Source organism: Staurois parvus, unplaced genomic scaffold, assembly GCF_062004578.1.
Source record: "Staurois parvus isolate SC_StPar_1 unplaced genomic scaffold, SC_StPar_1.0 ptg000047l, whole genome shotgun sequence".
Lineage (NCBI taxonomy): Eukaryota > Metazoa > Chordata > Amphibia > Anura > Ranidae > Staurois > Staurois parvus.
Window position 1 is genome coordinate 5424698 of NW_028317843.1, and position 144179 is coordinate 5568876.

Consider the following 144179-nt stretch of genomic DNA (forward strand, 5'->3'; position numbering starts at 1 on the left):
CCGGCCAGTAGCGTGGCATCGGAGCGCGTGTTTAGTGCGGCAGGAGGTATTGTAACTCCGCGGAGGACACGACTGTGCACCCAAAGTGTGGAGAGACTCACGTTTGTGAAAATGAATCAGGCGTGGATTAGTCTGGATTTCAAACCACCAGTTCCTGACACAACTGACTAAATCCGCCATGAATCATGCCCCAAACATGTTATTAGGGACAAATGGAAGACCTCCACCTGATCCGTACATTTGTATATATATTTTATTGAGAGGCTGCTGGTCGGCCGACTCATGTTTTGCACATTTTTAATGACTTATACTCTGCAGGTCGGGCCCCTCATGAATTGGGGTTTTTAAATTATTTATACTTCGCTGGACGACCGTCACATGAATTGAACCTTTTTAATGACTTATACTCTGCTGGTCGGGCCCCTCATGAATTGGTGTTTTTAAATTATTTATACGTCGCTGGACGACTGTCACATGAATTTAAACTTTTTAATTATTTATAGTCGACCAGTTCCAGACCGATGGAATAGCAATTTTTTTAAATATTTATTTGACACGTGTTGTCCATCTCATCAATGAGGTGGACTGTTTATTTATTGGCCACGGTTTGGCCCCCTCCTGTTTCTTACATTGTTAACTTGTTGTATCGGTCACGGTTTGGCCACATGTTTGGTTGTCTTGTTAAGATTTTCTGTAATGTACACAGTTACGCTTGACTTGTCGACTTTCCACAATCTACTAAGGTATAGCATCGCATCAAAGTTTTTTTTTTTTTTTTTTGGTCTAAACCATTTCTTATAATGTCAATTTGTAAGCTACGCCGCTGTAAGGCGACCTACTTTTTTGTCACTGTGTAGACATCTATTTATTATTATTATTATTATTATTACTACGAGTTTATATAGCGCCAAAGGGTTTGCTCAGCGCTGTACAATAGGGGGGACAATACATGGCACAGTACAACAACAACAAACAACGTACGAGGGGTAAGAGGGCCCTACTCTTACGAGCTTACAATCTAGGAGGGAGGGGGTAAAGGTACAGTAGGAAGTGGCTGAGGGGGATGAAGTGGTGGGAGGAATGAGGGAGGATGGCCGTTAGGTGAGGGTGGGGTAGGCTTCCCTGAAGAGATGGGTTTTGAGGGAGCGCCTGAATGTGAATAGGGAAGGCGACAGTCTGATGGATTGGGGCAGTGAGTTCCAGAGGATGGGGGAGGACCTGGAGAAGTCCTGCAGTCGTGCATGGGAGGAGGAGACCAGGGAGCAGGATAGAAGGAGGTCCTGTGAGGAGCGAAGGGTACGGGTAGGGTGGTACTTGGTTATCAGGTTGGTGAGGTAGTCAGGGGCAGTGTTGTGAACTGCTTTGTAGGTCAGGGTTAGGAGTTTAAATTTGATGCGTTGGGCAATCGGGAGCCAGTGGAGGGAGAGGCAGAGGGGGGTGGCAGAGGTGGAGCGGGTGGTGAGGTGGATGAGTCTGGCAGCTGAGTTCAGGATGGTCTGGAGCGGGGAGAGCCTGCACTTGGGTAGGCCAGTGAGGAGGGAGTTGCAGTAGTCAAGGCGTGAGATGATGAGGGAGTGTACTAGAAGTTTGGTGGTGTCTGGGGTGAGGAAGGAGCGTATCTTGGCAATGTTGCGAAGATGGAGCCTGCATGTGTTTGTGAGTGATTTGACATGCGGTTGGAGGGAGAGGTTCGCGTCAAGAATGACGCCAAGGACTTTGGCTTGCGGGGCGGGAGTGATAGTGGAGTTGTTGGCGATGATGGATAGGATGGGGGGGGGGGGTGTTGGCAGGGGGAAAGATGAGGAGCTCGGTTTTGGAGAGGTTGAGCTTGAGGAAATGTAGCGACATCCAGTCTGAGATGTCATTTAGGAGGTGAGTGATGCGGGCGGAGATAGTGGGGGTGAGGTGAGGGGTGGAGAGGTAGATTTGGGTGTCGTCAGCATAGAGGTGATAGTTGAAGCCGTGAGATTGTATGAGTTTGCCCAGGGAGGAGGTGTAGATGGAGAAGAGAAGGGGTCCAAGGACAGAGCCTTGGGGGACCCCAACAGAGAGGGGGAGGGAGGGGGAGGTGGCACCATTGTAGGTGACACTGAAGGAGCGTCGGGATAGGTAGGATGAGAACCAAGAGAGAGCAGTATCTCCGATGCCAAGGGAGAGTAGTTTATTAAGGAGGAGGGGGTGGTCAACTGTGTCGAAGGCCGCAGAGAGGTCCAGGAGAAGGAGGACAGAGTAGTCGCCCTTGGCTTTGGCGTTGAGTAGGTCGTTAGTGATTTTGAGGAGGGCAGTTTCAGTGGAGTGTAGGGGACGGAAGCCGGACTGTAGAGGGTCAAGGAGGTTATTGTCTGTAAGGTGGGCGCTTAGGCGATCGTAGACTATGCGTTCAAGGAGCTTGGAGGTGAGTGGCAGCAGGGAGATGGGTCTGAGGTTGTTGGGGTCCGCGGGATCCAGGGAGGGCTTTTTGAGGATGGGGGTGATATGCGCGTGCTTTAGGGGGGAGGGGAATACGCCAGTAGAGAGGGAGAGATTGAAGATGTGGGTGAGGGAGCGGATGAGGGAAGAGGGGGGTGACCGGAGGAGTTGAGAGGGGATAGGGTCCAGGGGGCAGGTAGTGAGGCGGGCTTTTGAGAGGACTTTGGCGACTTCCTCAGTAGTGACAGGGCTGAGGGAGTGCAGTGCGGGGGGGGTTATGGTGGGCGGGGCATTGGGAGAGGAGGGGGGCAGTGCGGTTGTGAGGGCAGAGGAGGGGGGAGATGAAGGGGTGACGGGGGCGAGGAGGTAGATTGCAAGTTGACGATGTCCTTACGGATAGCGTCAATCTTGTTGTGGAAATGGGTGGCAATCTCGTGGGCGGTGAGAGAGGTACTGAGTGGAGGAGGGGGGGGGGGAGAGCAGGGAGTTGAAGGTGGAGAAGAGTCGGCGGAGGCAGGAGGAGAGGGTGTTTATTAGGTTAACAAAGTAGGCCTGCTTGGCGGCGTGGAGGGAGGAGGTGTAGATAAGAAATGCAGATTTGTAGAGGGAGAAAGTATGAGGGGACCTGGTTTTGCGCCACAGTCTCTCCAGTGCGCGACTGCGACGTTTGAGGCGTTTAGTGCTGTCGGTCTGCCAGGGTTGAAGCGGTCTGGGTTTTATGATGCGTGTGGTATCTTTCTGGCCGATGTTTGGCCAGAAAGATATATTTAGTAATAACCTAGCCGTTGAAGCCGCTCACTGAACACCTCGGGAATTGCTTTGTATATCTGTCGCCTTAGGGGCCGCTGTCTGGCGACATAATTTTTTGTCACTGTGTAGACATCTATTTATAGGCCGATGTTTGGCCACAAAAATATATTTAGTAATAACCTAGCCGTTCAGGCCGCTCCCTGAACACCTCGGGAATTGCTTTGTATATCTGTCGCCTTAGAGGCCGCTGTCTGAACAGCTCATGAATTGCTTTCTATATGTGTCGCCTTTGAGGCCGCTGGCTGGACAGCTGATGAATTGATTTGTATATATGTACTTATTGTCCGCTGTCCAGACAGCTCATGAATTACTTTTTGTATATAGCCTTCCAAACCACTCTCAGAATAAGTCATGATATTCATGCTGTGTATAGCCTTATAGGCCAATGGTCAATCAAGTCATGATTGTTATAGTGTGTATAGCCTTATAGGCCGCTGTCTTTACAACTTTATAATTCCATGCAGTATATAGCCCTATCGGCTACTTTCTGGCATCCAGTTGCTGTAGCCCCCATCACCACACTGTGCCACGGGCCCCTGTACCGCCTTCTCATACTGCTGCCAGATCCATCCTCTGCCATGTGCGTCTTTGTCGTCTGCTCACGCTGCTGGGTTCCAGTTTTAAACCTAGGCCTGTGTATGGCTTCCGAATACTGCTGCCTCCACCGCCACCCTGCGCCATGTGCCTCTGTCGTCTGCTCACGCTGCTGACGGCTTCCGCTTTTTAATCTAGGCCTGTGTATGGCTTCCGAATACTGCTGCCTCCACCGCCACCCTGCGCCATGTGCCTCTGTCGTCTGCTCACGCTGCTGACGGCTTCCGCTTTTTAAACTAGTCCTGTGTATGTCTTCCGAATACTGCTGCCTCCACCGCCACCCTGCTCCATGTGCCACTTTCGGGTCTCCTCACACTGCTGCTAGGTCCATACTGATTCATGGCCCCCTGTACCGGCTCCTCATGAACGTGGTTCAGCGGGTTTGCATCACTTAACGGCAAATCGTTGACAAATGCTGGGACGTTCAGTGTTGTGCGCATTAAGCCAGACACCAAAGGGCAGCACAGACCTGTTATTACTCGCTCAAGCATGGCTGAACAAAACCAGTCTCTACCACAAATTGGACCCAGACCTGCCCAGGGTCTCGTAACTAGATTGCACGGAGGAGTAGAGTCCGTTATCGGAATTAAATAGACAAAACGCCACACCAAAAAGAGTGGCCATTTCCAACACTTATTCCAGAAAGAGGAACAACCCGTTTCATATACGGCCCGTAGACGTTTCACGTCTGCCACATTCAGTCGATTTAAGACGCAAGCTCCACTTCCTGTGGTCTCTGACCATCGATATACCTTTAAGTGTCAGCTTTGAAGCTATATTCCCTCCGGAGCACTGACACTGGTGCCCTTCCGTCAACATGCCTTTAAGTTTCAGTTTTCAACCATATTCCCCACAGAAGCCAAACTCTTGGGTATCCCAGAAGCTGCTCAGCGGGTCAGGGCAATAAAGCTCCCGGTTCGCAGGTTGTTCCGTCTTATGGATGGAAGTACGACGGTATATGATCTTCTTCGCACCCACGGCATCACCTCATAGAATCTCTGCATTGCATCTGCAATCACAACGCTGACTTCCCGGATCGCCACTCAGCCATTGGACTCTTGATAGTCGTCTCCCCACACTGCTGCTGGGGGGACTTTTTAACCTAGGCCTGTGTATGGCCTTCAATTGAAGCTGCTTCCGCTCCGCCACTCTGCCATTGGACTCTTGATAGTCGTCTCCCCACGCTGCTGCTGGGGGGACTTTTTAACATAGGCCTCTGTATGGCCTTTAATTGAAGCTGCTTACGCTCCGCCACTCTGCCATGGGCCTCTTGGGTATCCCAGAAGCTGCTCAGCGGGTCAGGGCAATAAAGCTCCCGGTTCGCAGGTTGTTCCGTCTTATGGATGGAAGTACGACGGTATATGATCTTCTTCGCACCCACGGCATTACTTCGTAGAATTTCTGCATTGCATCTGCAATCACAACGCTGACTTCCCGGATCGCCACTCAGCCATTGGACTCTTGATAGTCGTCTCCCCACACTGCTGCTGGGGGGACTTTTTAACCTAGGCCTGTGTATGGCCTTCAATTGAAGCTGCTTCCGCTCCGCCACTCTGCCATTGGACTCTTGATAGTTGTCTCCCCACGCTGCTGCTGGGGGGACTTTTTAACCTAGGCCTGTGTATGGCCTTCAATTGAAGCTGCTTCTGCTCCGCCACTCTGCCATTGGACTCTTGATAGTCGTCTCCCCACACTGCTGCTGGGGGGACTTTTTAACATAGGCCTCTGTATGGCCTTCAATTTAAGCTGCTTACGCTTCGCCACTCTGCCATGGGCCCCTGTACCGCCTCCTCTTGCTGCTGCCAGGTCCAGAGTGTGTCATGGGTCCCTGTACGGCCTCCCATTGCTGCTGACTTCATCGCCAGACTCTGCCATGTGCCACTTTCAGGTCTCCTTACACTGTTGGTGGGTTCCATTTTGTGATAGGGTGCTGTATGGCCTTCCATTGCTGCTGCCTCCACCGCCACCCTGCGCCATGTGCCTCTGTCGTCTGCTCACGCTGCTGACGGCTTCCGCTTTTTAACCGAGGCCTGTGTTTGGCTTCCGAATACTGCTGCATCCACCGCCACCCTGCGCCATGTGTCTCTGTCGTCTGCTCACGCTGCTCACGGCTTCCGCTTTTTAACCTAGGCCTGTGTATGGCTTCAGAATAATGCTGCCTACACCGCCACCCTGCGCCATGTGCCTCTGTCGTCTGCTCACGCTGCTGACGGCTTCCGCTTTTTAACCGTGGCCTGTGTTTGGCTTCCGAATACTGCTGCATCCACCGCCACCCTGCGCCATGTGTCTCTGTCGTCTGCTCACGCTGCTCACGGCTTCCGCTTTTTAACCTAGGCCTGTGTATGGCTTCAGAATAATGCTGCCTACACCGCCACCCTGCGCCATGTGCCTCTGTCGTCTGCTCATGCTGCTGCCAGGTCCATACTGATTCATGGCCCCCTGTACCGGCTCCTCATGAACGTGGTTCAGCGGGTTTGCATCACTTAACGGCAAATCGTTGACAAACGCTTGGACGTTCAGTGTTGTGCGCATTAAGCCAGACACCAAAGGGCAGCACAGACCTGTTATTACTCGCTCAAGCATGGCTGAACAAAACCAGTCTCTACCACAAATTGGACCCAGACCTGCCCAGGGTCTCGTAAGTAGATTGCACGGAGGAGTAGAGTTCGTTATTGGAATTAACTGTGAGGGACTTTTAAACCTAGGCCTGTGTATGGCCTTCAATTGAAGCTGCTTCTGCTCCGCCACTCTGCCATTGGACTCTTGATAGTCGTCTCCCCACGCTGCTGCTGGGGGGACTTTTTAACATAGGCCTCTGTATGGCCTTCAATTTTAGCTGCTTACGCTCCGCCACTCTGCCATGGGCCCCTGTACCGCCTCCTCATGCTGCTGCCAGGCCCGTAATCTGCCATGGGCCCCCGTACCGACTCCTCATGCTGCTGCCAGGCCCGTAATCTGTCATGGGCCCCTGTACCGCCTCCTCATGCTGCTGCCAGGTCCAGAGTGTGTCATGGGTCCCTGTACGGCCTCCCATTGCTGCTGTCTCCATCGCCACACTCTGCCATGTGCCACTTTCAGGTCTCCTCACACTGCTGGTGGGTTCCATTTTGTCATAGGGTGCTGTATGGCCTCCCATTGCTGCTGCCTCCACCGCCACACTGTGGCTCCACACTCTGGTTTTGGCCCCGTGACTGCCCAAATGAGTGAAGTGTGCGGTGATTCTAAGATCGACGGCACTCATCTGCATGTCATACTGACTGACAGTATTATTTCTCTTCCCCAGCAGACTCCAAGGGCATTTAAATTAAAGGTACAGTGTTCTGCACTAATATAAAGGCTCTCTGAAGCCTAGAAACACCCTTTTTATAAGTTAAATTCGCAGCGAATATATTCGGCTCGAAGCGAATTTATTCGGCGAATTCGGCGAATCAGCCGAACCGAATTTTTGAATAATTCGCTCATCTCTAATTTTTAGCAGTGGTTCCCTGAGATCAGAAAGTTACTTCAAGGGTTCCTCTGTGTTGATAAGGTTGAGAAAGGTTGCATTAGACGTTTCATCATTGCTCTAAATACAAAGTATAAATGACACTGTACTATACATTTTTCAAGTAGTAGAAAACATTTCCGTTGGTTAATATTGAACTACAAAATTGGAAACTTCTTAAATAATCTTAAACATTCAAAAATATGCATTGAAGAAGATGGTATTCTTGAGCAACCAAATATATCTGCTCCAGCATGGATCTCTTGCTTCCAGCTAAAGCAGGGTTCACAGGTCCATTTAAAAACAGTAACTTTAGGAAAGACGTCATTATTCTGGAATAACGAATTCCTCAATAAAAAAAGAATTTAGACTCATGAATGAAATAGACAAATGACACAGATTAAGTGATAAATACTATAGACATGTAGCACTGCCCCTTTAGGAGTTGCTAGAGATTTGTGCCCCCCTATAGTCCTGCACAGTCAGGCAACATGCATTTCCTTCAGACCTTGCACAAAGGAGACAGTAAACAGTCCTTGAGCTTGATTTTTTTGGATTTTATTAAGGTGTATTATACAGACAGAGATCCTCCTGCGCAAAAGGGAAATACACCTACTGGAAGCTGCCAGCACTTAACCTGCTACCCAGTGTAAATATTAATAGAATTATAAATAGTGCAGCGCTCAAGAAACAATACTAACTCAAATACTACAATAAATGTGCTCACATGCAATAGTGTCACAAAATAAATCAAAAACAAATCATTAAGTGAGATATCTTCATTATAAAGTGCCACTGAGTATTATTCCCTATCACTTAGTGCCCACATAATCAAACAAATATATAAAAAATAAACTACCATTTGAAAAAACAATTTTCGCAGTGCTCCAAGTGTAATAACGTGACCACACTTTATATACTACTCAAAAAAGTCCAAAAAAATAGTAGAAATGTCCATAAAAAAACTGATATTAATAAATTCATGCAATGTGCAAACAGAAGTGCAAAACAAATGTGTTCTTATTCCGCAACCACCTCCTAAGGCTAGATTGCCTCCTCACTTCCTTAAACCGACCCCTAAGGGCCAAACAGCTTTCAGGATCACTCTGGATCCTTATCCCCTGGCGACAAGCACTTCTCCTGACGTTGTGGATCACTTTAGGGGACATCCATTACCCCCAATCGGAAGCCTCTGGAGAACAATTGCTCACAAACCCAGTGAACAGAAAAGAAGAATCCTAGGGAGATTCTTCCAATTAAATGTAATGACCCAAAGTGTTGCTACACAAATCGTATGGATTCGTTTTTTCTCTTTGCTGCTCTTGATTCCTTCACATGTGTGTTTGTCTGTGCTCACAGGTGAGCACAGACAAACACACATGTGAAGGAATCAAGAGCAGCAAAGAGAAAAAACGAATCCATACGATTTGTGTAGCAACACACATTTGTTTTGCACTTCTGTTTCCACTTCTTAATAGGTGATTTAACAGTACTGATTGGCATATTCAAATCTTTGGACATCTTTTTATGTCCTTTTCCATCTTTAAAAAGTTCCATTACCTTGTTACGCAAGACTTTTGACTGTTCTTTTCTGATACCCATGGCACAGTATCTAGCCTAGTCAATGATTCCACGTAAGAGCTAACAAACTCATTGAATATTTATACACTGACACTAATTGCAATTTAAAAAGCCACAGATGTGGAACATTAACCTCTAATTGGCATTTTAACCCGTGTGTGTCACCTTGTGTGTCTGTACCAAGGCCAAATATTCCAGGGTATGTAAACTTTTGATCATGGCCATTTGGGTGATTTCTGTTATTATGATTTAAAAAGGAGCCAAACAACTATTTAATAATAAATGGCTTCATATGATCATCATCCTTCAATAAAAGAGCATTTTTTTGGCATGATCAGTCATATTTTCAATATCAATGCCAAAATTATACAATTTCTGCCAGGGTATGTAGACTTTTGAGCACAACTGTATGTATTTTTTTATTGTAGGCCTGTAATTTGTAGGAATTACTCACTGAAATCTGTCCGAACAAGAGTCTAGTTAACATCCCGGGTATGTTAAAATTTGAAACACGAAATCATAAATTATAATTTAATAAATAATCATAAAAAATAATAATATAATAATAATAAATTTAATTGAATAATATAATCAAACCAAAAACACTGAAATTTGAAATATAACGCCAAGTTCGCACATCACTGAGCAAAGTCGCAAAATCGTTTTCAGGGTCTGATGACAAATTTCCCCACGAATCATTATCACTCAATTCTGCAAGTGGTTCTGATTTACTATCGCTGTTCTCTAGGTGGTCTAAAACCGCTTTTGACCTAAAGGGACGCTTTTTGGACGCCATGGACGTTTCTCAGTTTCCAGGCAGAAAAAACTGTAAAAATGCAGGCAGGGCACAGGACAAAGCACTCGGGACAAAATGTATGTGAAATGGTTTGATACAGTAATGTTTTACTATGTGATTTTAGTGTATTTAGTGAATGTCACTTTTTTACATTTTTAAATTTCCCGCCGTTTTGTCCCACGTACGTCCTGACGTCGCAGGGAACGGAACCCAGAAGACGGATGCCGGCATCGGCCGGAGGACATTACCGGGGACACTGCAGGGGGGACATCGCGGGAGCGAAGGACAAGGTAGGTGAAGAAGAGATCCTGGAGCAACACTGCAGGGTATTCCCAAGTGTAGCTCGGAGTTACCGCTTGTGGTGCTGAAACTTTACCCCGAGCTACACTCGGGAATACCTCCAGGGAGGTTAAAAGTCAACAGCTACAGTTTTTGAAGCTGCTAAAATTTTAATTTTAGCAGATCTGACTGAACAACTGCTTTAATTTCTGTTTTAATGAATTACTAATGACAAGTTTTCCTGACACCAAGAGAAAAATGGTGACGGAGAGGGACCAACAGCACATTGACAGCCTCAGCTCTGCTCCTGTGTGCTGTGTGAGGGGGATTGTCTCTTCCCTCCAATCAGCTCTCAGAATTCACCTCACTGAGCTCTGCAGACTGTAAATTCAGCTCTCTGTCTCTTTTTTCTGACAACTTAGAAAAACTTTATAAATTCAGCACTTTGAATGGATGTAGAGAAGACTGCAAATAAACAGGTACAACTGATGTAGGAGGATTTGTTTAATCTCTTTGTATTACCTGTGGCCAGTCACTTTACTGGATATATGTAAGGGTTTGCAACCACTTTAACACAGTTTTCATTTTTTTGAGTTCCCCCCTGCAACATAATTGTATCACCTGTTGATCCTGTCAGTAAAGCTGGCCATATATGGAGCAAATTTTAGCTGGTGACTGATGAGCTAGCCAAAATTTACTATGTGGGTGTCCCTGTCAACCTCTTCTTGCCCAACATTTCTTGACTCACAAATCAAAGGAGCCGGGCAGAAAACCTGAGGGCAGGGTTGTTAGTACAAGGGGTAGATGGAACTTTCCTCCATGTTTTCCCAATTACTTTGTTGGGCGCCAAGTCTGGATCACATGAGATGATTACCTGTGGTGTGCGTTCTTCTGGGCTATGCTTGGCACCTGAGACAGGGTCACTTTCCTAGCACATGGGGTATCTTTGCTCTGTGCAGTATTCATCAATGCCCTGGGACAAGGCTGAGGCTGTTGTGGGGCAATACTCAACCTTGAGGTGGGCCTCTCCTCCCGGAGATGAACGTACATCATGTACAGTTGCACAACAAACTGTCCTTCAGTTAGCTCTTGGGTCCCTGTGTAAATGTACACCTTTCACTATAACTTGCAATTAAGTGGGATGCACTGAGCCAATGTCCACATACACCTGTCTAGTGTTCTCTACCACCTTTCTCCCGGCAGTGGAATGGAACCCCACTGTGTTCCTAGTGCAGGCCCCAACATGCACATGACTTAACTCTTGATCTTACGTACCTTTGCACAGGATGGGGACCTCCAGGGTGCAAATCCGCTACCACTGCTATGGAAGATGGACTGCCAGGAGAGATAACGCAGACAACACTCCCTCACTGATAAAGAATGCCCCACCTGCCCCCGACACACTCTTAATGACAGTCTTTGTACTGACTTTTGGCATCTGTTACCCATCTGTTATCTTCATACCCCAAGGTTCCTAGTGACCCAAATAAGAGGCTGTATGTGGTGCTGGTTACTTGCATTACACTCCTTTAATAACTTCAGACCAGGCAGTAGGCAATGTTTCAGTGCTTTACTTAGAAAGGTGCAAAACATGACAGAGTGCAAACGCACAAATGAAACCATCCTTTCCTACGTCCCTAAACCCTAACTCAGGCTTGTGTGCTGCCCCGGCATAGCAGCAAAAGGTAGAGTCCATCCATAACAGAGTCCATTGTATGGCAGCCTCCAGTAGCTGGTGTCTTTGGGGCAGGCCACAGGTACCAACAACTCTCCTACATGATGGCAGGTTACAAGGATGACAGCAAGGTGTAACGCCACTCCCTCCGGGCTCTAGACCACTGTCTTTTTTGTAGTGCACAGGAGCAGTGGGACAGACCCAAAAAAAACCACGGGAACCAGAGTTAACCCTAAATCTCCCATATGGGGCAGCACCTAACTAGACTAAATTGGATAGCAGGATCTGTACACAGTGCATTCCTGAGCTCTGTACTCTTTATATAACACATTCCTGAACTCTGCACTCCGTAAATAGAGCACTCCTGCACTCTGCACCCTATATGCAGAACATTCCTGAACTCTGTACATACTGCACTCCTGAGCTCTGCACTCTGTATGTAGTGTACTCCTGAGCTCTGTACTCTGTATGTAGTGTACTCCTGAGCTTTGCACTCTTTACATAGCACACTCCTGAACTCTGCATGTAGCACACTCCTGAACTCTGCACTCTGTACATAGCACATTCCTGAACCCTGCACTCTATACATAGCACACTCCTAAACTCTGCACTCTGTATGTAGTACTCTACTGAACTCTACCCTCTTTATGCAGCTCACTCCTGAACTCTGCCCTCTGTACGCAGCGTACTCCCACACTCTCCATTCTGTACGTAATGCACGGCTGAACTTTGAACATAGCACACTCCTGAACTCTGCACTCTGTACATAGCACTCTACTGAACCCTGCACTCTGCACACAGCACACTCCTGAGCTCTGGATTCTCTATGTAGTGCACTTCTGAACTCTACACCCTGTACACAGCGCACTCCTGAACTCTGCCCTCTGTACGCAGCTCACTCCTGAACTCTCCACTCTGTACGCAGCGCACTCCCAAACTCTCCACTCTGTACGTAATGCATGGCTGAACTCTGAACGTAGCACACTCCTGAACACTGTACTCTGTACATAATGCACTGCTGAACTCTCCACTCTACACAAAATGCACTGCTGAACTCTCCATTCTCTACGTAGCACACTCCTGATCTCTGCCCCCTGTATGCAGTGCACTCCCAAACTCTCCAATCTGTACGTACTGTACTCCCGAACTCTCCACTCTGTACGCAGCACACTCCTGAACTCTCCACTCTGTACGCAGCACACTCCTGAACTCTCCACTCTCTATGTAGCGCACTCCCGAACTCTCCACTCTGTACGTAATGCACTGCTGAACTCTTCCCTCTGTACGCAGGGCACTCCTGAACTCTCCACTCTGTACGTAATGCATTCCTGAACTCTCCACTCTGTACATAGCACACTCCTGATCTCTGCCCCCTGTACACAGTGCACTCCCAAACTCTCTAATCTTTACGTACTGTACTCCCAAACTCTCCACTCTGTACGCAGCGCACTCCTGAACTCTCCACTCTGTATGTAGCGCACTCCTGAATCTCCACTCTGTACGTAATGCACTGCTGAACTCTCCACTTGGTACATAATGCATTCCTGAACTCTCCACTTGGTACATAATGCACTCCTGAACTCTCCACTCTGTATGTAACGCACTCCCGAACTCTCCACTCTGTACGCAGAGCACTGCTGAACTCTCCACTCTGTACGTAGTGCACTCCTGAACTCTTCACTCTGTACGCAGAGCACTTCTGAACTCACCACTCTGTATGCAGCGTACTCCCGAACTCTCCACTCTGTACGCAGCGCATTCCTGATCTCTGCCCCTCGTATGCAGCACACTCCTGAACTCTTTGCTCTGTATGTAGCGCATTCCTGATCTTTGCCCCCCATATGTAGTGCATTCCTGAACTCTCCGCTCTGTACGTAGTGCACTGCCGAACTCTCCGCTCTGTACGTAGTGCACTGCCGAACTCTCCGCTCTGTACGTAGTGCACTGCCGAACTCTCCGCTCTGTACGTAGTGCACCGCTGAACTCTCCGCTCTGTACGTAGTGCACTGCCGAACTCTCCGCTCTGTACGTAGTGCACTGCCGAACTCTCCGCTCTGTACGTAGTGCACTGCCGAACTCTCCGCTCTGTACGTAGTGCACTGCCGAACTCTCCGATCTGTACGCAGGGCACTCTGGAACTCTCCGCTCTGTACGTAGTGCACTGCTGAACTCTCCGCTCTGTACGTAGTGCACGGCTGAACTCTCCGCTCTGTACGTAGTGCACTGCCGAACTCTCCGCTCTGTACGTAGTGCACTGCCGAACTCTCCGCTCTGTACGTAGTGCACCGCCAAACTCTCCGCTCTGTACGTAGTGCACCGCCGAACTCTCCGCTCTGTACGTAGTGCACTGCCGAACTCTCCGCTCTGTACGTAGTGCACTGCTGAACTCTCCGATCTGTACGCAGGGCACTCCTGAACTCTCCGCTCTGTACGTAGTGCACTGCCGAACTCTCCGCTCTGTACGTAGTGCACTGCCGAACTCTCCGCTCTGTACGTAATACATTCCCGAACTCTCCACTCTGTACGTAGTGCACTGCTGAACTCTCCGCTCTGTACGTAGTGCACTGCTGAACTCTCCGCTCTGTACGTAATGCACTCCCGAACTCTCTGCTCTGTACGTAATGCACGGCCGAACTCTCCACTTAATATGCAGAGCACTCTTGAACCCTTAAGCATTAAAAAAAGCTTCAAAAATGCACGAATGCATCAAAAGCACGCATGCAGAAATACATCCAGACTATGTTTCTATAGTGTGAACAGCCCTGAAAAAAAACGTTTTGCCTATAGTTCTACTTTAATTTCTCTCCAATACAATATAAATAAGTTTCACCAATACATACACCTCAGTGTGTATAACTAAGGATTCCCCATCAGGGCGATATTTATAACATGCACATTGTGATCTGAAACTCCTGGTGAGTGTGAGTGAAGTGACTCCAGTATGGCTCCTGGAATGAAGACACTCATTGGCTATAAAACTTATCCTCTAGTGCTCGCTGATAGCACCACGCCCCCTCTAGCGGCTATCGCTTGGTCACGCCTCTTTGTTCTTTCCTCCTCGCATTGGATTCTACAGTATCAGTGTAATAAAGTTTTACCGCCTTTGAATCCTCTTCCCTTCACGCCGCCGGCGGCCACCATGGCGGAGTACGATCTCACCACCAAGATCGCTCACTTTCTGGACCGACACCTGGTCTTCCCGCTGCTGGAGTTCCTCTCAGTGAAAGAGGTGAGTGATAGGAGGGGGAGATGGGGGGATGGAGAGTGGAGGCCGCGGCCTGCAGGCTGAGCCAGCAATATGACTTATGAGCGGCGCCATGTTGTTCCCGGAGAGGGGCACGGTTGGGCTGTACAGTTGTGTGCGGCTCTGAGGTGTATATTGGAGGCTTGTGATTGGGTGGGAGTAGTGTGGTACAGAGCCAGCCATGGCAGCACAGACAGTTCACAGTACAGGCCCATCTCACCCTGTGTATCCTCTGCAGAGCCTTCCTCCTCAGTACTGATCCCAGAGGCCGGGGAACCATTACCTCAGGCTGCGTCTAACCTCACTGTTTCTCTGGCAAGTGATCTGTGTTTGGATCGTTTTTCAGAGGTATATTCGCAGGCGGTGATGTGCCAGTTTTAGCTCCTATTTTCAGAACAAACGCACAGCAACCACAACAATCGCTGTTTCCCCATTCACTTGAATGGGCCACATTCAGCGGGTTTGTCACCTGCTGATCGCAACATGTTGGAGAGCTTGCTGCAGGTGCAAAGCTTCATCACTGTGCGAATGGATGGCCCCCCCATCCCTGTCCCCCCCCCCCCCCCCGTCGCTGTCCCCCTCATCGCTGTCCTTCAGAAGATTTACCCCCCTTCCTGACTAGGCCATTTTTTTAAATACGGCGCTGCGTTACTTTACAGACTTGCCTGCCGGGGCAATTCTGGCATTTCTTTGCTATATGTGAAAATCAGCATTTTTAATTTTTTTGCTTGAAAATTACTCAGAACTCGCAAACGTTTTATTTGTATATATATTAGTGGTGCACCAAAATGAAAATTCTGGTGCCGAAAATGAAAATTCAAAATGCACAGTTTTTAAAGATGAATATATATTTTTTGGAAAAAAATACACTGATTAAAATAAAATATACATATGCCAATTTTTTCCTAAAATATGAAAGAGGATGTTACAGCGAGTAAATGGATACCCAACATGTCAAGCTTTAAAATTGTGGAATGGCGTGAAACTGCTGTACCTAAAAATCTCCATGGGTGATGCTTTAAAAGTTTCTACAGGTTAGCAGTGTGAAGTTACAGAGGAGGTCTAGTGCGAGAATTATTGCTCTTGCTCTGACGTTCATGGCGATACCTCACGTGTGTGGTTTGAACACCATTTACATATGTGGGCGTGGCCTATGTATGCGTTCACCACTATGTGCGAGGACAGGGCAAATTAACCCCTTGACGCCAAAGTCACACAAATACGCGGCCTCACAGAACTAGGCTTTTTACCGTGGCGCCGCATATTTGCGTACCTGTCTTTGTGCGCACTCACAGCACAAAGACCTCAATGTCACTGAGAACCCCGGGTCCCGTTCTAACGATCGTAACCCGGGACTCCCAACTCCGGGTCACATGATCACTGTGATAGCCTCTAATTGGCTATCACAGTGATCAGTCACTGTACAGCCCTGGCCCCCTTGTGTTTTTTTTTTTTTTTGCTCTCTCTCTGTGAGTGAAGAGAGATAAATTGTATCTCTGTAACTCCTGGTATAGAGAGAAAAAAAATATTTGTAATAAATAAATATTAACTTCTTGCCGACCGCGCATAGCCGAATGACGGCTTCACTGCGGCCGGCCAGTTCTGAGTGGACGTCATATGACGTCCTCCCAGAACGCGCTCTCCTGCGCGCCCCAGGGGGCGCGCACCCGGCGATCTCCGTGATTGCTGTGTCCTACGGACACAGCTGATCACGTGATGTGGTGAAAGGCCGATCCCACCGGCCTTTTACCACGTGATCAGCGGTGTCCAATGACACGCTGATCACAGGGAAATGCAAGTGCCGGTTCTCGGCTGCACTTTCCTCACGCTGTCAGATCGTGAGGAAAGTACTGCCGAGAACCGGCAGTTGTCAGAGCGGGGATCGGCACCGATCATCAGGGCACTGATGATCAGTGCCCTGATGATCGGTGCCCAGCAGTGACACCCGCAAGTTCCGCCCAGCAGTGCGCCCACTAGCCCCGCCCACCTGTGCCCAGCAGTGCCCCCACCTGTGCCCAGCAGTGCCCCCACCTGTGCCACTCTGCAGTGCCCCCACCTGTGCCACTCTGCAGTGCCACCCACCTGTGCACACCAGTGCCACCCACCTGTGCCCACCAGTGCCGCCCACCAGTGCCACCCACCAGTGCAGCCCAGCAGTGCCGCCAGTCAGTGCCACCAGTCAGTGCCCAGGGGTTGTGCCAGTCAGTGCCGCCAGTCAGTGCCCAGAAGTGATGCCAGTCAGTGCCGTCTATCAGTACCCATCATCAGTGTCACCTATCAGTGCTGCATATCAGTGCCGCCTATCCGTGACCCCTAATTAGTGCTGTCTATCAGTGCCGCCTATCCGTGCCACCTCATTAGTGCTGCCTATCAGTGCCCTTTAGTGCTGCCTATCAGTGCCCATCAGTGCCGCCTATCAGTGCCCATCAGTGCCGCCTCATCAACGCAAATCAGTGAAGGAGAAAAAATACCTGTTTGAAAAATTTTATAAAAGAAACAAATAAACTTTTTTTTTTTTTTTCAAATTTTTTGCACTTTTTTTAATTTATAGCGCAAAAAGTAAAGCGCCCAGTGGCGATTAAATACCACCAAAAGAAAGCTCTATTTGTGAGAAAAAAATGATCAAAATTTCATATGGGTACAATGTTGCATGACCGCGCAATTGTCAATCAAAGTGCGGCAGCGCTGAAAGCTGAAAATTGGCCTGGTAAGGAAGGGGGTATAAGTGCCTGGTAGGCAAGTGGTTAAAAAATAATGAAAAATACCTAGATCAAGGTTTGATCTAGTTCATTGCCAGGGTTTGTGTTTGGGTCAGGGTCAAAGGTCAAAAGGTCAGTCAAGAGTCAGGATAAAAAAAAAAAATTTGTGTCAGTGTGTTAAAAAAAAAAGACAAACACACAATGCGCACTCTTGTTTCTGGGCTATACTACAGGTACAAACAAATAACATACACATATATGGTATCGCTGCGATCGTCAGGAGATGGAGAATTTATCCTGGTTTGTTTTTTGGTGGTCAGTTATGGCAGTAACGAAAAACAAACCGCTAAATAAAAAAAAAATATATATTTTTTTTTTACTATTTTGGGCCAGTTTTCCTTTGATAATAAAAAAAAAAAATCAGGAGCTATCCATTACCATTTACCACCAAATGAAAGCCCAATTTGTCCTAAAAAAATCAAGGTATAATCCACCTGGATGTACAAAGTAGTTGTGAGGATATGTGCGGTTTTACTAACACATGTCAATGTTGCAGAATTGTGCCTAGGTGTTTACCCTTAGGTGTGAAGGGGTTAAACTTTTTTTTTTTAAATTTAATGTTTTTGTTTTTTTTTGCACTGTTACTTTAAAAAAATGTAACCACTTTTATTCTTATCACAAGAAATGCATGCATCCCTTGTGATAGAAATAAGTAGTGACAGGTCCTCTTTATGGAAAGATGGAATCAATAAGACCCCACATCTCTCCTCTGCAATGTAACGCATCGGATCCAAAAAAAAAGCATTGATCTAGTGCTTTAAAAAAAAAAAAAAAAAAATGAACGGGAAGTAACATCATTTCAGTCCTCCAAGGGCATAGAGATGTGTGGCGGCAATCTTTCCTTCACTCATCTCTATTCCCAGTGTTGGGATCGATGGTTTCTTGGGTACGGCTGAACTACCGAGCAGCTGGTAGCGGTAGCGAGGGGCGGGGTTTTTCCGGCACCTGTATTGGTGCTTTTTTTTTTTTTCCTTTCTTCATTTCAGCCGATGGCCGAAAGGGGTGTTGTCGGCTGAAACATTTCAGCCACTGAAATTTCAGTGCATTCCTAATAAATATATATATTTTCTAAGCAGAGACCCTAGAGCATAACATGGCGGTTGTTGCAATTCTTTGTCACACAGCAATTTTTCAAATGCATTTTTCTTTTTTCATAATAAACTTTAGAGTAATGTGAAAAAGCACAATATATAACCCAATTTTTTTTTTTTTAAATATAAAAGATGGTGTTATGCTGAGTAAATAGATACCAAGCATGTCACGGTTTAAAATTGCGCACGCTCGTGGAATGGCACCAAATTACGGTTTTTAAAAATCTTTATAGGCGAAGCTTTAAACATTTTTACAGGTTACCAGTTTAGAGTTCTAGAGGAGGTCCAGTGCTAGAATGATTGCTCTTGGTATAACAATCGCGGTGATACCACATGTGTGGTTCGAATGCCGCTTACATATACTGGTGCGACCTACATATGCATTTGCTTCTGTTCGTGAGCATGAGGGGATGGTGGCGCTTTAAATTTTTTTTTTTTATATCTTTAAACTTTCCTATTTATTTTTTGATCAGGTTTATTCCTAGTGCAAAGGATGTAAACATCCCTTGTAATAGGAATAAGGAATGACAGGTCCTCTTTATAGAGGGATCTGGTGTTTGAGACCCCAAATATCTCCTCTATGCTAGAAAGCATGAGATTAAAAAAAAAAACCCTGATCTCTGCTTTCCAGCAAAAAAATTGCAGTGTTTACATCTGCCAGAGCCAGAAATGACATCACTTCCAGCCTCCCTGGGTCATAGAGATGGCCAGGTATGATCTGGTCCTCGGCAGTCCCTATGGTAAGCCGCCGGATCCCTTTTCCAGCTCCCCAATCACATGGGATAGCACAGAGAGGCTCCATTGGGAAGGAGGGGGGGGGGGGTTCCCCTCTCCTGCCGCCTGTAAAAGCAGTCCAGCGGCTAATGAGCTGCTAGCCCTGCTTTTACACATGAGCGAATCATCAGCTGAAAAAAAAGATAAGTGGATGATGCTTGTAGCTGCAAGTATCATCCAGATATCTCTACTGAAACCCGTGGACGTCATATGGCGTTCACTGATAATTGCACTGTCGTGGACACACTGTACTCAAATGAAATTTGTCATTTTTTTCCCCACAGATAGAACTTTCTTTTGACGGTATTTGATCACCACTGTGTTTATTTTTTACACTATAAACCAAAAAATAGGAAATTTTGTAAAAAAAAAAAAAAAAAAAAAGCCAAAATAATATTTTTGTTTTCTTCTATAAAACCTATCCCATAAAAAATAAACCAATCTTCTTAAATTACGGCCAATATGTATTCTTCTGCATATTTTTGGTAAAATAATTCCCAATAATTGTACATTGAATGGTTTGCACAAAAGTCATAGCATCTACAAACTATGGTGTGTATATATACTAGAATTTTTTTTTATATTACTAGTGGCAATCAGCGACTTATAGCGGGACTGCAGTATTGCGGCAGACTTTTTTTTTGTTTCACTAACTGACATTTTGTGGGAACCAGTGACACTAATACAGTGATCAGTGTTAAAAATATTCACTGCCACTGTACTAATGATACTGGCTGGGAAGGGGTTGAACATACTGGGCGATCAAAGGATTAACTGTGTGCCTAGCTAGTGTTTTGTGTACTGTGCTAGGTGCTTTTTACTAAGGGAAGTGATGGATCTTATTCCCTGCTTTGCAGAGACACAAGATCTATCACTTCACCCTTCAGAATGGAACTCTGCCTTGTTTACATAGGCAAAGCTTCATTTTGTGCCCCACAATAGACTAGTGCTGGTGGACATTCATTGGCCAGCACCTGCTGATCAGTTTCTGCTATGAGTATTCACATATGCGCCCCCTAGCCAGAAGTGCATAATCTTGTTTATATACCGGGCCAATCAGCACTATCCAGACAGAGGGTCAGGGGTTATGCAGCCTCATAGGACAGTCAGAGCAGAATGAATACTCCTCCTACAAGCTTTAACCAGTGCTTGGCTGGACACTGATAAAAGTTACAAGACTGCTATATATTGCTGATGAGAAAAGGTATTTAGCAGTTTATATTTACTAAAATAATTGTACTTCCATGTACTGTGGGAGACCAGATAGAGTGAATGCAGGGTCCTGGGTTTAGTAACTCTTTAAACCCAAAACTAAAAGTGGCCAGTAACACACCTCTTGTATCAGAGTGCCCCCACTCTTCATGAAGGGGGTCACCTTTGGACAGCAGCATTGTCAGTCTGGGGGGAGGGGCGTGTTAGATGTACTAGCAGATTTAGATTCACTAACAAATTGAAGGCAAACTCCAGATCACACTTTATAATCGGTTAAACAAACCGTTTTTATTTCTCTTTTAGGATAATCATTTTACATGAATAAAATCTCATCATTGTAAGGACTCCCATCAATAGTAAATAGTTTGTCTCAACACTGTAACTGCTACATCTGCAGGATAGCTTGTTTTGGAACACAGGGCACACCTTTGGACAGCAGTATTTTCATCCGAGGGAGGGGAGTGTTAGATGGATTAGCAGATTTAGATACACTAACACATTTACAGCATTCTCCAGCTAATACCTTATCAGTTACAAGTTTGTTTTTTTTTTCCTTTTGGGATACAGGTGTTTTACATAAATAAAAGCTGATCATTGTAAGCACGCCTGTCATGGTAAATCCCTTTAACTGCTACATCTGCAGGACAGCTTGTTCTGTTGAAAAAGTAACTTACTGGCCAGAGTGTAAAGAAGAAACTTAATGCAGCCATCAAATCTAAAAATTGGTAAGCTGCAATATAATGTTTGCTTTTAGGTTTGATACCACTTTAAGGGGTCTCATTTAGACTAGCGGTTGGGGCGGGGGGGCTCTAAAAGCACATAGTTGAACCATGTTTTAGCACCTCCCATCTGGGCTCCCCTGGAGTTCTACATTCAAAGCTGTACTGCAAGAATAAGAGTTTGTCATTGTGGACCTATCCTTATGTGAATGCTCGTTGCCTGGATGTTATGCTGATCTAATAGCTTTAGTACTTTGAGTCACTAACCCCGAATGCTAATCAGAATTTCTGACTCTACTTAATACAAGCTTGCTGCAGGCCAGTAACTCAGTGTTAAGGTGTGTGGCAGCCAGGCAGTTGGCATTTTAAGAAGTTGGTTAGCAGTGAAAGCCTTCATATTCCTTTTAGTGCTAGTTTACTTTAAGGTGTTGTCCTATATAAATTAATAATGCAGTATGTCACTGAATATCCTTGTTGATTTAAACAAAATAAAAGCAGGTGATTAGTGTCTGCCATCTGTGTTTGCATCACCTAAATATTTTGCTTGTTGTCTTTGCAGATTTACAATGAAAAAGAACTCCTTCAGGGCAAGTTGGACTTGCTCAGTGACACCAACATGGTGGACTTTGCAATGGATGTGTATAAGAACTTGTATCCAGACAAGGAGATTCCTCATGGTGAGTTATCATGCTGAGGTAACACAGTACTAATTCAGGGGTGAGACCTTTAATCACTTGACGTCCCGCGACGTGCCTGTTTGCCATGGGACTTTCAGTGGTTATACGGGGATACTGCCTGTAGCTGCAGGCATCATCCAGCTATTTTTTTTTTTCCATCTGCACTGGCTTACCTGTCCCATCGGGGAGCCCAGAACTGCAGCTAGCAGTTCCTACGTCTGAGCATAGAGCTGATCGGGGACAGATTGACCCCAATTATCTCTATGGTCTAAAAAACTGGAAGCAAAGCGTATTTCGTTGGCCGCTGGTTATAAACAAACCATTACTGGTTTGAAAATGGCATTGAATCACACTGATCTTGGTTGTAATAGACCGAAGATCTATCAGTAAAGAGTACCTGTCACTGCCCGTGCTATCACAAGGTATAGTGTAAACATAAATACTAAAAAAAAACAACAATTTTTAAAGCACCCGTCTCCTCCGTGCTCACACGCAAAGTTGAATGCACACATCGGTGTGTAAACAGTGATCGCTCCACACATGTAAGGTATCATCGTGAACATCAGATTGATTTTAAGTAATTATAGCACCAGACCTGCTGTGTAAATCTAAAGTGATAACCTATAAATGCTTTTTTAGCTCCATCTATGAATAATATAATATACGTAGTTTGTAGCTGTTTCACAGGAGTGTGAAGTTTTAAAGCGTTACTCGCTATAACATCTTTTTATATGTTACAAAACAATTGGCTAATATATTGTGTTTTTGTGCATTAAAATTCATTAAAGTGGTTTTTGTTTTGTTTTTTTTCCCTCAAATATATTGCGCTTGGAAAACCACTGCACAAATACCATGTGACATAAAACATTTCAACACCCACCATTTTATTCTCTAGGGCCTATGCTTTAAAAAATGTATAATGTATGGGGGGTTCTAAGTAATTTTCTTGCAAAAATACTAATTTTAACATGTAAACAGAAAGTTTCAGTAAAGTCCTGGCTTGAAGTGGTTAAAGCCCAATTGAATATTCAGTTCAGATCAGCTAACTACATTTTAGGTGCATCAGAACAAAAGATGTTTAAAGCCTTCATTCTCATTTTAAAGCTGCCTTTACAGCCTTCTACAGTAGAAGTAGTACAGTAGAGTAGAAAAGCCCTCCCCTGCCAACAAGCCCCTGGGAAGGACCCTTGCTCTTTGTGAAAGCAGAGATGATTCTTTCTGATCTTGTCCATTGAGCAGGCACTAATGATGTAGCTCTCGTGCTCCATTACCATCATCTGTTAGATGCCGGAACTGCACATTCTCTGCAGTCAGCGTGTAGATTTTAACAATTTGCTAGTGTTTGTAATGCTCTTGCACTGTTCTTAGTCTAAAATAAAAACTAAAAATCTAACAGAGCGGCATCTTTATCAAATGATCAAGAAAAGGCTTTGTTCATATTGACGTGCTGTGTACATCTGCGAGAGGTGTTTCATGCAAGGGAGAATGTCACCAGCACACCGAGGATCACCAATATGGGTCCAAAAGTTTTAATGAACAATCACATAGTTACAGCAAGGCAATGTTTTGGAATCTCGCAGGACCCCTTCATCAGTCATGCCGCATTCCTGATGGAAGGGGTCCTGAGAGACTCTGAAATGTTGGAAGCAACTCAGCCACGAAGGGGTAGACCACACAAAATGTCAGAGGGGGGTCCGCACATGCTGAAGCACACAGTGCGCAGAAGTCGCCAACTGTCTGCAGAGTCCATAACTAAAGACCTCCAAACTTCATGTGACCTTCATATTAGCACAAGTGCGTAGAGAACTTCATGGAATGGGTTTCCATGGCCGAGCAGCTGCATGCAAGCCTTACATCACCAAGTGCAATGCAAGCATCGGATGCAGAGGTGTAAAGCACGCCGCCACTGGGGTTGTTTTTCAGGCGTTGGGCTTGCCCCCTTAGTTCCAGTGAAGGGAACTCTGAAGGCGTCAGCATACCAAGACATTTTGGACAATTTCATGCTCCGAACTTGTTGGCAATAGTTTGGGGTGACCCCTTCCTATTCCAACATGACTGCACACCAGTGTACAAAGCAAGGTCCATAAAGACACGGATGAGCGAGTTTGGGGTGGAGGAACTTGACTGGCTTGCATAGAGTCCTGACCTCAACCTGATAGAACACCTTTGGGATGAATTAGAGCGGAGGCTGTGAGCCAGGCCTTCTCAGCTGACATCAGTGCCTGACTTCACAAATGCACTTCTGGAAGAATGGTCAAACCTCCCCATAGACACCCTCCTAAACCTTGTGGACAGCCTTCCCAGAAGAGTTGAAGCTGTTATAGCTTTCAAGGGTGGGCCACCTCAATATTGAACTTTACGGATTAAAACAGGGATGCCATTAAAGTTCATGTGCGTGTAAAGGCAGGCGTCCCAATACTTTTGGCAATATGGTGTAGTTTCACCAATATCCATTATTTGTAATATATTTTATGTTTACTGATTTTGTGCAGCTCTCAGAGAGAAGAGAACCACAGTTGTTGCACAGTTGAAACAGCTGCAAGCCGAAACAGAACCCATTGTAAAGATGTTCGAAGATCCTGAAACAACAAGGCAGATGCAGTCTACTAGGTATGTGAATGATTCTTCATTGACCTCCTGTGTTAGTGTGCCAGAAGTAAGAACTACCTGTGTTCAGCTCTCACCTCTTATGCATTCAAATGGTGAAATCTGGTTGCTATGAACAATGTTTTCAGCCACATAACAATGTTACAATGTTTCCTTCAGCCACATAACCCGAGGATAACGAAGACTTTTATGTAAAATGTCTATTGTCACTAATACCAGTATGACTGAGAACTTGGCCCGGCAGTGAATTGATAGGGTCCTGGATGTGCCATAAAGTTAATAATGAGAATTCTAAAACAGCTTCTTTTCACCTGTATCCTCCCTCTCCCACAATTGGATACATTATATATAATTTTTAAAGGCTTCTAACTTTTTTCTTTGTAAGCTGTTAAATGTGGTCTTGTGTTCCCACCTGCCTTTTGTGATGTCCAAATGACACATCAAGGTAGGCAGCTTCAAAAACAAGTGCATGCGATCTACAGATGTTCCTCAGGGTTTCAGATCCTGACAGAGCCCTGCGGCACATCTTCACATGCGCCAGGGCTTTCTCACGCAAGTGTGAAGATGGAGCAGGTATGGAAGTCTGTGTGTCTGGGAAATCCCTGTGCATTTGCAGATGTGCCGCTAAATCTTTGTTGGGACCTGAAGGCCAGGCAGAGTCCCTCAGTACATCTGTGCACATGCCAGATTATCAAAGATGCAGGAAGATGGGCTGGGTCCTCATTAAATGGGACTGAAGTTCCCTTTTACAGGTAAATGAAGCCTAAACATTTTTCTTAGCTTTGGATAGAGTGGTGAAGGCTTGGTACCCCTTCAAGGTTTTTACTGCTGCAGTGGGAAAAAATAATTATTCGATCCCCTGCAGATTTGGTAAGTTTGGCCACTTACAAAGAAATGAATAGAAATTAAACGGAAAACGTTTGTGTATAGATATAAAACAGGGAAAATTGTATTTTGTTTTTTTCTAAGTGATTAAATACTCCCTGAAAGAGTTAATGGTTAACTTTTGCTTTGTGTCTACTAACTGGTTTATTTTACATACAAGATGTTCCTGTGGGATTTCAATGCTGTTATCCGTGCACTTATTTCTTGTTTTGAGAAATTGCAGAAGTTACTATCCTGTTGCATTTTTGTTATGATGAGCCATAGAGTGGTTTACGGAAATCTCTATTCTGTATTCTGATTGGTGCTTCATGGGGGGGGGGGGGGGATGTCAGTACAAATCTGAAAAATGGAGGAGAGTAGGCTGAGTTTCCAGCACAGCTGAAGAACTGACCACTGCTCTCCAGCCTAGCATGGTCAGTTTTTAATAGGAAAGCAGAGGGACTGGCAGGAACACCAGGGATTTCACAAAAAAGGAAGCAATAAAAAGAGAACAAGATACATTATCATAGAACTACATAGTACAGCAGGCACATATTGGGAATATGAAATGTTGGGTTTGCATATTCATTATAGTGGTGCACTGAATTGAAAATTATGGTGCTGAAACCGATACCGAAAATTCAGAATGCATGTGGCCGAAAAACTAAACTGAAATGTCTGTGTATGTGGGGAGACTCCAATTTTTTTTTTTCTACTTTCATGTATATTTTTATTTTTTTTAACTTATGATTTTATTGCTATCAGGGGACCAATAAGAAACTGTTTCTTTTAGCTCGGAGAGAGTGACAGCAAATTCTCTGAGCTATAGTGAAGAAAAAAAAAAGCCAGTAATTACAGTGGGGCAAAAAAGTATTTAGTCAGCCACCAATTGTGCAAGTTCTCCCACTTAAAAAGATGAGAGGGGCCTGTAATTGGCATCATAGGTAGACTTCAACTATGAGAGACAAAATGAGAAAAAAAATTCAGACAATCACATTGGCTGATTTGGAAAGAATTTATTTACAAATTATGGTGGAAAATAAGTATTTGGTCAATATATAAAGTTCATCTCAATACTTTGTTCTATATCCTTTGTTGGCAATGACAGAGGTCAAATGTTTCCTGTAAGTCTTCACAAGGTTGGCACACACTGTTGCTGGTATGTTGGCCCATTCCTCCATGCAGATCTCCTCTAGAGCAGTGATGTTTTGGGGCTGTCGCTGGGCAACACGGACGTTCAACTCCCTCCAAAAGTTTTCTATGGGGTTGAGATGTGGAGACTGGCTAGGCCACTCCAGGACCTTGAAATGCTTTTTACGAAGCCACTCCTTCGTTCCCCGGGCGGTATGTTTGGGATCATTGTCATGTTGGAAGACCCAGCCATGTTTCATCTTCAATGCCCTTGCTGATGGAAGGAGGTTTGCACTCAAAATCTCACGATACCTGGCCCCATTCATTCTGTCCTGTACATGGATCAGTCGTCCTGGTCCCTTTGCGGAGAAACCGCCCCAAAGCATGATGTTGCCACCCCCATGCTTCACAGTAGGTATGGTGTTCTTTGGATGCAACTCAGCATTCTCTCTCCTCCAAACACGACGAGTTGTGTTTCTACCAAACAGTTCTATTTTGGTTTCATCTGACCATATGACATTCTCCCAATCCTCTTCTGGATCATCCAAATGCTCTCTAGCAAACTTCAGACGGGCCCGGACATGTACTGGCTTAAGCAGGGGGACACGTCTGGCACTGCAGGATCTGAGTCCCTGGCGGTGTATTGTGTTACTGATGGTAGCCTTTGTTACGTTGGTCCCAGCTCTCTGCAGGTCATTCACTAGGTCCCCCCGTGTGGTCCTGGGATTTTTGCTCACCGTTCTTGTGATCATTTTGACCCCACGGGTGAGATCTTGCTTGGAGCCCCAAATCGAGGGAGATTATCAGTGGTCTTGTATGTCTTCCATTTTCTAATTTTTGCTCCCACAGTTGATTTGTTCACACCAAGCTGCTTGCCTATTGCAGGTTCAGTCTTCCCAGCCTGGTGCAGGTCTACAATTTTTGTTTCTGGTGTCCTTTGACAGCTCTTTGGTCTTCACCATAGTGGAGTTTGGAATGTGACTGTTTGAGGTTGTGGACATGTGTCTTTTATACTGATAACAAGTTCAAACAGGTGCCATTGATACAGATAATGAGTGCAGGACAGAGGAGCCTCTTAAAGAAGAAGGTACACCTTGTTTGTAGGTTACCGAATACTTATTTTCCACCATAATTTGCAAATTCTTTCCAAATCAGCCAATGTGATTGTCTGGATTTTGTTTCTCATTTTGTCTCTCATAGTTGAGGTCTGCCGATGATGCCAATTACAGGCCTCTCATCTTTTTAAGTGGGAGAACTTGCACAATTGTTGGCTGACTAAATACTTTTTTGCCCCACTGTACATTTAAAAACCGGCACTGACATATCGTGACAGCCAGCCACTGTATACACTGCCCCTCTCCTGTCTGTCTCCACCGCCCCCCCACATCTGCAGTACACACAGTCTCCTGTATCGGTTACATTTTTTTTTTATGCAGATATGATCATTTTTGGCCGATATGTTTCGGTGAATCCCTAATTCTTTAATCTGTTGCCATCCTCTTAATGCATGTGTGCAGCTGTAGGAAGGATGAGCTGTAATGCCCACATGCTGCACATAATACATTTATGGACAGCTGAGTTTTCTGTCCCACACACAGCATTTCATCTGGGCAAGCATGGCCTGTATCAGTCTGTCTGAGTGCTGCCTCTTCCTGATGTTGTTCTTGCTTAGAAGTATACAGGAGAACATGATTCAGGAGTACATCACAAAGTCAGCTCATGTATTCTGTTTAGCTCTGTAACTCAGAGCCTTTGACAAAGTGTAATGTCAGGCTGCGGCTTTTAAATCTAAGCATGTTCCACCTGTGTCTCTGACACTTTAAACTGCTGATCGTTGCAGTAATCGTCTACAAGAACTCTCTATAGTTTGCAGTTAATCAGGATGAGGAAATTGTCCCTTCTGTGTAATTAACTCCAAATGTTTGTATTTCTTTGGTAACGGTTATTAAAGGTTACAGGAGATTGTCTGGCTTTCATGGTTTTAACCCTGAAGCATTCAGTTTATTAACATCAGGCTAGCTTATATTGTGCATTGCTCAAACTTTTTTTTTTTTCTTCAACTTAATTGATTAATTCTTACTGTTTAGATCCCTAAATTAAAGGCTTTTAGCCGTCTAAGCTGAACTGCTGTTGTCTGCCTTACGATAACCAGAGAGGAGAGAATTTATGCTGTTCGCTTGTTTATGAATGAGTTTTAATGTTGTAGACATATTCTTTACTTCAAATTGGGGGTTTATTTGGAATCCAGCTGCCTCATCACATGACGATGGAAAACACATACTCTTTGTAGGTAGCTCCTTTGCCTTAGGAGATAGAGACTTGTCACAAGTGTGCTGCTGGGCGTGGGGGGGGGACGCAACATATGTATACCTCTTTCACACGGTCGTTGATAATGGACAGGTCCCATTTTTTTACTATTTTCCTCTTTGTCTATCAGAGCTGCTCACTGTTGCTAACACGGAGAGGGTGGAGGTGTCCAAATGGCAGAGGTTGCCAGGAGATGATGCTTTGCAACCACTTCAATTCACTTCTATTGAAAAGCACCACAGATACACTACAAACATACCTATTCTGTTTACATTGTGATTTATGGAGTGGCTGCAAAGCATCTAAAATGATCTTTTTGCATTTTAGCATTGTAAAAGAACCGCCTGTGCAGCATATCCAAAATGTACATAAATGCTTTAGGTGTGTTAATACATGTTAAAGGCGTTAATATTCAAAGCATGTGGGAAGTTAGCGTTTGAGGGCCTGTTATGTGATTTGTAGTTGACGTGAGTGCCTAGTTTGAAATATATATCCAAATGAGTAAATTGGCTAATTTTTAGTTTTCTTAAAACGCAACTATCGTACATCACTGGATACAAAACAGGCTATAATAATGACTGTGGGTTCTGCACCACCAATAGGTCAGTGGACACTGGCAGATCAATCAAACAGGAAGTCCTCCCCTATATAACCCCTCCTACACAGGAGGTACTTCAGTTTTTTTCATCTGTAAGGTTGGATGATCACTGATGTGCTGCATGTGCTCTTGGAGCAAACCTGGAGGCCTGAAACTGTTCTTCTGTGAATCAAGGACTGGACATGGATCCACTCGGAAAGCTGTTCGCTAAAATGGATGGTACTGGAGCCTTGTTGGATAGGATAGAAGAATCCTTGAGGTTTGCCTGTAATGCAGCCTTACAGCATTGGACCCTGCATAATGGAACCCTGTGCAGTGTTCTGCCCAAGGTGCTTTCCAGTAGGGTGCTATATAGGTCCAAGGTCTTTTATGATAGAGCCCGCTGTGATGGGTGAAGGTTGGACTCATGTTATGATTCAGAGTCTTGCGGCAGGAATGGTAAGTTTACAATTGCAGTGTTTCTTTGAAAATCTGTCTGGTCATACTCTCGGTGGCCTCTGGAGGGGCTGTGTACTGTTTGGTCTGGCTGGGCCATGCTCCGTGTCTCTAAAGGAGTTTTGGGCTGCAGTTTTCTCCTCCAGCCACTAGGGGGCATGGGGCTGCTCTGTATAGCCTACTTTTGTGCAGTGGAGGCAGGAAGTAGAGGGGCTGCCATTTTGGTTTATGGTTGAAGTCACATGTGGGCCGAAGGATCAGTGAGGCTCCTCCGAGATAGCAGGTACATGGAGCAGTCTATGGCTGAATGATGTGCAAGTACTATCTGTGGGGGAGCTGCATGACCAGACAGGACACGATTATATACTGCATTAGTCTGCATAATCCAAGGGGGCTTGTAAAACCGTTTTCTGATATGCCCCTGCATGGGTATCAGTGTGCTTATAGGAGTTGTTGCTCCAGAATAGCTTGCATTTGATCTGTAGGCTCTTACATTTAGACTGCATTGAAGCAGCATAGAAGATCGGGTTGCGTTTGATGCATATGTTCTTGGCTAGCCCTGCAAAACCAATCTGGAACCAAGTGCAGTTAATTTTGACACCGTTCTTTGATGAAACAATACGCTTCTACAAAGTGGGGCAGGTGCAGCATTGTATTACATGATGGCATGCATACCTGCATAATTATTTCAACTGTATACTTTCATAAGCTGAATATTTATACTTGCACAAACGGCATACGTACATGCATACTTATACTTGCATAGACTGCATACGTACATGCATACTTATACTTGCATAGACTGCATACGTACATGCATACTTATACTTGCACAGACTGCATACTTACATGCATACCTATACTTGCATAGACTGCATACTTACATGCATACCTATACTTGCACAAACGGCATACATACATGCATACTTATACTTGCATAGACTGCATACTTACATGCAAACTTGTGTAATCTGGCGGTGTTCGCATTTCATGATAGACCAGTAGTGTCAGGTGTATCTGGGCCACCCGTTTTATCTGGTGTTTCATCTATTCCTGGTGGCAGAGCCTCAATGGACTAAGACTGCATCACCCTGAACGCGCCTGATCTCGTCTGACTCGGAGACTGAGTATGGTCAGCCCTGGTTAGTACTTGGAGTGGAGACTGCCTGGGAATACCAGGTGCTTTGAGCTTTTCACCTCCAGGGGCTGAGATGGCTGTATTTTGAGATTTCTCAGGCAGAAGAAAAAGGTATACAAAAGCAGAACAGGGCACGCTGTCTTGCATTACTGTGGTGAAACCTGAGCTTTTTTTTTTTAAAAGCTAAAAAATGCATGCTCACAAACCAAAGGGAGTTAAAAACGGAGATACAGAGTTTGTTGTGATGGTCCAAAGTGACGGTGGACCCCTAGTGAGGTAGGGTAACGTGTTTCGGGAGACGCCTTTGAGCTCTGAAGAAGGGAGTACGTCTCCCGAAACGCGTTAGCCTACCTCACTAAGGGTCCACTGTCACTTTGGACCGCCACCACGGACTCTGTATCTCTATTTTTATCTCCCTTTGGTTTGAGAGTATGCATTTTTATGCTTTTAAATAAATTCGGGTTTCACCACGGTAATGCATGAAGAGAGTGTGTGCCCTGTTCTGTTTTTGTTCACCAGTATCAAGATTTCCCGATCTTCTAAGGGCTGCACCTCAATGAATGACAGTTGCAGTACTCCCAGTCAGCATGAAGATTTGCGCTGGTTTCGTTTGTTCAAAAGAAAAAAGTATCCTTTACTACGAGCTTGCATGAGGAAATGGTATCTACGTTGAGGCGGTTTCCTACGTACAGTTCCACTCCAGAGGAACATTCTGAACCAATCATTGAATTGCTTGAGGGTTTGTTCCCAGGGTATTGAAGAATCCGAATTGGTGGTTGGTGATTCAGAATCTGGAGAAGGGGTAACTTTCCTTCCAGGCTTTTGGAAGATAGGAACTATTGATGCCAGTCTCTTTGGTTGGGTGGCTGGTTTGGAGGTGGCTACGTACAGAGGACTTGGTCTCCACAGTAGACAATACTTCCCATCAATATCTTGAAGCTTCGGGCCTAATCCAGCCAACATCCTTGCCAACATATCCCCTTTACTCTCATGGATCTGACATCATCCATCTACAGGATTCTAACCTGATCCCTCCACTGGTTGGCCACTGGGTTTTCGCCACATCACACACGCATGTGGACAGCTGGAAAAAGGACCCCTCCAGGAAGTGAACAGCTGTTTCTTTTAGAAAATTGATTTCACCTTTTTGTTTTTTACATAGTTATTGGCAAAACTTTTTTTTTTTCTTTTCATTTTGGATAAAGTAAGGGAGGGTTATTACACTTATCAATTTTTTTTTTTTTTTTGCCATCTGTGTTCCATTGCAGAGATTTCCCTCCACTTTCTTTTCCCATAGCCAAACAGAAAGTTAGAGAAAATCCCTCAAAACTAAGAGAATTCCTTGGGGACCCACTGGTGACTAGAACTCGTGTAACCATTGGAAAATTTCCCCTCCTATTACTTTTTTGGAGACAACCCAAAATTTGGGATTTTTCTTTTACTTTCACTAATAATGGTAAATAGGATAAATCTCTTTAACCACTTGCCGCCCTGCCACTAGAAATACGGCGGCAGGGTGGCACGAGCAAGTAAAACCACGTTTTAAAACGTGTGTTTTGTAAACAGGGGGCGCGCGCGAGGCACGCCGCCGCCCTATCTGTCCCGCCGATCACCGTCGCGGACGTCAGTCGCCGGGTCACAGCCGGCTGTTTCCCGGCGATCGGCGGCAAACAGTGACAGACAGCACAGCTGCAGTAGCTGTGCTGTCTGTCACTTCCCTGACAGCTCGAGGACGAGCTGATCGAGAGAAGAGTTTCTCTCTCTTGATCAGCAGTGTCCCGTGCAGCACACACCCCCGCCCCCTAGTAAAACACTCCCCTCACTCAGATAACCCTTCCCTGCAGAATAAAGTTAACCCCTTCCTCCCCAGTGCCATTTGTACAGTGTCAGTGTTTTGTTTTGTTTTTTTTTGCACTGGTCACTGTATTAGTGTTTTTGGGGATGTCAGTGACCCCAAGTCAGTACCCCCCAATGTCAGAATGTCCGCCGCAGTCCCGCCATAAGTCGCAGCCATAAGTCACTGATCGCTGCCATAATTCGCTGATCGCCGCCATTATTCGTATAAAAAAAACCTAAACATCCCAGTATCTTTTCCGCCATTTGTAAACGCTATAACTTTCACGTAAACCAATTAACTTACACGTATTGTGTGGTTTTTTTTTTTTTAGCAAAGACATGTCGCAGAATGCATTTTGGCAGAAATTTATGACTAAATTTGATTTTTGCATTTTTTTTTACTGGACATGTTTTATAGCAAAAAGTCCAAAATATTGTTTTTTTTTTCCTCGAAATTGTCAGCCTTTTTTTTTATAGCGCAAAAAATAAAAACCGCACAGGTGATCAAATACCACCAAAAGAAAGCTCAATTTGTGGGGAAAAAAAGGATGTAAATTTCATTTATGTACCGTATTGCATGACCGCACAATTGTCCGTTAAACTAGCGCAGCGCTGTATAGCAGAAAAGTGGCGTAAATTGCAGTATTTATACCATAGTTTGTAGACGCTATAACTTCACACAAAGCAATCAATATACACTTATTGGGATTTTTTTTACCAAAAACATGTAGCAGAATACATTTTGGCCTAAATTTATAACCAACTTTGAGTTTACTATATATATTTTATAGCTCAAAGTAAAAAATATTGTTTTTCTTCAAAATGTTTGGCCTTTTTTTGTTTATAGCGTGAAAAATAAAAAGCGCACAGATGATCAAATACCACCAAAAGAAAGCTCTATTTGTGTGAAAAAAAGGACGTAAATTTTGTTTGGGTGCAGCATTGCATGACCGCGCAATTATCAGTTGAATTAGTGCAGCGCCGAGTAGCAAAAAGAGGCCTGGTCATTAAGGGGGGTAAATCCTCTGGAGCTCAAGTGGTTAATGGGGGCACAGACGGCAATAAAAAACAGACAGGGGTTCTAATCCATTTCCACTCTGTCCAAAACCTAAAATAAACCTTTTGCCTTTTAGTTATACTATAACCTTTTTTACATCTCACTTGTGCTGATCTCTTGCAGCATCTTTTGCAACCACTTCTGATTACATGCATGTGTTCATGTCATTGCTCCGAGTGATTTCCTGGTAGTGGTGGAATGTGCCTGCACAATAGAGGTCTGCATGGCCATTTGAGAGTGCATGTGACATTGCAGGAGAGGAGATTGGGACAAAGTGTTGTCACACTATAACAGGAAGTGCCTTTGAAAAGTCCCTTAATGACGGGATTACAGATCTATAACCCCACAACGTAATTGGTGGCTCTGTTGGCTTGCGTTGACTGTCTAATCTTTGCCTAGTCGCTGGTTTTACGTATTAATAGATATTCACAAGCAGGGTTAAAGCGGAAGAACTACATAAACTTCATTTGTTTGCAGATGGGGAATGGCCGTAGATCAGGTGTTTTTATGTAATGTACTTATAGTAATAAACCCTCAAATTTAAAAGTTTGCATGGTTATTTATTTGCCTTTTTTTCTTTAAAAAAAAGGTAAAACATTTGTTGTTTTATATAATAGCCCCTCACCTTGACTATCAAGTGAATTGCTCCCCACAACGTCTGGTCAGGGCATATGCACACAAACTCTCTGTAATTTACTGATGTTGGGACTGCCGGCCATAGACGGTTCGAAAATCGGACGATTTTTTGTCCGAAAAAAAATCGACCGATTTTCGCACCGTTAGTGGATTAATTGGTCGGCCGTTTTTTGGGTTTTTTGCACTTTGCGAGATTTTCGGTCATGTTGGAAAATTTGTGGCCTATTTGGACGATCGGACGATTTTCCCGGCAATGATGGGCAAATCGGCCGATCGTTTTAATGATAAAAAATCGGCGCATGAGCAGTGACCTGCAAGGGACAGAAGTTATAGGGTGAACTTTATGATTTAGTCGGCCAATTTTTTTTAAACCGTTGGTGGTAACGTCGGCCTAACGAACGACCGATTTTTCGTTTATCATTTGAAAAATCGTCCGATGTTCGACTTGTCTTATGTCCTGCATTAATGTCCCATGAGTACTTGCATGTTCGTGATGTATCATTCATTGTTATGCTTGGAAGTGCTTCTGCTTGAAGACTCAATGATGGGCTAAGCTGTCAATCAGTAGCAGGTGAATGGATCAAATATCCTCTCGCTGTATTCCAGGCGTACGTCCCTAATACCACTCAGTACAGTGTCTAGCCGCTTCGTTTTTCAGCCTGCCATTGATATTGACAGTTTGTTGGCACCAGGACTGGACACTGCACCTGGGCCTCCTGGGGGTCCAAGAACACGGGGATTTGACGCACGCAGCCAAGGTGTATGAGGCCTTAAAGTTACTATTTGTAGCAGGACTTGGTAATATGTGAAACATTTGGAGTATATAATACAGTTTTATCATCAGATGTTATGTTACACAGGTTATATTACTGAACATTAGCTTGCTGACTGTAAAAAGTGATTTTACTGACCTTAAGTGGTGTCACTTTTTAAGTCCTGGAAGGGCAAAGTTTTATATAATGCAAGTCATCCCTCCCTGCTTCTAGGCATCTAAAGCTTCTTGAAAGCCATTGCAGTTGCTGGCTTTAGCTTGTAAAGTTTGCTAATGAGATTGCAGGCTTTTAGCGCACAGCAAAGCCAATTAGAGATGGCGTAAAATCCCAAAAGTACGTAGTGAGAAGAATTCATATTTGGCTCAGTGTTCTTGATTCTGAGAAAGGAGAGGTCATTCTGTAGTTGAGGGTACAGGCCAGTCACTGTTGGAACAAATTAAAGCTTCTTGCTAGACATTAAAGTGGTTCACTAATTTTTGAGGTTATAGTGGCATTCCAGTCAAACCCTAACCAAGCCCAAATCTACTCCACCCCCGTTCCAAGCCTATTCTATCTACCCTGTAAAAGGAAACTCGCCTATGCTTACCTATTGTGAAGCAGCTCCGATCCAGGTCACAAGATTGGGTCCCAGTACTGATTCAGTGTAGAGGAGGGACAACCGACAATGGCTGCCCCATATGGGTGGTCAAGGCTCTGTAGCCATTGTCACTGCCTCTCCTCTACACTGAAGCTGGCACCTAGACTGGAGCAGCTTCCGAATAGATAAATATATAGGCATCTTTTCTTTTACAGGGTAGATAGAATAGTCTTAGAATGGGGGTGGGAGTCAACATAGGCTTAGTTATGATATGACTGGAATTGCACTTTGTGTTATTAAATACCGTATTTGCCGGCGTATAAGACGACTTTTTGACCCTTGAAAATCTTCTCAAAAGTCGGGGGTCGTCTTATACGCCGGTACACATGTTTAGGGGGGCTGCGGCATTAAGTACAGAGGTTTGCAGGGGCTGATGTCTCTTACCTGGATCCAGTCCCACGACGATCCGGTCCAGGAAGCGCGGCATCTCCTTCAGTTCGGCCACTGGATGTTCGTGCGGCTGCTCAGCTCCGCCTCCTCACCGGTGATTGGCCGCCAGAACTGTAGCTCAGGAAAGGCACACAGGCGGCCAATCACCGGCGAGGGGGCGGAGCCGAGCGGCCCCGCGAAAATTGAGTGCCGGAGCAGCAGGTAAGTGTTCTGTGTAGAGGTGCTGCTGCAACCACATATGCTGGCTGCAGCAGCACCATACGAGAACAGGGTCAGCAAGTCTCAGTGGGAGGAATAGTGCCCCATCATTGGTGTCACTGATACCAATGATGGGGCACTATTCCTCCCACTGACACCAACGATGGGGCACTATTCCTCCCCCCCACTGACACCAATGATGGGGCACTATTCCCCCCCCACTGACACCAATGATGGGGCACTATTCCACCCCCCACTGACACCAATGATGGGGCACTATTCCACCCCCCACTGACACCAATGATGGGGCACTATTCCACCCCCCACTGACACCAATGATGGGGCACTATTCCACCCCCCACTGACACCAATGATGGGGCACTATTCCACCCCCCACTGACACCAATGATGGGGCACTATTCCACCCCCCACTGACACCAATGATGGGGCACTATTCCACCCCCCACTGACACCAATGATGGGGCACTATTCCACCCCCCACTGACACCAATGATGGGGCACTATTCCACCCCCCACTGACACCAATGATGGGGCACTATTCCACCCCTCACTGACACCAATGATGGGACACCATTCCTCCCACTGATATCAATGATGGGGCACTATTCCTGCCACTGACACAAATGATGGGGCACTATTCCTGCCACTGACACCAATGATGGGGCACTATTCCTGCCACTGACACTAATGATGGGGCACTATTCCTGCCACTGATACCAATGATGGGGCACCATTCCTGCCACTGATACCAATGATGGGGCACCTATTCCCCCCACTGATACCAATGATGGGGCACTATTCCTGCCACTGATACCAATGATGGGGCACCATTCCTGCCACTGATACCAATGATGGGGCACCTATTCCCCCCACTGATACCAATGATGGGGCACTATTCCTGCCACTGATACCAATGATGGGGCACTATTCCTCCACTGATACTAATGATGGGGCACTATTCCTCCACTGATACTAATGATGGGGCACTATTCCTCCCACTGACATCAATGATGGGGCACTATTCCTCCCACTGGTGTGCATTGGAAGAGGGGTAGTCTTATACGGCGAGTATAGCCCAAACACTACATTTTAGCAGGAAAAGTAGGGAGGTCGTCTTATACGCCGGCAAATACGGTACAACATTTTTATTAACAAACACACTAGCTGACATTAGCACTTAGCTTGTCTGCTGCTTCATCTTCTTTAAAATGTTATATACAGGCGTACCTCCGTTTACTAATTTAATCCGTTCTGTGAGACCTTTCGTATTGCAAAAAATTTGTAAACCGAAATGAGTTTTCGTACAGGAATGTATTGAAAACCAATGAATCCGTTCCGTATATCAGAAAAAAGTGAAGAAAAAAAAAGTTTCATCTGTTCAAAACTTTTTATAAAGTGCGCTTTAAAGGCATAAATACTGTACAGGGACATGATTAAAAATTACTTTGCAAATGCATTGAAAACCAATTAATCCATTCTGGAGGTCAGACAAGTCAGTATTATCTGTTCAAAACACTTTCTATAGTGCACTTTAAAGGCATGAAGGGACATGATTAAAAATAAATTTGTAAATGCATTGAAAAACAATCTATTCCAGAGGTCAGAAAAAAGTAAACAAAAAAAAGTCTTTTGTTCAAAACGTTTTATAAAGTGCACTTTAAAGGCATAAATATTGTACAGAGAAATTATTAAAAATTAATTTGTAAATGTATTGAAAACCTATTAATCCGTTCCGGAGGTCAGAAAAAAGTAAAAAAAAGTCTTATCTGTTCAAAACTCTTTATAAAGTGCACTTTAAAGGCATAGTACTGTACAGGGACAGGATTAAAAATAATTTGTAAATGCATTGAAAACCAATTAATCCATTCGTATTGCGAAAAAAAAAAATTGTGAACTGAGGCATTATTCCTAAACCGAAAATTACGTTAACCGACGTGTTTGTAAACCGAGGTATGCCTGTATCTTAATTGAGGAGGTCCGTAGATCACTGCCACAGGTTTCCTGTGTTAGGGTAGATCCATTGTCTTGCAGGCTTCTGTGCGGCCACCTTTGTATGAACTCTTCCAGCCCACTGTCTCTACACTGTGAGTAAACCAAGCAGACCTGAAGCCTAGGTTGGAAAGCCATGCCCCTCCTCCCATTCCCAAGCAAGTTGATGGACAGCAGTCAGACACTGTTCTGTACATAGTGACCAGCCCCATGTGATATAGTCAGTGTGTGCTCCCCCAACTAGAAGTCCAGGGAAGCAGCACTGAAAGAGCATCACACAGCAGCTTTGTTGCATAAAAACTGTGAGAGCTTGGGCACAATTATGTGTAAAAATCTTTCAACTGGGCTTGTCAGAATGTATTAATGTTGAAATCTGTCAGTTTAATACTACTTTTAACTTCATTTTTGCTATGAATTCTGACAATGAAATGCTCCTGCAGCCTCTGAAAACTGGAATAATGTTGTACCTTTATTGATAAATTCCTGTTTCAGAATTTCTCTGTGTATGTCGGTATATCCCACTACACTGCTCTCAACTGCCACTGTATGGAGACTGAAGACCTGCTTTACATTGGTCTGGATGAGCGATTGCTTTCCCATAAGCTGCTTGTTCGGAGGTTGAGGACTGCAGGCTGTTTTTTGCAGACAACTTCAACTGTTTGATCCTAAGTATGTGTCAGACTTCTCAGTTGTTTCCTTTTTAGCCTCCTTCCCCTGTTTGATCACAGTGGTGGTGCTTTTAGAAGTTGGATCTGTCCCAGGACACTGGATGGTATAGCAGACCGCTGTGAATAGGTCAGGCATAGAGTGGACATAACCAACAAGAAGGCATGTGGATGGCCAGTATACAGTGGGTTTGTGTTTCCATCTTAGCAGCTTGTCAGAAAACATGGTTCTTGATGGCTGACTGCAAGACTCATTGTGATGTGATTGGTGGGTGAAAGACAACTGGACATTATTATTATTATTATACAGTATTTATAAAGCGCCAATAGTTCGCTCAGCGCTGTACATTACAAAGGGGGACAGAACATGTGACAGAACAATACCAATACAATGCAAAACATGAGGGGATCGAGGGCCCTGCTCTTTCGAGCTTACAATCTAGGACATTGTGGTAGCACACGGTTTCCTTAAAAGCCCAAAGTGGATTGGATTGTGAGGTGTTCCGGTTCATTTAATATGGCACTCCCAATGTACCTCGCCAGCAGTCCTTCTGTTTGTGGTATGCTGGGGTAAAGAAAATGTTGCAGTTCCGTTAAAATCTGTGCTGTGGTGTCATTTGGTATGGGATGCCTTATGGAAGCTCACAATATAGCACCACAATGCAACAGAAATTTTCAAATGGGGCCTAAGGAATTGATAACTCTAAGTGTATGTATAGCCAAAACCTTATTTAGTTTTGTAGAGAGTAGAGCAGGGTTGAAACCCCCCCCCTTCTTTTTGGGGGGGTGGGGAATGTATTCAGGTAACTACTTTCTAAGGGCGGAATTCTTATTTTGGAGCAAATTCCTCTCGCTTGCAACTTACTAATCATCAGATGTGGTTTTCTTTTTTATTATTATACAGGATTTATATAGCGCCAACAGTTTGCTCCGCACTTTACAAAATGAAGGTAGACATAACTGTTACAATAAAATTTGGTACAAGAGGAAACCGAGGGCCCGGCCCGTTAGAGTTTACAATCTAGTTTTTAGTCTCTTTTCCTCTGTTTTCACCTGGTGATCTAACCAATAACACACCTCCTGTATTAGTGCTTCCACTGTGGATGAAGGAGCACAGCATGATCAGTCTCAGGGCAGGAGAGTGTTAGATGTACTAGCAGATTTAAATACAACAACAAATTGAAACCAAACTCCATTTAGTACTTTATAAACTGTTAGAGCAACTGTTTTTTTTTTTCCTTTTGGGATAAAGGATTTGGATAAAAGCTGATCATTGTAAGCACCCATTTCAGTGGTAAATGGTTGGTCTTATCCCTGTAACTGCTACTACAGCTTGTTCTGTTGCAAAACAGACTTCCTGCTAGATCACCAGGTGAAAATAAAGGAAAGAGAGCTTTAAATGAAAAATAAAAAACCTGCAAAGGAATAACAGCAGGGTGTCAGATCAGGGTGGATAAAAACAGCAATACTTTATTAAATGCTCACTCGCATGTAAAGAAGCCTGTGTGCTGCTCCAGTGGTCAGGACGGTGTGCTGTGGCAGCTCACTCCCATGTTAAATAGACAGCCTGCTTTACTGTATTACACTATGTAGATTAGGTGATCGGGAATGTAATCACACTTGGATCAATGCGTCTATCAGTTCAATCATTACATGCTAATCACTGTAGTTGATGCTCCACTTGTGTGCCTAGCTCATTGGCAGGATGCTGAATGTAACAGGGCAAGCACAGGTACCAAAGGAAACCTTTTCCTTCAAGTATCAATGTTATCTTGTGAAATGTGTGCAATAACAGTCAATTTTATAAATGTGTTCATCTGATTAATGCTTAGAAACAGACTTGTGCAGCCTTGTTACTAGTGATAGTTCTTTTTAGTGTTCTTGTGGCAAATGGCTGTTATTGGGACAACACAGGGAAACCTAATGGAAAGTTATTGAACACAAGTTTTTTTTTTTTTTTTTTTCTCTCTTTACAGGGATGGAAGGATGCTGTTTGACCATCTTGCTGATAAACATGGGGTATGTATGAGGCAGTTCTGGCTATTCCTATATATAAAATGAAATAAGCTGTCTATTATATATTATAACCGCTTCCCGACCGCCCTATAGCAGAAGTTCTGCTACAGGGTGTTTGGGATGCGCAAAATCACATATATCAGGGATGTTTGATTCCTATCACCCGACACCCAAGACATGTAGTTCCGGGCGCCAGCCAGGTAGTTTCCTTCTACCGTCAGCCCTGCTGCGGGCAAGCAGCAGGGCTCACCTGTCAGGTGAAGCAATCGGCGGCAGCGCTGCCACTGATTGCTTTCACACAGTGCCAGCCTCTCTGCGTTCCCCAGCGTGAGGTCTCCCGGGCTCCGCTTGCCCATCTGCGGGCCGGCTTGCTGTCGGCTAGCGGGGAGGGAGAAGAGCGCACAAGTCTGCTCCCCTCCCCTTGTGCTAACCCAAAAGTGACGTTATGATGTCACTTCCGGGTCCCCGTTGAGAGATTGTAATGCAATCGCCAGTGGAGCATCACATAGGGGACTTTGTCGTTTTTTTTTTTTTTTTTCTTCTTCTTCATCTGGACAAGTAAGTGTCATGAAGGACAAGTAAATTGGGGCCCCGATTTAGACCCCTGGACAAGTAGTTTTTTTTTTAAATTTCCCTACCTCTGTATATATGTGACTTTACATCTCTGGTTAGGGGGTGCGCGCGATATAACTGTCACGTACACCAATTAATTTACGCTTATTGGGTTTTCTTTTTTTAGCAGGGACATGTAGCAGAATACATTATGGCCTAAATTTATGAAGAAATGTTAATTTTTAAAAAAGTTTACTAGATATGTTTTAAAGCAAACATGCAAAAATATAGGTTTTTGTTTTTTTTTTTTTCCCCTAAAATTGTAGGTTTTCTAACAATATTTTTGACTTTTTGCTATAAAACCTATCCAATAAAAAAAAAATTTAAAAATCTAATTTCTTCATAAATTTTGGCCAAAATGTATTGTGCTACATCTTTTTGCTAAAAAAAAAAAAATCACAACTTTAAATTATTATTATTAGATAGATATGGATATATATATATATATATATATATATATATATATATATATATATATATATAAAATAAAATATATCTATATACACACACACACGTAATGGCGGCGATTTGTAGCTGGACTGCGGCGGGCATTCTGACACTGAGTGGGAACTAACTGCCACTGACATCCACAGTGACAATAATACAGTGATCAGTGCTAATAAAAAGCACTGACACTGTACTAATGACACTGGGCAGGAAAGGGGTTAACGTGGGGTAATCAAAGGGTTAACTGTGTGCTGTGTGTGTTTTCACGTGTGCTGTTTTACAACGGAGATATGCTGCTTTGTATTTCTCTGCTGTGCAGAGAAATAAAAAACAGCATGTCCTTGCTGACAGGAGAGAGACTTGTGTTGTTAACACACACGTCTCTCCCCTGTTGGCTTTCCCCAAACATCATGTATATGTGATTTTGTGCAGGCTGCCGCCATGTAGCAGTACTTCTACTACAGGGCGGGAGGCGAGTAGTTAAGGAGATCCACCCTTTGTCACCATTCACATTTGTTCTAGTTTCCATTACCATTGAAAGTGAAAGGAAATCCCAAATTTTGGTTTGTCCCCAAAAAAGTAAGAGGGGAAATCTTCCAATGGGGAAACTAGTTCTGGTGACCTGGGGGCCCTCAAGGAAATCTTTGCAGGGATTTCCTCTTCCTGTTTGGCTATGGGACAGTAATTGAAGGGAAATCTCCTCCACAGTGGGACACAGCATAAAAAAACCTGACTGGGGTTGTAACCCTCCCTTACTCTATCCAAAATGGGAAAACAAGTTTTGTCTATAGTTCTCTTTTAAAGAAGTCTTATTTTTTTTTCTTGTTATAAAAGAAGGAATTCCTAGTATCCTGCCAGATGATGGTACACATCTGGAGAGATCCAGGGATGTCTTTGGTATTATCTGTATGCTGAGAAGCCAGTATCTGACTGTATCTTCAGACTTTTGGCAGTCTAGATGAAATTCTAAACTGGCAAAACACTTGATGGTCCCAGTTCTGAATCTTAGTGGAAAGAGAAAACCTTGAAATTTTCTCTAAACTTGCTGAATTTTTCTGGATTTATAGAAGTAATTTTTTCTAGAAGTGCCTTTTATTTCTTTATATAAGATTTGCTCAAAAGCTAGCTTTCTGCAGCTCATCGTAGACCTCGAGTCTACTGTAATTGTTTAGTGCACACTTTGGCTAACATTTTTATTTTCTTCCAGTTTAGGCAGGAGTACTTGGACACCTTGTACAGATATGCAAAGTTCCAGTATGAGTGCGGAAACTACTCTGGGGCAGCCGAGTACTTGTACTTTTTCAGAGTGTTGGTAAGTGAGCTTGTATTGTCCATTATTTGTTTTCTGTGGAGTTTTCCTTGTGTCTGGCCAGAGCTGGGAATTCCAGCCCAACCTGTCATTGACTTCTTAGGAGATCCAGGTAGCCATACCTGCTAGATCCTTGACTAGTCTAATATACCAAGAAATAGTCTAAATAAAATTTGCGTTTCCAATTGTCATTTGCAATAAAACAATATGTATAGATTGCTCTATATTCTGCTGGCTTATCATACACCCCCCACACACATATTTTAACTTAAATGTTTGCACAGTTTTGTGATTAACACTTGCTTATGGTGGTTTGTGAGTTGGTAGGTATACGTTGTCTATGATGTTGCCTTTGGTGCTTTGTATAGCATTAGTTTTCGTGTGTGTGAGTAATCATTATCAAAATAAATTTGCTGCAATCCGGTCATCCCAGAGTCATGAAATCCAAATGTCCTCTTTAGTAGTGACCTCTGCTTGCCTGTGTGGTGTGGCATTGGAGTGTTTAATCACAAGACTGGGTGAGTGAACTATTTATTCTCTCAGGACTTGTAAATCTAGGTGTGTTTTACTTGAGTATTTAGCTGTTTAGGGCTGAGCATAAAGCAATTCTAAAGGTTCATTTAAAATTTATTTTTTTTTTTTAAATATTAAACATGTCTATACTTACTGTGTGCAGTGGTGTTGCACAGAGAAGCCTGGATCCTCCTCTTCTCAGGTCCCCCGCAGGCTCTCCTAGCTCCTTTCTGTCAGGTGCCCCCATGGCAAGCAGCTTGCTACGTGGCACCTGTTGCTACATGAGTCCATTCACATGAGGCTCAAGTAAGTATTGAGGGGGCTGGTGGAGCTGCTGCACACAGAAGGTTTTTGCCTTAATGCATGAAGGTGAAAAAAACCCTTCAGCCTTTACAACCACTTTAAATTAGGAATGCAGATTTTCCTACTGTTTCACATTTTGTTAAGTCAGTTTTCTAGCAAGTGTTACCAGACAAGTGTGCCAGTGCTTCACGCAGTGCATTGACACTATAGCTCTCATCCAGCTGAGATTTCAGAAGTTCCCTGGCCTTGTCACACAGGCTGGAAAATTGCCTATTCATCTTCTGATTCTAGACCGTGAAGTTCACGCTTGCACAACTGCCTCTTGTGTATTTGGTTAACATACAATTTTTTTTTTTTTTTTTTTGTGTCTGTCAAGATCTGAGAGTTTGGCAGAGATGCTGAGTGAGCAGATCAATAATTTTTTTGTTTTGGGCTGTGAGATCGCCATCAACCAACCTGACCATGAATATTCATTGGAAGGTTCTTTGCCATAGTAACTGTACTGCTGGTCTTATCATTCCTTTTTTTTTTTTTTCTTTTCTTTAATCGAGGTATAAGTAGACCAGGCCATAATATTGTCAGTACTCTGCCAAACTCACTAGTTCATAGAATGTTAAGGTGTGCCATACCATCATGAATTAGAATACAAATCTGCTGTGCAAATTAAATCGTTACTATAGAGTATTTTCAACCAGTACATGTTTGAGTTATTGTAATGTTTACATGGACATGATTGTGGAGATTGGATACATTTTATTTATTTATGTTTGATGTTTTATATTTTTATGTATATGAATGCAGCCTCAATTGGCGTTCTGAATATTGCATTCTTTGCTCAGTGACTGTGGCAATGAAACCAGTTAAGTGTTGAGAGTTTTTCAGTTAAGCAGTCTTTATATTACATGCAAGCACTAAGCCTGTTTCACACCAAAGTAACATTAAAATCATGCTCTTTTACTTGAAGTAGTGTGATTTTAAAGTCACGGACCCAGTGCTATTTCATATACAGCATACCTGACATTTGTGCAACTTCATGCACAGATGTCAATTCAAGTTGCGCCTGAAATTGCTGAAAATAGTGCAGGAACTATTTCCAAAATCGGTTCAACTCAACTCCATTTTGAATGGTTCCATTGCTGACAATAGGGTGCAACTTGTCATGCGATTTGAAACTGTCAGTTGCACGACATGTTGCACTGTTGTGAACCAGGGCTAATAAGGTGAAATTTGGTTCCTTAAAGCACTGTGTATCCTTTTTTTTTTTTTTTTTTTTTTTTAATTAAAATACTGTGTTCACTATTTTTTCATTCTTTGCTGCAAGGGATGCACTGATATAAATTTTTTCAACTAGTACCGATACTTTTTAACTTTTTTTTTTTTATATGTAAGTACTCACCGATACCAATTACCGATACCTACTGCCTAGGAAGAGTAGGTAGATGGGTGGGTGGGGGGAAGGGGTTGGGGTGAACCCCAAGACAAAAATAAGCAGCCCCACTGCATGGAAAAAAAAATGTTTTCCCAGAGTTCTTATTTAAGATACTGAATGAGCCAGGATTGTCAGAGGATGATATGGAAGGATCAAAGTGCAGGGGACATGAAAGTTATCCCATAGATGTTCGCAAATGTTCTGTCTCATGACATGGGTGTGCAGTGATGACTATGTGTCATCTAATGAGGACCCCCCCTCCAGTGTGCTGATAACGTCTTGACACAGGTGACAGGAAGGCATCTCCATCGCTGATCAGTGTAAATCGATGGACAGTGATGTCCCAGCATTGCATTATTCGGATTACCTGCTCAGGGTCCTAGAAGCAGATCTTGTTGGCCAGAGGTTTGGTAGTATCGCCGATGTCTTAGTCAGTTGCAAGGTGGATAAAAATCAATGATTTTTAAAAATTGGATTTTTTTTATTTAAATCGGATTTTTTTAAATAAAATGCTTTTGGGGGAAAATATATTACCATCCAAAGGTTATTCCATCATGAAATAAAGATTAGTTTTTTAATTATGTAGAATAAGGCTGTATATGTTTAATTTTTTTGGTAAATAAATTCCATGAATCCATTCACAATGTCATGCTCTTCCAGAGGTTTTTGTAAGATTATTGGGCAGTTTCTCTGCCTACAAGATATTATCACAGATGCTTGGTTTACTTTTGCAGTTCTCAAAACTGAATTTGACTCAGCGGAGATCACATGCCTCTTCTTCACAGCAAAAATGTTATAACATGAACAGAGTTAAGAAAAAGACCTTAATCCTAACTTCTACAAACCTGTGAATACAGAATCAACCCCTTCAGTGCTAAGTTTCAAGAAGTTCAGTGAATAGAATAGAAACAATATTTTCCTGATTGTTTGGAGTGGAATAGATCTGCACAAGAAGAAAGTGAAACTCAGTGTGAGGAGGAAGGGGCTGACAGTCTAAGTTTCTTAAAATATATATATTTTGTTTAGCCAAATTAGTTAACAAACATGGATGTTTAAGCAAATCACATATGCTGGAATGTTATTGTTTCAGATGAATAAATTTATTTAAATTGTTATTATTAAGGTAATGATTATTTTTCTCCTTCCTAAGTACAACAGAAAAGTTGTCCAAATATGAATGATTAACCTATTAAACTGGGGATAACAAAACTAATATGAAAAGTTATTCTAAAAATCTTCATCTACTTGCATATTAAAGTTATACCAGCAAGAATTAGTCTATGTAGAAAACTAGGATTTAAATCAAGCCTTACTGACTAGTGATTTAAATGATGATTTAAATCAAATCCACCCTGTTTACAAGCACTTCCTATTTACATACACTCGCTCCCAGCAACTGCTGCATTTGATTTCTCAAAACAGGTTTTCTGATGGTATCAGCAGTGGAACATCTCTGCAGTTTTGTGGTACAGCCACTTGTACCTTCCTTTGGTAGAGAGTGTGATTGATTGACAACACAGGAAAATAGCATAGGGACAATGTTGTCACCCTGTAACAGAGAATGGTTGCCACATACTAAATATTTTAGTTTGTGAGCTGCAGAAATGATAACCTCTGTAATTTTGTGACGCCATCAGTGGTCTGTAAAGTCAAAAGCTGTACTGGGATACCTGGAGTCTGGGTCTGTTCATCTTCTTCATATAATTTCCTCTTGTTTTCTGGGATTACATGTCTCCTCATTCCTCGCAGGTGGAGCTGTGAGTGGAGTGGGTGAATGTCTTAGTATGGTACAACGCACCCCCGGTACAAACACATGCCATGTACACATATATGTGGCCTCATGGAAGAAGACCCACTTCTGTGAGGCTGCATATATGTGTAAACATGATAAGAAGGGTTAACCAGAGTTGTAGTTTAAAAGATTGGGATTTTAGTATTTACTTTTTAACCGGTGCACAATGCTTTACCGAACTGCTACTTTCCACTTTTTCTGTAGTGGATGAAGCAATGTTTTGAAATGCAGTGAACATTTGTTATTTCTGGATGTTGTCAGGATAGGGTTTAATTCCTGCAGCCCAGGTGGACCACATCAGCGATTGTAATCTATATCTACAGCACAAAATTCAAATGTTGAAAAGCAGACTGGTAAATTGAAGGTAATGGGCAGTAATGTTCCGTAGCGGCCCGACCTCCCCTTATCAGAGCCTTCCATCAGCCTTCTCTGGAATATTACTACGGATTTAAGAGAGGCAGAGTCATTTACTTGGGAAATGTAAACAGCTTAAATGAGGTTAATAAAACCAGGCCTGTGGTTTCATTACAAGGCCTGAAAAGAGCTGCTTATTCATATCATTTGTTAATGCTGGGAGTGAATTTTGAGAATGAAGATTTAATGTCTTGTTCGAGGCTCTGCACAGTAAATTTATTGTTGCTGGCCAGTGACTGAATGTGCCATTCCCCAAGCAAATGGAAACTTAAGGTAACCCCTGTAAAATCCAGATATTGAAACTATTCTAGCATATCCTTGCTTGAAAGGTTAGTATGCAGAGCCAACTGTAATGACATGGATTCTGGCCAAGTGAGCTCGCATGAACCTCCTGCTTAAAAAAAGATAGCAAAATTGTGCATGGAGACTCATAAACTGCTAGTTTGAGGGTGATGAGGGTTTTAATCTTCTTATTTTCTAAATTCTCAGTTTATGAACAGTTGTGGCTATGATGTGTGAATTGAGATATATATTTATTTTTTTCAAATGAAAGCACATTTTATTGATTTTCTTTTGCAGAGGTCACAGCCTGGAAGCCAGGTAGCTAAAGAACTAATTAACAAAATCAACTTGATTTTCCCACTCGTGAATTTGGGTGAATGATTTACACACGATTCCGTGTCACGCATAGGGCGGCCCATTCACTTAAATGGTGAGAACCTTTCCCTTCTCTATCCAGCCTACATGTGACCAGTCTGTTATGACTGGCACCACTCTGATTCCCAATTAATCACTGGGGACTTGAGCTGTCAGTGACAGCTGGGATCGGGAGCCAGCAAATACAGAAAGTGTCAGCAAGCTTTTACTGCTATTTGTGGCTGTTAGAGATTTCCTCACTTGGTGAGTCAGTGATAACGGTTTCACCAGATGGGCGGTGAATGAAAATCTGGGACAGGGACACATACAGCAGTAAAAAGTTGATGGATTCTTGAGTTGCCTCTCTAAAAATTAAAATCCTTTTTTCTTTTTTTCTTTTTTTTCTTCTCTGCTTGTGTTGCTTTTTGAGGTTTTGCCTCTTTTCTGTCTGGTAAAATTTATCAAATCAGTGGAAAGTAATTGAGGGGAAATCATTCTAACAGCACCCCAGATAGTGTCTGTAATTCCACAGGGTTTCTAATCATTTCCCATTCTTCCAAAGAAAAGGAAGGGGGGCTTTCATGTGCTCTTTTTAACAACTTTAAACTTTTTGTGTATTAGGCCTCTTTCACATGGGCGCTGAGGCCGTATACCATGATTGGGAGTTTTTTTTTTTTTGCCCCTTGCTCACAGCAGCTGCATGCAAGCAGTCTCTTTTAGTCCTTGGGACACAGTGGCTGCTTGGACACGACTGCTTATCGTACTGTGACAGTTGTGTGGGTGAGTGGCTCCAAATGGGCAGCACAGTGGCTAAATGGTTAGCACTTCCACCTGGCAGTACTAGGGTTGTTGGTTCAAATCCCAACCACGGCACCACCTGCCTGGAGTGTGCATGTTCTCCCTGTGCCTGCATGGGTTTTCTCCTGGTACTCTTCTTTCCTCCCACACTCCAAAGACATGCTGGTAGGTTAACTGGATTTTGTCTAAATTGGCCCTAGTATGTGTATGTATGAATGTAAGTTAGGAACCTTAGATTGTACACCCCTTAAGGGTTAGGGACTGATGTGAATGTACAATATACAGTCAGGTCCATAAATATTGGGACATCGACACAATTCTAACATTTTTGGCTCTATACACCACCACACTGGATTTGAAATGAAACAAACAAGATGTGCTTTAACTGCAGACTGTCAGCTTTAATTTTAGGGTATTTACATACAAATCAGGTGAACGGTGTAGGAATTACAACAGTTTGCATATGTGCCTCCCACTTGTTAAGGGACCAAAAGTAATGGGACATTTGGCTTCTCAGCTGTTCCATGGTCAGGTGTGTGTTATTCCCTCATTATCCCAATTACAATGAGCAGATAAAAGGTCCAGAGTTCATTTCAAGTGTACTATTTGCATTTGGAATCTGTTGCTGTCAACTCTCAAGATGAGATCCAAAAAGCTGTCACTATCAGTGAAGCAAGCCATCATTAGGCTGAAAAAACAAAACAAACCCATCAGAGAGGCGTGGCCAAAACAACTGTTTGGAACATTCTTAAAAAGAAGGAATGCACAGGTGAGCTCAGCAACACCAAAAGACCTGGTAGACCACGGAAAACAACTGTGGTGGATGACCGAAGAATAATTTCCCTGGTGAAGAAAACACTGTTCACAACAGTTGGCCAGATCAGGAACACTCTCCAGGAGGTAGGTGTATGTGTGTCAAAGTCAACAATCAAGAGAAGACTTCACCAGAGTGAATACAGAGGGTTCACCACAAGATGTAAACCATTGGTGAGCCTTAAAAACAGGAAGGCCAGATTAGAGTTTGCCAAACGACATATAAAAAAGCCTTCACAGTTCTGGGACAACATCCTGGACAGATGAGACCAAGATCAACTTGTACCAGAGTGATGGGAAGAGAAGAGTATGGAGAAGGAAAGGAACTGCTCATGATCCTAAGCATACCACCTCATCAGTGAAGCATGGTGGTGGTAGTGTCATGGCGTGGGCATGTATGGCTGCCAATGGAACTGGTTCTCTTGTATTTATTGATGATGTGACTGCTGACAAAAGCAGCAGGATGAATTCTGAAGTGTTTTGGGCAATATTATCTGCTCATATTCAGCCAAATGCTTCACAACTCATTGGACGCCGCTTCACAGTGCAGATGAACAATGACCCAAAGCATACTGCAAAAGCAACCAAAGCGTTTTTTAAGGGAAAGAAGTGGAATGTTATGTAATGGCCAAGTCAATCACCTGACCTGAATCTGATTGAGCATGCATTTCACTTGCTGAAGACAAAACTGAAGGCAAAATGCCCCAAGAACAAGCAGGAACTGAAGACAGTTGCAGTAGAGGCCTGGCAGAGCATCACCAGGGATGAAACCCAGCGTCTGGTGATGTCTATGCGTTCCAGACTTCAGGCTGTAATTGACTGCAAAGGATTTTCAACCAAGTATTAAAAAGTGAAAGTTTGATTTTATGATGATTATTCTGTCCCATTACTTTTGGTCCCTTAACAAGTGGGTGGCACATATGCAAACTGTTGTAATTCCTACACCTAAAATGGAACAGAGCGAGTGCTCATAAAATGAAATAGGTGGTAGCAGCTAAAGCACTTGAGGAAATCACATTAACCTCACGTCCTGTAAATGGTAAAATATAAAATAAAATGAGTAATCAATAAATAAGGAATAATCAAATAAGTGAAATGAAATAAAAGTTTGTGCAATCAATAAACTCATATAAGGCACTAATAGAACACTTCCGTAGTTGTCGATATCTCATAAAGGCTTGTGAAAGAGGAAATGACAGAAATGCGCACTAACCAACCGCGCATAGAAAATGCGCATGTAAACATCCATCTACCCTGGTATGAAACAGCAGGTAGGTGATGAGGCATCTCTCAGGAAAAAGTTGTCATCAAGCAATGGTCAGCTGAACTTAGAGGACTCCTTTAAGGATATGGGTGAACTGTCTGGATACAGGGCTCCCTCCTCTGGATGTTGAATGTACTAAAGCTGTGCTTAGGATCTAATAGCCCCTCAATAAGGGGCCAAAAGAAAGGAAGTGCCAATAGTGTAGTATTTTCTAGGACTTTATTATGTAGTAGTAAAACGGAGCATAAATATTGCAGGTCAGGAGTACATATAACAGTGCCAAATCAACAAGAGCAAAGTAATGTACAGACCCCTTAAGTAAGATGGCCGCTGGACCTCCTTGTAGTCCTGGCGGCGATGACGTCACACGCGGTCAGCTCCTCCTCACCTGACCTCACCTACACCGTTCACCTGATTTGGATGTAAATACCCTCAAATTAAAGTCTGCAGTTAAAGCACATCTTGCTCGTTTCATTTCAAATCCATTGTGGTGGTGTATGGAGCCAAAAATGTTAGCATTGTGTCGATGTCCCAATATTTATGGACCTGACTGTATATGTAAAGCACTGCATAAATTGACGGAGCTATATATATGTAACTAAAATACATAAATGTACATATCAGGGCTGTTCACCTGCACGCCATTCACATTAGGAAGTATGGCTGTGTCCATGTCACTGCATCATAATAGGCTTGAATTGGCTGCCTGCATGCAGCACTTGCTTATGGTATATGCTCCTCTGTGCCTGTGTGAACAAGGCTTACATTGCATTTTAGCATGCATTAAAACTGAAATCCAGGCAAATATAAATTGAAGCTCATTTATTAAATTTCATGTAAGGCTTAACAAGTTTAAGTAGAACTAGTGAGTAATGCACCAAACGGCTTTTGATGCAATACTTTCTTTCAGTCAAAAGCTGTCCCTTAAGTCATTCTTTCTGCTGCTGTGTATCCAGTCTTCTAAGTTGATTGATAGCCAGCATCATTCTACCCTCTTACTCTGAGCCTAGGATTTCATTGACCTGTGTCTGGGACACTGTAATAACATAGCCCAAGTCCAGGCTGTATTAGACCCAACCCTTGGGGCCAGTGTCCTGATGCTGCTGGGGCTCAGAAATTCTCACGTCACTACTTATGCTCTGTTCAGTGCAGCAGTAAGTACTGTCCAGCACCAGAACAGAGAAATCTGTGACCTCACTAGATGGCCAAAAAGTCATTGTGTCTTGTTAAAAAGTTGTATCTTTACAAAAACAAAGAATGCTTCCCAACTTTAAATGATATATGGGGTCACAGATTGTCTCCTGCCTAAGGATCCCTTTTTACTACTATTCAGTTATGGTACACCAGCATTACAGCCGAATACTGGTCAGTCTGGGAGACTTTCACCCTGCCTGCAATGGGGTTATCTCTATCTGTTGGTATCTTGCAGAGATATACTCAAGTTGTGGATAATCCTGTAAGAAACCTATCATTTCAGACTTTACAAAGGACCTGAGAATCCTAATGTACATAGAGAGGCTGGACACGGAGCTCCAGAACTTTATTCCACCCAATATTCTGTTGTCAAATGGCAAAATGCAAGCTACCTTGATGAGTACTAAATTGTACTTGTTTTGCCATTTCCTATATACAGTTGTGTTCAAAATAATAGCAGTCAGACATCACTAACCTGATCAATCACTGTTTTTGGTAGAAATTATATTTCTACATGGCAAATAATTTACTAGCAGGTGTAGTAGAGTAATAGAAATCCAACAGACCCAACAGTCATGACATGCATGCTGCTGATTCTGTGTAATTGAATCACTAATTGAAAGGGGCATGTTCAAAATAATAGCAGTGTGGAGTTCTATTAGTGAGGTCAGTCATTCTTTGAAAAGCAGGTGGCAATTATTGCCCTTATTTAAGGAAGGAAGGCAGCAAATGTTGTACATGCTGGTTACAGTGCATTTCTCTCTGAAATTCTGAGGAAAATGGGTCGTTCCAGACATTGTTCAGAAGAACAGCGTACCTTGATTAAAAAGTGGATTGGAGAGGGAAAAACATATAAAGAAGTGCAGAAAATGATAGGCTGCTCAGCAAAAATGATCGCAAATGCTTTAAAATGGCAACCAAAACCTGAAAGACGTGGAAGAAAGCGAAAAACTACCATTGGAATGGATAGAAGAATAGCCAAAACGGCAAGGACTCAGCCAACAATCAGCTCCAGGAAGATGAAAGAAGGTGTAAAGTTCCCTGTGAGTACTGTTACAATTAGAAGACGCCTATGTGAAGCCAAGCTATCTGCAAGAAGCCCCCACAAAGTCCCACTGTTGAAAAAAAGACGTGCTGAAGAGGTTACAATTTGCCAAAGAGCACATTGACTGGCCTAAAGAGAAATGGCGTAACATTTTGTGGACTGATGAAAGTAAGATTGTTCTTTTTGGGTCTAGTGGCCGGAGACAGTTTGTCCGACGACCCCCAAACACTGAATTCAAGCCACAGCACACTGTGAAGACAGTGAAGCATGGTGGTGCAAGCATCATGATATGGGGATGTTTCTCATACTACGGTGTTGGGCCTATTTATCGCATACCAGGGATCATGGATCAGTTTGAATACATCAGAATACGTGAAGAGGTCGTGCTGCCTTATGCTGAAGAGGAAATGCCCTTGAAATGGGTGTTCCAACAAGACAACGACCCCAAACACACCAGTGAACGTGCAACATCTTGGTTCCAGACCAACAAGATTGACGTTATGGAGTGGCCAGCCCAATCCCCGGATCTTAATCCAATAGAAACTTCTATTGGGGTGACATCAAAAATTAAAACTTCTAGAAAACTTCTATGGGGTGACATCAAAAATGCAGTTTCTGAGGCAAAACCAAGAAATAGAGAAGAACTGTGGAATGTAGTCCAATCATCCTGGGCTGGAATACCTGTTCACAGGTGCCAGAAGTTGGTTGACTCCATGCAACACAGATGTACAGCAGTTCTCAGAAACAGTGCTTATACAACTAAAGATTAATTAAGTGATTCAAAGGAAAGCAAAATCTTTAAACATTTTTCAGTTTATATAGTGAATGTTTGAGTTTGTAAAGAAGAATACAAACACTGCTATTTTTCTGAACAGTCTAATCATTTTTCTTCAATTTTCTTAGAGGAACAACACAAATGTGATATATTTTTCTACAGGTTTTGATTTGGAATAGAATGTGTAGTGTTCCCAATGCATTTGTGTGTATGGAAATAAAAGCTATTAGAAGGATTTTGAGCTTTATTCACTTTTTTCAACACACTATTATTTTGAACACAACTGTACGGAATTGTATAATAAAGCAAACCCTGGTATTCTATGAAGCAGATTATCTATTTCAATTTGTCCTCAGGTGTCCTCTTTCTCAACATGATGCATATCTACCCTGCATCTACACACCAATGTGAACCCATATTGCATTCTCTAACTCCCAGTTGGTCATAAAATAAAAAAAAAATATATATATGTATGTATATGTGTGTGTGTGTGTGTGTGTGTGTGTGTGTGTGTGTGTGTATATATATATATATATATAATTTATTTTTTTTAGTTTCCAGATTATTTTACTATCCACACATTTGTTTGCACATGGTACTTTGGCATAGACGAGTTTTGTATCCTTTTTTCATTTTCCTGGAAGGAAAGTATAACCAGTTTAATCTGGAATTAAGACCATTGCTATGCTGCTTCATGAACTTGCCACCACTCTGGTTACTGAAATGGGGTGGAATTGTCGCTTTCAACCTTATTTCATGACCGATCTTTTCTGTAGGATGTGCTTTTCCCTTACTAAACACGATAAAAATGTATTAATAAATGATTCTTCACAAAGGAATGTTCGGGATTTTTAAATGTGCATCTATTTTTACAATAGTACCTGGTAATCCAGTCAGAAAATTTGAGTTGTAGGTTTACATGTTTTTTCATCTGAAACTAAAATTATGTTATGAAAAAAAGTTGCTATTAATCTCCCACTCTACATACAGATGCTCACAGGTTGTATAGCACAATACCTGCATGCAGAAAATGGGCGACTTCGTGTACTGTAGAATCAGGCTGGTGATGACAGGATGTGGTGCTACCAGTAGCCAGAACCTGAACCATAACCAGTGGCACAGGACAAGGACTGTGCGCCACATGTTGAAGTGGTTTTGAATTGTATAGAATACGGATGTTACGGTGTTGTATATGTACAAAACCTAATCCGTCGGTTTCATTTAGTGCGAGGAAAAGACATCCGTGACCTCAAGCATTGTAATCTGTTTCTCATTGTATTGGAATAATGGTTTGTCACCACAATATGTCTTTAGAGTTTGCACTGTTTACATGACTGCCATGGGCTGGGCTACACAGAGTCTGCCACAGACATCTTGCTAAAATTGGGTGGGAGGAATTTTAGAAATAAAATACATTAAATGCAGATGGTATATTGTATGCGTTCGGAGTGTTGCATGGTATGAAATGATAGCACATTGCTGTGAAGCTGCAGCCCTCGACATTGGTACATGTTCAAAGATGAACTACAGGGAGATATAAAAGGCAAAAATATTGTGATTCCCTAATCATTAATACATTTTTTTAACTTGGTATCAGCCTCTTGCAGTCTACTGTACAGCAGAGCTCCTTGAGGGGGGAGGGTAAGCAGCACAAGGAGCCAGTCAGGCGTACTGCAGTGTAGGGAAAATTCTGATTGCAGAAGAGAGCAGAGTTACAGAGATGAGCTAATTGGTGTGTTGCTTCTCCTTTTACATCAAGTTACATGGTGGTGGGGAGAACTGTAGGTGACTCTGTAGCAAAGAGAGATTACGTTTCCTGTTTGCCAGAGCTGTGCAAATCTAAGTATTGAATAGATTGCTAATGAACCACTTCCCTTTAATTATGAAGACACCCTCATTGGCTTAACCAGCGAGATGTTGCTCCATCACTAGCAAGAGATTCTATAGCATTAAGTGCCAGTGCGGTAGCAATTACAATACAGTAAGTACCTTCCTTTGGTGACTAACTGGTGACACATCATCCATCTGACATCACTTCAGTACTTGCTGTTATTTGGCAGCACTTGGAGGATGTAGTAGATGGTCTTGTATACACGCCTGTGCTTGCTGTTACTTGGCAGCACTTGGAGGATGTAGTAGATGGTCTTGTGTACACACCCGTGCTTGCTGTTACTTGGCAGCACTTGGAGGATGTATTAGATGGTCTTGTGTACACACCCGTGCTTGCTGTTACTTGGCAGCACTTGGAGGATGTAGTAGATGGTCTTGTGTACACACCCGTGCTTGCTGTTACTTGGCAGCACTTGGGGGATGTAGTAGATGGTCTTGTGTACACACCAGTGCTTGCTGTTACTTGGCAGCACTTGGAGGATGTAGTAGATGGTCTTGTGCACACACTTTGAGCGGGATTAGCTAATTAATTTTTTTTAATACATTTGACCATTTGATTGTTTTCTTAAAACCTGTACCCTTTTGTCAGTGAAATATAAAACATTTTTGTACTGTGTTAGTAAAAGTATTAAACAGAAAACTTAGGCACTGAACACCTTGCTGATTACACATTCTAATAAAGTGCGCTCATTTCTCTGGCCTACATTATATGCAGAACAGCCCAACTTAATGTATACCACCTTATAACGTCAATAAGGTTCAAAAACTTGCTCTGTATGTATGAGAACATTTTTTGGTTGTCTTGCGTCTTTTGCGGTGTCCCCCAGACAGGTTCTTTCTGATTGAAAACCACTGACACAGGGACACATTGGATTAATAGTAAGTCCATGTCCCTTGTGCTGGTTTTTTTTTTTTTTTGTTTAAACTTTAACTGAAAGTAGTAATAGGATTTGCCTATTAGTGTACATTCAAAGTGGAATTCCAGGCTAAACCTACTCCTAGCCCCATTCTAATCCTAATCTATCCAAGATCGCTATACTGGCCTATCCTGAAGCCTGTCCGGTCTCCAGTGGCAGCTTGTGTATTGATAGCCAACAACGGCTGGGAACTGAATAGCAGATGATATCGCCCCACTCTGCTGTACACAGAAGCCACTGCTGACAAGCCTGTGACCGGAGTGGATTCAGAATAGGTAAGTATAGGGATCTTCTCTTTACAGGGTTACATGGATTAGGTTTGGAATGGGGCTGGGGGTAAGGTTAGCTCTAGGTTTAACTGGAATCCAACCCGTATCTTTGAGAGATTTTCTCTTTAAATAAATAAAAGGCAAATATCTTCAATATTATATGGTTCCCTTCCATGTATTGAAAAGCTGCCATATAGAAATAGATTTCTCTTGGGGTTTCGTTGTCTGTCAAGTAGTTGGACTCTTACAGCAATGTGCTGTGGGACTTGTTTGTTGGGTGAAGATTCATTTAAAATGATGGCTGGAGAAAGAGAAGCTATGAAAGGCCCATTGTACGCCTTCTCTGAGATTAGAATTTGACACTCTGAATGACCTAGTGTAGTTCAGTGTTGTATAAATTACAGCTTTATGGCCCCAGCCTTACCTCTGCTTTCAGAAGACATGAACTGCACTAGATAAAATAACTAGACCTGTTCTCAAGATTCGGCAGAGTGGGTGGTGGGCACTCCTGTTGATTTTGGGGATACAAGCTTCAGTTTCACAAGGAAATGGTGGGAATATAGCAAGCGGTTTTTATTATGGAGTGGAGCGAAAAAAGAGACCTGCCATTTACTGACCTAAGAGAGCCATTTTGTCAGCTCTTAGTGTACTAATATTTTATCAGATCTTTCTGTAGGTATTTAGTCCAACACATTAGGAACAAAATCTCTGGTGATCCTTATTTGACCTAGCCTACACATCCACTGGATAATGCATGTCGGCCAAGGTATTATGTAGGCTTGAAACACAGAGATGTATTAGGGCTCATGTACACAGGTGGATTGGCAATACAGCATAAAAACTCAACATGTCTGTGTGCAGGAGAGGCACAGGAGCAGCAAGCAGCCTTTCAATATCAATGACAGGCTGAAATATACAGTAATTTTACACAACTGCATACTATTGTAGCTTCCTCATTGGCCTATCTCATCGCAGGCCCTCTTCAGTCTATCACGAATGCTGCTGCCAGACTCATCCACCTTACTAACCGTTCTGTATCTGCCATCCCTCTCTGCCAATCCCTCCACTGGCTTCCCATTGCCCAACGGATAAAATTCAAAACATTAACAATAACGTATAAAGCCATTTATAACTCTGCCCCAAATTACATCTCCGATCTTGTCTCTAAATCCGCTCAAACGGTACTCTCTGCTCCTCGCAAGACCTCCTGCTCTCTAGCTCCCTTGTCTCCTCCTCCCATGCTCGTCTCCAGGACTTTTCCAGAGCTTCCCCCATCCTCTGGAACTCTCTACCCCAATTTATCAGACTATTGCCTACTCTGCTCACTTTTAGGCGATCTCTGAAAACCTATCTCTTCAGGGAAGCCTATCCTGCCCTCAGCTAATAATGGACTCTTCTACTCTTCCAACCAGTCCATCCCCCACAGTTATTAACTTTTGTACCACCAGCCCCTCCCTCCTAGATTGTAAGCTCCAAGGAGCAGGGCCCTCCTATCCTTTTTGTATTGAACTGTATTGTTGCTGTATTGTCTCCCGTTATATTGTAAAGTGCTGAGCAAACTGTTGGCGCTATATAAATCCTGTATAATAATATTTCAAGTAGTACTTGTGTTTAGGGCTGAATGCGTTCAGAGATGTTTGCTCCGGATGTAAGAATTCCTGTGTTTGGGTCATACAGCGGTAAACCCCAGTACTGCTCAGAATAGTTACCATTGGCATACCACCGCCGCTTATTTCTGCCTGTCATTGACTTTGACTGCAGCTGTGCTTCCCTTGCTCTCAATAACACTGGGTTTTACGCTGCAAGGGCCAAAACTGGCTAGAGTACATGAGGCCTTAAAGGGAAGCTGGATGATACAAATGCTCTTTTAATATAGACCACTGATATTTTTAGTGCTTGTTCACACTTGACTACATTTCTAACTCTTAACTTTCCTAGTGTTAGTATGGGCATTAGACTGGCGGTTTACAAGTGTTAAAAACTCCTCCCAAATGCCTTATACATGGTTTTGATGTGTTTTGCAAGCGTTAAATCTGCACCACAAACGCCTATAATAAACTAATGTTATTAATATGCCATCACTGCACTTGATACACCTGCCAGTCTGCGGAACAGCACCATAGACTTGAATGGGAGGCGTTGAAAGGCTTCAAACTCCTCCAGACTTTACATGAGGCTTTAATTTTGAAGTGATGCAGCGCTAACACTTCGTTTTGATGTGAACAGCACTATGCTGTCCATAGTATCATTTGCATAGGCATTTGGGGAGTGTTAAAAACACCCCTCAAATGCCTGCTTTCAATGTCAGTGTGAACTAGGCCTTAGTGGGGGGAAAAATGGAACACTCGCATTTAAAATGTATCTGTTTATAAAGGAACTCTGAATATTCTCATCACATTTCTGGATGAGGCCTGCAGTGAGAGGGCGATGTAGGCCTTGTTCTCACTTATGTGTGTTTCTGCACTTTGCTTTTGGGGCAACCTATTCATTTCAATGGGTTGCCCTATACTTAAAAATGCACTAAAAATGTGCATGGCTGGACTGTTTTGAAAAATGTCACACCAGAACCCCTGGTGAACGCATGCATTTTGATGTTGGCAAGATATATGGAGATGCCAGTAAGAATTAATAGCACTGCTGCAAGTCAGCAAAAGGACAGTGGTGTTTTTTTTTTTTTGTTTTTTTTTTTTGCATTGTGGAAAAGCCCACGATTTTTTGCATGTGTTCCTGCAAAGTACAAATGTGAATCTGGCCTTAGCATCTGCCAGCAGGTTAACTGGTATCTGCATAGACAAGAACGTATGTTGCTAGCACACCCTGGATCCATTATGATGCTAGTCACATTTAATGATGAAGTGGTCCTGCGTGGCCTCAAAACGTTGCACCTGTACTTATTGTGATGTGATCACTTTAAATAAGCGCTTGAACTATTGACTGCGGATCTATGGTGTGCTGGCGACATATGTTCTTATCTGTGCATAAAGTAGAGCCAGATGTCCCATGAGGGCTTGAGCATATGCAAATGGTAACTTTCTGATTCTTGCATGAACACATGCTACTCCTTACTTGATAATGCTCAGAACCCGGACCTGGGAGGCCTCCGAAACTATGTTCTCTCCTCTGTACATTTTGTCTTTGACGTCATGTAAAAATTGGCTAGCTCACTGCTTCAAAACAATACACAAAAGCAAAAAATAGTAAATGTATCTTACTGTAGATTACAGCTTCCACTCCTTTAGTCAAGGCGCTGGTGATGTCACACACAGCCTTCCTGCAGCCTCTTGGAAAACCTGCGGACTCCAGATTTCATGATCCTGTTTTGCTGCGTAGTGAATGATTTAGACATAACTGGTGCCTAGGCTGAAGTGCAAGCTGCAGTCTATGGTAAAGTACTTTTTTATTGCTATTTTTTGTCAGATTACTTGCAGCTTTATGGCAATTGTGAGGGTTATATTTATCATATTTGAATTGGTGAATCGTAGTGCCAGTCATGCAGTACCACAAAATTGGTTATATTCATGATTTTTTTTTTTTTCTCTTTATCCCTTCTTTGTTTTGTAACAGGTTCCTTCAACAGACAGAAATGCTCTCAGTTCTCTTTGGGGAAAACTGGCTTCAGAAATTTTGATGCAGAATTGGGATGCCGCTATGGAAGATCTCACACGACTCAAAGAAACAATAGATAACAATGTAAGAGCCCTTTTTGACTGTCACAAACATTGATTGTTTTTATGTGTCCAACTTTACAGAGGTTTTGGAAATACAAAAATTCCTGAGGAATTGAAAACCCCAAATTTGTAATCAGCGCAACTACGTATACAAATATATGCCAATACAGATGACAGTGAAAAAATATGTAAATAAATAAATTTCCAACCCTTCTATATAAATGCAAGCTGAACACTTGTTAGTGAATTTTACCTCACCCCAACATAAACTTAAATTAAAAGTGCAGCGCAACATAAGCACACATCTCATGATTTTGCATGAGAATTATGTAAGTGTGATTTTTAACTGTGGGGAAAATAGTCTCAAACGGAGAGCACTATGTTTTGGCCTTTTTATTACATGGTTCACATATCCATCAACCTCTGAGCATTAGCGGAAGAGAAGAGGGATATCACCTGGATAAGAAGTGGATTCCGGGACCAGAAGGGCTGCTTTATTTTGAATGGGATGAGCTCTAAGGCTAGGCTCACATATGTGCGGGTGGTGCAGCTGCGGATCTGCATGAAAATCCGCGCACCCGCACAGAGAAATGCGGACCCACGGGCGGGTGCCATTAGTTTTAATGGCACGCCGCCCGCACTGGATAACGCAACTGTACTGGGAACTGAGGTTCCCTTGCAAGCTGCATTTTCAGAAGAAGTGCAGGGACTTCAACCCTGCGTGTCACGAAGCGTGGGTGTCCATTCAAATGAATGGGCTCTCGTGCCTGTGCAAAACGCGGCCCTCATATGTGAACCAGGGGTCAATGATATATTGGAGGTGAGCAGGTTTTTCACCTGACATGGTGGAGGTGTACAGATTATGTAAGGAAAAATTGAACACATCTAAGTCACGAGTGGATGTGCATGTGTTATGGAGATTCAATTGGAAGTTCATATTTTGGGCTTTGGTTATAATATTTTTGCACCAATTGGCTGTATATGGTGCATTTGGTTATATGTGCTTATGTTGTGCTGCACTTTTAATTTTATTAATTCCTGAGGAATTCTCTTTTAGATTGCAGATCAAAATTAGGCAGGAGTAGGATTTGCATGTAGCATTTATTCTGTTATCAAGAATGGAGTCTGATAACATGGCTAGTGGATGTGCAGCAGCAGAGATAATTAGGAGAAAGTAACAGAATCAAAATTTGAACCTTTTTTTTAATCTTTGATCTCAGTCCCTGTCTTACATCAAATGTGAACACACATCCATGCAGTTTGCTTATGCTATATCTAGGAGGAGGTAAAATGCTTTGTGGACACCAGATGATCTATGTTGTGCAAACATGCAAGTTACATGTTGGTGCCTAATGGGTAAGTGAGAAGGGCGCAGTGCCAGGCGTCAAGCTGTCAGAGGTATTTGCCACCATCAGTAAATTCAGAGAAATGGGCAGTAGACATTTTATGCAAATTTCGCATTGCCTGTAAAAGTTGAGCCTGGCCCATATTTTTCTGCCTTCTCATTCTCCCAATAAAAGCTTTAAAGAATTGACCCATTGAGGGGCAGTTCTAGGCATAAAAAAAAGCAAGCAATGAGATAATGTGACCTGCAGCTGTACAAATATCAGTTTACTTTAACCACCTATCGTCTAATGAACTGTACATATGTAAAGGTCCTGACGGCAAGTGGTTAATACCAGGCTCATAGCTGCAGCCATGATTCTGGTATCGATTTTTTTCCAGCAGTCATCTGTTATGTAAGAGTGATCCAGGCGGCATTACACAAGCCCCATCAAATTTTCAGTGCTGGGAAGGATCCCTCCTGCTGCTGCCCTTGGTGGTTCCAGGGCACTCCCTTTCCACTCTCTGGGGAGCCCAGAGCCCTGGACCGCAGTAAGCAGTCGGAACAGCTTTCAGTTCCCCCCCCCATCTCCTCTGTGACAAATGAAGCTGAAAGCAGCAGGATCCAATAGACCCCCTGAGGTCTCCATAATGAGTACCTATCTCATGTCCAAAGCTATCACAAAGAGCTTTGTTCCCCCCCCCCCACCTTGTTCCAAAAAAAAAAAAATTAAAGTGTAAAATAAATTTAGGATAAAAGAAAAATGTAAAAGCAATCCTTGTGCCCAAATGCAAGCATGCCTGTAGGTCTGGCACACATATGTAAACAGTGATTTTACCACACACGAGGGATCACTGTGAACATTTGAGTGGAAGCAATAATTCTAGGGTCATAGTTCACGATTAACTTTAAACTGATTTAAACAAAAATGGTTTTCCTGTGTGGAGGTGGCCATCTTGGTAAAGGCAGGCTCTGTTTAGAGCCTCCAGGAAGAAGTGAGCATTACAGTAGTGACATCACCTAATCTCACTGCGAATTTGGAGTAGCACAGCAGTGCCTAGCGACAAATCATATACTAGGAAGTGCACTGCTATATTTCGAGAGGAATTCAGAACAAAGGGTATTTATCGGGAGGGTACTGTTTAAGCATACCTAACACCAGGGGCGGACTGACAACTCATGGGGCCCCTGGGCAATAGAGCATCAAGAGGCCCCTGTGTCCTTGCCCAAACTCAAAAAAGCCTATGAAAAAGGTACCAGGGGCATCTCATGGGGCCCCCTACTGACCCCAGGCCCTCGGGCAGTGCCCTAGTTTCCAAATGGTCAGTCCGCCCCTGCCTAACAATAAAACATAGCAAATTTTCAGTTTTTGAGTTGAGGCTCATGTTTAGGGGAGAATGCCACATTCCCTATTGAGGGCAAAGTGACAGTGTATCTGCGGGCATTCTACTTCCCACGCGATTGTCCTTACTAAGCCATGGTCTGATGCTGCCTCCCTGCACTGCACTGTCAGAGCTGTTGCATGTGATCTTCCCAATGTGAGAGTGATTGAGCCTGAGCAGCCAGTCGCTAGGCCCTAAATAGTGTCAGGCGGGAGACCTATGGTATCATCCCCCTGTCTAAACTCTGACACCACAGCTTAGACAGGCTCAGATTCTACACCGGGAGGCAGGTATCTGGCTTGGTAAGTGTAATGGCTTGCAGTCATCTGCAGATACTGCCACCTTTCTCTTCTTGGGTAGAGTTTCACTGTTACTGTCATAGCATTTTGGGATTGTAAGGGAATTGCATCTGGTTTGACATGTTGATTTGGAAGAGTGGGTTTTAGTGTCATTGTTTTATATTTTTGTTTTCTTCAGAGAGCTCATTTTTGTTTTCTTATTTTGCAGTCCGTCAGCTCTCCACTTCAGTCTCTGCAGCACAGAACCTGGCTCATTCACTGGTCGCTTTTTGTGTTCTTCAACCATCCCAAGGGGAGAGACAACATCATTGACCTTTTCCTTTACCAGCCTCAGTAAGTGTGAACTGTGAATGGTTTTAGCAGAGATTTGTTTTAAGAAATACTCTCTCAGGTCTAAGACTGAAGAAATTTCTTGTTGGTACTTTAAAACCGAAGTTCTTGATGTTTTCAGAAGTCGTGACAAGGGGAGACAGTTAATCTGGAAAGATTATGCCATGGAATGCTTTAGGCTGGCAATGCACTCTCAGATTTTTTTTTTTTAGGTCTCTGTATTTTACCATCTAAGCTAAACAGTATGGATGGAGGAATCTCCCCTACTGGCTATTGTATTCTGACAGCCAGCACCCAAAAAGTGCCTACAGCTGATTGGCTGCAGAAATTGTTTGGCTGACATTTTCTGCCTGGCTCCTATGATTTTCAGTTCAAAGGATGTTGATTGGAGTGTTGCCAACAGGACCATCCATGGCTCAAAATGTGGTGTGTGTGTGTGTGTGTGTGTGTGTGTATAGCCAGTTTTGACTTCACTTTTCTTTGTAATATCCAATTTGCTTCCTTGAAAGATTCTTTTATGTTTGTGTTCCTTCAGTGCAGGTCAGGTGACCATAGTAATTTCTGCATTTAAAGAAAAAATTAAGTTAGCTATAAATACTGCAGCTGCTGACTTTTAATATAAGGGTTCTTACCTGTCCAGGGATCCAGCGGTGTCCTCACACAGTTTATTCTTCAGTCGAGTGCTGGAGCCACCATCTTGACTAAGGGAAACTGAAATTGAAGCCTTGCAGCTTCGCTGCCGGTTTCCTACTGCGCATGTGCAAAGTATGCTGCACTTTGTGAATGGGCCCAGTCCTCTGGGGCTTGTTGAGTTTCCCAGAGGGCTTTGGGGGCCGTGCTTCCGGCTCAGTTCCACAGTGGCGAACTGTGATGTAAGTGGGTGTAAGTAACTGTCAAAGCCAGGTACCCGCTTCCCTCCTCTCCCCCAAAATGTGTCAAATGTAGGAGCGGAGGGGGCAGATAAGTGGAGCTTCCACTTTTGGGTGGAACTCTACTTCACTGACATGATTACAAATTAAAGCAAAGTTTTCTGGAAGCAGTTATTTATGGGACTCCTATGGTTCTGAGTGTTGGATACCTAAGTATGTGTAAAGAGCTAGGTATGCAGCCATTATTAAATGGCTGTTTTTTGTTTTTTTTTCTTTCTTTTTTTTTTTTTAAACCCTCACATACAGTTGTTTTCAAAATAATAGCAGTGTGTTGAAAAAAGTGAATAAAACTCAAAATCCTTCTAATAGCTTTTATTTCCATACACACAAATGCATTGGAAACACTACACATTCTATTCCAAATCAAAACATGAAGAAAATATATCAAATTTGTGTTGTTCCTCCAAAAAATTTAAGAAAAGTGATTACACTGTTCAAAAAAATAGCAGTGTTTGTATTCTTCTTTACAAACTCAAACATTCACTATATAAACTGAAAAATGTTTGAAGATTTTGCTTTCCTTTGAATCACTTAATGAATATTTGGTTGTATAAGCACTGTTTCTGAGAACTGCTGTACATCTGTGTTGCATGGAGTCAACCAACTTCTGGCACCTGTGAACAGGTATTCCAGCCCAGGATGATTGGACTACATTTCACAGTTCTTCTCTATTTCTTGGTTTTGCCTCAGAAACTGCATTTTTGATGTCACCCCACAAGTTTTCTATTGGATTAAGATCCGGGGATTGGGCTGGCCACTCCATAACGTCAATCTTGTTGGTCTGGAACCAAGATGTTGCACGTTTACTGGTGTGTTTGGGGTCGTTGTCTTGTTGGAACACCCATTTCAAGGGCATTTCCTCTTCAGCATAAGGCAGCATGACCTCTTCAAGTATTCTGATGTATTCAAACTGATCCATGATCCCTGGTATGCGATAAATAGGCCCAACACCGTAGTATGAGAAACATCCCCATATCATGATGCTTGCACAACCATGCTTCTGTCTTCACAGTGTACTGTGGCTTGAATTCAGTGTTTGGGGGTCATCTGACAAACTGTCTCTGGCCACTAGACCCAAAAAGAACAATCTTACTTTCATCAGTCCACAAAATGTTGCGCCATTTCTCTTTAGGCCAGTCAATGTGCTCTTTGGCAATTTGTAACCTCTTCGGCACATGTTTTTTTTTTAACAGTGGGACTTTGCGGGGGCTTCTTGCAGATAGCTTGGCTTCACATAGGCGTCTTCTAATTGTAACAGTACTCACAGGGAACTTTAGACCTTCTTTGATCTTCCTGGAGCTGATTGTTGGCTGAGTCCTTGCCATTTTGGCTATTCTTCTATCCATTCGAATGGTGGTTTTTCTTCCAGATCTTTCAGGTTTTGGTTGCCATTTTAAAGCATTTGCGCTCATTTTAGCTGAGCAGCCTATCATTTTCTGCACTTCTTTTTATGTTTTCCCCTCTTCAATCCACTTTTTAATCAAGGTACGCTGTTCTTCTGAACAATGTCTGGAAGGACCCATTTTCATCAGGATTTCAGAGAGAAATGCACTGTAACCAGCATGTACAACATTTGCTGCCTTCCTTCCTTAAATAAGGGCAATAATCGCCACCTGTTTTTCAAAGAATGAATGACCTCACTAATAGAACTCCACACTGCTATTATTCTGAACATGCCCCTTTCAATTAGTGATTCAATTACACAGAATCAGCAGCATGCATGTCATGACTGTTGGGTCTGTTGGATTTCTATTACTCTACTACACCTGCTAGTAAATATAATTTCTACCAAAAATAGTGATTGATCAGGTTAGTGATGTCTGACTGTTATTATTTTGAACACATCTGTATACTTCACTGAAGTGACTGGCCTCGGGTGATACACAGAAATGAAACCTATCCTCCTGCATGAGCTGTACCTGTTTATCGGTAGTCTTCTCTACATCTGTTGAAAGTGCCGCATTTACACAGGATCTCTCGGCTTTGAAAAGCCAGGGGCGGGGAGCTGAAATTGCACTCTGGGAAGCTCTAGTTGTCCCCGTCACCATTTTTCTCTTGGTGTCATGAAAACTTGTTGGAAGTAACTCATGTTGATTGCAGAGGAAGGTGGCAGCAGACAGAAATGACACTTAGTGCTCTGGACTGAGACAAGTACACACTAGAGGGATATGTTTTGTTCATATTCATTCCTAAAGTTTACAATCACTTTAATGGTTTGGACATTTTGGTGAAAGCTCAGTTAACTCCGGTTACAGCTGAATTACATTAACTCTATTGTGAAAAGAACTTTGCTCAAATTGAATTAAGATGCAGACAGGTCTCAAATGTGCTAATCCTGGTTATTTCTGACTTTTAATCTGAAAACATACTGAATAAAGCTTGAAAGAGATGTATTTTATCATACAAGTCTTGCCTTGTAAGAAATCTCTCAGCAGAGCTGTGACCTGGGACAGCTAAAGAGCCCATCCAGCTGTATAAATTGTCATTCCCCAGTTCTCCATTGTAAGAGGTGCTGGTTCAAGAGCAGAAAAAGCCTCCTCTGTATCATCTGCTGTGGCATATTTTCATTGAAACAATGTCTGTTTTGAAGAATTACTTTTAAATTTTTATTCTGTAAAATGTGAAAAAATAATGGTATTCCTGTGTAGTGTACGATGGCCCATAGAGCGTGTGTTTATGCATCGGCGAGTGACAGGTGTATTGTACAGCCTATTAAAAAATCTTGGTCAGGAACTTCTTGTTTCAGATCCTCCTGCAAATGCGAGCATTTACGTCCATACAGAGACAGATATGTGGCCCTGGATGCAGTCTATCTGTGCCCAGTGCCATGCACCAGTCACTGTACGGACGTAAATACTTGTAGAAGACCCAAACATCTGCTGCATCTGTCAGCCTGTTATTAATTTTTTAACAACCTGCTGACTGCAGCTGTATGGAACATCTGTTACTCCTGTGTGCACAAACACACTGTATAGATCTGTGCCAATGTGAGTGAGCCTTTAACTGCCTCCTGCCCGCCATATAAGAAAATGACGGATGGCCAGTAGTTCTCTCATTCTGGGAGGAAGTCATATGACGTCCTCCCACTCTAACCGCACGTGTGCGCCTCAGGGGTGCGCAGCGTGGCGATCGGTGGTGGGCTGTGTCCCTGGGACACAGCGGATCACTGATCAGCGGAAAGAGCCGATGACGTCAGCTCTGTTGTGATCAGCTGTGTCCAATCACAGCTGATCGCGTGTAAATAAGGAAATGCCGGTTATCGGCTTTCCTCTCCTCATGAGCTGTCACACTGACTGCTCGTGAGGAGAGCTGGTAATTGGCATTCCTCAGAGGGGACATGTACACTGATCATCAGGGCATTGATCAGTGTAGCCCTATCAGTGCCGCTTATGAATGCTGCCAATCAGTGCCACCTATGAGTGCTGCCAACCAGTGCCGCCTAACAGTGTCAGTGCTGTCTTTCAGTTCCTCCTATCAGTGCCATATGAGTACTTCCTTTCAGTGCCCATCAGTGATGTCTGTCAATGCCCATCAGTGCTGCCTACCAGTGCCTCTTCATCAGTGCAGCCTATCAGTGCCCAACACTGCAACCTCATTAGTGCACATCAGTGAAGGAGAAAAATTACTCATTTACAAAATTTTATAACGGAAACTCAGAAAAAAACTTTTTTTTTTTCTTCAAAATTTTCAGTTATTGGTTTGTTTAGCAAAAAATAAAAAACCCACAAGTGCTTAAATACCACCAAAAGAAAGCTCTATCTGTCTCAAACAAAATGCAAAAAATGTCATATGGGTACAGTGTTGCATGACCGTGCAATTGTCATTCAAAGTGCGACAACACTGAAAGCTGAAAATTGGCCTGGGCAGGAAGTGTTCGGTAGCCAAGTGGTTAAAGGGCACAAATGTGGAAGAATTGATTTGTGAAGGAGTTGTATTACAGCAATCTCTAGCACTTTGATGTAATTTATCTCTAGTCTCCTGACGCATGTCTCCAACATCTCCTATGGTCATGCATGATCTCTGACCATCTCCTGCAGCATATCTGCAGTGTCTGGCCTTCTCTCTAATGCCTGTATTCTATGACCAATGTCTGTTGCATGTCTACAGTCTCTGGCAGCTTTCTGTAACATAGCATTCATGTTCTGTGGCCCATTGGCAGTGTCAGGGGCTGCAGTTGAGGCCCCTTAAATGAAATAGGTTGCCCATTACTGAGCTAAGAACATAGTAGTCTGTCTTCCAATAAGAGAGAAAGGAGACCTATAACCTCTATCATACTCATAAAGAAACCTGCTGGAAAATAGGTTGTGTGGTTATTTTTTGTACTTTTGCTTAAAAAAAAAAAAAAAAAAAAACAGCTTGAAATGGCTGAGCCATAGTTTTCCTAAAGCCCAGTGAGGAATGTTAGGAGCTTGTCTTGTCCGTTCTAGGTGAATGATTGTAAACTCTGTCTGAAAGCTTGAAATAAAGAGCATCTGCTGTTTCACAACTCGGTAGGCTTTTTCTGGTCCTCTAAATGCTAACAAATGTTCCTTGTATCCTCCTGCCTGCAGGCCATGGATAGAGCTTTGATTAACAGCAACTGATTATAAAGAACGTTAGAGGCCGATACGTGGGTAGTTGTACTTTCATCGTAACATTCTCACATCTTGTTTGACTCGTTGGCCACATGCGTGGCTATTGGATTTAATTTGTGCAACTGTCCTGCAGTGTGCACATGTTCTTCGTACAGGAAAAGGATTGTTTTATTCCTTCCTATTGTTTGTCACTGGACAGAATAGGTTTCCCATTTATTCCAAACACGCATTGTAGCAGTACATTTAATAGACAAGTCCACTTGAAGCCAATTCCTCAGTTTTAGGTGGGTCCAAACATTTGCTGGTTTCTTGGGGAATAGTAGGGGCTCAGATGCCAAAGGGTGGAAATAGGATGCATCTAGTGTGCACTAGGTGGCCCCTAAAGCAGGACTGGCTTCATTACAGCCATGGAAGGGTTAGAACTGATCTGGGGAAGAACTCCCATTCTGCACCCTAATTTTAAATTGGAACTCAACTATCTAAGCAAAACAAACTGAATATGTTATTGAATTAAAAGTGTTACTACACCTACAACAGTAAAATCAGTCTGTATATGCAGTAAAGCATGCTTGTTATAATCACTGTGGAACCTAAGGGGTTAGTCCTCTGCATTGTGTAAAAAGGCTGTTTGATCCTGTCTTCTCTGATCCTCCTCTTGTTCACATGTCCACGTCTTATCTCTTGATAAGACAGGCTGAACCATAGCCATTCTGCACACGCTTAGTTTAGTGTGTATTGCTAGAGAGGTTGCTTTTGTTTTTGTTTTTCTCTACGGAGAGTGCATGTGATCAGCACAGGGCCAATCAGCACTGTCCAGACAGAGGTCAGGGGTTTTGCATTCTCCTAGAGCAGAAAGAGAACTCCTACAAGCTTTAACCAGTGCTCTGCTGATCACTGATAGAAGTCGCAAGACTGCTCTAGCTGCTGATGAGAAAAGGTATTTAGCAGTTTATATTTACTAAAATAATTGCATTTCCATGTTGTGTGTACTGTGGGAGACCAGATATAGTGAATGCAGGGTCCGGGGTTTAGTAACACTTTAAGGCTAGATTTACACTGCTGCAGTATTATTTTGATCCAGCTTTCAGTGCGATTAGGTAGCACTACTTTGATAATGTTTTTATATTCTATGGGGCCATAATTACACTGAAATGAGACCAAAGCACTTGAGGAACCTAGATAGAAAACATAGAAAAATGAAGGCAGGAAAAAGACCAAGTAATCCATCAAGTCTGCCCTTCTTTTTTTATTTTTTTTCTCCTTTTGGTGTGTGTTTCTTGTATATTTGTTTTTTGTTCAGGAAGGGAAGACAGTTTCAGGGAATGTGTTTTGTTTTTTTGTGACCTTAAACTTCATCTTTAATACAGAAGTGCAGGTTTTCTAAAATTCATACATAAGTAGATGCAGCATCAGTCCCCCGCCTTAAAGACCTGAGCAATGAAAGGCCACTGATCGCTCAGTTCCTGGTCTTCAGTGAGCAGAGAGTGGTGATCGGCTCTCTGCTCTGCCTATCCAGCTCTCATTGCAACACTGGGCTGTACAGGAGATGGGAGTGGCTGGCTCTGGTGGTCGAGATTCCTTGTTTCCATTTTAGTGTAACATGGCTACTCCAGTTTATGGCATTTTTCTACCTGACTAGGCTCAATACTTGCATGGAGCGCGTGCTGCCCAGGAATTACAGCTGCACATCAAAGTTCGGGGCCTTCTCTATAAGCAATCCAGTTCACGGAACATCTGTTTGCCATCAGCGTTTTGTCTGCTAGAGCGAGAAAAGAAAACACGCTCGTACAGATGTCCACATGCTACTGAAACGCATCAGGGTCACATTTGGCTTTTATTTCTAGGATAAATGTTGTACTTGGTGTTCTGCATGATATTGTCATAGTCAGGTTTTCTAAATGAGATACTTCTAAATTCAGCAAGAGCAATTTAAATGCCTTATAGAAGAATCATTAAAGCTTACCTCCAGGCAATCCGCTTGAAATAGATGTATGAGAACTGTCTTGCTTGCCAAAGGATTTGTCTACTCTGTTCAGTTATTCTTGTGATTCAGGTTATCCTCAGGCACACATCATATCCAGGTCCTTGGCTTCCTTGCAGACTACACTACAGTTAAAGGCTGAGCTCACCTTTGTGTAAATCAGGGGTGTCCAACCTTTTGACTTTCCTGGGAAACTTTGGAAGAAGAGGAATTGTCTTGGCCCGCACATAAAATACACCAACAATAAAGATAGCTGATGAGCAGAAAAAGTCTGTCAATTTAATGATCACTGATATAGATAATGTACCAATCTGAGTAAAAATTCATTTTTTTGTAATTTTTTTTTATTGGAAAAGAGGGCAACATAAACTAGTGTGATATTTGACACTGTAACGGTTCAGAGGATATAGTAGCAATTCTCAATTAATTCTCAGGGTGCTCATCGGGTATTTTGCTTCCTAGTTTTGCCCTTCCTGTGCTTTATCCATGAAAATAGTTGCTCACAAATATAGGTGCTGCCAGAAAATTAAAAAATAAGGCGTGATTGTAATAGGTGGAATTTTTTTCTTTGGGAAGATAAAACTTCTAAAAGTCCAGTAAAGGCGTTGTCCAATTTTAATTCAGCCACATGTGTTCGCAAAGTGTAAACCCATTTTTGCCAAAAAATTTAAAAAAAAATCATTTCATCAAATTTTAAGATTTTGTGTTGGGCTGCAGGTTGGACAAGCCTGATGTAAATAATGTGCATGTGTATTTTATTTTTTCTCAGGAGCCTGCAGAGCTTTGAACCTATAATTAGTAGATCATGGGTGCAATGTCAGGCTCCTGCAGACACTTCACACAGCTCTCTGCCTGTACCTCTGTAAAGGCAGATCGTTGCTGAGCTGCAGGAAGTGTTAGTGGATTACAAGGGTGCTGATCAGTGCTCTCATAGACCATTGTGAACTACAAGTCCATCTGCTGCAGTAGAAGACGGGACTTGTAGTTTATTCATTTATAGATCACTGTTTTTAAATATGACAGCAGCTGTGGGGAATAGAGCCTCACTTATCACGGCGGTGACTCGGGGTGAAAGGACTAGCGATTAATAACCCTAAACACGGGTGTAACATGTTGCTAATGGTGAGTTTATTCAGGGTGTAACATGCTATGAAAAAAATGTGCATTTGTTATTTTTTGTTGAAAGGTGAACTTTAAGCAATACAGCTCAATCCATGATCCACACCTGTCAGACAGCGGAGTAACTGCAGTAAGGTTGTCCGTGTTGCCTCATGTAGACATAGACTGGTGGCGCTATATGAACAGGCATTACTGAATTTGTTTGACACCCAAAAATATTAAAGAAAAATGGGGATTTATGTCAGTTTCTTTTTTTTCCCCTCCCTGTTCAGTTAAATCTATTTCAAATTGATCCTAGAGTTATATTGTATTTTTTTTAGGTACCTAAATGCCATTCAGACTATGTGCCCACATATCCTTCGGTACCTGACCACAGCCGTCATCACCAACAAAGATGTGAGAAAGAGACGTCAAGTTCTGAAAGATTTGGTTAAAGTAATTCAGCAAGTAAGTGAGCTTCCACCTGTGTGCAGACTTGTACAGAACATTGTAATTGGGTTATTAGTGTTTCCATAATCCAGACTGACTTTTTTTTCTCTGTTGAAAGAGAAGTGCTCCCCTTTATTTACCTATATACTTTTTCAAACTAGGGCAGATAAAGGCCCCATGGAAGGCTGGCCTGTGGGAGCTGGGTTTCTGCTTTTACAGACCCATTTAGATGTACGTATGGCTCTACCTAAACCTGAAAGTATAGGTGTTACTGGAAAGAATCTTTAAACTTGAATAGCGAAATTTGGTGATACGGTATTCAGTTTTCATACATTTCAATTATTTCTTCATATGTGATTTTTATATTCTACAGTGATGGGCTTTATATCCTTGTTGGCTATAGTTTACAAATTCTTGTAAAAGGACTGAACATATGGTAGTGTGTAAATTGTGCTTTTGATGATCCAGAAAGAGAAAAAACTCAACATATCATGTTTTCACAGCACTTACATGGAATGGTCCAGAACGGGACCTTAGTATAGTCACAGCAACATTGTTTTCATAGCACATATACTTCTCTGGTGAACTGTACAGTCTGCCTGTGTGACTGGTGTAGCCGTTTAAGGCCAAATCTATACCATCCAGCTGCTCAGCAGATGGAAAACAGCCAGCCACCTCTCCTGGATTGGTCCATTCTGCAAGTGCATATCCAGCTTGTGCAATTGTCATCTTGTCTGGTCCACACATAATAGATGATGGCTTAAAACCGACATTTGTTAAATTTTCTTTATTGCACTTCAAGGTGGTATATTCAGAATGCTTAGCATTTCTGGTGAGTTTCTCATCAACTAGCACTTCTCGTAATCCGAGTATGCATTAATTAGGCAAAAACAGGATTTAAGTGGTTGTAAGCTTCTCCTTTTTTTTTTTTTTTGGAAAATAATAAATCTGATACATTTTTCTGCTCTATGCAGTGGATTTGCACAGAACAGCCCAAACCGCCTCTTTGGGGGTCCCCCTGCCACTGATCTTAGTTTTTCCTGTTCTCTGAGTGCCTCCATAGCAATCTGCTTGCTTTGGGGCACTTGTGCAGATTCTATCCTTAGCCAGGCTGTGTGCATCCATAGATACACACTGCGAAGCTTGGCCCCGCCTCTCTGCTCTCAATTCACATGATTTGACTGACAGCAGCAGGAGCCTATGGGGGTTATTTACTAAATCTGGAGAGTGCACAATCTGGTGCAGCTCTGCCTAGAAACCAGTCGTCTTCCAGGTTTAATTGTCAAAGCTTAAATGAACAAGCTGAAGTTAGAATCTGAATGGTTACCATAGACCATAGACAGGTGCGCAAGTTTTTTTGTAAATCTGCCCAGATGGCTCCCGCTGCCGCTATTTCTCCTTTGAGAAAGGGGAGGGGGGGGGCTGCTGCAGGCAAGCACAACATTGGATCGTGATCAGGTTCAGGTAATTCTTTAACGGGGCTGAGGGAACAGCTTTTGAAAGTGTTTTTTGTTTCGTTTTTTTTTCCTTAATGCAGAGAGTGAATTAAAGTTAAACTTTTGCCTTTATAACCAGTTTAAGTATTTTGGATGTTAAAGTGCAGTAAAGAATTTATGCAACAAACTCTGTTTTTGTGCCATCATTACGTTTGTGTGGAATGTATTCAGCAGATGGGTTGGCTTTCCTCTAGTATATAACTAGCTTACACCCACAGAGCTCACAGTTGTACCCACTTATATATCCAGGGGGATTCTAGCAGCAAGAGCATTCTGTCAACTTGACACTCGTGTTGTGGTCACTGAGGCTTTGTTACTTTGCAATGGAGAACATAGCAAAACTGCAGGAGGAGGTGGTTGGAGATTGAAGGGATTGGGTATTTATTGCTGTTACATGGGGAATACCTGTTGAGGAATGAAGGGAACACATATTCTTGCTTCCTATAATACTGTTTTATTTAACCTTTTAGGAATCCTACACCTACAAGGATCCAATAACTGAATTTGTTGAGTGTTTATATGTGAATTTTGACTTTGATGGGGCGCAAAAGAAGTTAAGAGAGTGCGAGTCGGTAAGTGCATTTCATCTTTCAGATTTTCCTTGGTGACATATTTTGGTTTCTCAGTGCCATAGAAAAGCCTGTCCTTTCACAAAAGCCCAATATTAAAGAGATACTGAAGATCAGTTTTTGGAAGCTGATGATTCAAGATGCAGCTTGTTGATGGATAGATGTGTCAAAAACACCAAAAGCATAACTTTTAAGATTTTTCTGTACATTTTGTATTGTTGGAAAAACAGGGCACCCCCTGGTAGTGACCCATTTCAAGAGTCTCTCTATTTTGTCAGAGGTGTTGTGCTTTTGAAGGCTTGCTTCATGAGTCCGTTTTGGCAGTGAATGAACCCTGTGGCTCTGATCCACCAATCTTGTCCTATACTGGACTTTGCAATTCCTGTTCTTTAGATTCAAAAACACATAAAATATCTGATAACGGGGAAGTAGCTTTAAGGAGGCAAGGTCCAGATGTATGTGGAGGACAATGTAGACAGAGTTGTCATACTACGCTAGTGCTCCTTTATAGCAAGCCTATGATTTGCCCGTAGGAGGCAGAGCAAAAAACCTGCTTTAATCACCCTCTCCCTAACAGCACATTCCTTTTTATTTTTTCTCCCCGTCTGCTCCATTCAGCTTCTGGTAGTGATAATACCCAGTACTTCTATGTATGAAGGAGCATGTGACTCACCCATTGTGACTGCTGGAGCATGTGACTCACCCAGTCACATGAGGAGAGTCCATATACTGTGTGAGGTACAACTTCAAGCAGAACTACACTGTATCTAAGCACCTCAAACCAAAAGTGATTTTTTATTTTTTATATTCAAAGCAAATTCCCCCATCCATCCATGCTTTATTTTGCCGATTTTTTTTTTACTTTTTCAGAAATAATTTTTCTGAATGATTTAAATCGTTCAGAAAAGGGTTACTGGCCATGGCCATCTTAAGTAATGGCAGATGATTAATGTAGCAGTTACTATCTGGAATCCATCTGCCCTTAGTTTAGGCATGTAGGCATGAGGGTGTCCTTAGGTGAGAACACCCCTCCTGAAGACTCCTGGGGTGTATGAAATTATTTGCCTAGGCATGGAAACTAGGAAGTAACTAAAGAAATGTAAAAAGAGTTTAAAACAAGTAAATTTAATATACTTCCCTATCTGTAGACTAATCTTAGCAGCATAAGGATTTAAAATAGTCAATGTTGATTTAGAGTGTGAAGTTCCACTTTAAAGCAGTTAATCACGCTGAAAAACATTAAAAGTCAACAGTTACATACAGTGTAGATGATGCCTTATTTTAAAAAAAAATAAAAAATTGCCTGCTGAGGGATTCAGCGCTGTCTTCACCGGGCTGGTTCTACAAACTCCTGGTGTCGGCATGTTTAGGCTGGATTCACATTTGAGAGATTTTTAGCTTGAAGCTCCAAGCTCCAAAAGCGCTCAAACGTAAAAAGACAATCAGTTCTCTATGGTGCCTGTTCACACCTGATCGCACAAGCAGGCACCATAGAGAACAATTGATTTTTTTTAAGTTTGCGCATTTTTGGAGCTTCAAGCTACAAATTGCTGAAGTGTGAATTTAACCTTAGTGTGGGAAGCCAGTTGTGACTCCCTTGTGGCTTCACAGCTGGCTTCCTACTGTGCATGTGTAAGCCATACTGGGCTATTTGAATGGTCCCGCAGCCTGCTGGGACTTGAAGACATGTCTTAGAATGACAGAGAGGGAGCTGAACGTCTGGTGGAATCATCTAGGGAATCTGACCAGAAGTGGGAGTGGGTACCTGCCAAACTAGGTACCTGCTCCCCCAAAAAAATGCCAAAGGAAGAAGAGGGCGGCATAAAGCGTAGGTTCCCCTTTAAGGTAAAGTTCTATTTTATTGGATAAGTTCACCTTTTTAAAAATAATAATTGCACATCTTAGTATCTATCTAGCCTGCAAAGCTTTGCCTCCATGATCAACACATTGTGGGTGCAATCTCAGGTTCCTGCAGAGTGCCAGTGTAGCTGTCTGCCTGTACCTCGTACAAGCAGGCAGCTACTGAATGACAGGAAAGATCAATGAACTATCAAGATCAATGAGCGCTCATCAGTGCCCTGGTAATTCATTGCGAGCTACAAGCCGTCAGCCACAATGGGTGCTAGTACTTGTATTTCTCCCATTCACAGAACAGAAGATCCCCTGCCCAATGTCACAGCGGGGGCCTGGAGGGGTGTGTGGGCTGCTCATTTAGTTACAGGTTGTACCCTAAATATGGGTGTAACATGTTACTGAAGGTGAACTTCTCTAAGTGCATCGGGTGGTGGATTCTACCCTCAGCAACTGAACAGAGTGATAGGGAAGTGAAAGAACCGTATGTGCTCCTTGGGAGGTAGTTTTAAAAATGATCCCTTTTCTTTGCTCTGCATAGGCAAGGCACATGTTCATTTTAAAGCTTACCATTTATACTCTCTTTGAATACTTAAATGTGATGGTGTTTGATGTGGAGATTTTTTGCTCCATTATGATAAAATTCCTTCTTTTTGGTGCTAAAAACTGACTTTGGTAAAAAAAAAAAAAAAAAGACGAGGCTAAAAATAGTTCCGGAATGTACATTGTCATCTGTTACCAGTCATTGTAAGCAGTGTATGATGCTTTCTGAAAGTCAGGTGTGTACCAGTAAATGACTCCGGTGTGATTAAAACTTGCAAATGTCAAATGGTTTTTTGTTTTTTTGTTTTTTTATTGTGCATCTCTGACGAGGCTCATTTGTGTCCATTTATAGCAAGTCACCCTTATAAAGCAGTTTAGGAATAATTTACGTGTTCACACAGTAGCAATGTATGATCTCAAATTGGAAATGTATGTTTGTCTGATCAGTTCAAAGCTCAGCAATCGGTTATCTTGTCTAGCTTTACTCACGTGGGAGTGTCTGTCTACAAGATAGGTGTGCTGAGTAGCAATCTGTCCCTGCTTTGATGTGATAGGATAACTACCTTGCTTCATATGACTTTAATTAGCAGGGTTGTTAATAATGGTGACCAGTCGGGGAAGGAAGTAGCTGAACGTTTGTTGCAGTTCTTTTCACACAGTAAAATTACAGTATAAATCAGAGGCACGCAGGGGGGCAGTTATGCATTCTTGGTAGTAATTAAGCACAAGTTATTGAAGTGGAGGGCACTATAACAAACTTACTAATGGCGTGTTGAGTCATATGGGTAGAATATGGAGGATCACAAACAGTCACTTGCTCGTGACCATGCTGTATATAAGATATGTCTATCAAGCACATTAACCTTTAATCTGCTTGAAGATCAATTTTTTTTTTCTTTTTTTTTTTTTTTGTGCAAATTTTTTTTTTTTTCTTTTTTGAGCAATTGCGCTGCAACTTCCACCATCCCCAAAGATGTACAGAGCAACAGCAGAGACAGTTTCACAATCAAATACACATAGGTCACATCTGAATGTAGTTTGCATTTGAATATGAATAGTCTGCATCTTCAACACTACTTAGAAGTGGCAAATATGTTGTGTATTAGTTTCTGTAGTGAATTGGCTGATTTTTTTTATTTTTTTTATTACAACTAGCCTGCTTATTAAACCTCTAACTTTACTAGTGTTCTGTGGAAATTTGGCTTGACGAGAATGTGGGATTTAAAATGTACCTGATCTTGAAATGTGTTTAATAAATATATTAAATGTTCTGATGTACTTTATTTTGCAAATGTGGTTGTTTCTCAGACCTACCTTTTTCTATTAAAATGTTTGGATAAGGCTTAGCTGTGAGTTTTAGGAATCGCTCCTACCCCATCCTTCATCTTGCTCCTGTCATCCACACTAATGAAATCATACCTTCTCTGGTCAGACCTATGATGGTCAACTCTTTGCCATGTGTTAAAAGGATATTGTTTATAAGTTGCGCATCGAAGACTGAAGTGCTCCTTTTGGTAAACAGTTGATCAGTGGGGTGCAAGCTTGAAGACCGGCTTTTGGTCACATAAGCATTAGTGAAGGGGTTTGTTATCCAACCACAAAAATCAAACAAAAATGTTTTCTCATTATGGTATTGTCGGCTTATAGTGTTGCCTGCAGGAGGATTGGTCACTGGCAAAACAAAAAATACTGTAGGCCTGCCCAGGATAACCCCCTCCTCTACCCTGGCATTTTTTCTAATCATCCTAGGAAGATAGACTTTTCTTAGCAGAGATGAAGAAAAGATGTCCAAGTTTTGCCAGCCATTTTATTTCTGGATTTCTTCTGCTGGTTTCAATGGAGTATCTTTACATTGCTGCTTGAGCCAGGCAACTATACAGATCTGCCTTTGCGCAGCCTGACTATGGAGTACCCTACCATGATTCCGCTGCACAGAAATTTGCAGGGCTAGCCTGGAATGTGACCTTCAGGCATTTCTGCCTTCTGCTTGTGTTGCTTCCCAGACAATTGAGGATTGGTGAAAGTTGGTAAAAGCATGTTCCTGATCAAATCCAGAGCTGTGGCTTTGCCGTCAGTACGTTCCCTGTCTGTTGTGAAGAATCACTTTGAGTAGGCTGATTGAGCTGAGCACTGGGAGCATGGTTTGCACTCTTTTCAAATTTACCACTACTGCCTGTGCCCTCACACAGGCTTAATGCTGAGGGACTGAGTGCAGACACAATCCACTGGTTGGAGCGTGGAACGCATGCTCTTTCCCACCATTGAAAGTAGAAGAAGCATTTTCATACTGCTGCTGTTATGAGAAGAACCATGTGGAAGTCCAGTCTCCCCTCAGTTCCTAATGCCCACCTGCAGTGACACTAGTCTTCTCTGGTCACCCAAACTCCATTAGTCACTGACTGCCTGGGTTTATGAGTGCCTTGTCTCATACCTTGAGTCTAGTTGCATCACTGCCATGTGGTCACGGTGGGTTTAAGGTACTAAAACTGGAGAATGCAACATCGGGTGCAGCTTCGCTTAGGAACCAATCAGCTTCCAGGGTTTTTTTTTGTCAAAGCTTGAACAAGCTGAAGTTAGAAGCTGATTGGCTACCATGCACAGCTGCACTAGATTTTGCACACTCCAGTTTTAGTAAATCAACCCCAATATGTCTGTATCTAGACACACAAGGGACAGTCCCACTGCTATGGGTGACCCCAGCTCACACTCGCCTAACTTTCCCTGAGGACGTAAAACCATCTCTATCCAACTGTCCCCACAGTCTATCTCTGATGTTTTTAAGGCTGTGCAGTCTCCTAGTCTCACCTCAAAATTAAGAGGATGTTTTGACCCTTATTTGATGCTGTGCGCACTGCCGTACATTTGGAGCATCAGCCTGCTGTCTTCAGCCTTGGGTCTTTCGGAGCTCGTAAGGCTGTAAAGACCTTTCCATTATATCCGCTGTTCAAAGTACTCATCTATGCTGACTGGAAGCCCTCTGTAGTATCCTGGGCTTCACAGGTCTGTGTGTTGGAACTGTTCCCCTTTGAGATAGAATTTGTTGAACAGTGGTCTATATACACAGTGGATCTGCCAGTTGACTGCTTTCTGGTATTCCAGAACAGATGGTTCATCCCGCGTTGTTGGATTCCACCTCAGGTAGGTCTGCTTTTTAGGACTCCGTTGGACATCATCTAGGTGCTGCTGTGTCTTCATAACCAAGAAAGAATTTGAGTCTTTTCGATGACAGGAGAGGTAGTCTAATTTTTGTGTTGGATGATACTTTGAGTCTCAGCCTCACACACGATCCTTTTGAGGACCTATGTGCCCTATTTCTGTACAGTTCTATGGAAGGTTTTATATTTTAAACACTTCCCAAACACAGTATTGGGGTAATTACTATTGGGGTTCCAGAGTAATTTTCTTCTCAAATATGTCATATATATTTTTAAGCATCTACTCTAAGAAGTGCAGAGTGTAATTATAGTTTTAATAGAGATTCTTTTTAACTTGTATAATTTTAACTTCCAAACCTATCTTTCCCTTAGGTGCTGGTGAATGATTTCTTTCTTGTGGCCTGCCTAGAAGATTTTATTGAAAACGCCAGACTTTTTATATTTGAGACATTCTGCCGTATCCACCAATGTATAAGTATCAGGTATGTCTATGCTGACTTCTGGTGTAAAATTGCTTTCTTCCAAGTGGTACGTTTTGGGGGCTACTTAGAGAGGAGTTGTCCCCAAGGCTTGCCTGCAGAAGTTACACCAGCCAGGTACTCATCTGTAGGATGTCAAGAATGGTCATCCAATATTCCCCACAGGCAGTGTACGCTTAAAAAGAAATCTAGAATATAAGGAAAGCGTTTCCTGCTATCTTCTAGCTTTTATTTTCACTAATGTTTCACTTGAAGGATGATGGTTATAAGCAACATGGCTGAGCATCACTTTTAGTGATTGTATCTAAAGATTGAATTTGGTGAGTGGTAGGTGACTTGTATCCCACAATCTCGGCAAGTTGTAAAAGAAATGTTTGCAGGAGCGACTTGTTCTAACTTTGTTTAAAGAAGGGAACATAGTTTTTAATATTAGTGCTATTGGGAGGGAAGATTGTGGTGGGTCATGCTAATATAAGAAGATGGGCAAAGTTCTTACCACCTCTCTCTTATACAGTTAGTAATTTGCTTACTTAGGTGGTCATTGTTTATCCATCTGCTAAAAGTCATTTAAATTTCTTACACAATATATAACTTGTATTCTTTGCCATTTTTAAGCAAAAGCAGTTCTACGTTCTGAAAGTACCAAAAGAATGCTTTTGAGGATAAATTACTTGACGTTAGGGTGCCCATAGTTCTTTATATGTAAATTGGGCAGGCAGGCTACACCATTACAAAGGATGCATGAACATTCAGTTTGTCTAATCAGCCTATTTCCCCAGAGAGCAGGCTACTGGGGAAGGCCCTGCCTCACCCTGTAGATATGAGATGGTCACCTGATAATGGCTGGATTGTGTGACTGTCATTTTATGTCTGTGGGCAGCTATAGAATGGGTTGGATTGTTGAACCAAGAGTATCAGGTGATGTCTGCATTTTTAAAGTTTTATTCTGCTGTTGCCGTCCTCTGGAGGTTCCTGCACTTCTACCATTACATGTAAGTAAAAATGCTGTCTTCTACGCAGGGACCTCTTTAACTTGGGAACATGCTCCTTGCAAATCTAGACTTCTGCCTCAAGTCATTCTGCTTGACAGACTTTTCCACCTCAGTGCATAACATAATACCCAGTGCCCAGAGATCACGAGTACCTGAAAGGTTCTACAGAAGTGTGGCTGTAGAGACTTTTATATATGGCTCCATTCAGTCTCCTTGTAAGATGGTGAAAGGCATTTTGGGAAGAATCTGTAGGGGGGGATAAACAATTACAACCTTTAGAAGATGGGTGCTCCAAAAAAGAACATTCTCTGGGTTTGGTGGAATTATTTGCAACTAAAAGGAATTGCCAACACTTAATGTGTTTTTTGTGGTTCAATTGCATGAAGGTCTGCACACCATGTGGTACTTACTGTCGGCACTGTTTCTTATGTGTTAGAAAACTGGGACAGCAGATACTAGAAAAGCTTCTGAAGGAAGGTCTTGGTGTGCAGGGTTTGAATAGATGGTATTAGGATGTAGAGGCAAGACTTCTCCTCTTCCCCTAGTCGGCCGTCTTATTGGCCTGGAGTTATCCTTTAGGAGTGTTTGTGGCAGCATCCATTACATGCAAGTATCTTCACATCTGGTTGCACATTGTGCTTTGAACATGCCTGGCCTTTCATTATTGCAATAATCAGAAATCACCACTATCTTTTAGTGTTTCTGAAGTATTTATAGCTTGCAGTTAAAAACATATTTTATGTATTAAGCTTCTCGAATCACCGATGGTAGATTCCCTGTGTATTTGTATTTTTCCCTTTAATGTCACCTAGTCCTGTCTGGCCATAGCATAGATTTTGTCTTGTATCATAAGTACTGGTGTCGTGCAGCACTTAGAAATGTTAATTATATAGTGATTTAAGGTTAATTGGCATGTTGGCAAATCTTTTTTTCTAGGAACTCTTTACTTGCTTTAGTAACAGCAGAAACAAAAAAAACTTTTATGGGGATTTGATGTATGTATGTATTCATGGATGGATAATCAGTACATTTTTTGTAACTGCCTTCTGGTGTCCTAATGCTGTGTACCAACTTTAATTCACTGTATGCCAACATCTAGTCACATTAACCATGTGACAACCGCCCTATAGCAGCTTCACTGCTACAGGATGGCCACGCTGTGGCAAATCACGTATTTATACATAGACATTTTACAAAAGACCTATAGCCGAATACATTTTGGCCTAAATTTATGAAGATTTTTTTTTTCTCAATGGGATATTTTTTTAGCAAAAAGAAATGTGTATTTGTTTTCAAAATTTCTGTCTTTCTTTTTTTTTCGTTTTATAGTGCAAAAATAAAAAAACCCAGTGCTGATCAAATACTACCAAAAGAGCTCGATTTGTGTGAAAATATAATATAAATTTCCTTTGTGTACAGTGGTGTATGACTGCGCGATTGTCATAATGCAGCGCCATATAGCAAACAAATTGCCTGGCCATGAAGGGGGGTAAATCTTCCAGAGGGCAAGTGGTTAAAAAAATACTTTAAAGCAGAAATCCATCCTAAACTAGTCTCAAATATCCCCTCCTAACACTTATGCACACGTATGCTGACTAACCTGGGTAAACAAGATGTATATACTTAATTTCAGCTTTCCCCAGTCTGCTTCCCCTGTGTCGGCAAGCAGTGGCTGCAGGAGAGTGTGCTAACAATGGCTGGGACACAGGAGTTTATATGTGATGTCACAGCTCCAGGCTTTACCTGTCATCGCTGGCTGGCACGGGATCATGTGACTGGACTGGAGGGGGCTGAAAATGGGTAAGTATATACATTTTTTTTTTTTTGTCTTGCACAGGTTAGTCAGCATAGGTGTTGGGAGGGAAAATTTTTTAGACTACATAATTTTAGGCTGACTTTAATAGCTATGACACGTCCCACAATAAATGCTTAGTGGTCCCCACTCGAACCCAGAGCACACTGTCGAAATCGGAAGAGATACCCCGATCGCTGCACACCTCACCCGGCAGGAGTGGTTAGCAGGTAAAAGCAGCCTTAGCTCTGTTCAAGCCATGTCCCCAACATGTTTCACCCAGCCCCCTGAGACTTAATCATGAAGGATCTCCGAAATTAAACCCCGGGGGTGGGGCGAAACATGTTGGGGAAATGGCTTGGTTGAATAGAGCTGAGGCTGCTTTTACCTGCTAACCACTCAAGCCGGGTGAGGTGTGCAGTGGTGGGGGCCCATTCCTCTTTCTACAGCCATAATATGGCGTTTGAGAGTTTTTAGTTCCGCTTTGCTTAAAACTAAAAGTAAGACACCTCTTTCCGCCTGCACATGATGCTCCATAAACAATGGCCATATATAAACCCTTATGTGGCCAGATAGGCTTCCCTCGGCATGCCACCCACCCACTGCTCCCCAAGTCTTCTCTCAATACTTTTTAAAGGAAATAAGCTGATGAGAGCTGCAGAAAAAAAATCTGATAGTTTGCAAGTTATGTAAGGCATACTTTGTCAAGGGACACTTACCCCTCAGTTTGCCTGGCTCCAACACTGATGAGTCTGTGCTCTGTTGTTGCAATTTCTTCAGCTTCTCCAATGTGTTCTTTCTTTTGGCCATTGGGTGACAGTGATGATTTAAATCATACATGTGTTACTTTGGTCAGCAAGTTGCATTGTCTCTCTGCACTAGGCTCCACAGTGCAGTACATGCTCTTAGCATTTATAAGTTACCTTCCCTGCTGAATATTTACCTACATTATAGAAAATGAAGCAAACCTAACACTTCTCTGACCCATCTGGAGATCTACTTTGTGGGAGTCAGAGGTAGGGTGATCATGCCACTGCAGTCTGAGGGATATGAAGATGGCCAATGGGTTACTCAAGCTGCAAGAGTGTGCATAGAAGTAAAAATTCAATATTAGGTAGAAAACCGGATAATATCCTGTAATGTGACATCTTTTTCTTCTGTACCATTTGTGAGGCAGTAGAAGTAATAACTTTGAGGTTTTCCTTTAATCTAGTCCGTTGGTGCCTCTCCAGAATGGTTGGCATGGCTAAGCAGTTCCAGGGAAGATGCAAGGCTTTGCAGCGTCAGTATAAAGTCAAGACACATTTCACGCACAGTCCATTACAAGAGCAATACAACGATGAAGTCTGTAATCCATTTTAGATTAATGTGAGCCTAACCGCGAGCTGCCCCCTCTTGTATTAAAGTGGTGGCTTGTCGGGTCTCCTGATGACCTCCCCACATAACTCACTATCCCAGTGATGGTTCTCATTTTATAGGTGTTACTGGAAGGGACAGAAATAAGCCATCAAAATGTACCATTGTGCAACACAAATCAAATCTGATTATTCCACTTGTTTAAATGACACATGCTATATTAAAACCTTACTGCTTACATCATTCGAAGTCTTCTGAGAGATTACAGCCCAGAAAAGCTTGTAAAATCGCATTCGATTTACTCTTCTGTGATGAGCCAAATAGACATATCACGACTTGTGTGATCGATTTCTTCCATGCTGTTTTTCACCCTAAATTGTACAGGTTTCAAACAGTAAGTTCACTTTTTTTTTCCTGTTTGTGCTGATCCCATTGATTTTTAGTAGTATGTGCTTATTTTCCTTTTACAGCTGAACTCCAGGGAAACTGCTAAACACAATTGAAATATGCATTCGTTAACTCTTCTATCTGCAAAAGGATTTGTGTTTTTTCCAGCCACTCTTGTGATTCATACACCTCTACTAGAGAGCTAAGTTCAACCAGTAGGATAACTCCATATTCTTTCTTAGAATTTGCAAATACAGTGACCCCCACCCCACCCCTTCTTAAAGTTTTTAAATAATTCTCCAGGTCTTTTCTTATATGACATAATTGATACTTACATGCTGACTAAATACACAGGATTTTCTGGCATGGATTGTGGTGTACTGCCCCTCTTCACAATGCAAGTCTTTGGGTCTTTCTACTCCCTCTAGAGAGCTCCTATTCCTGTGTGAAACTGAGAAGTTGGATGATTGCAGTGACCTACAAAAGCCTCTATTCTACAATCTCAAAATAAATACAGTAACAAAAATTGCTTTAAAAATGCTATTCCCATTTAGGGCAGAGCAACAGGTTTGCTTTAATTCCCCCATCCCTGCAACAAATACTTGCCTTTCACAGCACTGCTGCTCCATCCTTATCTGGGAACCAAAGGAAATATTTCATAGTATAAAGAATCATGTGAATCACTTCATGTGACATCACCAGCCCAGTCACCTCTGCCACAACAGAGGACATAGCCCCGTGTAAGCTTTTAGGCTACGTTCACACTAGCTGTGTCAGCAGGTGTCAGACAGGCATTTGGGAAGCGTTTTTAACGCCTATGAAAATTCTGCACATGGCAGCACACAGTGCTTTTCACACGGAAGCGTTCGTGGCGCGTTGTGTTGCGCCAAAACTGACGCCTCGTGTCGAGTCAGGAGGAGTTGAAGCCTCCGATTCAAGTCTATGGTGCCGCTCCGGAAACACCTGCCAGGCGTTTGCGGAGCGTTAATACCATTTAACTTCATTATAGGAGTTTGGGGTGCGGTTTTAAAGCTTAGCAAACGCCTATGAACCGCCTCAAAACCGTGCATACTGCGTTTTGGGAGGTTTGAGGAGCGTTAGAAACGCTTTCCAAACACCTGTCTAACGCCTGTCAAACGCCTTAGGGGCATTTGGCAAGAGTTAGAAATAAAGTCAAGTGTGAATGAGCCCTTACTCACTTCGGTTGAACAGAGCAGGAGGCCATGAAAGGAAGGTAGTTATGTCCTGTTCAGGAGGTCTAGACATCAAAACCTAAGGTTGCAGCTGGGCTCTGCCATCTTGGATGTAATGTCAGCAGCCTGAGAGTTGTCACCTAACCACTTGCTGACCCAGTCACAGTAAATATACTGCGAGCGGGCGGCAAATGCAGACACAACAACATACATGTATGTTGCCGGCCTTCTTCCAAGTTTGAGGCATGTGCAATCCTTCCAATCTGCACGAGTCTGTTAGCAAGTTACCGCCAATGATTTTGCCTTTATACCTTCTGATCGGCTGTGGCCACTCACAGTACAAACATACAGGACTTTGTACACAGTAATCTGGCTGTTTCTTCTTCCTGAAAAGCAGGGGGGAAAAACAGCCAGTTCTGTAAGTAAAAGCAAGACGTTACACACATTAAACTTGGCATACAATTAACCCTCTAATTTCCCCTTGATGTTTACCCCTTCCCAATCAGTGTCATTAGTACAGTGTACAGTATTATCACTGACAACAGCAGGGGTGTGGAAATTAAATAATAAAAAAAAAAAAAAAAAACTTGTCCAAGGACTAAATCTGGGTCCCAATCTACTTGTCCTCATGACAATCTACTTTTCCTCTTGACTATCTACTTGTCTTGAGAAAAAAGATTAATTTTAACCAAAACCATATTTAAATAAGGCCTAATTTGTTATAATACTTCTGAATAAGACAATTTTATCACTAGGGATTTTCACTGGACGTATGTCCCTTTTTAACCTTGAAATGGCTTTGCCAGGATGGAAAATACAAAGGGTTGATGTTTTTTATTAGACAGAAGTGCTTTTAGGAATGTCTGGGGCTTTTAAAAATGAAAGGGGCTTTATAGTGACCTAAACTTTTTATTATTTTTAACATTGCACTGTTTATCCTACTTACCTCCCTGCCTGTATCCAGCACCGAACCTGGGGACTAGCAGGGAGGGGAGAGACCTTGCAGTGTGATGGGCACCGATTGGGTTCTCATCAGGAAAGGGGAGTGTCGGTCTTTCAACGATCAGCAGAGGCTCATCTGCTAAGTGAGTAAATTACCCTCGCACACGGAAGCACTTGGGTACTCAGTACAAGCGCATGCTGAGCAGAGAAATCAAACTCCGGTGTCCATACGGGTTGGATCATTTTTTTTGTTCAACCTGCTGGTTGAATGAAAACTATAACTAATGTATGGACTGCCTTACAGAGTCTACCTTAAACAAGAATTTCATTAATACTAGCAACTCTTGGGACAATGAGCATCTTAGTCAGGTCTATGTACAGTAAAATGTATAGAGTACAGGGGTCAGGAGTAAGTAAAAAAAAAAACAAAAACCAAAACATATGGAGTGCATCGGTAAGGATGAGACCCATGTTCACATCAGAAACCTCCATTGCATCAAAGTCCCCAGCATTACCTCTATACATTGGAGTGCGCCCTTACATCGGGTAATAGCGAAAAGCACCCTTACATCAGACCATGGCTGAGTGCGCTCTTACATCACAGTTCAGTTGCTAACTGGACATACAATGATTAGGTGTGTGAAGCTCCTAAAATAACAGAGGGGAGGGAAATAGATGGGAAAGCTGCAGAGATCATTCACTCCATGCTGCTCTTTGCTGGCTCAGACAGCAGCATTATTGGTACAGCCAGATGGATCTTCAAATTTCCTGCCCACGCATTCCCTTCCTCAAGTAATCACTGGCTCAGGTTGGAGTGTGGGTGGGGCAGAAAAAGGAGAGCGGTGGAAAGAGAGCAAAATGGTACCTCTCTCCTCTCCCCGTCTGTGGGGAGGGAAGGAGTGTGCTCGCTGGACAACTGTTACTCACCGTGCACATCTGCACATTCTGCCATGTTTACTGACACCCTTGCTACTTGCCCGCAGCAGGTCTAAGTGAAAGGAAAAAAAACCTGCCCGGCGCCCAGAACTACATGTCCCAGGCATCGGGCGATAGGATTTACACATCTGTGTCACTGTATTAGTAACGTCCGTGTCATTCAGTCAGCATTTCTCCCAGCCAGTGTCTGTTAGAGCCAAATTGCCCGCCACACTATCACAGTCCCACTATAAGTTAATGAACACTGTCCTTACTAGCATCGTGTCATAGCTGCGTATGTGTGTATGTATGTATGTGTGTGTATGTATGTATGTGTATATATATATATATATATATATATATATATAAGTTTTGGACACTATAACTTTCCAGTTAATATACACTTATTGGGATTTTTTTTAACAACCAGAAACAATTGAGTACAGTCCGTGATACTTTTTTTATTTGCACTAACATACAATTTTGAGGACAAGCTTTCGGGGTGTGTCCCCTTCTTCAAAGTCCAAGCAGTACTATACAAATCCCAAAGTTTCAGCAGAATGTTAGAAGGGATGCAAAAAAAAAAAAAGGCTAGAGATAAGATACAGCAAAAGGGAGGGGGGGGGATACTACACTCACACAGAGGGAGTCAAGCTTGAGCTATTCGTCATAAAACTGTTGGATAATGAGTGAGGAATCCCATGTCCAAAGTAAGGTCATTATCTCTTGTGTCAAATAGAATTATCATTCTTAGTTCAAAAGTTTTTCTTTCCTGAATGGATTTGAAATTTCCTTTAAGAACTAAAATATTGAGGCCTCCCATTGTGTGGTCTGGTTGTGTGAAATGGTGTCCTACAGGTGTGCAGAGGTCATGTTCTTTATGTTCCTTGATGGTATGTCTGTGCAAATTCATCCTTGTTTGCAACTTCTGTCCTGTTTCGCCAACATAATATTCTTTGCTACACTTTCTGCACTGGATAAGGTACACAACATTACTGGAGGTGCAGCTGTATGATCCGGAGATATTGAAGATCCCTTTTGAGTGTCTGACACTTTTTGATGGATTGATTTGGTTGCACAGTTTGCAGCGTTTCTTATTGCAGGGTTTGCTTCCATTATTTGTGACATCATTATCAGAAGGAAGTTTCCTACTGATTAGTTTATTTCTGAGGTTGGGGGGTTGTCTGAAGGCCAGTATTGGGGGTTGTTGGAATATTTCTTTCAGAGTTCCATCCTCTGTTATGATGGGTTGTAAATCTTTGATTATTTTTCTTATTCCTTCTAGTGCTGGGTTGTATGTGGTTACTAGAGGTACACGGTTGTTTGTTTTTTACTGAAGTAGGTTTTTCCTTCGTGTTCTCAAGGCTGTGTTTATGCCGGTGTTGATAGTTTTGTCCTTGTAACCTTTCCTATGGAAAGCGTCTGCTAGTGTCCCGAGATGTTTATCTCTGTCTCTTGGGTCAGAACATATTCGGTGGTATCTAATGGCCTGACTGTGTATGATGGCACGTTTTTGTTTTTTTTTAACAAAGACATGTAGCAGAATGCATTTTGACCTAAGTTTATGAAGAAATTTGATTTAATTTGGGTACAGCTGCATGACTGAGCAATTGCCAGTTAAAATAGTGCAGTGCTGAATTGCAACAAAAAAAAAAATAATAAAGGGGGTAAAACGTTCCAGAATTTAAGTGGTTAAGTAATGCTCCTCTCCTGGCTGCTTCATTATGACATGCAGAGTGTAAGGGAATGTATCTAGGGAATTGACACTTTCTGAAGAGTCCATTCCCTAACAAGTTCAGGGAGATCTTGCAAGTCAATTTTTTTTTTTTTTTTTTTTTGTAATTGATGACCTGGTCTCTTCAAGGTAAAGTGTTTTATTTATTTCATTTTTTTTCCCCACCTTTTAATATATGAAAATCTTCAAATAGCTTCCTGGTCGTTTAGCCTGTGTCACAGACTTAACATTACGCAGCCTTTTCAGTTCTTTCTGTCATGGTATCACTTTCATGCAGACAAACAATCCAGCTAGGAAACCTGATAGAGGCTGTAAACCTTTTGAGTGAGTCATAGTTGTGTTGGCCACTTTAAAGTTTATGTACTCACGTCTAGCGTGACAGCGGAACAGTCTGCAACTTACTCACTGTTTGTTTTAGGCAGCAAGGAGGTCAATTTAAGCAGGAAACTATAAAGCATTAGGAAAGGCAAAGTGGATGACTTGATGGTTGCTCATTTGCATATTAAGATTCAGTCCTTAATCAAACATTGTGCAAGGGTGGGAGTTCAGCAAAAGGGATTAGCTGTCAGGAAATCCACATTGGCTGGCCAGCTAGTGTGTGTTGTAGGCCTATCAGGATGACTTGTGGTAAAAGTATGGAAATGTGGTCTCTTGCGTGGGATGTGTGCTGGTTTAAGAGCAAAATGTATTCACTGGATGCCTTGTGATGTTTTGGGAACAAGTGTTGTGACAAAGCACATCAAAGTGAATATCCAGCTGAGTGCTACCACGTTACTAATTGAGTTAATTAGAAACAGGTCCCCAGACCAATTATCTCTTTCTGGTCTTGCAGGTCTGGGCAAAAGCTAAGAACAGAAGCTGAACTACTACCTTTTAATAGAATATCAGCCTCAGCGAACAGTCAGAGGTCTGCTAGATCCTGACTAGTTTATAACTATAGGCAATGATTAAAGCAATCTCCTTCAAAAGTCATGAAACTGTTTCAGACATGAAAGATTTTGAAATGTAAAGTCTTATATTGAGCCATCACAATATGGGGAAAATATCCTGCCTTGCGATAGGCTAGGGGAGCAAGAGGTACCTAGGGTGGGGTTATAAAAAGTGGAGGCCTTGCGAATGGCATGACCTGAATAGAGAGGTTTACCAGTGATTTGAAGAAAAGCCATTGGAGGGAGCTAGTGGCAGTGTCTGCAGACTTGTGTCTAAATTGATCATCTAATGTATTAATCAGTAGGTGTTATGAGATCACAGGAGCCTGTGCATTATCTTTTTTTTTTAAAACATATATTTTAGCTGGTTGGTATTATTCTTATACCATTGTGTTGCCAGTGAAGAACTTGTAAGGCGTGAAAGGCAAAGTCCACCATTTGCCAAAATGTAATAACTACATTATTTAAAAAAATAAATATACACTTTCGCATTCAATCTTGAAGAACATTGCAAACCATTCATCGTAGGCACACATACCAGGCTTCTGAAGGCCAGGAAGTCAATGGTAGACTACAAATGTGGTGGTGTCATTGTTGGGTGTTTTTTATGACTTAATGAGCTTTTCTTATTGGTTTATCATTTAGCAATGTTTTTTTTTTTCCTCAGCATGTTGGCTGATAAATTGAATATGAGCCCTGAAGAAGCTGAAAGGTGGATAGTCAATTTAATTCGCAATGCCAGACTGGATGCAAAGATTGACTCTAAATTGGTAAGATTTCTCTTTATTTGCTTGGTTTGTCAAACTTGGTAAGGCCTGTAAAATGTTTTTTTAAACTGCCTCTAGAGAAACAATTTAAAGGATAGGTTCACCTATTTAAACATATTACACCCATATTTAGGGTGTACATGTTCACGCAAACTGCCTCTTTCTAACCCCCCCCCCCCCTCTTCTCTGTGACAATGGACAGAAGTTCCTTTTCCTCACAGCTGCTGTAACATTTTAAAATTGGTGCAGCAATGCGAAGCCCTACATGAACAGCAACAACATTCATTCACAGGAATCTGTGAATGAAGAAACTACAACTCCCATCTACCACCGTGGCAGATGGCTTGTATTTCTCAATGGACTGTGAGGATGCTGATGAGCTCCTTCGTAGTTCATTTATATTTTCTCTAGCTTTCAAAGAGCCCGTAGAGAGCTGTGGTCAAGAAAGGTGCAGGCAGTGTCTGCAGGAGCCTGACCTTGCACCTTTTGATCTACTGATCCTGAGTCTGTTCTGCAGGATCCTGTGAAAAAAAAATGCCCTTTTTTGTCCTGCAATAATATGTATTTATTGTTTCAGGAAGATGAATTTGGCCTTTAACTTGAATCTTCTGTAGCCAACAATCCTGTTAGGTTCATTACAAGGAATATTACAACTATAGAAATTCTCTGAGCCCACCGGTGTCATGTAACAAGAGGCTCAATTAAAACTTCCTAAATCTTTTGTAATCTTGCACTTCTGGCCTAAAAAAAAAAAAAAAAAAAATGGACTGGATTTCCAACTTCCAACAAGTAACAAGGTTTTCGTTAGCAGTCCAGTGATTGACTGGCACTGTTGATCATCCTTACAAAAAATGTATTGTTGCTGGTGGTCATTGGGGAGCAGGAACACATCTGAACTGTTCTTCTCTCTCTTGGGAACTCAATAAGTGATAGATATCATAAATGTCCTCCTTAACCTAGTCTACTTTGCTGAAGATATAAGAAAACCTTGAACTATTTTTTTTTTTTTTAAGGGACTCCACTTTCCCTTCCCATGCTAGCTTTATCCTCTACTATAGATCATCAGATGATGTGGACCTTGAGCTGCACCTTGTTTTAGTTGTCACTCCTGTCCTCTTATGAGCCAGCAGGCTGCAAAGCCTTTCTCTATAGACCTTAATGGAGAAACAATCTACTTGCACCCCTAAGTGAAATGGCCGCATATGTGCAGCGTACATGGTTCGAAAAACAGAAGCGCTGCTAGGAATAGACAGTAGTTACTAGTTTTAAAGTTCTCCTTTAGAGAAACGTTACATGTTACAGCTGTATTTAGGCTGTAATGCGGTAATCACCTGCTTGCAGTTTTCAATGGACTATGAGTGTGCCGATTCCATTGACCCTTTCTCCAGCTTTCTAACTAAAAGCTTGTACAGAGGTGTGGGCAGAAAGCTGGGACATTGTGTCTTCAGGAGCCTGACATTGTACCCTCGATCCACTGTTGGCACGTGCAATGCTTTGCAGGCTCCTGTAGGAAAAAATAATAAATGCATATTATTTTTCTGCAAAAATATGTGCATTTCTGTATTTATTTTTTTCCCTAAAGATGAACTTGGCCTTTTAACATTGCCAGCTGATTTTAGATGGTGTTGGGGAAGGGGGTGTAGGCATTTCAGGCATGTCTAAACTCAAACAGGAGCTTACCCCTTCTTAGATGTGGTTGTTGCATTTCTGTTTGTTTATTTGTTAATTTTTTGATATTACTTGTCCCTAGTGCTCACAATGCTGTATCTATATGGGCAACCATGATGGTTCGAAGTATTAATGTGCATTATTAATGCATTGGTGTATCAAAGCCTGATTATACGTATTGGCAGGAGTTCAGGAGAGGACAAAGATTATAGAAAACCACTGTGTTAGAAGAAAAAACAAACCTTTGGTAATCACCAGGTCACTGAGACCTTCATGATCATCATCATTAATTGCCACTTGTATTTATAGTTCCTTGTTAGTCATGGCAATTTTTGGTGCATCTAGAAATTACCCGCAGCACAGAGTCCTAGCAGTGACTGATGTAGTCATTTAATTATTCTCTTTGTGTTGTAGTATTTATTGGTCAGTTTTGTACAGATTTACAGTTTTCTGTGTCTGTTGTGTCCAGAGCGCTCTCACTTACACGGTTGTCCTTGTGATTGTCCTCTGATTTATGATTGGTTTGAACAGCCTGTTCTTTCTATAACCCATCATAAATACTGCGAAGATGGTACATAACGGTTCTCTTCCTATCGCAGGGTCACGTTGTAATGGGAAATAATGCCGTATCACCTTATCAACAAGTCATAGAGAAGACAAAGAGTCTTGCTTTCCGCAGTCAGATGTTGGCAATGAACATAGAGAAGAAGATGAACCAGAACACCAGGAGTGAGGTAAAGAGAGTGGATTATATATGTCAATTAACTATATATATATAACCTTGCCTTCACAAAGGGAAGGTAGACTTTTTATTAAATCGTTGTTTTCTTAACCACTTGCCCTCCAGAGGATTTACCCCCCCCTTCTTCCTGGCCAGGCCATTTTTTGCGATACGGCGCTGCACTACTTTAACTGACAATTGCACTGTCATGCAACGCTGCACCCAAATAAAATTTGTCCTTTTTATTAACAAATGGAGCTTTCCTTCGGTGGTATTGGATCACCTCTGCGGTTTTTGTTTGCGCAATTTAAAAAAAAAACATTTTGAGGAAAAAAAAACAATATTTTTTACTTTTTGCTATTAAACATGTCCTGTAAAAAATAAAATCAAATTTCGGCATAAATTTAGGCCAAAATGTATTCTGCTTCATGTCCCAATACATGTAAATTAATTGATTTACTTGAAAGTTATAGCACCCACACATGGCGGTATAGATACTGGAATTTTATATATATATATATATATATATATATATATATATATATATATATTTTTTTTTTTATATATATATATATATATATATATTATATACGTAATGGCGGCGATTATAGCGGGACTGTGGTGTTCATTCTGACACTGGAGGAGGGGAGAACTAATTGTCACTGACATCCCCAGTGACACCAATACAATGATCAGCACTAATAAAAAGCACTGACACTGCACTAATAACACGGCAGGAGGGGGTTAACATCTGGGGCGATCAAAGGGTTAACTGTGTGCTGTGTTTTTTGTTTTTTTTTTTTTAGTATGCTGTACTTTCTTGTGTAAGCACATTGCTTTGTATTGCTCTGCTAGGTGCAGGCGCTGACAGGGGAGAGATCTGTATTGTTTACGTACAGGTCTCTCCCCCATTGGTGATATATGGCGATCTCCAGGTGCTAGCCAGCGGCGGCGTGGGAAGGGCATATATGTGTGATTTTGCGCACCCCTGCTGCCCTGTTGCATTATTTCTGGGGAAAGTGGTTAAGCGGCCTTATTGTTCTTTTCCTCATGTTATTATTATTATTAAGTCATCCCCCACTCCTCATGTGATCTTTATCAGCTTCTAATTGGGGTGGAGTTGAATGCTCATTTGAGCATCTCCCTATAAATTTAGATCAGCTCATGGGGGAGATCTCTGATGGGGGGCACAGTCTCTGATGGGGTGCTGCTTCAGATTGAGTGCGGCTTTGAACGAGTGCATAGAAGAAGCAGTTAAACGCAGCAGTTGAACTAAAGCAGGAGAACCCAAGCAGCAGGAAGACACAACAACAGTAAGAAGCTCTACTGCATGCTGGAAGACTGCAAGCAAACACCCTGGGAAACCTCTTACATGCCTGAGACCCACTCTGTGTGCCTTTATATAATACGCCCCTCTTCTCACCATATTACTACCCTCTGTTCCCAAATCTCATTTCTCTACCCCTCTGCTCCACCCCACAACCTGTACATCTCCCCCTCACTGCTATCATCTCCCTACTACTGCTCTCTTCACCTCCCCAAAATGTCTCCTCCACTCCTCCTTCTCATTTTCCTCTCCTCCGTTCCCAAATTCCATTCACTATATCCCTCTGCCCCTCCCAAACATTTGTATATCGTGTCCTCACTGCTTCCCTCACCCCTCTATGGCACCCACCACCTCCTCCTATTACTCCTCTCTCCCACTGACCCCAACACCTCCACTAGGAGTTTCTCACGCTCCTGCACATCCTGCTCCCATGCCACCTTTCTCACCCTTCTCCTCCTCCTAGCCGCGGGGGACATCTCCCCGAATCCTGGCCCTCCACCTCCCTCACCCGCTCAACACCCTCCCACCTCCACGTCCTACTGCAACCCCCGCAACTTAGTATCTGTCCCCCTGCTCCCTAAAATCTCCCCCCCGTTTTCATGTGCACTCCTGAACACCCGTTCGGTGTGCAACAAGCTTACCGCCATCCACGACCTCTTTGTTTCCCGCTCCCTCAACCTCTTAGCGATTACGGAAACCTGGATCCAGCCCACTGATTCTACCTCCCCTGCTGCACTCTCCTACGGAGGTCTCACCTGGACCCACTCACCCAGGCCTAACGGTCGTAAAGGTGGTGGGGTTGGTCTGCTCCTGTCACCGCAGAGCGCCTTCCGAGTCCTCCCAAACCCCCCCTCCCTATCCTTCTCCTCCTTCGAGGCCCACTGCCTCCGACTATTCTCCCCAACCCCCCTGAAGATTGCTGTGATATACCGGCCTCCTGGATCCATACCCCGCTTCCTAGATGACTTCTCCTCCTGGCTACCCTTCTTCCTCTCCTCTGAGCTACCCACCATAATTCTTGGGGATTTCAACATCCCTGTCAACCTCGACAACCCGGACACAGCCCGTCTCCTCCACCTAACCTCCTCTTTTGCACTTGCACAGTGCATACAATCCACCACCCACTCCGACGGAAATATCCTTGATCTTGTCTTCTCCAACCGATGCGCTCCCCACAACCTCACTAACACCCCCTTCCCTCTCTCTGACCACAACCTGATAACCTTCTCTATTTCCTCGTCCTCCAACGCCTACCCCTCCAAATGTCACACTACTACCAGCCGTAACCTCCGCAACCTTAATCCTGCCTCCCTCCACTCTGCAGCTGATCAACTCCACGACCGCATCCTCCCCCTGTCCTGCCCCGACTTGGCTTTGACCGCCTACAACAACGCGCTCTCAACAGCCCTTGACTCACTAGCGCCTTTAACCACACGCAACATCAGACCCCGACCGCTCCAGCCCTGGCAGACTGATCACACCAAAACCCTCAAACGACAAAGTCGTGCCCTGGAGCGACTATGGCGCAAAACCAAATCCAAACAAGCCTTCACCCGCTACAAATCTGCCTTCCGCACCTACACCTCCTCCCTCCATGCTGCCAAACAGGCCTACTTCTTGACCCTCATCAAGGCCCTCTCCTCCAATCCTCGCCGACTCTTCTCTGCCTTCAACTCTCTACTCTCTCCACCCCCACCTCCACCCAGCACCTCACTCACTGCCCTTGAGATTGCCAATCACTTCAAAAACAAAATTGACACAATTCGCAAGGACATTGCCGCAACTCACACGCCCTCTCAACCTGTCCCCTCTCACACAGCTACCCCCTTATCCCCACTCCCCCTCGACTTAACCCGCAGGAATTTCGTCGCTGCTCAAACTCTCTCCAACCCCCTTCACCCTCACTCAGCTACCCCCTCATCACCCCTCTCCCACGGCCCCACCACTGCTCTGACCTCCTCTTCCACCCCACCCTACATTCCTCATACTGAAGCTCCCCCAACACTCCGCACCTTTGACCTTACTACCATCGAGGAAGTCTCCAAGATCCTCTCTGATGCCCGCCTCACCACCTGCCCCCTCGACCCTATCCCCTCACAACTCCTACGACCTTCTTCCTCCTCCATCCTACGCTCCCTCACCCACATCTTCAATCTCTCCCTCTCCTCAGGCACTTTCCCCTCCCCTCTGAAACATGCACACATCACCCCCATACTTAAAAAGCCCTCCCTGGACCCCAATGACCCGAACAACCTCAGACCCATCTCCCTGCTCCCATTTACATCTAAACTCCTCGAGCGCCTAGTCTACACCCGCCTATGCTCTCACCTCAACGACAACAACCTCCTCGATCCCCTACAGTCCGGCTTCCGTCCCCTACACTCCACCGAAACTGCCTTACTCAAACTCTCCAACGACCTGCTAACCGCCAAAGCTAATGGCCACTATTCAGTGCTCCTACTCCTTGACCTCTCTGCGGCCTTCGACACAGTCGACCACCCCCTCCTCCTCAAAAAACTACACTCCCTCGGCCTCAGAGATTCTGCTCTCTCCTGGATCTCATCCTACCTGTCACAACGCTCCTTCAGCGTTACCTATAATGCTACCACCTCCCCCTCACTCCCCCTCTCTGTTGGGGTCCCTCAAGGCTCTGTCCTCGGGCCCCTTCTCTTCTCCATCTATACCTCCTCCCTTGGCCAACTCATACACTCTCACGGCTTCAACTACCACCTCTATGCCGACGACACACAAATCTATCTCTCAACCCCCCACCTCACCCCCTTGGTCTCAGCCCGAATCACACACCTACTGAGCGACATATCAGACTGGATGTCGCTCCACTTCCTTAAATTGAACCTCTCCAAAACCGAGTTTCTTGTCTTCCCCCCAGCCCGGACACCACCCCCCATTGATTTCTCCATCACATCCAACAACGCTACCATCAAACCCGCCCCGCAGGCCAGAGTACTGGGTGTCATTCTGGACTCCAACCTATCCTTCCAGCCCCAAGTCCAATCTTTAACAAACTCGTGCAGACTCCACCTCCGCAACATCGCCAAAATCCGCACGTTCCTAACCCCAGAAACCACTAAACAGCTCATCCACTCCCTCATCATATCACGACTCGACTACTGCAACTCCCTCCTCGCTGGCCTGCCTCGCCGCTGGCTATCCCCTCTTCAGTCCATCCTGAACACGGCTGCCAGACTCATTCACCTTCCCAACCGCTCTGTCTCCGCCACCCCCCTCTGCCAATCCCTCCACTGGCTTCCGATTGCGCAACGGATCAAATTCAAAATCCTAACGCTGACGTACAAAGCTGTCCACCATACTGCCCCGTACTACATCTCTGACCTAATATCCAAGTACCGCCCAACACGCACACTCCGCTCCTCACAAGACCTCCTTCTCTCTAGTTCCCTGGTCTCCTCCTCCCATGCCCGCCTCCAGGACTTCTCCAGGGTGTCACCCATCCTCTGGAACTCCCTGCCCCAACCCATCAGATTATCACCTACTCTCCTCTCCTTTAGGCGCACCCTGAAAACCCATCTCTTCAGGGAAGCCTACCCCACCCCCTGCTAACTTGCCGACCTCCTCCACTCTTCCAACCACTCCATCCCCCACAGCTATCTCCTCCTGTGCCACCACCCCCTCCCTCCTAGATTGTAAGCTCGAAAGAGCAGGGCCCTCGATCCCCTCATGTTTTGCATTGTATTGGTATTGTTCTGTCACATGTTCTGTCTCCCTTTGTAATGTACAGCGCTGAGCGAACTATTGGCGCTTTATAAATACTGTATAATAATAATAATAATAATAATAATTAAGTGTTCCTGCATGGCAAGATCACTTACTGTTATCTCACATATATTCTTATTATAGCCAAATTTACCACCCTAACTCCTCCCACAGTTTTTACACTACATAGACAGTAATATACCGAAATGTGCGGATTGTTCCCGATTGGTGTGCTATTGCTTTGTGGAACGTTTCGCCGAATGGTTCACAAAATATCGCCGTTTTTGTGGTGAAATTGGTCCCATAAGAATGAATGGCGGAATGTTCAAAACTAGAGTGTGAGCTGACAAAAGCTAGAGTGTGAGCTGAACACAAGAACACTTCACACAATTTCCCCAGAAATTGTAGCTTTTCTAGTTATTATTATACAGTATTTATATAGCGCCAAAAGGTTTGCTCAGCGCTGTACATTATAGTGGGGGACAGTACATGTTACAATACAGTAACAAAACAATCCACGAGGGGTGCGAGGGCCCTGCTCTTTCAAGTTTACAATGTATCATTGTTAAAGTAAACCAGTCATTACAGAGATACAAGGCAGCCTTTCCAGACTTCTTGAACATTCCTGGTCAGTAATTTGAGCCTGTGCGTGCATACGCGCACAAATACGTGCATATGAACATTAAATGTTCATGGATTTTTCCTAGGAATATATTCTGCACTAGAATGCGCATGCAAGCATATATGCTCAAAACACATGCCTGAAATTACGTCCAGAAATGCTCAAACATCACTACCGTGTGCAAGAGGCCTTAGAGTTGCTCCTGACTTTCATGCTGAAATGCCCCTGGGAAGAATGGGGAGATGCACCAATCTCTCCTTAGTGCCTTCTATTCCCTGCTGTACTCTTCTGCTCAGAACATCACACTTTCTTTGCCTTGGTGCTATGCATGCTAATTAACCATTAGCCGCCCGGCCAATGGCCGTTTGGCGGCTTCAAATGTGTTGCTGCATTCCGGATGCACGCCATTTGGCGTGCTCCCGCACATGCGCAGTTTGCGCTAATGCAGAGCAGCGCAGCTGCGCGATCTGTCACCGGCCGTGCACCTCGGACACGGCCGATGACAGATCCGAGTACCGGCTCCCGTTGCTGGTACCATGTGACCTGCTGTGACCAATCGCAGCAGGTCACATGACAGTTGTATACAATGGATGGCTTCATTCATGCCATCCATTGTATACTAGTGCCTAGCTGTGAATGGTCACAGCTAATCACATGCACATGTCATGTGATTAGCTGTGACCAAATCACAGCTAAGCACAAAAAAAAAAAAAAAAAAAAAAGCTGAATGAATTGATTTCATTCAGGTAAATGCTTGCTTATAGCAAAGTAATTCTTTGCTATAAGCAAATTGTGTAAAAAAAAAAAATACTGATCACTTCCCCAAAGTAGTATAATGTTACTATGGTAACATTGTACTACTTTGGTCATAGTGAAATATGAAAAAAAATCTTAAAAAAAAATGTAATAAAAAATTAAAAAAAATAAATTAAAAAAAAATATATATATATATATTTTTTCATACTGTCACCAGTCAGTGTCCCTGTTCACCGCCATGCCAGTTATATGATGACGCTGTACTGCACTGGTGACAGTATGTAAAAAAAAAAATAGTGAAAATAATTTTTTTAATTTTTTCATTTTCCGAAAAATTATGACAAAAAAAATACAACTTCAAAAAACTCGCCATGCCTCTTATGAAGTACGTTGGACTGTCTACTCTGCAAAAAGGGGTCATTTGGGGGATATCTGTACTGTTCTGACATTCTTGGACCTCAAGAAATTAGATTGGCTGTCAGTACTTCAGGATTGATCAATTTTCAGATATATACCATAGTTTGTGAACTCTATAACTTTCCTACAAACTAAATAATACATCCTAATTTGGGTTATTTTCACCAAAGACATGTAGCAGAATACATCTCGGCCTAAATTTATGAAGAACAATTATTTATTTGTAAACTTTTATAACAGAAACAAAGAAAAATGTGTTTTTTTTCAAAATGTTTGGTCTTTTTTTGTTATTTTAGCAAAAAATAAAAACCCCAGCGGTGATTAAATACCACCAAAAGAAAGCTCTAGTTGTGTGAAGAAAATGATAAAATTTTAGTTTGGGTACAATGTTGTATGACCGCACAATTGTCATTCAAAGTGTGAGAGCGCTGAAACGTGAAAAATGGCCTGGGCAGGAAGGTGTAAAATTGCACGGTATTGAAATGGTTAAATAGGGCAGAGTCAATTTTTACATTTTTTTTTTTTCCCAGAAGTTTATAGCCTGTTAGGGCAGAGCTGTGTGAACAGCATCTCTTCAAAAGTATGTCATCCTCTGCTTCTGGTGGCTTGTCAAGTAGGGCTAGACTCGCTGTATCTGGGAACCGTTTATCCAGTTAATTCAAAACAGAATTTATAGCGGAGAGAGTTGGGATCCAGAGTACCAGCTTAGAATCTCTGTTAATGAAATCTTTTATTTTATTGGAGCTTACCCCTCTTTGAATCTATGCCACCCTGAGAGTTTAGAGGCCTGGATGTAAGGAAATTGACATATGTGGTCGCTTGAGAAAATCCGATGACCAAATAAGAAGTGCTTGAGAAGATGTGGCATTCAACATGCATATTGGTCCACATAAATATGGCCAGTAAATGAATAATGCTTTCAGGGTTCCTTATCACTTATGCACCATTGCAGTGACTGTGTACTATTATTATTATTATACAGTATTTAGCTGTACATTATAGTGGGAGACAGTACAGTAACAATACAATGCGATACACGAGGGGTTCGAGGGCCCTGCTCCTTGGAGCTTACAATCTAGGATGAGATGGTATAGACTTCCTCATATAATTCATGTACACTGGAATGTGGACTGCTCCAAAAGTGAAGATGTGTCTGTGAGTACAGTGATTTATAGGACTTTATTTTAGGATACAAATATTGTGGAGAACAAAAGTGTTTAATTTGTTTTTTTGTTTTTTTTTAGGCTCCTAATTGGGCAGCCCAAGACAGCGGATTCTATTGATGAATGTATCAGAACATCTAAATATTCCTTTGCTAGCTGCAGCAGTGTGCTTTCTCTTACATGTCCTACTGTAAGATTGATGTACACAGTATTTTGAATAAAATTGGTCTACTTCCTTTTATCTGTGACTAAGTTTGATTTTTTTTTTGTGTTCTTTAAGAATCTTACTCCTATCAGTCATAACGTTAGAACCACTGACAGGTTAAAATGTTACTAAACCCGCAACAGTAAAATCCATCTTTATATACAGTACATCATGCTGGTTATACTCACTGTGGAACCCAAGGAGTTAATACTCTGCATTGTGTAAAAAGGCGGTTTGATCCTGTCTTCTCTGATCCCCCCCTTCTTCCAGGTCCTCTCTCTTATCTCCTGATAAGGAATATGGTGTGGAGTCACTCTGCAAATGCTCAGTTTGTGTATTGATAGAGGGTTTTTTTTTCTCCTTTGGAGGGTGCATGTGATCAGCACAGGGCCAATCAGCACTGTCCAGACATAGGTCAGGGGTTTTGCATCCTCCTACGGCAGAATTAAAACTCCTCCTACAAGCTTTAACATGTGCTCTGCTGATCACTGATAGAAGTCACAAGACTGCTCTAACTGCTGATGAGAAAAGGTATTTAGCAGTTTATATTTACAAAATAAATTGCACTTCCATGTTCTGTGTACTGTGAGAGACCAGATATAGTGAATGCAGGGTCCTGGGTTTAGTAACACTTTAGGTGAATAACATTGATTAATTTGTTGCAATGGCATCTGAAAGTCGGTGGGATATGTTAGGCATCAAGTGAACATGTTGCCCTAGAAGTTGATGTGTCGGGAAATAAAATGGGCATCTCAGTTTGTTTTGTGGGGCTGTGTAGCTGCTAGATCCTGTTTGTACATTGGGGTGCCATCCAAAATGAATAGCACCACAATGCATGGCATATTATTCACTGTGTGCACAATTATTAGGCAAAGTGTATTTTTGAGGATTAATTCATTATTGAACCACTACAATGCACTCGGTCAATCGAACCTGTTAATAAACCGCAAACCTGAATATTTACGAAAGTAAAAGTGAGGTTTTGGCTTTCCTAGGAGAATATCTGTGTGCACAATTATTGGGCATTTATTAGTGTGAAGAATTATTATGCAACTAAATGAAACATTTTTCCATCTCACTTGTTTTCATCTGTTAAAGTGAGCGTAATAAACAACTAAATTTACAAATTGACATTTCAGGAAAAAAATCTGTGACCAATATAGCCATGCATTTTTCAATAACAGTCATAAGCCTTCCATTCCTGGAGTCTCTCAGTTTCTTCGTCTGTTGACAATCAACTTTTTGTGCAGCAGCAACCACAGCCTCCCAGACCCTGTTCAGAGCGGTGTACTGTTTTCCTTCACTGTAAATCTCCTGTTTAAGAAGGGGCCCACAAGTTCTCAATGTTTAGGTCAGGTGAGGAAGGGGGACATGTCATTATCCTTTCATCTTTAAGGCCTTTACTGGCTAGACACGATGTGGAGTACTTGCGTGCGATGGAGCACTGTCCTGCATAAATATCATAGTCTTCGTGAAAGTCGCAGACTTTTTCCTGTACCACTGCTTGAAGAAAGTGTCTTCTAAAAACTGCCAGTAAGTTTGGAAGTTCATTTTGAGTCCATCTTCAACCCAAAAAGGTCCAACTAGCTCATCTTTATTAATACTAGCCCATACCAATACCCCACCTCCACCTTGCTGGCGTCTGCGTCGAAGAGGAGCTCTGCGCCCGTTACTGATCCAGCCACAGGCCCATGCATCTGTCCACCAAGAGTCACTCTCATCAGTCCATAAAACCTTTGAAAAATGTGTCTTCAGATATTTCTTGGCTCAGTCTTTGACATTTCAGCCTTCCTTACCTTGGCCATGTTTCTGAGCATGGAACACCTCGCACTTCTGGGCATTCCAGGTAGGCTGCAGTTCTGGAATATGACAGCACTGGAGAATAATGGGTTCCGGGATTGATACTTTTCATATCTTTGGCAGTTCATTTGTGTCTTTTTTCTTTTTTTCTCAACGCATTTCTTGTGACCATGTTGACTATTTACAACAAAATGTTTGATTCTATGATCACACCCCAGTATCTGAATATCTTAGAAATTTCAAGAGTGCTGCATCCCTCTGAAAGACTTTTTTAAAAATTTTGACTTTTCAGAGTCAGTTGATCTTTTTATGGCCCATTTCGCCTGAGGAAAAGAAGCTGCCTAATAATTTTGCACACCTTGATATAGGGCAGAGGTGTCAAACTAAATTTCATCATGGGCCGCATCAGCATTATGATTGCCTTCAAAGGGCCGGTTGCATGTGTAACACTAGATGTCCAGAGCAACCCATCCCCCTTGCATCAGATGTCAAAGTTCTCCCCCAGAGGACTGGAGTCTGCTGAATGTTGAAACCAGGGGAGGTGGAGATGAGGGGGTGCTGTAACTGCACAGCAAGGCATACCTTACAGTATAACACTTGGGTTTTTATCTTGCGGAGACATCTGTAGCCGTCTTTCAGCTATAGTGCTGTTGGAAAGTGGTTAATTGGCTCCTGTCTAAATTGTCCCTAGTATGTGTATGTGTGTATGAATGTGCGTTAGGGACCTTAGATTGTACGCTCCTTGAGGGTTAGGGACTGATGTGAATGAACAATATGTAGTATTGTATAAAACAAGTAAATATGATTTACTTCTCTATTTACAAATGCTAGCAGCATAAGTTGATGCTTTCTTAAATTGACGTAACACTCTAATCAAAGTCATCTATTCATAAAAATCATGAAATGTCTTTCACATAAAGTAACCTGCTTGGTCTAAACCAGTGGTCTCCAAACTGTGGCCCTTTGCTTGCTTTTATCTGGCCCCTGGGGCACTTTTCCTCCCACTGATACAAGACATTATTCCTCCCACTGGCACCAACAATGGGGTATAATTCTTGCTACTGACATGAACAACCCGGCCAACGATGAGGCACTTTTCCTCCCACTGACACCAATGATAGGGCTCCGTTCCTCCCATTGACACTAATCATGGAGCACTATTCCTTCCACTGACACCAACAATACAGCACTATTCCTCCCACTGATATCAATGATGGGGCTCTATTCCTTCCACTGATATCAATGATGAATGATGGGACACTATTCCTCCCATTGACACCAATGATGGGACACTATTCCTCCCATTGACACCAATGATGGGACACTATTCCTCCCACTGACTCCAATCATGGACCACCATTCCTCCCACTGTCCCCAATCATGGAGCACCATTCCTTCCACTGACACCAAAAATAGAGCACCATTCCTTCCACTGACACCAAAAATAGCAGTATTCCTCCCACTGACACCAATGATGGGGCTGTATTCCTCCCACTGGTACCAATGATGGGGCACTATTCCTCCCATTGCCACCAACAATAGAGCAATATTACTCCCACTGATAAGACAATTTCTGATCCCGATGACCACAGTCCGCCCCCCCCCCCAAAGAAAAAAAAACATGAAGGACAGCAAACTGGCCTTTTGTTTAGAAAGTCTGGAGACCCCTTGTCTAAGCAACAGCCTTCTATTTATTCCTGTACAGGAGCAGTGAGACTGGGAGAAGTGGGCCAGCACTGTTGCTTTGCAATCTGCTGTCAGGCTAAAGCTAACCATACACTGGTAGATTTTAAAACGAATGTTCATATGAAAAATCTTGGCAGTACACACAGTGAAAATTGCAACAGAGACTTAGTGAATGTCATTTAAAAGTACTTCAAAGTTTATTTTGTTTTAACTTTTGATTTTGTTATAAATAGAATTTCCTGTATGAAACTCACATTCACTGTTAGAAATTTGTTCATTTGAGAAAAATCTCCATCCTGCTTCTTCGAAATTTCTCATTACCACGCTTGAAAACAAATGTCTTGACCCCGCTGATTACAAAATTGAATGAATATTCCAAAAGCAATCTTAATTCTGCTAGCGTATGGCTAGCTTAAAGTGTTCCTAAACCTAGGACCCTGCATTCACTATATCTGGTCTCCCCGGACCCTGCATTCACTGTATCTGGTCTCCCCGGACCCTGCATTCACTATATCTGGTCTCCCCGGACCCTGCATTCACTGTATCTGGTCTCCCAGGACCCTGCATTCACTATATCTGGTCTCCCCGGACCCTGCATTCACTATATCTGGTCTCCCCGGGCCCAGCATTCACTATATCTGGTGTTCCCGGACCTTGCATTCACTATATCTGGTGTTCCCGGACCTTGCATTCACTATATCTGGTCTCCCCGGGCCCCGCATTCACTATATCTGCTCTCTCCGGGCCCCGCATTCACTATATCTGCTCTCCCCGGGCCCCGCATTCACTATATCTGCTCTCCCCGGGCCCCGCATTCACTATATCTTGTCTCCCCGGACTCCGCATTCACTATATCTGGTCTCCCCGGGCCCCGCTTTCACTATATCTGGTCTCCCACAGTACACAGAACATGGAAATGCAATTATTTTAGTAAATATAAACTGCTAAATATCTTTTCTCATCAGCAGTTAGACCAGTCTTTTGACTTCAGCAGAACACTGGTTAAAGCTTGTAGGAGGAGTTTGCTTTCTGCTCTAGGAGGATGCAGAACCCCTGACCTCTGTCTGGACACTGCCGATTGGCCCTGTGCTGATCACATGCACTCTCCCAAGAAAAATAAAAACCTCTAGCAATACACACCAAACTGAGCATGTGGATGTGACCAGGAGCTCAGTCTGTATCAGGTGGTCATTTCAACAAGAGGAGGATCAGAGAAGACAGGATCAAACAGCCTTTTTACACAATGCAGAGGATTAACCCCTTAGGTTCCACAGTGAGTATAACAAGCATGCGTTACTGCATATACAGACTGATTTTACTGTTGTGGGTGTAGTAACACTTTAAGGGCGCTTTCACACTATCCTGCCCACGCTGCTCTGTGAAGTGTACCTGCGGTTTTCGTGTGGATTCTGGCCTTTCCCATGGAGTTCTATTAGCCCCATGAAAACCATGGCTACGCTGTGCTGCGGCCAAAGTGCAACGGATTGGTGTGAAGCTGAAGTGCACCAGGCTGGGATGAATCCTTGACTTGGCTGTTGCTCTATTGTGGAAGGTGCGCAGACTTTGCTTTTCTGTCTGGAGGGAATACCTGGATCAGAAGACTGGCTAAACAGAATTTTAGTTGTCTGGAGGTAGGGGGTTACGACAATTACCATGTATGCATTTCAAATGTCTGTTTGCGCGGAGGTCTGTTTTATGACTTTAAAGCAGTATTAAGACAAAAAGCAAACATGTATTGTCTTGCAGCTTACCAGTTCTGAGATGTGGTGGCTGCATTAGTTTTATTTTTTGGCTTTCTTTTCTTTACTTTCATCTGGCGATCCAGCTAGTAAGCATGTTTTTCAACAGAGAAAACTGTCTAAGAAGAGTAGCAGTTAGAGCATTGAGACAAGCTTTACTACTGTCTGGTGCTTACCATGATCAGTTTGTATTTGTTCCTGTAAAACCTTTATCCTGCAGTGTGAGCTAGAGTCTGGCTTCAATGTGTTGGTGTATCTAAATCTGCTAGTACATCTAACACTTCCCTCCCTCCAGGCTGACAATGCTGCTGTCTTAAGGTGCCCCCTGTGCGCCTTCATCCAAGTGGGGGAACTCTAATACAGGAGGTGTGTTACTGGCCAGATCACTAGGTGAAAACGGGAGAAAAAAGCCTAAAAAAAGAAAAGGATTGCAGCGACCACATCTAATGATTGGTAAGCTGCAATATACAGTGCCCTGAAAAAGTATTCATACCCCTTGACATTTTCCACATTTTGTCATGTTACAACGAAAAACGTAGATGTATTTTATTGAGATTTTATGTGATAGATCAACACAAAGAGGCACATAATTGTGAAGTGGAAGGAAAGTAATAAATGGTTTTCAAAATTTTTTACAAATCTGTGAAAAGTGTGACATCCATTTGTATTCAGCCCCCCGGAGTCAATGCTTTGTAGGACCCCCTTTCACTGCAATTACAGCTGCAAGTCTTTTTGGGGATGTCTCTCCCAGCTTTGCACATCTAGAAAGGGACATTTTTGCCCATTCTTCTTTGCAAAATATCTCAAGCTCTGTCAGATTGGATGGAGAGCATCTGGGAACAGCAATTTTTAAGTCTTGCCACAGATTCTCAATTGGATTTAGGTCTGGCTGTATGTTTAGGGTCGTTGTCCTGCTGGAAGGTGAACCTCCGCCCCGGTCTCAAGTCTTTTGCAGACTCCTACAGGGTTTCTTCTAAGATTGCCCTGTATTTGGCTCCATCCATCCTCCCATCAACTGATCAGCTTCCCTGTCCCTGCGGAAGAAAAGCATCCCCACTACATGATGCTGCCTGCCACCACTATGTTTCACGGTGGGGATGGGGTGTGTTCAGGGGGATGTGTAGTGTTAGTTTTCAGCCACACATAGCGTGTTGCTTTTAGGCCAAAAAGTTCCGTTTTGGTCTCATCTGACCAGAGCACCTTCTTCACATGTTTGCTGTGTCCCCCACATGGCTTCTCACAAACTGAAAACAGGACTTCTTATGGCTTTCTTCTTGCCACTCTTCCATAAAGGCCAGATTTGTCGAGTGCACGATTAATAGTTGTATTAAGGACAGATTCTCCTACCTGAGCTATGGATCTCTGCAGCTCCTCCAGTGTTACCATGGGCCTCTTGGCTGCTTCTTTGATTAATGCTCTCCTTGCTCGGCCTGTCAGTTTAGGTGGACGGCCATGTCTTGGTAATTTTGCAGTTGTCACACTCTTTCCATTTTCAGATGATGGATTGAACTGTGAGATGTTCAAAGCTTGGGATATTTTTTTTAATAACTTAACCCTGCTTTAAACTTCTCCACGACTTTATCCCTGACCTGTCTGGTGTGTTCCTTGGCCTTCATGATGCTGTTTGTTCACTAATGTTCTCTAACATACCTCTGGGGGCTTCACAGAACATGACAAAATGTGGAGCATTTCAAGGGGTATGAATTCTTTTTCAAAGCACTGTATTACATTTTGGGTTTAATTTGGCTTTAACCACTATTGGGCTGCCCACTCAAAATGTTCTGCGGACGAATGGCCCATACTACGTCACTGGCCTCTTCCGGGTGTAGGGTGATTGTACACAGCAGGAGATGATAGCAGGTCCCAGCCATTGATTCAAGGCCTGGACCTAGTGATCAATGTGTCCAAACACAGGCCACTATACAGAGGGAACAATCTCTCTGTTTCTTCTCCCTGCAAAGAAGGGAGAAGGCGCGAGGAGGTTTTTAGTAAAAAGAAACACTTAACACTTGTTAGGCACACACTTAACCCCTTGATTACCCAAGATGCTAATCCCATTTCCAGCCAGAGTCATTAGTACAGCGACAGTGCATAGTATTATCACTGTTTTGATGTTAGTGTCAGATTGCCTGCAGCACTATCACAGTCTCACTATAAGCTAATGATCACCAACATTATTCGTATTATTTAAAAAAATAAATAAAATACAGTATACCATCATTTGTAAACGCCATAACTTTTGCACAAACCAATAAATATATATTTATTGGGATTTTGTTTTTACCAAGGAATGTGGCTTGTAGCAGAATACATTTTGGCCTAAATTTGTGAAGAATCTTGATTATTTTTTTATTATTATTATTGGATATGTTTTATAGCAGAAAGTAAAAAATATTGTTTTTTTTTTTCAAAATTTTTGGTCTTTTTTCATTTATATAAAAAACCCAGTGGTGATCAAAACCACCAAAAGAAAATGCTATTTGTGTGAAAAAAATAAGTTCCATTTGGGTACAGCATTGCATGACTGAGCAATTACCAGTTAAAGTAGCACAGTGCTAAATAGCAAAAAATAGCCTGGTCATGAAGAATGTAAAACCTGAAGTTGAAGTGGTTAAAATAGGATGACCATTTTGGTTTTGAATCTGAATTTTGCATATACAGTTTATAATGGGGATTGATGAAATTTCCCAGTGTAGACCTCCAGTCACAATTACCTACTGCCATGTGCGGCTCAGGCTCATCATACAATATGAAAAAACATTGGATGCATTTTTACAGCTGACATTTTTTTTTATAGAGACTATATCCCAGCGTAATGATATACTTTTATTCTTCAATCCAGCTGTTCCTTTTTATTTCTTCTGCTTGGTCTGCTTTAAGAAATGACATTAATGCAATATCTGCATGCTTTTCCAATCGCCAAGAGTCACCCTGTCAGTCTTAACTAATACATATAGGCGGCATTAAGTCTTCTAGAGTTTTACGCCATAGATGAATTATGTGCCGTCTGCTAAGCGTGTTCATTACAATCCCCTAATACAGTCTACTTAGATTTTATATTCAGGACACAGGGACTGCATCATACTGTAGCCTGGCACTTGTAGCTTGCAAGTTCAGGTTTGACAAATGAAGATAGGACAAGCAGCTGAAGGTGAAGGATCTTGCCTTGTCTGCGGCTTCCTGTTCACAATTGAGTATTTTACCGATTTGCCTTATATATAAACATTGAATTGTTTTCATACTGGTACCGTACAGAGTTATGCAGCTCTGGCTTGACACCCACCTCACTTATTGTAATGGCATGATGTCATTTTATGGAACTCTGCATCTAAATTGCCCATACAGGCATACCTTGGTTTACGAATTTAATGCGTTCTGCGGGACTTTTTATATTGCAAAAAATTTGTAAACTGGAATGCGGTTTCTGATAAGAATGCATTGAAAACCAATTAATCCATTCTGGAAGTCAGGAAAAAAAAAAAAGTCTTTTATCTGTTCAAAACTCTTTATAAAGGGCACTTTAAAGGCATAAATACTGTACAGGGACATGATTAAAAATGCATTTGTAAATGTATTGAAAACCAACTAATCCGGAGGTCAGAAAAAAAGTCTAAAAAGTTTTATCTGATCAAAACCCACTATAAAGTTCACTTTAAAGGCATAAAGGGACATGATTAAAAAATAAATTTTCTAAATGCATTGAAAACCAATTAATCCGTTCCGGAGGTCAGAAAAAAGTTAAAAAAAAGTCTGTTCAAAACTCTTTATAAAGTGCACTTTAAAGGCATAAATACTGTACAGGGACATGATTAAAAATTAATTTGTAAATGCATTGAAAACCAACTAATCCGTTCCGGAGGTCAGAAAAAAAGTCAAAAAAGTTTTATCTGTTCAAAACCCTCTATAAAGTGCACTTTAAAGGCATAAAGGGACATGATTAAAATAAAAAAAATTTCTGAATGCATTGAAAACCAATTAATCCGTTCCGGAGGTCAGAAAAAAAAGTCAAAAAAGTTTTATCTGTTCAAAACCCTCTATAAAGTGCACTTTAAAGGCATAAAGGGACATGATTAAAATAAAAAAAATTTCTGAATGCATTGAAAACCAATTAATCCGTTCCGGAGGTCAGAAAAAAGTAAAAAAAAGTCTGTTCAAAACTCTTTATAAAGTGCACTTTAAAGGCATAGTACTGTACAGGGACATGATTAAAAAAAATTTGTAAATGCATTGAAAACCAATTAATTTGTTTGTATTGAGAAAAAAATTTGTAAACTGAGGCATTATTTTTAATGGATTTTCATTCCTAAACCGAAAATTGCGTTAACCAAGGCGTTCGTAAACCGAGGTATGCCTGTATAACTAACCCCAATGTAAGTGAAGTATTCACTATGACGTCTTGCATGGATGGGCTTCTGCTTGTACACCGAGCACTGCAAGCAGCAGACTTACTGCCCATAGCAATTGCAGAGCTTTCAGCCAGCTGCAGCTTTGCTATTGCCTTTAAAACCATCTTCAGCTCCAATTTGTGAAGATTAAACAATGAGTTTTCTTGGAGATTTATATACACTAATGCTGGGTGGGCCCAGACTGAAAACATTTCTGGGTGTCAGGTTCCAGATATCTACTAATTTTTACAGAATTATGCTAGTTGCCTGACTCAGTGGCTTCAATACCACATAGTCATTGACCTGAAACAGCTATACAGATGAGCAAAGTCAGTAGACCTTATTTTGTTTTAGATTAGTGACTTAACCACTTGCCTGCCGAGCACTTTTACTCCCTTCCTGCCTAGGCCAATTTTCAGCTTTCAGCGCTGGCGCACTTTGACGATTGCGTGGTCATGCAACACTGTACCCAAACAAAATTGTTACCTTTTTTTTTTTTTTTTTTTTTTTAGACATATAGAGCTTTCTTTTGGTGGTATTTAATCACCTCTGGGTTTTTTCATTTTTTGCTAAACAAACTAATAGAGACTGAAAATTTTGAAAAACAAAAAGTTTTTTCTTAGTTTCTGTTATTAAATTTTGTAAATGAGTAATATTTCTTCTTCACTGATATGTGCCAATGAGGCTGCAGTGATGGGCACTGATAGGAGGCACTGGTAGGTGGCACTGATGGGCATGGACAGGCATCACTGGTGGGCATTGAAGGCAGCACTCATATATAGCACTGATAGGTGTCACTGACTGGCACTGATAGGCGGCACTGATTGGAACTGTTAGTCTGCACTGACTAGCACTGATAGGCGACACTGAATGGCACTGATAGTTGGCACTGAAGTGGGCATTGATGTGGGCACTGATATGTGGCATTGATGTGCACTGGTATGCATTGATGTGCACTGGTAGGCACTGATGGGCACTGGGATGTGCCATTGATGGGCACTGACAGGTGGCACTGATGGAGGCTACACTGATAATCTACTCTTTATCATATTAAATAATTGCCTCTGCATTCAATTATTACTGGGTTTGGTAATAGCTAGGGATGCGCCAATACGGAATGTTATTTTATTAAATGCTCCCCACACTGGAAAATTATGCTTTGAGGTGCGATTTGCATCAATACAAATTGCACCGCAAAGATTTGCATGCGATTTGAACAGAAATGCAATTCCTGTTCAAATTGCATGTGGTTTCCCCACTGCTTTGGTATGAACCCAGGCTTCTTATAGCCTGACTCCACACTGGAGTGGTGCGGGAAACCTCCCTGCAGGCATCCCATGCTGAGCGGAGAGTGGGCGTGGGGGGATGTATACCATGGAGGTAGATGCTTCTTATTCTCAGCTGGATGAGAAAAGAGAATGCGGCGGGGATTTGAAATCCCTGATGCTTTCTCTCCTCTCCTTTCAGGAATAACAGGCTAGAGGACCTTTGATTGGTCAGCACCATCACACAGACTGTGCTGACCAGTCATATGCTGTCTAGCCCGTACTGCCATCCCTGCAAGCAGAGGAGAGAAAGGAACAGGGATTTCAAATCCTCAGACCTATAAAGCCGCTTTCTCTCCTCTCCTTGCAGGAAGACAGTTCAGGCTAGAAGGCTTTTGATTGGTCAGCACCATCACATGGACAGTGCTGACCAATCAGATGCTGTCTAGCCCCAACTGTCATCCCTGCAAGGAGAGGAAGGAAAGCGGTGGGGATTTAAAATCTTTGCTGCTTTCTCTCCTCTTCTACAGCTGGGAATATGGAGCAGCTGCCAGCAGGTATACATCCCCCCACGTCCGCTCTCCGCTGCGGGAAACCTCCGTGCACCACTCCTATGTGAGCTATGACAAGCCTGGGTTCACACAGGAGCAGTGTGGAATCCGCATGTGATTTGGACAGGAATCACATTCTTGTTCAAATCACATGCTATTCTTTGCAGTGCAATTTGCATCCAGACATTTTATATCTTTGAGTACTTTGCCAAAGGTATCAGTACTCGTACTCGCAGATAAAAAGAGGGTATCGGTGCATTCCTAGTAATAACTTAAGCTGGGGAGCTTTCCAAGGGGTGTACTAACAAATATTAAATTGCGGGTGCCAATAATTTTGTCCAGTCCATTTTTGGGGTTTTGCGTGTAATGCGTCAGATTTGGCTTTTTGTTTCTCCACTTTTTTGTGTCATACCAATACAAACAAATTCAATAAACATGAGAATGCTGAAACATTTGTAATTGCAACAATTGTCTGGGAGAACTGGTGCATTATCTTAACAGAAAACAGGGGTGCCAATATTTTTGGCCATGACTGTACATGAGTCACTTCTGACAGGTTTTTCTGACACCAAGAGATGAAAGGTAACGGGAGGGAACTCCAGCACACAGCCTCTGATTGACAGCCTCAGCTCTTTTCCTGTGTGCTGTGTGAAGGGGGGGAGGGGGAGAGTCCCTTCCCTCCCCTGCCCTCCCTTCCAATCATCTCTCAGAGCTCTCCTCACTGACTTCTGCAGAGTGTAAATTCAGCTCCTCACCTTGTTTTATGGAAGCTCAGACAAGTTGTATACATTCTGTTACAGATAAACAGGTAAAACTTATGTAGGAGGATTTGTTTCGTCTCTGAGCATCACCTGAGTCCTGGGTATAAGTCACTACTTAGTGCAGAACCTAGAGGAGCAGCCAGGTACTGGTATTTACAGAAACTCCCAAAGACAGGTTTTGTTTTGTTTAAAGTGGCGTTAAACCCAAAGCCAAAAATGTAACATATTGCATTGCAGCTTGTCATTAGAGATGGTAGCTGCATTCATTTTCTTTCATTTTTTTTAGGCCTTCTTTCCCCTCTGTTTCCCCTGGTTTTCTGGCCAGTAACATACCTCTTGTATTAGAGTTCCTCCAGTCTGGATGAAGGAGCACATTTGGACAGCAGCATTGTCAGTCTGCAGGGAGGGGAGTGTTGGATGTACTAGCAGATTTAGATACACTAACAAACTGAAGCCAAACTCCAGCTCACACTTTATAAGCAGTTACAGCATTTTTTTCCCTTTTGGGATAAAGGTTTTATATACAGTGCTCAGCATAAATAAGTACACCCATTTTGAAAAGTAAGAGTTTAGTCAATATCTCAATGAACACAAGAACAATTTTTTTTCTAATTTTGACAAAACTGAGTTTTATGGAACATTTGTTTAGTTAATTACACGAAAGGAAGGTTAATATAACTTAGATTACAAAATCTTCCGTTTTACTCAAATTAGTTGATGCAAAAATTAATACACCCCACAACAAACCCTACTACATCTAGTATTTTGTAGGACCTCCATGATTTTTAAGGACAGCACCAAGTCTTCTAGGCATGGAATGAATAGGTTGGCAACATATTGCAACTTTCCATTCTTCAAGAACGACCTCTTTTAGAGCCTGGATGTTGGATGGAGAGTGGTGCTCAACTTGTCTCTTCAGAATTCCCCATAGGTGTTCGATTGGGTTCAGATCAGGAGACTGAATCACTGTTCTTCTTCAGAAATGCAAGAGTGGTCTTAGATGTGTGTTTTGGATCATTGTCATGTTGGAAAAGTGCATGACGACAAAGAGCACGGAGGGATGGTAGCATCTTCTCTTTCAATATAGAGCAATGCATCTGTGAATCCATGACACCATCAATGAAATGCAGCTTCTTGACACCAACAACACTCATGCAGCCCCACAGAAGGACACTTCCACCACCATGTTTGACTGAAGGCACCATGCATTTTTCTTTGTACTTCTCACCTTTATTTATTTCAGGTACTTCTATAGCGCCGTCAATTTACACAGCGCTTTACATATTGTGATGCCTTATAGTTTTTTTAGCCATCAGTTCCAAAAACATTTATCTTGGTTTCATCACTCCAGAGTACAGAGACCCAGTAGTCACCTTTTTCAGCATGGGCCCTGGCAAATTCTAAGCTGGCTTTTTTGTGCATGGGCTTTAGGAGAGGCTTCCTTCGTGCATGACACCCATGCATGCCATTCCTCTGCAGTGTATGCTGTATTGTGTCACGGGAAACAATCACCCCAGTTCGGCTTTCTACTTCTTTAGCTAATGAATCAATTAAAAAATCTTGAGCGCTTCTATAGATAACAACTACACATCTAAGAAATCACCCCAGTGTTAAATAAAATACATACAATAACCAAAAATTAGTTTTTTTTCCCAAAATAAATAGCTGCTAATACACCCAAACTTTATCTCATATCATGAATAGCTTATAAATGCAGTGATAAGTGCAGCGCTACAATATAACAAATTTCAAAATTGTAAATCACAAAAACACAAGTGTGTGAATAAATTAATTTATCTTCATTCAAATGCTTCCATCCTTCTTTCCTTATGTAAACACCAAGTGCTCCAAATCATAAATGTGCAAATACTCCACCACCAGATGTTTGCTCACCTCCAGCAGTGTGACCTCACATAATATTATGTGATTATAATTATAATAATTATTATAGGAGCTCTGAGCTGCAACATATGTAAAGGGACCGAAGATTTGGGCAGCAAAGAGGGCAGGGAACTAGAGGTGGACAGCACCGGAAGGGGGCCCGTAATAGGAGTAGGCAGGGGAGCAGCCTTACTACACAAAACATCTTCTAAGGTCTGGCAAAGTTGAGGGAGCATCGGAGAGGTGGTGGCCACAGCCACGGGTACAGTGCGAGGTGGGCAGACAGCACAAGACCTAATTAGATGACTTTCAGCCCCACAGTAAAGGCATAGACCTAATCTTAGACGACGCAATCGCTCTTGTGGAGTAAGGTGTGTTCGGCCTAACTGCATGGGCTCTTCAGACGTCTGTACTGTTACAGAGGTAAGTGGATCAGGGACTTTCTGGAAAACAGGAGCAAAAGAACCCACTGGAGGGTGACATGGATGAGCCCTTTCCAGATCTTGCTCCTGGAAGCGGATATCGATCTGGATAAGAGCAATCCAAGAAGGAGGGTATGGTTCTCCCAGCTAGTTCATCCTTAATACGGTCTGCTAGACCCTGCCAAAAGGCTGCAGAGAGGGCTTCATTATTCCATGCCAGTTCCGAGGCTAAGGTGTGAAACAGAACTGCATATTGTCCAACAGTCCTGCTACCTTGACGAAGCTGAAGAAGAGCTCCCGCAGCAGATGAAGTCCTTTCCGGGCACATCAAACGTTTTCCAGAAAGCTTGCAGGAAGGCTGGGAGACTGGAGATAGTGTGGTCTTGACACTCCCACAGTGGCAATGCCCAAGCCAGTGCTTCACCTGAAAGGAGGGAGATCATGTATGCCACCTTGGAACGATCGGTAGGGAAATGATCGGCTGCTAATTCAAAATTAATCAAGCACTGATTGATGAAGCCTCGGCAGGCCTTAGGATCACCAGAGAAGTGAGGCGGTGGAGACAGCTGGAGTCTCGAAGGACCATGTTCCACTGGGGGAACAGCGGAAGGTGGAGCAGTGGGAACCAGAGCAGAGGGTGAGGAAGTGGACCTAACCTGTAGCTGATCCAACCGGGAGGAGAGTTCCTGCAGACAGTGCATGATTTGTTCTTGGAAAGCCTGTTGGACCTTGACTCTCAGCGCCAAAGCCTGAAGTTGTTCCAGGACATGCTGCGGTGTCTCCAAAGAGCTCATGGCCTGAGCAAACTGTCACGTCAATGATAGTGAGCTCTATCAAACCACAGCTTGGGGTTCCCCAGGGCACGGAGCCTAAGTCCCAGCCTGCTTGTTCACCAGAGACCCTGATGGTGGGGATGGACTTGGAGCAAGCTGGAACCAGGTTGTGGCCCCCAGGTACACCCAGCTGAGGTAGAAGAGACCACTAGCAGGAGCAGTGTACAATGGGATTAGAACACAGGAGATCTAGTAGGCAAGCCGAGGTCAGGACAGGCAGAAAGCTAGCAATGTCAGGAACAAAGCCGGGGTCGGTACACGGATAAACAATATAGGAGAAATGTCAGGGACGAAGCCAGGGCCCATACACAGATATACAATAACAGCTACTCAGAAGACCACAGGGAAGCTCCGACAACAACCGTTGCTCAGGCAATGTGGCCCAGTCTGAGCACATCTTAAATAGACAGGCAGACAAGGAGGTGAGACAGGAAGTGATGGAAGGGAAGGACATAAAACCCAGATAATAGCAGACAACACCCATAGGTGAGCACAGAACAACACACATGTGAAGGAATCAAGGGCAGCATGGAGGTAAGTGTAAACACACAAGAGGCTGCAAGCTAACTTGTGACACTCTCCCCATGATGATGGCATTTGGCCTGGTATGCTTCAGGGAAGGGGGACCTTGCTCATCACTTTTTCTGGCCTGCCATGCTGTATGTTTGGATAATGGCCTGGTCTTGATTTTAGGAGGGGAACTTCATGCTTTTTTTTTTTTTTGTTCTGGATTTTTGTGTGAGGTTACCCCTTAAAGTCCATACCTAAAAGCAGGGGTGTCAAACTGGCGGCCCTCCAGCTGTTGCAAAACTACAAGTCCCATCATGCCTCTGCCTTTCTGAGTCATGCTTGTAACTGTCAATCTTGCAATGTCTCATGGGACTTGTACTTTGGCAACAGCTGGAGGGCTGCCAGTTTGACATCCGTGCCTTAAAGAAGTTGGTCGCCCTCCCTTAAAATTCATATTAGAGCCAAGGATAGTTGTTTAAGGGTTTTAAGGGGAAATCCCATGCAAAAATATTGAAACAAAAAGTGTGACTCCCCCCAAAAATCCATACCAGACTCATATCTGAGCATGTAGGAAAAGGGGGGGGGGGGGGAGACAAGTGTGTGAACCACCCACCCCCCCATGGCAAAGTACCTTGTCCCCATATTGATGAGGACAAGGGCCAGTGTGAGTGTGTTGCCCAATATTGTATTAGTGCATTCTGGTGCCATTCAGAATGACTAACTCCAGTTCAAAATGAATAGAACCAGGGGCGGACTGATAACTCATGGGGCCCCCGGGCAATAGGGGATCATGGGGCCCCTGTGTCCTTGCCAAAACTCAAAAAAGCCTATGAAAAAAGTACCGGGGGCATCTCATGGGGCCCCCTACTGACCCCGGGCCCTCGGGCAGTGCCCAAGTTTCCAAATGGTCAGTCCGCCCTTGAATAGAACCGTACCATGATACACACATTGCAGCAATGCTCAGTAAAACACATGCTTTTATATGATCCTCCTATTTAGCCGTACTTATTTTATTAGCCTACCAACTCTTCTAGGACACCAGAGGGCCAGAGATCACCTGAAGTCTGACATTTGCTCTGTTGGATTTCTTTTCGCACACTCTTGGAACTTCTGTGCGGATTGCATTGTCAAGTAATGGAGTACTGTTGTCATTTACATTCCTCTTAATGAAAAGGCTTAGTTATTCCACACTGTGGCCTGCAGTTCAAATGCATGTCAATAGGACATACTGTTTTTGAAGAAATCCAATGCAAAGAAGGTCACACAGCCTCTAAACTGCCATCTACACTGCTCCATAGGAGGCAATAGGAATTTGCTAACCTGCATTTGACGTTTTAAATGCACATCAAACAAAGATAATGTCCATGTCTATGTGAGTCTTTGCACACACTCAGGATATTTTAAATACATGTTAACATATGTGCGGGTGGTGCCGCTGCAGATCCACACAAAAATCCGCCACCCACACAGAGGAATGCGGACCCGCGGGTGGGTGCCATTAATTCCATTAATTCTAATGGCACGCTGCCCGCACTGGAAATCTCAACCGTACTGGGAACCGAGGTTCCTGTGCGGTGTGAGTTTTCAGAAGAAGTGCGGGGACTTCTTCCCTGCGTGTCCCAGGGCATGGAAGTCCATTCAAATGAATGGGCTCTTGTGCCTGTGCAAAACGCGGCCCTCAGGAATGCGGATATGTGAACCAGGAGTTATTCATATTTAAACAGTGGGTTTCTGTAAGTAAAGTGAACCTTTCAAGGTCAGCTTTAAGATGATCACAATCACAAGTATTGTAAAAAAAAAAAAAAAATCAAAACGGTTTCCCTTTATACATTAAGTCTGGTTTGCTAGCAGATTAAACTGAGCATTAGGGAATTTGTTTTATGCAAAGTTCAACCATTCAATTGAGAATGCCCTTTATTATCTCCATGCCCTCTAAGCAGTGAGATTTGTAGGTCAGAGAAGTGACACAATTGCTGCTGCTTCCTCTATGCTTTCAGATATCTCCATTGCTGGCTGTATGACTCATCCTCTCTCTCTCTTTCGTCTTGGGTGATACATGGCCACTGTCTTCAAAACACCCTTTAACTTATTGAAAGAACATGACAAATCCACAAACACAATGACACTTGTACTAAGACATCTCCCAGTCATACCAGTCATTTCTAAATAGTATCCTTCTATAACTTTTATTTTTTGACCCAGCAGGAAATGAGGATCTCAACCAGTGCTAACATCAAACACAGAAATGTCCCCACCAGAGAAAAGAAATTGATTAAAAAGCCAGAGAGATTCCACTTGTAGAGCTTTTCTATGAGAAGGATTAGAGCAATTTAAACCAAGTGTCATCCCTGCATTATAATGTTTATGTAGCAAAGTCTGTGACGTCCAGCCTATTGCGTTCCTTGCATCATGGCGGATATCTATCTTCACTTGACCCAACCGCTGACGCATGAATCTTATTTCACTGTTAGCATTCAATGCAAGGAATTTGAATGTATTTTATATAGGGCTCAGTAAGAAAAAGTGTTCGTATTACCAACATTCTTTACAGAGTACGAATCCTAATTTATCTATAAATACAGCAAAGGTAAAGCAGTGCTGTTCCAATACAAGTTACGGTTCTTTATGTTGAAGGAGAAGTCAAGAAGCGTAAGTTCTGGAATAAAAAAAAGCCAATATTATTAGCTTAACCACTTGCCAACCGCACCATAGCGGTAGGACGGCTACAGCGTGGTCAGGTAGTTCTGGGAGGTTGTCTATAGACGTCCTCACAGAACCCCACCTTCCTGTGTGGCCCCTTTCAGACACAGCTGATTACAGATCACGGTAAAGGGCCAATCACAGTGGCCCTTTACCATGTAATCAGCTGTGTCAAATCACAATTGTTCACATTGTTAAACAGACTTGCCGGTTATCGGCAGTCTTTTAATCACTTGCTGCGGAAGAGGGAGCCGGTAACTGGCAATTCTGACAGGGAGCATTTACACTGATAATCAGGGCACTGATCACCAGTGCAGCCTATGAGTGACCATCAGTGCAGCCTATGGGTGCCCATCAGTGCAGCCTATGAGTGTCCATCAGTGCAGCTTATTAGTGTCCATCAGTGCAGCTTCAACAGTGTCCATCAGTGCAGCTTCATCAGCGCACATCAGTTGAAGAAGAAAAATTATTTATTTGCAAAATGTTATAACAGAAACTAAGAAAAAGTTGTTTTTTCAAAATTGTTGGTCTTTTTTCATTGTTTAGCAAAAAATCAAACCCAGTGGTGAATATATGACACCAAAAAAAGCTCTATCTGTCTCACAAAAATGCTAAAAATTTTATTTAGGTACAGTGTTGCATGACTGTGTAATTGTCATTCAAATTTTAACAGTGCTGAAAATTGGTCTGGGCAGGAAGGGGGTGAAGTGCCCAGTAGGTGGGTGGTTAAAACTAGTGTTCGGATTTGTTTTTAGGTACACTCTTGGGCAGAAGAGCTAACATCTACATCACACTTTCCTAGGGTGGCTACATGCACTCACTCCATTATATGAAGGGAGCCATGGTTGTCACCCAGGCTGGAATAGTTGTTTACAGAAGGAAGATAACATTTGTTGGTGTTTTCAGCTTCGCGCACGGGAAGTGACAAAGACACTGCGTTTCTGGCAAGATCAGAAGGTATTCTCTGTACTTGTTAAAAATGTTCTTAGTCATAAAAAAATAAAAACAAATGCAGCCACCACTTCTAAGACCTGGTAAGCTGCAATTTAATTACATTGTTCTTCTTGGGTTTGTATATCCTTTAACCAAATTGGAGCTGGGAAATGTTAATCCTTCACAAAAGCAGGCAAACAGGGCTGTCATAGCACGCAATATTGTAACATTCTACTGCTTACTTCATAGCCCACTGCTAAATTCTGTATAATATGATGGCAATGTTTAGGATGTAACATATAACATGGTGCCAAGTGGACACATCACCCTCAAAACTTACCCTCCTCTTACAGCCTGCAGATGTCCTTATCCCACAAAGCAGCAGCTGTCAAATTTGATATCATCATGGTTGTGCCGCGACAGAGGAGCAAGTAGTTCTCAATGAAAAACAAGTGTGGTGATCAGGGCACATGTAGTCCATTGACACTTTCTCCACCTCTCTAACTGAAAGTCCATACCTGAATATAGACAGGGAGTGGAGGAAGAGTCTGCAGAAGTCTATGCATGTGCACTTGCAATTCTTCGGAGGCTCTTTTTCTTTTGTTTGCAAAAGGTGGACTTAAGTAGACGAGTCAAAAACCGATTGAAAATTCCTTGTTGTATGTTTTGTATCACAATCGAAAGTGACTAATCCAATAAGTTGGATTTTGTTTAAAAAAACAAAACAAATGATGGCGCAATTGTATGCATCATCTTCGTTTTTTGATCGACTAAACGTTCTGTTTTCGACTTATGTATGGCCTACATTAGCATTTACATTGATCATTTTTAATAGCCAGAATCTGCTTTAACTGGCTTGCCAGTAAAGGCATTGTATTTTCATTGTCTAATGCTCCTTATGGGTTAATTAGGGGCATGCAGCATACAACAAGGGAAGAAGGAACGTGAACCTTGATACCTGGTTGATGACTACAATACACAAAAGGTTGGTCAGACACACACTCTGCACCCTGTCTTCCCCTGTACTCTGACCACCACTACTGATGATGCAAGGACCAATTACCATAGGCCAGGAAATGTTTTTTGTTAACAAAAGTTCAACGTTTGCCAGCATACTGGTTGCTTACTACAGTCCTATCTATGATTTAAAGAACTTTCATCACAAATCTAGGTATTTCACACTTAACTTGTAGCTTCACAATGTCTAAGTAGAGACTAATATTAGTTACTGCATGTCAACAGCATTTGTAGATCCAAAGTGTACAGGACACTGGAAATGTATCCTGAACGGCAGGTATATTCCCCAGGTATACTATACTGCCAAAAGTATTGGGACACCTGCATTTACACGCACATAAACTTTAATGGCATCCCAGTTTTAGTCTGTAGGGTTCAATATTCAGTTGGCCCAACCTTTGTAGCTATAACAGCTTCAACTCTTCTGGGAAGGCTGTCTACAAGGTTTAGGAGTCTGTCTATGGGAATGTTTGACCGAGAAGGCCTGACTAACAGTCTCCTCTCTAATTCATCCCAAAGGTGTTCTGTTGGGTTGAGGTCAGGACTTTGTGCAGGACAGTTAAGTTTCTCCACCCAAAACTTGTTCATCCATGTCTTTATGGACCTTGCTTTGTGCACTGGTGCCCAGTCATGTTAGAACAAGAAGAGGCCATCCCCAAACTGTTCTCACAAAGTTGGGAGCATGAAATTGTCCAAAATTTCTTAGTATGCTGACGCCTTAAGAGTTCTCTTCACTGGAACTAAGGGACCAAGCCCAACCCCTGAAGAACAACCCCACACCATAATCCCCCTTCCACCAAACTTTACACTTGGCACAATGTGGTCAGGCAAGTACCGTTCCCCTGGCAACTGCCAAACCCAGACACCTCCATCGGATTGCCAGACAGAGAAGTGTAATTCGTCACTCCAGAGAACACATCTCCACTGCTCTAGTGCACAGAGTTGGTTTGCTTTACACCACTGCATCCGACGCTTTGCATTTCACTTGGTGATGTAAGGCTTGGATGCAGCTACTCAGCCTTTTCCCATTCTATGAAGCTCTCTATGCACTGTTGTTGTGCTAATCTAAAGGCCACACAAAGTTTGGAGGTCTTTAGCTATTGACTGCAGACAGTTGGCAACTTCTGTTCACTGTGCACTTCAGTATGTGCTGACCCTGCTCTGTCATTTTACGTGGCCTACCACTTCATGGCTGAGTTGCTGTTGTTCCCAGTTGCTTCCACTTTGTTATAATACCACTAACAGTTGACCATGGAATATTTAGTAGCAAGGAAATTTCATGGATGGACTTATTGCATAGGTGGCAACCTATCACGGTATCATGCTTGAATTCACTGAGCTCCTGAGAGTGACCCATTCTTTCACAAATGTTTGTAGAAGCAGTCTGCATGCCTAGGTGCTTGATTTTATACACCTGTGACCATGGGGGTGATTGGAACTCCTGAATCCAATGATTTGGAGGGGTGTCCCAATACTTTTAGCAATATAGTGTATTTGAGGTGTGGTCCCTTTAGGGGCAAAAGGCTTGCGGACATTGCTTGGTACTCAGGGGTTCTCATCCATGTAGGGTGAGGTATTTTTGGGAAGTTTTGCAAGAGAGAGGACTGATTTCAAGTACTCTCTGGGTTGATAATTCCGTGTTAGGGACCTGGAAATTCATAGGTTCAAAGAGTTTTGGGTGGGAAAAACCTCCAAACCCTGACTACCAGGACATGCCCCAAGCATGAGAGATTTGAAAGGCAGCAGGGTGAAATCAGCACCTGTGTAAGGCAGGCCACAGACAGTGTGAATTTCTTTCCAGAAACCACTGGATTCTCTCATCAAAACAGTCAGTGTTGATAGGAGAATCCCTGCTGCCGAGCTATTGTTTTCTCCCGGCAAGGGGGGGAGCCTTCCCTGGCAGGAGAAGACAGTGATTATTGCTAGTGGCTATAACAGCTGCTAGTGATAATCTCATGTAAAATCCGGTAGGCTGGTTGTACCCAAGTTGATGGATTGATCAACTTGGGTGAATTCAGCCTGCCAATACATGGCCGGTTCAGCCGGATTCAAAACATCTATGGTTGGCTTAAGTTAAGCAGTGTGGAAGAGTTTACAAGCTGTGAGCAAGGTGAATGCTCTGAGAACAAATAAACTTGTTAATGAACCCCTGAGACCCTACGGCACCCTGAAACTCAGAGGAAGTTGATGGGTCAGTCATGTGCTTTCTTTGTGCTATATCTGTGAACTGTTTATTTGACTTTTTGCTGAAGGCAACTGTTTATGTTGACCTGTTTAGAGGAACTAATAAAGAACTGTTTGCTTTTACCCAAACTTGGCTGGCTGACACTCCTGGGCTACCCCAGATCACAAAGATAAAAAAACAACTGAATTTGTATGCAAAACTTTGACTTTTCTTTTAAATGCTGAGCTTGACCCTACCCTCTTTCACTTCCAGAAACCTCATCATGGTCATTGAGGCTGCTCATCACATTAAAGAACCACTACAAAGGCTTGGGAGAGGGGGTATAACCATGTTTGATTTTTTTTTTTATTGATAGAAGCTACTCTTAGCCACACCAAACCCCACACAGCATTGAGTCAGTGCCACGTTGCCACTGTATCTTTGAGGAGCTCAGCTGATGAGAATGGGATTGTAAAACCTCCAACAACCATAACAAAATCCTTGGGTTCTCCAGTGCAGCTGATGAGATTAAATTGTGCCACAGCCACAAGTATTAGGATGGTGTTAGCATAATATTTCCAGTCAAAACGTTTTATCAGCTGCTGCCAAGTGATGAGACATGAGTTCAGCATTGTGTGGATCGATCATGGAACAAATTCAAGTACTGAGCAAGTAGTCTGTGCTCTCAGTATGCATCGAAGGCTTAAAGGACAATTGTACCTTTTGATTCAGTAACCCCCTGAGTGCAGTCTACCTGGTCTTATACTCAGCTTTGTCCTTAATTCAATGTCTTTACTGTGCAGCCTCATCCAGAGCTAGGTATCCTGACTTCACAAACATCCTTGCTGGGTCCTCTTCAGCCTGCAAATGTGTTATGGTCGCACTTCTTCCTATGCGGAGCTGTACTTATAGTGACCCCCAGTGGGTCTGCTTTCCCCATAGGACTGTGCAGTGAACTAGTTAAGGGGTTTATTTCCACTGTGAAGAGTGGAAAGCTTCCTTGTAGAAGACAATAAGGTCAATGGTGTAATGATGATTTGGTGCACCCATAATGCCATCAGTGACTCATGGACAGGAGGACAGAATGTGGGAATGGGAAATGAACTGAACCAGTAAGGGGTTTCAAATTCAATTTAGTTTTACAAGTGAGGATAGCTTAGTGTTAGGGTTTTGGGGGTACCAGGGCCGGACTGACAACTCATGGGGCCCCTGGGCAATAGGGGATCATGGGGCCCCTGTGTCCTTGCCCAAACTCAAAAAAGCCCAAACTCAAAAAAGGTACCAGGGGCATCTCATGGGGTCCCCTACTGACCCCGGGCCCTCGGGCAGTGCCCGAGCTTCCAAATGGTCAGTTTGCCCCTGGGGGGTACATTTGAGGATAGGTATTGTGGGGGTGATTAAGCATTAAGAGCTCATTGAAGGGTTCATTTGGCGGTGACAACTTACTAAAGCACTGTGCATCCTAAAACAATTGCAATTTTTGCAAACATAAAACTTGTTTTCACTTATTTTCCATCCTTTGTTGCATATCAGCACTGCTGATTTCCTACACCATCTTTGCAGCCTCTTTCTACTACATGCCTCCAATCTTAGCTGCAAGTCAGTTCTCATTCTTGGTTTCCTGACTACAACAGCTGTGTTCCATGCCTGTGTAATGTGTATTGAAATGGTCAATTGTAGCCCAATTGGAAGACAGAGCTTTGCCACCTATAAAAGAAAGTGCTTTAACAAGTATCCTCATGGTTGGGTCACCAGGTATCATTATAATGAAACCTACAGATTTAAAAGAATTTTAAAAAATATTCAAATTCATATTAACATGCTAAAGCTTATATGAGATGATATGGTTTGGGTTTACATGTACTTCAAAGTGTATGTACACCCTAACAACGATCATCTCATATACTCCCATTTGGTTGGTTGTCATATCTGTTCAATAGGTGCCAAAAAAACTTGTCTCATACTGCCCAATTTCAGAGATCAGAAAAAGAGGACGCCTTTTAGCACAATGTACGTATGGAAAAGACAAGCCCCTACCTTGCCCTCAGTTACATGGACCAAAATTATATGATCTATAAACAAGGATTGATTAATCCCACATGTTTGTTTTCACCACTGCTCTTTCTTTATACTGGCTTTTCAAAATGACAAATGCAATAATTTAGAGGATGGATCTGGTACAACACAATGGGTGGTAAAGACCAGGGCTTTTTTTCAGTGGGAACACAAGGAATCAGGGAATTCTAGCACCTCCAGCACTTAATGTATACTGGCAAAGGGTTCTCGGGTGTGCTAATGGATCCATTGATGCTGGCTGCTGGGGGATCTTTTGTTGCTTGGGGTGGGTCTATTTTTGCTGGGGGGGGTCAATTGTTGCTGTGAGGGATTCATTGTTGCTGGCTGCTGGGAGATCGATTGTTGCTGGGGTGGAGCTATTGTTGCGGGGGAGTTATCTTTGCTAAAGGATCTATTGTTGATGGGGTTTTTTTGTTGTGAGGTCTATTGTTGCTGGCAAGACCTACTGTTGCTGGCTGCAGGGAATCTAATTTACTGCTTTATTATCATCATTTACACATTCCATACAAATTTCTTAGCACCTTAAAATGATGCTTGGTTCTGGATTCTCCAAACGGGGCAGTACTGGGAGGTGGGTAGGGTGAGGTACCAGGGGATGGTGCTCGGAGGTGGGTAGGGGTGGAGACAAGGGGTGACTCAGAAGGGGGAGTACCTGCACCTATTGTCTTAGAAAAAGAGCCCTGGTAAAGACTATACATCAAACTGAAAAAAGGGACAACACATTTAAAAAAGAGAAATATAGGGATTAGTATCAAAAGAGAAACAAAGAACCAATGCCAGAAAACCAAGAAACACACAATTTGAAGGCAAGGAATGATGTGATGCTGTTATGTACTCAGTAAAGTTCCATATAGCACATTTATGCTTAATATATGAATATTTGTAAAGAAAATTCAATACCAAAGACAGACATTTCCAAACACACATCATTAAAACAAAGGGTTTTCCAGGAAAATAAATGTATCCAGCATATCCAAATGTGGCCAGTTAGGGGCAGTATAGGTATAAAGCAGCCTTTCTCAATTAGGGTTCTATAGAACTCTAGGGTTCCTCCATGGGTTCCTAAGGGTTCCTTGAGTAATGTACAATTTCTGCTTCCCAGGTAAGCTACCAATGACAACAGTGACCTTTTTTAGCTATCTGTTTGGTCTGTAAGGGAGGGACTCTTCCCAATTGCCACCAATGTATGAGGCATTCTTCCCATCATGCAAATGTACTGGGAGCTGTGGATACAGCAAATATTGGCAGGGGTTCCCTGGAACCCAAAAGTTATTTTAAAGGTTCCTTCATGTGAAAAAATATAGAGAAAGGCTGGTTTAAAGCAACTGGAATTAACCAGTATGTTGCATTTACTAATTGTTTAGCAAATAATCAGGTTAAATAGTGTGTGTTCACTTTGCTAAGTGAATGTTTATGAGCTTAGGAAGCAAAATGAAATTGTGTTCTATGTAACCAATTGCTAACAAATGTCCTATTCCTTTTTTCAATTTCCCTCACCCATGTTTGAGTATTTAAAGTAAAGGCAGGTTCCCCTAGTCACTATTATTCATTTAACCCCTTGAGCTATGAAAGACTTTACCCCCTTCATGACTAGGTAACTTTTTGCGATGCGGCGCTGCGCTACCTTAAATAGTAATTGCGTGGTCATGCAACGCTGTACCCAAATTAAATTTATATTATTTTTTCACAACAAATAGAGCTTTTGGTCATACTTTATTACCGCTGGGTTTTTTTTTTTTATTTTTGGGGTATAAGCAAGAAAAGACAGAAAATTATGGGAAAAAACAATATTTTATACTTTCTGCTATAAAACATATCCAATAAAAAAAATTAGAAATCAAATTTATTCATAAATTTTAGCCAAAATGTATTCTGCTACATGTCTTTGATTAAACAATATCCCAAAAAGTGTATATTGATTGAGGTACATGAAAGTTATAATGTCTACAAACAATGGGATGTATACTGGAATTTTTATTTTTTTATTTTTTTTTATAGACTAATGGCGGTGATCAGTGACCTATAATGGGACTGCGATAGTGCAGTGGGTAATCTGACACGAACTGCCACCGGGGGGAACCGACTAACTGCCACTGACATCACCAGTGACATTGATACCAGTGATCAGTGATATTATACACTGTCATCGCAACACTGGCTGGGAAGGGGTTAATATCTAGGGGGATCAAGGGGTTAAATGTGTGCCTAACTATGTGTAATGTGTGTAAAGTGTGCTGCTTTTACTAAGAGATTGCTGCGTTTCTCATCTCTGCTTTGCAGGAATGGTAAACACAGAGATCGTTCCCTGTGCACAGAGCTCTGTGTTGAATGTCAACACAGAGCTCTGGGCTGTGATTGAACACAGCCAATCAACAAGTCCCTGTCATGAATCATTGGCTGGGACTTGCTGACAGGCTCCTGCTGTGTACAGTGACAGCAAGTGCCGAAAAATGAAAGTAGGCAGTGAAGTATGGGTGCGTCCGTTTGCTTACTGTGGCCCCCCGTCCTCTGTACATTGCTAAGTAGCTAAAAAAAGTCAGCATGAAAAGGCTGATTTATTATTACAGGTACTTATATAGCACTGTCAATTGATGCAGCGATTCACATATATATTGTACATTCACATCAGTCCCTAACCCTCAAGGGGTGTACATTCTAAGGTCCCTAACTTACACTCATACATACACATACCAGGGACAATTTAGATAGGAGCCACGTAACCTCCCAGCATGTCTTTAGAGTGTGGGAGGAAACCGAAGTATCCGGAGGAAACCCATGCAGGCACAGGGAGAACATGCAAACTCCAGGCAGGTGGTGCCGTGGTTGGGATTTGAACCAACAACCTTAGTACTGCCAGGCGGAAGTGCTAACCATTTAGCCCCTGTGCTGCCCATTTATTAAAGGCTACTTAACTTAATAGAGAATTTTCCCCGTAGCATAAAGAAAGAATACCAGATCACATGCAAGGAAAAAAAACACAAATTTATTGCTTGCACATGATTGGATCAGGGGCGGACTGACAACTCATGGGGCCCCTGGGCAATAGGGGATCATGGGGCCCCTGTGTCCTTGCCCAAACTCAAAAAAGCCTATAAAAAAGGTACCAGAGGCATCTCATGGGGCCCCCTACTGACTCCGGGCCCTCGGGCAGTGCCCGAGTTTCCAAATGGTCATTCCGCCCCTGATTGTAACTATGATTTGATCGCTAAATGAAGTTTTGGACCCATGCCGGAGATCCTCGGTGTGCGGGTGTCATACTTTTCACTTCAAAACAAAAAAAGTACCTCATTCCCGTGCAAATCACATGTGAACTCAATTTGTATGGTTCCAATCGCACCGCATCCGCACCAAAAAGGGTGCAGGACCCTTTTTTCGGTCCACACTAGAATCGGATCTCATGGGTATTCACACCTATGCGATCCGATTCTGCACATCGTACTTCGTTTTGCAGACCGATCTCAGGGTGTTGTTAACTTAACATACACCCCCGCAGCGGTTCGCATGAATGGGGTGCGATTGTGATGCGGTGTGGAATTTGCACAGAAAACTCTGCATCAGTGTGAACCAGGGCTTACACAAATATACACTCACTGGCCACTTTATTAGGTACATCTGTTCAATTGCTTGGTAACACAAATTGCTAATCAGTCCATCACAAGGCAGCAACTTGCTGAAGTTCAAACCGAGCACCATAATGGGGAAGAAAGGGGATTTAAATGACTTTGAATGTGGTATGGTTGTTGGTGCCAGGCAGGCTGGTCTGAGTATTTCAAAAACTGTTGATCTACTGGGATATTCACAGGGTTTACAGAGAACTGTCTGAAAAAGAGAAAATATCCAGTAAGCGGCAGTTGTGTGGAGGAAAATGCCTTGTTAATGTCAGAGGTCAGATGAGAATAGGCAGACTGGTTCGAGATGATAGAAAGACAACAGTTACTCAAATAATCACTTGTTACAACCCAGGTATGCAGATACCATCTCTGAAAACACAACACGCTGAACCTTGAAGCAGATGGGCTACAGCAGCAGAAGACCACACCAGATGCCACTCCTGTCAGCTAAGAACAGAAAACAGAGGCTACAATTCTCACAGGCTCACCAAAATTGGACAATAGAAGATTGGAAAATGTTGCCTGGTCTGATGAGTCTCGATTTCCCTAGAGATGGTTGTGCTTGAATATCCCAGCAGATCAGCCATTTCTGAAATACTCAGTCCAGCCCGTCTGGCACTAACAACCATACCACATTCAAAGTCACTTAAATTCCATTTCTTCCCCATTCTGTTGCCCGGTTTATCTTCAGCAAGTCGTCTTCACCATGTCTAGATGTCTAAATGCATTGAGTTGCTGCCATGCGATTGGCTGATTAGCAATTTGTGTTACCAAGCAATTGAACAGGTGTACCTAATAAAGTGGCCGGTGAGTGTGTGCACACATCAACAGAAGATCTTTCTTACGCACCGCTTTCTTAATGGTTATGGAAACCAATTTTCCTACAAGACCTAATGTATGGAAGTTTTGGGTGGAAACTCTCTGAACCAGCCTGGGGCCTCTATTTTACTGCCGACTGATGGAAAGGTCAGTGAAGCAGTTGTCTGGGACCCAATAAAGGTATACAACCCTAACTTAATGCATTTATGACTTAACTCAGGCACAATATGCAAAGAACTCAAAAAATATTAACTCCCCGTGACAATAGAAGAGGCCACATATCAGGGACTCTGACAATCCCGTGATGTTGTTGTGTGTAATGAAATGTAGCTTTGTGAGCAAGTTAATTTACTGGGGTTGTCTTCTTCTGAATTGGAGATGCTTTTTACTAGACACTGCTAATTGAAGACCTACTAGGAAACATGGCCTTTCAAGTAAGAGCCCAACTCCAGGGGGTCGAAGCAGAAACTCCTAAAAGAATGTATTTACAGTGATTAATATCCCAGTCAATGTTTGGAGAGCTCTGATGTCTGTTTCAAATAGTGGCCCAGCAATAAACCTTGGGTGACGGACAACACATGTGATCCCACTTTTAATGGACTTGTAACTGCTTGTATTTCAGAGAGCAAAAAATAAAGATAAGTAAGAATAGCAAAGTAAACAACGTCACCAAAGATCTGAAGGCCGTGTATCTGACACATCTCGCTCAGGGAAATCCCAGTGCACAAGGCTCATGCGTCGGTTAGATATTTGCTATCGATAAAAGGAAAGTTCATTGGAGACTCGTAGAAAGATTACACACACAAAGCATTAGATCAGTGACGTGTGACGCATTTGTTTCAGTGTGATCACAAGAAGAGATCTATTCTGTATTGAATCTTAAAGATTAACATTCTATTATTTTCCAAGCAAAATCCACAAACATGAACTGCTAAATGGCCTGTAACCTATTTTTCATGAAATCTTATCTTACTGTGTTTTTCTGCCTCCTTGTAATGTTCTCCTTGAGATCCTGAACCTCTCCTTTGACCCCTCATTTGTGGTCATGTGCAGTGGTGTATTTAGGTTTTGTGTTGCCCTAGGCAACACAAAAATTGGTGCCCCCCCTCCCCACCCGCAGAAAGAGCTTGACATTGACCAAGAGCATCCTTGCCCTCCACCCGAACCTTCCACTACCACTGCCCCCCATACACCAGCCACCATGGCAAGAGAGAGAGAGGCCCTCACCTTCACAGCTCTGGACATTCCCAGGAATGAGAGTCTGGCTGTGTATACTCCGTCATGAAACCCACAGTATCTCTCGGAACCCACCAAGTCCCCATGACACGTGTTTCCCTTCTTCCATCCCTTCTTCCAAGGGGCAGTGTTGCTTCCCCTGAAAAATGCCACCCTAGGCAAATGCCTTGTTTGCCTTGTGGTAAATACACCCCTGGTCATGTGTAGTACGCTATGCACATTACAAATCCTATAAACCAGGGGTCTCCAAACTTTGTAAACAAGGGGCCAGTTTACTGTCCTTACAACTTTAGGGTGGCCGGACTGTGGCCATTGGGAGTAGTAAAGGTACCAACGCCAGCGGGGAAAGCAATGCCCCGATGTTAGTGTCTGGTGGAGGAATTGTGTCCCAGCATTGGTGTCATTGTGAGGAACTTTGCCCTATCATTGGTGTCAGTGGGAGGAATAGTTCCCCATCGTTGGTGTCATTGGAATGAATGGTGCCCCATTGTTGGTAACATTGGCAGTAATAGTTCCCCATTGTTAGTGTCATTGAGAGGAATTGTGCCCCATTGTTGGTGCCATTGGGAGGAATTAAGCTTCATCATTGGTGTCAATGGGAGGAATTGTGCCCCTTCATTGGTGTCAATGGAGGGACAGTTTGGAGGGCCTAAACAAAGGGCCAGTTTACTGTCCTTACAACTTTAGGGGGGCCGGACTATGGCCTTTGGAAGTAGAAAAGGTCCCAATGTCACTGGAAAAAACAATGCCCCAGCATAGGTGTCAGTGGGAGGAATTGTGCCCCAGCATAGCTGTCAGTGGGAGGAATTGTGCCTCATCATTGGTGTTATTGGGAGCAATTGTGCCCCATCGTTGGTGTCATTGGGAGGAATTGTGCCCCATCGTTGATTTTATTGAGAGGAATTAAGCCCCATTGTTGGTGTCATTGGGAGGAATTGTGCCCCTTCATTGGTGTCATTGGGAGGAATTCTCCCCCATCGTTGGTGTCATTGGGAGGAATTCTCCCCCATCGTTGGTGTCATTGGGAGGAATTCTCCCCCATCGTTGGTGTCATTGGGAGGAATTAAGCCCCATTGTTGGTGTCATTGGGAGGAATTGTGCCCCTTCATTGGTGTCAATGAAGGGAATTATGCCCCTTTATTGGTGTCAATGGAGGGAATTTTGCAACATTGCTGACACCAGCAGATAAAATAGTGCCCCAAGGGCCTGATAAAAGCAAGCATAGGGCCGCATCTAGCCCCCGGGTCACAGTTTGGAGACCACTGCCATAGACCATAGTCCATCTTATTAGTGAGCAAGAGAGAATGACTGCGTTCCTACATACAGTGAGGCCATGGAGAATGAACGCTGATATTCTTAACCACTTGACCACTTGATTTTTTTTTCCCCTTCATGACCAGGGCATTTTTTGCTATTCAGTACTGTGCTACCTCAACTGGCAATTGCATAATCATGCAAAACTGTATGCAAATAACATTTTTATTGTTGTATTCACACAAATAGTGTTATTTTGGTGGTATTTAATCACCTCTGGGTTTTTTATTTTTTGCCATATAAGGCCCCTTTCACCCGGGCGTTCCGTATGACTGTTTGTTTTTCATCTGTCCATTTACAGATGGAAAAACGGACCCCCATGTATTTCTATGGACTTGTGGATGTAAACGGATGAACATCTTTTTACATCTTTTAATGTCCTCATCCGTTAGCATCCACTTTTTTGAACGGAAGAAAACCCTATTTTTCTTCCATAAAAAAAACTGGAATGGATGAAAAATGGATGTCAACAGATGTAAACTGATGAAAAACAAATGTAAATGGATCTAAACGGATGAAAGACAGATGAAAAAACAGATGAAAAACGTAAGTAAACGGATGAAAACCGGATGTAAACTCACCCGTTTTTTCTTTGAAACTAAACTGAAGAGAAGAAAACGGAACGCCCGTGTGAAAGGACCCTAAACAAAAAAATATTGAACATTTAGAAAAACACATTTTCTTAGTTTCTGTCATAAATTTTGCAAATAATCTTTCATCATAAATTTAGGCTAAAATGTATTCTGCTACATTTCTTTGGTAAAGATAACCCAAATCAGTGTATATTATGTAGTCTGTATGAAAGTTAGAGAGTCTACAAACTATGGTATTTATATTTAAAAATTGATCAATCCCGATGTACTGACGGCCTATATTATTTCTTGAGGCCCTAAAATGCCAGGACAGTACAAATACCCCCCAAATGAATTTTTTTTTATTTCTTTTTTTTATTATTTTACTATTTTTTTCACACGCGGTCATCAGAGTAGTTCAGTGTCACCATAGTGAGAGGGGAGGTCCCCTCTACAGCTTTTAATTGAAGACCTGGAGCAGCGTTGTCCTTTTAATAATGGGTTTTGTAGAGCGGCCGATCTGTGTGAGCGCGGAGTAATTGCAGAGTAGAAGGGTTAAGATTCTTTCCTGAATAATTTTCTGAAACATTTCATGTTTTGTACTCTGTGGTTAACCTCCATATCTATACATGACTTCCTTGTAAAAACATGTTGGCTGGAGGGAGACCATTAGTCTGCAGTCATCCATCCAGACTATACAGATTGTCAATCTCATTCTAATGGGTATTGTTATGGGCGAGGAGCCCCGTACCCAACCATCGTCTACCTCTAATGTCTATGGCCTGTGGGACTGGAGACACCTGAAGGAAAGTAGCAGACCACAGAGCCACCAAAGTCACCATGTCCATACCAAGCATTCTCAATGCATAGCTGTTTAATTTCTAAAATACTAAAGTGGACCTAGATTTGGATATTTTATTATTTTAAGTGCATGAATTCTAAGTAATGTGTAAAATCGCTTCCAGGTATTTATTTTATTATTTATTTCAGGTTCTTATATAGTGCTGTCAATTTACGCAGCGCTTTACCAGGGGCGGACTGACAACTCATGGGGCCCCCGGGCAATAGGGGATCATGGGGCCCCTGTGTCCTTGCCCAAACTCAAAAAAGCCTATGAAAAAGGTACCAGGGGCATCTCATGGGGCCCCCTACTGACCCCGGGCCCTCGGGCAGTGCCCGAGTTTCCAAATGGTCAATCCGCCCCTGCGCTTTACACATATATATATTGTACATTCACATCAGTCCTAACCCTCAAGGGGTATACAAGGTCCATAACTCACATTCATAGATACACATATTAGGGACAATTTAGACAGGAGCCAATTAACCTACCAGCACGTCTTTGGAGTATGGGAGGAAACCGGAGTACCCGGAGGAAGCCCATGCAGGCACAGGGAGAACATGCAAACTCCAGGCAGGTGGTGCCGTGGCTGGGATTCAAACCAACGACCCTAGTACTGCCAGGCGGAAGTGCTAACCATTTAGCCACTGTGCTGCCCCCAGAGATCACAGTGCTTCCCATTACAATGCCATCATCTGCTTTACTCTCAGAAATTTTCATTCCGACATCATCCATTGTCGTCATTTACCTCCTGGACCGGGATGCTGGCTCAGAGATGACACAGTCATGTAAATTTTAGTGCCTATTCAGTTTTTGACTGCTTTTATGAATGTCTGACACAGATCAGCCCCTGATGTTTCCTTGTGCCTTGTGACTTTCTATGACCTTAGATTGTAAGCTCCTTGAGGGTTAGGAACTGTTGTGAATGTAAAATATATATATATGTGTAAAGAGCTGCGTAAATTGATGGCGCTATATAAGTATCTGTAATAAAAAGAAATAATAATAAAACAAATAATGTTAATCCAAATTGTTTTGGGCCAAAGGAACCCTTAACTAATTCATTGGGAGGAATGCTGGAGCAGGGGCACAGCCCTGAATGCCCACTGTCTGCAAGAGCAATGATATACATGAGATCATGTGCATTGATTGGTGTTTATAGTACATTTTTAAAGGAATATAAATGCATGTAGTGATTTTAAATGGTTTAATGCAAATTGTGTGTTTAACGTCAATTTACATTAGAACATGGTACGGGAAAGGCATGTTCTGTGCATGGTTCCCTCACTGCAGGTGAACATGCTGCCCTTGTGATCTGCATGCGGGGGCCAATGTATTGGTACTGTTTGTGCTGAGGACTGGATCAGTCACTGGTCATAGGTGGGTGGTTGTGTGGGTGGGTAGGGAAATGTCCCTCCAGTCAGTTGTACCCAATGGTGGATACTGGCAGTAAACCCTCTTAGGGTTTGGGCTGCTGCCTTTCTGGTGCGGTCTTGTGGTCGTTTCCACACATATACCTGGAATAATAGAAAAGAAGGAGAGCCTGATGTCCAAAAGAATGCACTTTTGAGGGTAGATTAAGAGGCATTTATTGAGCGTAACGACAAGTACATCAAGCCATTGCGTTTCGGGAGAAAAGACTCTCCCTTCTTCAGGGTTGTTGCTGTACGCTATTAAATGAGAAAAATTCCAACGTCAGTTATATATTTTCATCGTTGAGAACGCCCGATGGGAGGGGCGAAACGCGTTGACGCAGTTCCGATCTATTCGCCATACGTCTGACGTCACTTCCGGTGAGTGGAGCGCACGCCGAGCGGTGCGTTCCAGCGGCCATTTTGTGGGATCTAGGCTGGTTCTCTGCTGTTCCTCTGCTCTATCTGGCTACATTGGTGTGGGAAACCTGGATTATATGGCTGGTTTTCATCATCAGGCTGTCATGGGCTTAATAAATGTGCCTTTTACAGGCTGTTGAATTGTGAGTGGCCTGGATTTTGTCTTTTGGTATAATATTGATGTGGCAATATTACACTATATAAGTTTTCTCTTTGATGATATGGTGGAGCTAACTAGGAAGCCACGGTGAGGACCTGAAAGAAGATCTTAACTTGGAGGGGCAGGCTATCATTGAGCTGATTCCCCAAAATCCTTAAAGGCTTTTCACTCACCAAAATCTGGTGAGTGTATTTGATGTTGGTGTGCACGGGTGAAAGGTGGAAGGCTATAAATATCTTTGGAATCTTCAGTTTTCATCACAAGGGACTTTGTTTTTTTTCTGAAGATTTTTTTATATAAATATGCACTAATTAATATGGGACATTTATATTTTGTGATTTATTAATATTTGTATTTAGGTCTATTTTGCGCTGTTTATCTATATAATAAACTGCTAAATACCTTTTCTCATCAGCAGTTAGAGCAGTCTTGTGGATTCTATCAGTGTCCAGCCAAACACTGGTTAAAGTTTGGAGGAGGAGTTTTCTTTCTGCTCTAGGAGGATACAGAACCCATGACCTCTGTCTGGACAGTGCTGATTGGCCCTGTGCTGATCACATGCACTCTCCCAAGAAAAAAAAAAAAAACCTCTCTAGCAATACACACTAGACTGAGCATGTGCAGAATGGCTACTGTTCAGTCTGTCTTATCAGGAGAAAAGACTGGACATTTGAACAAGAGGAGGAGCAGAGTAGTCACGATCAAACGGCCTTTTTACACAATGCAGAGGATTAACCCCTTAAATACTCCTAGATTGTAAGCTCCAAGGAGCAGAGCCTTCCTATCCCTCTTGTATTGAACTGTATTGTTGCTGTATTGTCTCCCGTTATATTGTAAAGTGCTGAGCAAACTGTTGGCGCTATATAAATCCTGTATTATAATAACAATAATGGCACCCCAAATGCATGAATGATGAATGAGCTGTCAAAGTGCACTGTTTGGAAATGTGGAGGAATCTTGCATTTTAATTGTTTGTAAAATATTTAATTCTGTGTGTTCAAGGGCAGTTTTGATATTCTGAACAGGAGTAAATGCATGCAAACCTATTTACTTATAAATGCACATTTTATATAGAAGCACAAATAAACGCTATACTTCCCTGATCAACTTCTGCATTTAAATAGAACGAACGTAGGAGACCTTTGTAAATTGAGGCCTCGTGATGGGAGTTCCTGCTTGACTTGGCCATGTCCAGCTCTATGTTCCACCATAGCAGGGAGCTGGGGTGCCAGGAGTATGCAGGAGCCAGACATAGATTTAATGAGATTGCTTTTCTGTATCTCCCGGCTCAATTATGAAACACTTGCATGTGTGTGTGCAACCTTGTGAAGGAGGCCTCACAAGACTTCTGTTCCAGGAGCTACACCACAGTACCAGGAACCAGGAGGGGTGCAGAGGATGTGATAGGGAGTACATAGGAGCTGGGGCGGACTGACAACTCATGGGGCCCCCGGGCAATAGGGGATCATGGGGCCCCTGTGTCCTTGCCCACACTCAAAGCACACCCAAAAAAGCCTATAAAAAGGTGCCAGGGGCATCTCATGGGGCCCCCTACTGACCCCGGGCCTTTGGGCAGTGCCCAAGTTTCCAAATGGTCAGTCCGCCCCTGCATAGGAATACAGTATCCACCAGCTTACTGACACACTGCAGATGTTGAGTAAAATGGACAAACATCACTGAACCTGTAAGGCTTCATGCACACTGGGCTTAGAAACACCAGTTCCCTTGGCAGAAAAAAAAAATGCTCATACAGAGCAATTTTGTACACGTTTAGGTGCGTTTTGATTTTTTTTTGCCAGAAAACTCCAATCAAAACCGCAAACCAGAAGGAATTTTCTTCTGCCATTTATTATTTATTATTATTATTACAGGTACCTATATAGTGCCGTGAATTTATGCAGCGCTTTACATATATTGCACATTCACATCAGTCCCTAACCCTCAAGGAGCGTACAATCCTTTAAACACTGAGCTTAAAATATGCCTTTAAATGTCCTAATGTGCATGGACAGATAGGATGACACTGAGCTGCTTCTACATACAACACACTAAACTCCTATAGAAGCAGCGATTTTGTAAGCCAGTGTGCATGGCCCCTAAGGTCACTTTATTGGCATTGCTACCTTAATAGAGAAGTGTGGGAATACAAACAAAACAAACACCTATACTCCCCTCCATACTGCTGTATCGGTCTGATGGCTCTGAGCTCAAGAACTGAGCCATCGCATCAGTTCTCGATCCGCTCTGAGCAGGCTGTCAGTCAACACTACCTGCTCTGCCCCTCCAGTATTGGAGCACTAGGATGGGGAGGGGGCGAAATCAGCTGGCTCAGGCTGTCAGAGGCTAAGCCAGGTGCCAGTCAGGCATCTGGGTGCATCCCAACATTATTGTCAAGATCCAGAGCTTGGAGCAGCTTTAGCCCAATGTTGGCTGATTCTGGGTCACAGGAAGACAAGTAAATGCACTGTAAAGTACTGATTTTGATGCAAATAATCTGGTTCCCGGGTAAGCAGACGATCTCCACAGTCTCCATGGCTTGCAATGTAATGTAACAAAAATGGAAACTGAAGCACCACACCACTGCCAACAGGTCTAGAAACCCCTTTATTCCAACAAAAGTCATGGGGATGATCCAAAAAATAACCAACGGATATTGGGGGTCCAAAAACACCCCCTTCATTAGGGCTTGATTGAACACAATGTGAATTGGGGTTGCCAAACCAGCTGCTGACAAGCCTTGTGCTTATAATCACACTGGAAGAAACAACATTAAAGGTCCAGCTCACTTCACTTCTAGTCCATTCACTATGTGCAGGGACCTGCATGACTAGGTTCAAATTGATTGGATAGATTAGGTAGGTTCCCATAATGCAAAATGTTGGTCAGGGGCGGACTGACAACTCATGGGGCCCCCAGGCAATAGGGGATCATGGGGCCCCTGTGTCCTTGCCCAAACTCAAAAAAGCCTAGGAAAAAGGTACCAGGGGCATCTCATGGGGCCCCCTACTGACCCCGGGTCCTCGGGCAGTGCCCAAGTTTCCAAATGTTCAGTCCACCCCTGAACATAACCATCGCAGGGGCGGACTGACAACTCATGGGGCCCCCGGGCAATAGGGGATCATGGGGTCCCTGTGTCCTTGCCCACACTCAAAAAAAGCCTATGAAAAGGTACCAGGGGCATCTCATGGGGCCCCCTACTGACCCCGGGCCCTTGGGCAGTGCCCGAGTTTTAAAATGGTCAGTGCGCCCCTGATGTTGGTAAATCTAAAGTTGATTTGTACAGGCAGATAGTAATATGTATGTATGATGATCTTAATTGCACACTATCAGCCTCCATTTGCTTCTCTCCTGCAGCTAATGTCAAGGAACCTCGCTGAGTCTCCCGAAGTTAAATGCAGTAGGCCCCAGTTGTAAATGTGAATGGGGCCTAACTGGGAGGCACTACAGTACTGACTTCCACTATTTCCATTACTTGGTAACAAAATGTGATTTTTACATTCCTCCTGAGTGATGGAATCACTTTAAATGAAGATGTACTAAGCTCTCCCTCACCGCTTATACATGGTATGGTAGACAGAAGTTGGTATTCATTCCATAGCGGGTTGTACATCTCTCTGACATGTTTTCACAGTCCCTTGTCAGGAGAGTTTTCAGTAGACTCGGTGTCATTCCTTTGGACTCACAGGCTCGCCTTACTCTATAATACATGGAAGCCCCTAAGACAAAACTCCCAGCCAAACAATGGGATTTGGTATGATTAGACTAAGGAGGAAGTCACGACTCTAGTTGAAAGATTAACTTCAAGTAAATCATTTATCTTCCATTCTATTTTAGTTCGCTAGTAAAGAATTTTGTCTCTTTCAACTATGTCGCCTTAGAGTAGTCGTTGCTTTTTTAAAACATATCCAAACGGAAAAACTGACATTTTTATATAGTAGTTTACTTGTCCTTAGATGGGATGGTTACATTAATTTCCTTTTCACAGGCTTTTTTACCACTTAAAAAAATTCTGCTTCGACTACATCTTGAGCATGCCATCCAGTTCTGGTCACCAGTCCTCAGGACAGATGTGCCGGAACTCGAGAGAGTCCAGAGAAGGGCAACAAAGCTAATAGGGTGACTAGAGGACCTCAGTTATGAGGAACGACTGCAAGCATTAAAATTATTATTCCTGGAAAAGAGACACTTGGGAGGAGATGTGATATCATTGGATATGGTCATAATTCTGCTGCTTTAGTCTTCATGTACACTGGACGTTTTTACAGCGGCTGTTTTTGGCTTTTGGCGTTTTTTTCTACAGCTAGTAAACTCCCCAGCATGTTATCCTATGTGTCCATGCACACATAGGCTTTAATCAGAGTTTTTTGGCAGGGGCGTTTTTTGGCTGGAACAAATCCCAGAAGTAGTGAGTTTCTAGAGGAGTTTTTTAGATGTAAAAACGTCCTAACGCTAAGGGCTCGTTCACACTTGACTGTTTTACCAACTCTTGCCAAACGCCTCTATAGCGCTTGGCAAGTGTTGGTCTGGCGTTTGCGGAGTGTTTTTTAACGCTCCGCAAATGCCGCATGCGCGGTTCAGCGGCGGTTGCTAGGCATTTGCCGAGTGTTAACAACGCCCCACAAACGCCTATAATGAAGTTTGAATGGTGTTACCGCTCCGCAAACGCCCTGCAACCGCGTTGCCACCGCACCGCTAACGCTGGCCGGGCGTTTGCTGAGCAGCACCATAGACTAGAATAGGAGGCTTCAACGCCTCCTGACTCGACCAGAGGCGTCCGTTTTGCCGCACCGCGCTGCTCCGCTACCGCTCCTGTTAGAACAGCACCATGTGCTGCAATGTGCAGAATTGTCCCAGGCATTTGGGAAGCGGTAAAAACGCTTCCCACACGCCTTTCTGCTGCCTGCACACAACGCTAGTGTGAACGTAGCCTTAAAAACACAGCAAACAGGCGTTTTTGGACTTTTCCTGAGTACATTTTTTTCTTTTTTGTGTAAAAGGGGCTAAAAACTGCAAATGTGAAAAAATGCGGCTAAACGCTAATACAAACATGCTAACAATTCTGAAAAACCTGCATTTTTAACATTACACAGCTAATTCTACCAGCGTTATTAAAACGCCCAGTGTGCATGGAGCCTTAAAGTGGCGCTGAATCGGGTGCTAAACTGGGCATTAAATCTGTGTTAAATTGGGCGTTAAACTGGAGCTGAATGGGGTGCTAAACTGGCACTGGATTGGGCATTAAACTAGTGCTGAGTTGTGTGCTAAATGGGCGTTAAACTGGTGCAAATCCAGGTGTTAAACTGGTGCTGAATTGGGCATTAAACTGGCACTAAATGGCCGTTAAACTGGCGCTGGATTGGGTGCTTAATGGGCAATAAACTGGCGCTAATCCAGGTGTTAAACTGATGCTGAACCGGGCATTAAACTGGCACTGGATCAGGTGCTAAACTGGGCGTTACTGGCGCTGAGTCGGGTGTTAAAGTGACGCTAAATAGAACT

The 144179-nt window shown here is 42.9% G+C and overlaps 1 protein-coding gene across 1 annotated transcript; it reads left to right on the top strand.

Moving 5' to 3' along the window:
* The first annotated feature begins 14699 nt into the window (after positions 1 to 14699).
* On the top strand, positions 14700 to 103608 carry EIF3E (eukaryotic translation initiation factor 3 subunit E). Its single transcript, XM_089664455.1, has 13 exons — positions 14700 to 14857; positions 21987 to 22104; positions 24597 to 24714; positions 41363 to 41405; positions 43669 to 43773; positions 61387 to 61512; positions 64704 to 64828; positions 73749 to 73875; positions 75824 to 75925; positions 81844 to 81953; positions 92859 to 92961; positions 95226 to 95360; positions 103449 to 103608. The coding sequence occupies exons 1-13, from the start codon at positions 14768 to 14770 to the stop codon at positions 103485 to 103487; spliced, it is 1341 nt and encodes a 446-aa protein (XP_089520581.1). The 5' UTR covers positions 14700 to 14767; the 3' UTR covers positions 103488 to 103608.
* The last annotated feature ends 40571 nt before the right edge of the window (positions 103609 to 144179 follow it).

Coding starts and splice junctions, on each gene's coding strand:
- EIF3E (XM_089664455.1), top strand. CDS start 14,768: ATGGCGGAGTACGATCTCACCACCAAGATCGCTCACTTTCTGGACCGA. Junction 61,513..64,703: donor AAGAAACAATAGATAACAAT/GTAAGAGCCCTT, acceptor CTTATTTTGCAG/TCCGTCAGCTCTCCACTTCA. Junction 95,361..103,448: donor ACCAGAACACCAGGAGTGAG/GTAAAGAGAGTG, acceptor GTTTTTTTTTAG/GCTCCTAATTGGGCAGCCCA.